Source organism: Schistocerca americana, chromosome 2 (genome assembly GCF_021461395.2).
Source record: "Schistocerca americana isolate TAMUIC-IGC-003095 chromosome 2, iqSchAmer2.1, whole genome shotgun sequence".
In the NCBI taxonomy this organism is placed as follows: Eukaryota; Metazoa; Arthropoda; class Insecta; order Orthoptera; family Acrididae; genus Schistocerca; species Schistocerca americana.
The window spans coordinates 400,986,137-401,130,315 of NC_060120.1; positions in this window are offsets into that span (position 1 = coordinate 400,986,137).

Consider the following 144,179-nt stretch of genomic DNA (forward strand, 5'->3'; position numbering starts at 1 on the left):
CATAAATACGCGTTGCCGACCGCATCGCAGTGCTGTGCCTGTTTCCATATCTCTGCCTACACCAGAGATATGTCTATACCAGTTCCTTTGGCGCTTCGGTGTATAAGCCCGGAATGGCTTGCCCTGAAAGGAAATAAAACGTGGCGTAGGATACAGTTATCGTACCGCTGTGCTGAAAGGGTGCTGCGGATGTCAACCAAAGAGGTTCTGTTATAAAAAGAAATGACTTCCCAGGCCATCACTCCAGGGTTGTCGGGCCGTTAGGTGGGCGTGTTATGCCAGTACTGGAGCATTTGGGGCAGAACCCTCCAACCATGTCGATCCAACCATGTCGAGATTTTGACGATGTAAGGCACCAACTGACCAGAATTTGGCACGATCTATCAGCAGGACATGCAACAAATCTATCAATCAATGTCACGTCGAACAAATGCTTGCGGAGATGGACCAACCTGTTATTGGCTTGCTCAAACTGTGAAGCCCTTTCTCTTGATTAAAGCATCCTTTCTTTCTGAATTGTAATCACTTGTATATCTGCACATGTAGATCTACCGATTTCCGTCCCATTCGGGTAATTCCTTCGCGGTGCGTCGCTACTTTTTTTCTCTCTGTCTTAGGGTGAAACATGGACATTTGCTTGTATAATTCTCTTACTTCACTATCCACTCACATTTTATAAAGTCTTCTAGTTAACCAATTAGTTAAATTTATCTGTACGTTCATGTTATAGACCACGGTACCTGTGTATGTATTCATGTATTTCCTCGAAAGAAGTAATAATTGTCACGCTTTGTGGTCCCTCCGCTCTTGTGTGCCTTTGTTTACTTGTACACATAGCATGTTCGTGGCTCAGCACGTTACAGGTTATCTGTTGACAAACCTTCGTACAACTGTCTCATAGATTACTGTTGGTTATTCTATATGGATGCACACAATGCACAGTAGCATCATTGGCGGATGTTATATGTATGTTATTGTCTTTGATCGGTGAAGGCAGTTGCCTTTAGCTTACGATTGACCTCTGTGAGAGTGCCTTTCGGCAGCAAGAGAAGTTCAAGAAAGAATTTTATGTTTGACAATGCATGTTTGCTGTTGCCTTTTTGCTTCTAACGGTGCCTAATGGAATATAAACTTTTAAGTATACTGCAGGACAATATGAACGTTTCCATGGTTGTCAGCAATTGTAGTATCATGGTGTACTGATTGTATTTCGTTGTTTCAAGCACTTGATAAAGGGATAACGCAGTCCCGACACATAATGTGGTAAATATAACACACACCTGACAATTGGTGCTTAACGTTCTCAGCTCTGACCCATGAGACTTATTCCACACATCCCCTCAGACAACCCAGAAAGAAGGACGTAGATGCATTATAACTCTTTCCAGAAAAATTGGCACACTTCTCTCTGCTCCTCCACATAATACCTTTTTAAATCATTTTTCAAATATTTCTCCAGAAATTTCACCACCTTTTTGTTCTTCAGTTCTCCAACCATCCACAGTTCTCTCATAGTATTTTGCTCCATATGTGCTGCTTCAAAGACCAGAAACACAATATCTTCTCCACATTATACATCATTACAGCTGTTGGTGAAGATAGCTTTCCCCTATAGTACGAATCCATTTGTGATATCATTTGCAAAAACGAACTTGAACTGTAATATAAAACTCATGAAGAAAACTTATTTCAACGTAAATACTATGTTTATCTAATTTAGAGGGATAACCATTACAAAGAAAATAATCATTCATTCAGCTGTTCATTTATTATGCTCCATAGCTCTCACTTTCAATTCAAGACATGCTTTAGTAAAAGAGAAGCAACTGTTGGAAATTTACAAGTTAATGCCCTCTAGAAGTTACTCTAGTACTTTGGAAGTTACTCGCTAATGTCCCATAGCACATACCCTGTCATTCTGTCCCTTCTTTCTGTTAGTGTTTTCATTCATTCCTGTCATCACCGATTCTGTGGAGAACCTCCACATTCCCACATTCATCAGCCCACCCAATTTTCAAAATTCTTACCTAGTGCATTATTTGATTTAATGTCTTCGAGAGATCCTTTATATTCTGCCACTAATACAGGACCACTCTTTCTTCTCTTTTCTCCTTCTTCTCAAAAATTCTGAAGTGACAGATGCTGTGCGCCTCTCTGAACACCATATAAACACAGGGACGAAAAGTTAAGTATAAGGGATTGTAAGCTTACATCATTTTCATGTAGCGTGAACATGGAACAAGGAGTTATATGCCACTCTGAACGTCATACAACCACAAACGTAGGAGAGTTAAATATAAGGGTCGATAAACTAGCACCATTTTCGTCTAGAGGGAACATGGAATAAGAAGCAGTTTTAACATGTAAAAGTTTGACCCAAAGTCAAAAATATTCGTACAGACAGTTTTTGTTATATTAGAAACTAGAAGCATGTGGTTGTGAGTTGTTGCAGCACGCACATTTTTGTAACTGTAATAGTCTACAGAAATCCTCAAGGAAATTATCACCTACTTTTAGAAATCTAGATGCATTATTGGCCTACCTGTTGGACAAGAGGAAAGATCTAATAGTTAGTGGAGATATCACTGTAGATGCCTTAAAAGATACAGACAGGAAAAATAGATGGGACCTATTATTGGGTGTTTCAAACTAATTTCAGAGGTCAGTTTTCCAATTCATGTACAGCAAGCTAGTAGTGGTCATTTTGAAACAATTAATACCTATATGCATAGCTACCTGATTATGATGCACAATTAATGGAGGTAAGCAATACATCTTACATACGTGAGACAGGTTCATAAGAAGCAGTGAGAGCTATTAATGTGAAGAGTACTTGGTGTTTATGAATAACTTAAAAGAGGTGTGGGATGATGTATATCTTACAAAGAGATGTTAATGTAAATTTGAATTTTTAGCTTAGTAAATTTCTATCAATATTAGAAAGTAGTTTCCCTAAAATGTTGTCCAGAAAATTCATTAAGAAAAAAGTATGCAAGGATAAGTAAGGATATCAAAATCTCATGTATGAGGGACAGAGAAATTTATATAATGGCCAGAAAAAGTTAAGATCTGACATATTTGCATAATACACAAAATACTGAAGGAGAGTCATTAAAATGTCCAGAAGAACACATGTCCTGTCAAATTAATGATGCAGATAGCAAGATTAAAAATATATGGGATGTAGACAAATGGGAGACTGGAAAGCCAGTTATTGAACAAGATACCATAACAGATAAACTAAATGACAATGTTGTGACTGTTAATTCGCAAGCTGCAAGAACTTCCAACAAGCACTTTCTGAAAGTAGCAGCAAAAGTAGGATTAAATAATTCTGCTGAAATAGCACCAAGAATACATTAAAAATACCATTCCAGGAAATTTTAAGAACTAGCAGGAACACCAACATCCCTTACTGAAATGAACAGAATTTAAAAAATTCTAAAGAACAAAGGTTCATATGATGTTGATGAAATTTCAAACAGAATTCTGAAAATTTGTTCTTGCTTAATAAGTAATGCCCATAGTAACACTGACACAGGAATTCTTTTCAGGTAGGTTACAATATGCAGTTGTTAAGCCTCTTTGTAAGAACCGGACAAGAATTATTAATTATTGTCTAATTTCCTTGTTGACATCTTTTCCCAAAATATTCGGAAAAGTAATGTCCTCTGGAGCAGGCTCATATTTAAGTAGAGACAATTTACTTACAATATCACAGTTTGAAGAATTTGTGTCCTTGGGTATCCACAGCCTTTAAGTGTTTTCAGTTGTAGGCTATATTTTGCTATATTAAAATTGTGCTATTAGTTAATTTCGGCCGTGAGACGTTGTCAAGTGCCGAAATAAACCAATACAGAACAGCGTGACATGTCTGCATAGATCATCATACATAAATGAAGCATTCCATAAGTCACATTAACGTAACCACATTTACAGTGCAAAGACATTACTTATACTTGCTGTGTTGTGTGCTCCATGTCGTTCTAATCACATTCTTTTATATCACAAACATAAAACCAGAAGTTGTACTCCATCGTAACTAACTTACTCTTAGTGCTGCAGCCTGACAACTATAATAGCTGCTACAATGTTGTCAAAGATGAACTTACCTCCAGACATTGTAAACCTATCGATTGCTATGTACAGCTACGTTACATTTACTGTGGCCATGGCAGACATAGTTCAAGAATTGAGTTCTCGGTAACCAGAGACCTAAGGTGGCTTAAGGGTATATATATTGTTTACTGCACATTAAAAACACATATGGAAGTATAAATATCATAAAATATTGACAGAGAACGAATCTATTTATCACTGGCGTGCCAGACTTAACGAAAATATTGTAATGAAGATCATCAGCGATTTAAGGTTTCATACAGGTATAAGGAGACCGCCTTATTGATATATTGTACAGATAATTGACTCATAAAATACAAATTTCAAAATGTATTAAGTTTTTATGATCTTTTATAGATCAGTGGGCCCAGGCGAAAATTTATGACATGCAAATCTGTGATTTGCCTTTTATTACACCAAGCTGGGTAGAAAGTGATGATAGAAATCAACAAAGACGTACGTCCATGAGTACACTTAAAATTCATTGCAATAATATTGCACACAAAAATGGGAAAACATACTTCTCAAAACCATGTTTATGTATCTCACATTAAGCGAAACTCGTGGCACAAATCATATTCAAAGAAAAACGTGTGGATCAAAGTAACAATGTCTGGAAAATACAAGTAAAAATAACTCCAATATATGCATTTGATAGAAATATGTACTACTACAAACATTATCGTAGGTCATTAGTGTTTGAAGATTACACATAAAGATCAGCTTAATGACATATCGTGTGGAGGAATTTTTTATTATTTTTATTATATTTAGCTTTTACTCGTATTTTTGTATGTTGCATTAATCTGTTACGAAACAGCAGAGTCCTCTTAGAGAAGCCAAATTGTAGTAAATATGTTTTTAAATGTATGCCTTGTATTTTTCAAGATGGATAGATAGCGACAGTAGATACTCAAAGAGAAAGTCCCCAAAAATACTCATTACTGGACATAGACAGCACATATACTGTCGCTATTTATCCATTTCGACGTGACTGCTACGGTCGCAGGTTCGAATCCTACCTCGCACATGGATGTGTGTGATGTCCTTAGGTTAGTTAGATTTAAGTATTTCTAAGTTCTAGGGGACTGATGACCTCAGATGTTAAGTCCCATAGTGCTCAGAGCCATTTGAACCGTTTTTTATCCATTTCGAAAAATACAAGGCACGCAGATAGAAATATATTTGGCCTCTGTACGAGGGTCCTACAGTTTCATTATAGATTAATGTAACTTAAAAAATAAATATAACAAAAAATAATAAAAAATTCCTCTGTATGAAATCTCATTGAGGTGATCTTTGTGTGTATTCACACACTAGCGACCTACAATAATGTTTGTAGTGACTCACGCTTCTATTCGATGCATGTGTTTGAATTATTTTTACCTGTATTGCTACTTGGATCCATACGTTTTTCTTTGGATAATGTGGTTTGTACTATGAGTTTTGCTTAATGTGAGATACATATACGTGGATTTGAGATGGAAGTTTCCCATTCTTTAGTGTGCAATATTGTTGCAATTGATTTTAAGTGTACTCAAAGACTTATATCTTTATTGGTTCCTATTATCACTGTCTACCCATTTTGGCGTAATAAAAGACTGACCTATACAGTCACAGATTTGCGTTTGGTGATTTGTTATCTGGTCTCACTGCTCTATGACAGATAATGTAAACTTAATATATTTTAAAATTTGTATTTTTGTGAATCATTTATCTGTACAATATATAAATAAAGTGGTCTCTGTACACCTGTAGGTATCCTTAAGACACTGATGACTCACATTACAATATTTTCGTTAAGTCTGGCATGCCAGCAATAAATAGATTCGTCCTCTGTCAATATTTCATGATATTTATACTTTCATATAAGATTTTAACGTACTGTGAAGAAAATATATGCCCTTATGTCACCTTTGGGTGGTGATTACCCAGTACACAATACCTATATTGAGTCAATCAGGCCATCAGTAAATGTAATATAATTGCACATAGCTGTCGATATGTTTACAATGTTCGGAAGTAAGTGCATTTTTGACAACATCGTAACAGCTGTTTTAGTTGTCAGGCTGCAGCACTTAGAGTATTTTATGATGGAGTACGACTTCCGGTTTTATGTATGTGACATAAAAGAATGGGATTAGCACGATATGGAACACGTGACACAGCAAGTGAAAGTAATGTTAAGCTCTTCGGCATTGATTTATTTCAGGTGCTTGATAATATCTCAAGACTAAAATAAACTAACAGGACGATTTTGATGAAGCACAATACAGCCTACAACCGGCAATTTATTCTTTTATTACCACAGTTTGGTTTTCAGAAGAATTACTCAACTGAGAATATAATAAAATGTAGCTTATTGTCTTTTTGTGATCTTCCCAAGCCATTTGATCTTGCGATAATGTCACTCTTTAGAAAACTTATTTGTGGAAGTGATAGCTTTACAAACCAAAGGCTTGAATCATGCTTAAAAATTCCATACTGCAGGAGAATCTTCATTGCCCCTGCAGTGTGCGGCCGAGAATTGTCAAGAAGAAGTAAATGCATGACAATTACGTTCTGTGGGCTGCGTGAAATCAGGCGAAACTGCTAAGCAGAACTTCACACTTGGGGGGAGACACTATTTTCTAGGCATGTTTACATGTTAACTATGCACTCAGAACTGAAAAGTGCGATGTTATGTGAGAGCCTGGCGTACTAGAGACATTGAAAAGCACATGTGTGCAAAGCTTTATCTCGTTTTGACTGAGATTTTAATTTGGCGGCCAATCGAAGGTTGATGAAAATATCGCTCTCTTAATTTTGCAACGAACTCTGTAGCAGCTGACATGACATTTCAATAGTTGAATCTAGATAACCAGGTACGTTATAAAGTACTGCCTTATGCTTTTAATTTTATTTTAAGGTGCTAGATATTCATAATTGTTTGCTTAATGTAAAATGGGACCATGTCGAAAACCACTGCATCAAAATGCGTCACTCTGAACCTTGAATAGCACTTCACAGTCAAAAGGACAACTGTATTATTATTATTATTATTATTATTATGCACATTACAGTTCAGCTGAAAATGATTAACGGCAACAGTTAATTCTTAACGTGGTTTTAGTTATTTAAAATCCATAAATAAGCTTTTGCAAGATGTTCGATTACCTATTTCACACATTATTCTTACTTTTCGTTTCTGCTAAATAAATACTTTATTCATTTCAGCTGTACTGCTTCTGCAGATATTTGATAATACAACAGGGAATAAAAATGTACAATATGAGCTTGTACCTGTGACATTAGGTCAGCACATGGAGAGATATTTCAACATGAAATATTTAACGGAGCTTCTTCATTAATTTATATATGCGTGACTCCATTATACCTTGTTATTTAGGTTGATCTCAACGAATTTTACACATGGTGTTGCATTTAACGCACATTCACTGATGTCTAATTCTCGTGCTACCAAGTAACACACAGTCATTAATAGAAGGTGCGTGTAAGGAAGCGTTCATAGATGGGTGAGCCAGTGCGTAACAAGCAAGTGCTTATGTGTGTATCCTTAGATGATCAGTTTTAATGTTTTTTCCTATGTCTCAACACAACTGTTTGCAAGAAAGCAGTCGACGCTTCTCTGATCTAATGCAAAACTAATCCGTCAAGTCTCGTAAAATGGAGTATCATGACAGCGGACAAATCAACAGGGGAGATTTTTTATTGTTCATTCTTAAGTAAAATGACAAGTAGCGAATTGTTGAAACCGAAAGACAAAGCAGTATCTTCCCTCATTCAAGTGTATGGCACTGAATTATTTGGAAAAGTGGAAATCCAGTTGTTTTATACGTTTGTGTGTCAATGATTTTTTAATTTACCCGAATTATTGCCAATCAATCACCCCCCTCCCCCATTCCTCCAACTGGCTAATCTAGTATGTTCAAAGACAGTCTGCAGGAAAAACGACTGACTGTATGCACTCATCTAAAACTAAACCTTTTTGTTTTACCGTCATAGCCGCTACATGATATGTACTTGATGGAAAGTAATACTTTTTGACCGACTTTGACAATCCGCTATAAGGAACTTAAGATTAAACCTACCGCTATCTAGGACCTTCCTGTACAGATCTTGAGCATTTCTCTCACGAATTGGCAGAATCGGTCGAGAACATTTATCCACGCAAGCGACACAGTATTTGGTTTCCGCCCTCCTGCCAATGCCAACACCACTTCTTCACTCTGTCTCTCGTTAATAATTTGCCGATCCTTCGGCTCTTGGTCAAATCTTTAAAAAGAAATCTGATCTACTGAGCATGGAAATAGGTTGTTTTCGCTACTTTAAATGATTCACTCTGGATATAAAATTTGCTCTAGGGACGCCTCTGAATCCCCTATGAGGTTGGCGCCCCAAGGGGCCACTTGCATTGCTTGAGCCTTAAAGCAGTACTGCGCACTGCCTAAAAGTCTGGGTCAGGTAGTTCTTCTCTGAATAGTTTTTCTCTCTGTTTGCCTCCCTCTGTCTTTCTCTGTTGCTCTCGTATCCGTGAACAACTTCAGAGGATTAAAGACGTATTTCACTTATTTGATGAATAGTAAAAACTTTATAACGCAGTCTTGTGTTACACCTACCACTTCTTTCACTAATTATGTTTTTCCATCCAGAGTGATTACCGAATTCTGTTTTCTGACAAGTCTTCAAGTCGACCGCTCATCTAGTATGATATTACGAAAGTAGATACTTTAGTTAAGGGCGTGGCTTTGCCACATGCTGTCGTCTTTACGCTTACTTCTGAGTGAAGATACGGCACAACACCTTACACTCTCTCTCGTAAACGAAGGAAGACTTCTTTCAACATCCCGTCGACAAGTACAGACCGGAATTTTCCTCTTGCTACCGATCGAGACACTGGACTCACATTCGGGGGGAATGGTGTTCAAACATCTTTCCGGCCATACAATTCTAGATTTTTCGTGGTTTTGTAGGGAGGCAGCCTACTCACGCTGTAGTAAATTCACATCAGTTTCCATTGTGTGCCAGCCAGTCTGCTGTAACTAGCTCTGACGTCATAAATGTTGCGCAATACCTTAAAAATCAAGCAAATGACCTAAAACTTTTCTAGCATTGCAGGAATAATACTAAATTAATGTGTGTTAAATATCAGTTCGATAACTTCAGCCATTTTCGAAATTTGGACGTTTTTCTGAAAAAATCATTGGCGCAACAGAAAAGAGCTAGAGACTTCAAAATTTATATTTAGATTCATCTTTCATAATGATTTAATAAAAACAGTACTTTGGATTTCACAAACTGAGATTTTAGTGGAAATTCATGATTTTCTGGTTTTCATCTCAAAACTGAAGGAAGCAAGATAGATTAAGTAGGCTAATAAATAAGGCTAGGATGTTTGGATTTAAATAGGTTGGAGGTCCGCTATGACTATGAAGATGTGAAAAGTTTCTTTTGAATACCTATAAAATTATAGCGATAGCGGATCTCAAAAGGGCCAGTTCAGAGCTCATCTACTGCGTGCAGTGTAATTTAATTAATTCTCTCGCCCAAAATATTTAATTTAGCCACGTCAAAATTTTATTATCAATACTTACCTGCGTGCTGAATGCACGTTTAAATTAAGGGCTTCATCGGCCATCAGCATAAGAAGCTATAAATTATTATGTAACTTGAAGTGGTGCGTTACTAGCCCAGCGGCTAGTCGGGAGAGCGGATTTGATCAGGCGTTCCCTTAGCCGTCCACACCGCGGCTTTATATATAAGAACGCTGCGCGAGGAAGCAAGGCCCCAGTTCTCTCCAGACACTGAATAACACGCCATCTGTGTCGGGAGTCGCGTCGCATCGGTATCACTGCTACAAACAGCCTCGGGTGCCGTATTAAGTTACTAGAGATACGCAGAACCATGAAATCATTTCAAGTGAAGGGTTAATTCTGGGATGATTTTCATTATCTAGCTTCAGTTTGTGTATTGTCGTATTTTCACGTGCCGTCACGGGACAGACATTCTACCAAATATTTAGCGTGGCGTTTGATGAAATATTTTCATCAAATTATGGCGAGCATTCTTTTTAACATTTAATTCGGACATTTATAGTTGCATCAGCGCATTAGACTCTGAACTGCTCTGTTAGTTAGGTTGTAGGGATACTTGTGTTTTTTATCAGTGAATTTCAGAATATACTCAACTATTTTGGAAAATCGTTTTTGATTAGAAATCCCGGACAATCTCCTAATTCCTCAGAGCTACAAGCTGCAACTATAATGGTATTCTCAGATGAAGTGGGCACTAGGAACTCTAATTACAAGCTTCACGTTTTGTTAAATCACTTTCTGGGGGCTAAAAAGTAAATAGAGAGCCAGTGTTGAGAACGGCGAAAGACAGCATTAACAACATTCTAAAAGCCTGAAACTGATTCAATATGCAAGCATTTATACAGCAATTTATTTTTCAATAAATTAATCGCCGTCCCACATATGGTGCATCGGCCGGGAAATCAACTAAGTGAAAGTGATTTTTTTTTTTTTTTTTTACTATTCGGATTCGCGAGTGGAATGCGATACGCAGCTGAGTAATAGAACAGTGAAAGTGTTACGTGTGCATGTGGACGACGCAATTGGATTAACAACGCATCTGGATTGACGGAGCTGGCACTGAGTCTAGCGGTGCTGCCGGCATCGCGAGAAGCCAGTCTCGCCGCACCGCAGTCGTCCGCTGGAGCAGCCGGCGCAGCGCCTGCAGTTACGGGCCACGCAAACACACAACAGCCGTCGGAGTGCCGTCTGCAGTTCAACGTGTCACGTCGCATCAGGAATCCTGGTACGCCGCGCCGGCAACGCCATACGTCGTGCAGAAGGAACTAAGTTAAGTGAAAAGCTGTTAAAAATTTTACTAACCTGCACTAAAAGACTGTCGGCGACGGAACCGCCAAAAGAAACTGAGTTTAAACTTAAATTAGAACCTATGTCTGTTGAGGGAACTGTAAATTCAGACAACGTTTCAAGTATAAACATGCATGAAAGTAGTAATGTTAAAGTGAAAAATGAAGTATTGTCTTCTGACAGTAGTGTGCGAAGGGGCAATGATTCAATAATAGAGACCCCTGTAGTAAAGCAGAAAATAGAAATTGTAAATTTATTGGATGATAGTTTCTCTGATGAATTAAAAATGAAACAGTCATCAGAGATGGTAGAGTTTAAGAAGGAGAAGTTAGATATGACTAATCAATCAGAAGTTTCATTTAGTTTTGATGATTCTTGTGTTGGAGCTAGTTTTTCGTCACCTGAAAAAATGGTTCAAATGGCTCTGAGCACTATGGGACTCAACTGCTGAGGTCATTAGTCCCCTAGAACTTAGAACTAGTTAAGCCTAACTAACCTAAGGACATCACAAACATCCATGCCCGAGGCAGGATTCGAAGCTGCGACCGTAGCGGTCTTGCGGTTCCAGACTGCAGCGCCTTTAACCGCACGGCCACTTCGGCCGGCTTCGTCACCTGAGTGTGATAAAAAGCCAGCTAGTGAGCAACCCAAAGATGCTGGGGCTGTTGATTTAAATGTTATATTACAAGCAATAGCTGCCAGTAATGCAAAAATGACAGCTGAATTAAAGTCTGAAATAAGTGAGCAGGTCAAAAGCAGTAATGCTGAATTAAAGTCTGAAATAACTGAGGTCAAAAGCAGTAATGCTGAATTAAAGTATGAGATTATGGCCCGCCAAACTAATTTTAATAAACGATTGGAGGTAATGGACGATACTTTCAAGGCTGGTTGCAATAAGTTGAAAGAGGATCTAGACAGTTTGAATTACAAAATTGATTGCAATCGTGAGGATATTAAGAAAAAGGTTGCTCAACAGTTTTCTGAAATGTATAAAACAGTTAAATCCGAAGTTGCTGAGGATATTAAGAAAAAGGTTGCTCAACAGTTTTCTGAAATGTATAAAACAGTTAAATCCGAAGTTGCTGAGGTTCGCAGAGACTTCCAAATGGAAGATGCGAAGCTGGAGCACAAGTTAACAGAAAAGATCCACGCGGAATCTGAACTGTGCTCAGATAGATTTAAAGATGTTAATATAAAAGTAAACATATGTCAAGCAGACATAGATGCAATCAAAACTGATACTACTCATATTGTACAAAGAGTAGATAATGTGGAAATGAAAGTAGAAAATATAAGTACTAACATTGTTAACATTGAGAGTAAAATAGCTTCAGTAACTTCTGGTAATGGTAGTATACAGCAAGTTGTAGCTGCAAATGCCGCTTTTATCGGGTGTCGGCAGTTCATGCGGTTCGATCCAGATAAAAATATCCATCCGCTAGATTTCTGGAACGATTTTGAAGATGTGATTCGCGCCAACTTGGTCTGAGCGAGAGAAAATCTCATTTGTTAGAAGCCATTTAGCAGGTGACGCCATGCGTTGGTCAGCTGATGTTATGTTGAAGTGTAAAACATTAGTGGAGTTTAAAACAGCTTTCATTAATGAATATTGGTCTAGTAATAAGCAAAATGAAGTGTTGAGAGAATTTTGGAGTGGAAAACGCTTCAATGCAGGCAAGGAGTCCATTAAAGAGTTTGCTAGGTCATGGATTTCACGTTTGTCACATTTGAACGAAAAGCTGAAACCTGAAATCATAATATTAGGTCTTGAAGCCAAACTGTCACGGTATTGGCAAACTAGAATTATATCGGCCCCTAGAGGCAATCTGGATCGTTTCATTGAGTATTTGGAACGTGTAGAACGTGTTGCTGCCAATGAGGAGCAAGCACGTAATAACAGAAATGCCAATAACAATAATAGTAATTTTAGGAACGAGCAAAATGGCAATGTAAACATCAGAACAGTAGGTGTTCGCCATCCTAAGAGAGGTAGGAATTGGGGAAATAATTATCAGAACCAACAATGGCGTCCAAGGGATAATAATTTTGTTCCAAACAGAAATATTCATGTAAACAACAGTACGGAACGTAATGCTATGCCAGCTAACTATAATGAAAATAAAGGAAACAGTAGTAGGCCGAGGCAGGAAAACTAGTTCCCGTCTATGAGGATACTGGCGCTCACCAGGCGGTTACTTTTCCTAAGCCAGTAGTTACGGGAATTGGTAAGACAAATCAGAATACTCAAACTGAACAGGTGAATGAAGTGTCGGTAGCATCTAAGGATACAACAGAAATATTAGACCACTCACAGTATTTGATAGAAACCGTGTTAGAGACGCTTTCTAAGTGGGAAGAGAAAGAGAAGGCGCAGCAGTGAAACAGTAGGGAAGAGCTACAAAATATTGAATTGACAGGTGAGGAAGCAGAAGAAATTCATGCTTATATTTACGATGAGGATGATGTGCTCTTATCTAAAGTGCCTGTGCAGGATGTTGATAATGTACTAATAGATTTGCGACAGGAGATAAGTGAGAATGTAGAGGGTAGGATGTTGAGGGTCGATGAACCCAATAGCTGTGACCAATTGTCACTTGAGAAGGAAACCGACGATAATGGTAAAAGTGGTTTAGCTGTAACTAGTGTTATGCACGGTCTGGAGACGCAGAATAGTTCAGATTACAGTAATTTGGGTTATATGTGATTTGAGACTTTCTCGGCGTATTCCATTCGTGAAATCTTCTCGGGTGATCAGCCGAGTAAAGGCGTCGTCTTCTCGCAACGTTTCGAAGGGTTTCGTACCCATCATCTTCAAGCGAAGTGTCGAGATGCTGTGTTGCGCGGTCCTATAAAGGCTCCTGGACCAGTGACTGATTCCGGGCGCCGACCAATCAGGTACCTGCGGAATCGGCCGCCGCGCCAGAGGTGGAGGGTTCGCGGCGCGGACCGGGCGTCGAGTCCCTGCCGGTTCCTAATACGTCTGTGGCCGCTACCGTCTTCGTGCCGGAGCGTTCTCTTCTAATTTTAGTTATTGCGGGATTCCAAGCTGTACTAAGTTGGAAACCAGTGTCTCGATTGATCAGGTTGCTGTTCAACCGAATTTCTACAGCCTCTTTGAAAACTGAATCCCAAAATCCTTTAGCGTCACACAGCTTCTTCGTACCCTCAAAGAGGAAGGTGTGTCCTTCGTTAAGGCTATGTTCCGCTACCGCCGATTTTTCTGTCTGACCAAGGCGTACATTTCTAATGTGTTCCGAGCGCCTCTGCGTGATGCAGCGCTGCGTTTGTCCGATGTATTTCGTACCACATTCACATTCAATACTGTATACGCCCGGAGTCTGCAGTCCTAGGTGGTCTTTGACTGAGCCAAGTATGTCCTTAATTTTACTTGGGGCATGAAAAATTGTCTTGATGCCCCAAGTAAAATTAAGGACATACTTGGCTCAGTCAAAGACCACCTAGGACTGCAGACTCCGGGCGTATACAGTATTGAATGTGAATGTGGTACGAAATACATCGGACAAACGCAGCGCTGCATCACGCAGAGGCGCTCGGAACACATTAGAAATGTACGCCTTGGTCAGACAGAAAAATCGGCGGTAGCGGAACATAGCCTTAACGAAGGACACACCTTCCTCTTTGAGGGTACGAAGAAGCTGTGTGACGCTAAAGGATTTTGGGATTCAGTTTTCAAAGAGGCTGTAGAAATTCGGTTGAACAGCAACCTGATCAATCGAGACACTGGTTTCCAACTTAGTACAGCTTGGAATCCCGCAATAACTAAAATTAGAAGAGAACGCTCCGGCACGAAGACGGTAGCGGCCACAGACGTATTAGGAACCGGCAGGGACTCGACGCCCGGTCCGCGCCGCGAACCCTCCACCTCTGGCGCGGCGGCCGATTCCGCAGGTACCTGATTGGTCGGCGCCCGGAATCAGTCACTGGTCCAGGAGCCTTTATAGGACCGCGCAACACAGCATCTCGACACTTCGCTTGAAGATGATGGGTACGAAACCCTTCGAAACGTTGCGAGAAGACGACGCCTTTACTCGGCTGATCACCCGAGAAGATTTCACGAATTTGGGTTATGTTCAGCAAACTAAATGTAATGAAGTCGTGCGGTGTTTCGATTTAAAATTAATAGACCGACTGGAAAAGGCAGCTGAAGATGTAATTCAGGAAACCCCTACACACTGTGACCTAAATGTAATGAAGACAGATGTCGATCACTTTAGTTGGAGACAAATCCAAAAGGAACTACTAGATGAATTTGAGGAACCACCTGTACAACCTAGAATAAGCCACCCTATAATATTAGTGAATATGTTGGGTATCAATGTACGTTGTCTCTTAGACAGTGGAAGTGAGGTGAGTGCAATATCTCAGTCCTTCTTTGATGCATTACCTGGTAAAGACAAGCTTACAGTAATGAGGGTATCAGGACTAAGAATAATTGGTGCTACTGGCAAGGTGTCAAAAACGGTAAAGCAAGAAGCTTTGCTGCCCTTTAGCATAAATGGTAATTTAATTGATCATCCATGTTTAATTGTAAACAATCTCAGTATTGAGGTCTTAATTGGCATAGATTTCTTGTCAAAATATCAGAGTGTTGTTGACTTTGAAAGAAGCCAGTTAAAAATGGTCTTGCCAATAACCGGAGTAATTATAGTACCTTTTAGTGATAAACATGTAGTAACTGATCATGAAACTTGGGAGCTGTCTATACGAGTTCTGAAAAATAGGAGGTATTGGGACGAAGGTGTTAATCTTAGTACAAGTAAGCTGAACACAGAAGAAGAAGAAGCAATTATTTTAGACAAAATAAAAGCTAAATTGCAGGAAATCGATAAGATTTCAGCCAATCAGAAGGAAGAACTGAAACAGGTTCTAAAAAGGCATCATAAGGTATTTTCGGATCGACCTGGCCTAGTCAAAGGTTATGAATGTCAATTAAAGGTGAAACCCTGCCAAGTGTTTTTCAGGAAGCCATATCAAATACATGTAGCTAGGAAGGAGGCAGTTCGAAAGGAAATACAGAGAATGCTAGAATGGGGTGTGATTGAAAAGGCGGTCAGTGAGTACAATAATCCTCTTGTTGTTGTACCAAAAAGAGACGGGAGTACCAGATTGGTCTTGGACGCTCGTTGGTTGAATGAGATAGTAGTTAGGGAAAGTGATAGACCGCAGAACATGGACGAGTTATCGCAAAAATTCCGGGGAGTAAAATTCTTAACTTCTATGGACATCACGTGTGGATATTGGAATTTGCCACTGGCGGAAAGTTCAAGGAAGTACACAGCTTTCTTGTACGAAGGAGTTTGTTACCAATACCGTGTGGTACCTTACGGACTTAATATCTCTGTTTGTGCCTTCGTACGTGTGATGTGCCATGTTTTAGGACCAGCTTTAAGTAATAAAATAACAGTCTGTGTAGATGATCTGTTAATAGCAACTCCTACCTGGGAAGAACACATAGCTTTATTAGAGGAAGTGTTAGAGGCTATTGAGAGAGGTGGCATGAAGCTAAAGATTGAAAAGACAGAGTGCGTTAAAGAGGAAATAGGTTTCTTGGGATATAGGATAAGTGGAAAGGGTATTCTGCCTGACCCAGGGAAGCTAGCAGTCATTGAAAAATTTGAGGCTCCCAGAAACAAGAAGCAGTTGAGATCGATGTTCGGTCTGTTTGGCTTCTATAGGCGTTTTGTTAGTGATCAGGCTTTTAATGCTCCCTGTCTTCACCTCCAGCTGAAAAAGAATACCCCTTGGGTTTGGACAGCGGAATGTCAACTGGCGTTTGAGGTGCTTAAACAATCTTTAATTAATAGTCCAATTTTGCATCATCCTGACTGTGAAAAACCATTCTGTATGTCTGTTGATGCTAGTGGCTATGGTATAGCTGTGGAGATATTCCAAGTAGAAACAGAGAACGAACAAGAAGTGCACAAGACTATAGCTTTCGCAAGTCGATCTTTACAGGCAGCAGAGAGAAATTATGGCATCTCAGAACTAGAAGCGTTGGCAATTGTATTTGGGGTACAGAAGTTTGAGCAGTATCTATTAGGTCACAAGATAATAGTTTACAGTGACCATAAGGCATTGACCTTTTTAAAGACCTGTAAATTGAGGAATGCTCGTTTGGTAAGATGGTCATTGTATCTCCAGCAGTTTGACCTTGAGGTTAAATATATTCAAGGGAAAGACAATCTGGTAGCTGATGGGTTATTTAGAAGTGCAGAGCTCTGTGATGACGCGGGAATTGCAGCAACTGACCTAAATGAAGTTCGAATGTTTGCAAAGCACGAAGTAAAGGAAGAAAGTGCATTAAAGAGAGTGATTAAGAACTTGAGACGTGAGCAGAATGCAGATGACCAACTGAAATTAGTGAAGAGCTATTTAGGAAATGCGAACTATCCTAAGGTTTCACAATATTATTGTCTGCATAAAGGTATTCTGTTTAGAAGGAAGAAGGTAGGTGTTTCTGAGTGGAAGCTGTGCTTTCCCTCACAACATGTAGACTTACTAATCGACTATGTACACCTGAGGTATGGGCACTACGGTGCAAGAACTGCATTGCAAAATTAAAAGGGAAGGTTGTATTTGACAATATGTACCGCCGGGTGGCCAAGCGCCTAGCATCTTGTGTAGTGTGCAAGAAAGTCCGTGCTGCTAACACCAGAATACAAGGAGATATGCATTCAGTAGAGCCAACTGAAACCCTAGAATTACTGGCTTGTGATTTGTTTGGCCCACTTCCTGTTTCGAGAGGTGGTTGCACCCATGTTTTTGTTGTTGTGGATGGATTCAGTAAATATGTTAAGCTATACCTAATTAAAAGAGCAAATGCAAAAACATTGGTTGAAAAGTTGGAAAAAGATTTCTTCGTGAACGTTGGCGTTCCGAAGAATTTGCTGTCAGACAATGGGCCTCAATTTACTTCTGATAGATTTAAGGAATGTCTAGATAAGGCCGGAGTGAAACATCTGAAAATATCTGCGTATTTCCCCCAAGGAAATATGAGTGAACGTATTATGAGGGAATTGAATAGGCTTTGCAGAACTTATTGTGCTCGGAAACACTCAAGTTGGGCAGAGCACATTAAGTATTTTGAGAATGTAATTAACAACTTAAGACATGATGCAACTGGTTTTGCACCTTGCGAATTGATGTTTGGCCAAGAACCGCACAATGTGATTGCAGATATGGTAGAATTCCCTATTCTAACGCAAATATCCACAGACGAGAAGAAACTAAAGGCTAGGGCTAATATGAGAAAAAGAGCGTTGGAAAGGAAGAAGCGTCATGACGCAAAAGCTGTACCTACTAGCTTTGAAATAGGTCAATTAGTCCTTGTTAAAACCAAAGAAAAATCAAAGAAAGTAAATGCAGAAACTAAGAAATTCATGTTCGTATACCAAGGACCTTTCAGGATCATAAGAAAACCACATGCCAATGCGTATAGGCTAGAGTACCCTAAAAGTAAGAAGCTATTAGGTCTCAGGAACGTGATCGACCTAAAGAAATTCGTAGGTAGTGAATGAATGCTGTAGGGAGGAGGTTGTTCTGTAACCTCTACACAGTGTGGCAGCTGTGCAGTCCCAGCTGTGTGAGATCTTCTTTCCCTTTCAGGTCTCACTCATCCTTCCTCTTTCCTATCCACAAAAATTTCGACCTTTCTTTCCAAACACTAGAATTTTCCGTTATGACTATCAAGCCAGCATTAAACCAATGAATGCTGTAGGGAGGAGGTTGTTCTGTAACCTCTACACAGTGTGGCAGCTGTGCAGTCCCAGCTGTGTGAGATCTTCTTTCCATTTCAGGTCTCACTCATTCTTCATCTTTCCTATCCACAAAAAATTCGACCTCTTCTTTCCAGACATGAAAATCTTCTGTCATGGCTATCAAGCCATGAGTTATGTAACCATTCTATCTACCGATTAGTGAAGAAAAATACCTAATGTGACAAACCTAATAGTGACAAACAATAGGGAAGTATGACGTAATTAAGATACAAATGTATTTGAGTAACAATTATGTATAGTACCCTGGTAATATAGTAAGTACAAAGTGTTGTTTTGTTGGAAATGGTCCACCAACAGTAATTTAAAAAGATATAAAAGTTCGTTTACAAGCAGGATCTGAAGTGGTAGTGAAACCTATTGTATGCATTAGAGCTAACTAATAAATAGTAAGAAAGAGATTGCTTAGTGTTAGGAAAAATATGCAGATAAGTTGTAAGATTAAACTCACCTGGTGTAGCAAGGAAAGGCAGTGTAATAGAATTGAGCAGTGTTTGTGGTTGAGACGTGAAGGACACGTCCCTGAAGTATTTATAAGGTTGGAGCTGGCCATTATTTTAGTGTAGTGTGTGACAGGATACACCTACACGTATTGAGGTTATGAGTTGGAGGCGTGAATGCGACCATAGGTACCCTTATGTTAGATGAGACAGAGTAGCTCATGGTGTCCTATAGGTTTAAGGAATTTAGCATTACGCTCGTCCATAATTACTTGATGCACTTTAGTGGTAGGTCTGAGAGAGACTACCTGAGGTTTCAGCGTCCGATCGAGTGGAAATGGATTGCCACGTGAGCAAACTAATCAGCTGCAGTACACTATGAATATGAAATAAATGTGCGATCCTATTCTTTAAATATTAATAGAGTGAGTGTTAAATAAGTACATACACTAGCAAAATAAATAAATAACATACTGACAGACGTGAAACATTATTTTAGCTCAGCATAAATACACTTCAAAGTAAGTAAGTACCTAATTGCAGATGTGGAACTGACAACAGCAGAGGACCAATAAGTGGATTTAGTAGTCAACTAAACGTAGTGTGTTTTGAACACTCACAACTGTACTATTACCAAAAGTTACTCACATGTACAAAGAAGCTGAGAAAACAACCACTAATCATACTCATACTATCTCTAAGAATAAGGTAATCAAAGATGAGTCAGTTAAGTGCTTAAAATACAAATGTATCAGGAATGTACCGAGCATTGGTTCAGTGTTCCGGCCCAGAAATAATAAATTCAGATTAAATATGATTTATGATTGTATGCCTTAGGAGCATAAATTTTCTGTAATACATGACTAAAGGCGTTTTGAGCCATTTGTTTAACGATTTTATGACAATTAAGTAACCGCGAGAGTAATACTGAAAAAGCTCTGTTAACTTTGTTCCAGCAAAATATTGAAGGATGAAATGTATATATCCCCATTTCATTGTGACCCACTCATAGATATTAAGTGAACAGAGTCTGAGGCACTCTTTTTGTTTGTTCTACAGGACAAACCAGATAATGGCAGCCTGGTAGCTGCGTGAAAGCGTGGAGTGACTTGGACACAACTCACAGTGACCCCTCCCCTTTCCCCTATGTAATTTAGAGAGAACGTGAAGGACGCACCCCATAGCAACTTCCCCTACGTGAAGGACGCACACCATAGCAACTTCCCCTCCTCTACCCTTGTGAATGGAAGTGTAGGACGCCAGCCAAAGCGGCTACAACCACGTGTGTAAAAATCATTTGTGAACTTTTCTTTCAGGTTTAGAAAAGACTGTTAAGAGATAATCATCTGTTTCTGTATCATGTTATTTTCTTTGAATTTGTGTATGTAAAAATGTATTTAATGTATTTAATGGATCTAAGATTTTCATAATTTTTCAATTTGTATGTGTTTGTTTGTCTAAGGCAATATGTATGCCAAAATATTTCATTGACTTTGCATAAAATTTTGAGTAATGACATGGTTTAAAAGGCAGTGAACATGCCCACAATTTAAATAATTAATGTAGGTAATCAGTTTTCTTTAATGTTTCTACATGTTTATATTTCAATTTTGATTTTTTATAGGGAGTTAAACTGTATTCTTGCTTCCCTTTTTGTAATTAAATTTTTTTTCATTCATTAACATTCATAAACAAAAAAAAAATTAAGTAGAGGGTGATGTAGGGAAGCAGCCTACTCACGCTGTAGTAAATTCACATCAGTTTCCATTGTGTGCCAGCCAGTCTGCTGTAACTAGCTCTGACGTCATAAATGTTGCGCAATACCTTAAAAATCAAGCAAATGACCTAAAACTTTTCTAGCATTGCAGGAATAATACTAAATTAATGTGTGTTAAATATCAGTTCGATAACTTCAGCCATTTTCGAAATTTGGACGTTTTTCTGAAAAAAATCATTGGCGCAACAGAAAAGAGCTAGAGACTTCAAAATTTATATTTAGATTCATCTTTCATAATGATTTAATAAAAACAGTACTTTGGATTTCACAAATTGAGATTTTAGTGGAAATTCATGATTTTCTGGTTTTCATCTCAAAACTGAAGGAAGCAAGATAGATTAAGTAGGCTAATAAATAAGGCTAGGATGTTTGGATTTAAATAGGTTGGAGGTCCGCTATGACTACGAAGATGTGAAAAGTTTCTTTTGAATACCTATAAAATTATAGCGATAGCGGATCTCAAAAGGGCCAGTTCAGAGCTCATCTACTGCGTGCAGTGTAATTTAATTAATTCTCTCGCCCAAAATATTTAATTTAGCCACGTCAAAATTTTATTATCAATACTTACCTGCGTGCTGAATGCACGTTTAAATTAAGGGCTTCATCGGCCATCAGCAAAAGAAGCTATAAATTATTATGTAACTTGAAGTGGTGCGTTACTAGCCCAGCGGCTAGTCGGGAGAGCGGATTTGATCAGGCGTTCCCTTAGCCGTCCACACCGCGGCTTTATATATAAGAACGCTGCGCGAGGAAGCAAGGCCCCAGTTCTCTCCAGACACTGAATAACACGCCATCTGTGTCGGGAGTCGCGTCGCATCGGTATCACTGCTACAAACAGCCTCGGGTGCCGTATTAAGTTACTAGAGATACGCGGAACCATGAAATCATTTCAAGTGAAGGGTTAATTCTGGGATGATTTTCATTATCTAGCTTCAGTTTGCGTATTGTCGTATTTTCACGTGCCGTCGCGGGACAGACATTCTACCAAATATTTAGCGTGGCGTTTGATGAAATATTTTCATCAAATTATGGCGAGCATTCTTTTTAACATTTAATTCGGACATTTATAGTTGCATCAGCGCATTAGACTCTGAACTGCTCTGTTAGTTAGGTTGTAGGGATACTTGTGTTTTTTATCAGTGAATTTCAGAATATACTCAACTATTTTGGAAAATCGTTTTTGATTAGAAATCCCGGACAATCTCCTAATTCCTCAGAGCTATAAGCTGCAACTATAATGGTATTCTCAGATGAAGTGGGCACTAGGAACTCTAATTACAAGCTTCACGTTTTGTTAAATCACTTTCTGGGGGCTAAAAAGTAAATAGAGAGCCAGTGTTGAGAACGGCGAAAGACAGCATTAACAACATTCTAAAAGCCTGAAACTGATTCAACATGCAAGCATTTATACAGCAATTAGATAATTTACAAATCATTCGCCGCCCCACAGTTTCTCTTAATCCCCTGGAACAAATGGGACGGTAGTTCACTTTGAAGCGGAAACGACCGCTTTCGTTCCTTACTAACAGCTTCCCGTTCCTCATTAATGACCGCGTTGTCGATGTGTTGTTAACCCCCAATCTTTCTGACGCTGCAAATTTTCTTTCATATTAGCCTAATCTAATTATATACATGAAAATACAAAACTATTTTGCTGTTATCCGCCGCAGTGAGACCTATCGAACTGACGTAATAAAACTATCTTGTTTGAGTATCCTGTTCTGTGGCAGGCGCATCAATATTTTGAGAATGAAAACTTGGTTCAAGTAGCTTGTAATCCGTTTATTCTCTATGAAATTCGCCAGTTTCAACTGTGGGTTCATTTCAAGCACATATCCTAAGCTTCAGGCTTCATTTCACAGTTTACTATGTCGCTAGTACATGTGGACGTGTATACACCGCATTTGTACTTGGACTATGTTTTCATTCCCAAAACGCAATGAGGCCGCGGGGGACCCCCACAAAAACGAAATAAGCGGACAGTGCTTTGTGTACCATTCTCATTTCCCTCTTCTCCTGTTCAAGCCTCAAGCCGCGAAAGGTCCATGGCAAGAACGACTGTTGTTAGCTCCCTCGTGAACTCGAATCCCTTTAATTTTGCCTTCTCGGCCTTCTCGCGTGATACTCGCAGGAAAAAGTAATATATACTCCTCTAAGAAAGTAAGCTCTGAGAATTTCAACAATAAATGAAAGCTCTGTAAGCTACCCACTTTGTGGCTGAACGCCTCTTTCTGAGGATACGCACTTCCAATGAACCTGACTCGAGCATCCACCTTACCTGCAATTGGTTTTATGTGCTCTGATATACTTAATTTATGTGATTTCTGTCAAGGATTGTGCTGCAATCTTCTGATTGTTCAATAAGGGGCCTTTCTGCCTATTTATGCACTGTATGTTTCATTTCTTCATGTTGAGGGTCAACTGCCAGTCCCTATACCAAGTGTCGAAGTTCTGCAGGTCTTTCTGCTTTCCGCTACGATATTCTAAATTTGCAACTTCTCTGTATACGAGTGCAACATCATCTCCGGCGGAAAACCTGTTGTAACTTCCGAATTACCGACTGCCTCATTTGCATTGTGGAAAGTAATGGCCCTACAACACTTCACTGGGATGCAGCCGAAATTACTTTTACGGCAGAAGATTTGTGTCCTTTAAGAATAACATGCTGTGTTCTGTTAACTACGAACTCTTCAATCCAATCTCGCGGCGTGTCTGACATTCCGTATGCTCGTATTTTCTTGATCAGGCGGCAATGTGGAACTGTATCGAAACCATTCTGGGAATCGAGGAACACGGCTTCAAACTGGGCGCCGGTATCTACTGTTTTCTGCGTCTCGTGCACGAACAGACAGAGCTGGGTTTTACACGATCCTTGCTTTCGGTTGCCACGTTGATTCTTACACAGGACTTTTTCGATATCCAGAAATAATATACGAACATAAAACTTCACCCAAAGGTCTACAACAGACGTCAGAAATAGGCCTAAGTTTTGTGCTTCTGCCGGCCGCTGTGACCGAGTAGTTCTAGGCGCTTCCGTCCGGAACCGCGCTGCTGCTACGGTCAGAGGTTCGAATCCTGCCTTGGGGATGGCTGTGTGTGATGTCCTTAGGTTAATTAGGTTTAAGTAGTACTAAGTCTAGGGGACTGACAACCTCAGATGTTCTGTCCCATAGTGCTTAGAGTCATTTGAACCATTTTGTGCTTCTGTTCTACGACCTTTCTTGTAAACGGTATTGATCTGTGTTGTTTTTTTTCTAATCATTAGGAACGCTTCGCTCCTCTAGCGACCTACGATATACTTCCGCCAGGGGGAGAAACCAGTTCTATCTCGTACTCTATGTGGAATCGTGTAAACGTCCCATAAGACCAGTGGTCTTTGCTGTGTTGATCGATTTCTGCTGATTCTCTATCCCTTCGTCACCTATTTCGAAGATAGTCATTGTGATGTTGGTAAGACGGCAGAAGGAAGTACAGTGCGGCCTTTCTCAGAGGAAGAGTTTTGGGAAAAAATGTTTAGTATTTCGCCTTCGCTTTGTAATCCTCAGTTTACAAGCCAATATGGTCACAAAGTGTTTCGACAGATGCCTACATTCCGATTACTGCTACAACGTAAGACTGTGAGTTCTTATGACTTTCTGTCAACTCGGTAGATAGCATTTTACTTTTCATTCGTTGGACGCTGCACGCATGGCTCTCCTTCTGTGTGGTTTAAATTTCAAATCGCGAAATTGCTTTTGTAGCAGCTTTCCAAGACGGCTGTCGAACCATGGTGGATTTTTGCAATCATTCGCATGTGTTTTCGACATATGACATAAGTCAATTTGTACATACCGTGGCAGTGTTCGCGTTTTAAAGTATTTCATTCCGGTTAAGCACATGATAACCAGAAGACATCGTTTGCTATTAAAAAGAAATGTAACAGTGATTTTGTGTTTGTGTTGTTCCACATTAACTAAAAGCGGTTGAGACATGGTTTCCTTTTCTTCCTTACTTGTCACCATTTGATACGATGAGACGTAACAACTTCATTTACATTAAACTACAGAGTGTGGTCAGATTTTAACTGTACAGGCTTCTTTCTCTACAAATGATAGGATGACAGTGAAATAATAGATTTATTGTCTTTATTTTTTCATATTGTGTAATTCAACTTCGTACATAATAAATAATGCATTTTGCCCTGATGTGTGCCAGTTTTCCAAAATTGATAGTATTCGTTTTTCTCTTTTGTTAATCAACAGAATTCGGTGAAAATAACGAGAAGCTACCGGAGGAAAGCAGCTTGCAGGGCCCCGTAAGAAAATCATAGCAATGCCACGCTAGTTATAACCAAATCTTTTTTATTTATTTGTGTGAATGTACCGTAAGCTTCACATTTAACACATAGTGTTAAGTATATTTCTGTGTTTTACAACACGGGAAGCGCCTGCTTTTTCGCGTAAAAAAAATTGTACTAAATGTTTGAAGCGATCTCCGTGACAGGTAAACGCTTTACAGACTTCTATTTGATAGTGTAAGATTCAAATAGGATAACTGAACAGTTAATGAGAATTAAATAAAAACAAACAAGTTTCACATCTTCCTTCACTTAACAGACGAATACGTCGCGAAATTCAGAACCGTTTCCTGCCGAACGCTTCAGGCACAGATCGCCATAAATCAGCTGCAATTGGCGCACGCGAGATACGGCGAGGACAACGCTGATTGATTTATTAACATTTTAATGGATTCAATAACTCTGAATGAAATATTGCTCTAATAACCGCGATGAATATTAAAATAAATCTTGTACCACTCGATATTCAATTGAAACTTTATCCTGCGAGTTCTGAAAGTACTAATCTCTTCGTCGTAATCGCGAGGACATAAGCCCTTTACTTTACCACTCGTAAATTACTTTAGGCACAAAATGTAGCCTAAGATTGCCTATTAATGAGAGTTGACAGAAAAGCTCTATTGGTCTTTTCTGAATACTTTCTTGATGACTAACAAATGGTCGCACAGAACTAGATAAATAGATTTCTTAGAGAAGTTCTTTATTTGAGTATTATCCCCTATTCTTAAGACAACCCTTGAATTTATTTGGTACGGCAAGACGAAGCGGCAATTCATTACTGTTTCAATCTTAAACTCTAACAGCAGCCATATTTTTCAGATTAAATTATTCCAAAGGCTACTCATTTTTACCCTTATCTCACGAGATGACTTTTGTGTAACAAGTACTACGAGGTCGGATTTCTGGGATTCTCATGTTCAAACCGAGATTTAAGGCACAAATAATTTGAAATTTTTAATTTATGTCGTATAACATTTATTTTTGGAATTATTTAATTGTTGTCTACATGCTCCTTAATTATCTTATTGCACTAAATAAAGCCTCCAGCGTTTTACTTTCTATCATTCGAAGTCACATGCTTTTGTGCGGGTTTTTAAATAGTACACTTAAATGGACTGTCATACAACTGAATTTCGCATCCTGAAAAATTATAGTATCTCTGTAGCAAGTAAATTTCCACATGAAACTAACTTCCAGGGCTTAAGCTTACACATAAAAATTCCAATCAATACGTACAAAGAGAATGTCTGCAAAATTGACATTCAATGTTGGATCTACATTTTTCTGTATCACCACCCCGAACACATTTTATTTTAACTAACACTTTACGCAGTTTGCTGGAGAAGCAGAAAGATTCCCATCACGGTTGTCTTTGAAGTTCTTCCCCTAAATGATCCTCTTGTTCTATAACAAAACTGAGATATTGTAAAATCATTATCTTTCACGTCTATTTCTTGATCTACACATTCCTCGATCCATCGACTATCAATTTCATCAAATTCAGGAAAGTTAGAAGCAACACGTATCTGCGAACACATTTTCTACTATACTGAAGTATTCAGGAATGTAGTTTACGAGGCGCGGTCTAGGGAAACCTAACACCTGCCAAACAAAGATGGCGATAACGCAACCGACAAAAGAAAATTGTAGGGTTGGAGAGTTAAGGAGGGTAGGCAGAGTATAGAACCATTCCGCCAAAATTGACCTTGGAGAGTGACCACACCTCGTGAGTTGAGGGTTAACGGCGAAACTTGTATTTGTACCATTATCAACGGGCATTAAAGTGTAAGCACATCTTAAGAAATAATTTCCGAAATCGAAAATTAGACTTTATACATTTTATCCTATTGCTATATTTTTATTTTATTTGTTAAAATGCAAAGTTCTGTAGGAACTTTTTGTATCATTACATTGCTTGCCATCAGCAATGAAGTAATTTACTGTGAGTTTGGTTGGCGAATTCATAAATCACTTTTTCTATAAACTTTATTTTGTTCCAGAAAACATTTCGCGACTATGTTTAGCGGATAAGTAAAGTTTGTTGTGGCGTCTGTCTTGATCTGCAATAGCGGCTGCTGTAGAAATAAGCACAGAATCGTTGTAAGCGTTACTGATGAACCAAGCTTGTATATTAAGAACGTTGAAGTACAAAAAACTCAATATTTACATTCCTTCTGTGTATTCATCGCGCGCGCAGCCGTGTCTGTGTGTTTTCATTTTTTTAACATTTATATTGCCTATCACGTACAGTTCCTTTAATAGTGCAGCCTTCCACAATGAAGTGCAGTGCAGTGGAAAGCTTGCGTAAGTCGACTCTGACGTGTAGCCTATGAATGAGGTTTGAATGGCAAGTGTGTTCTAGGCGCATCACTTGTGATGAGTGCATTATGGCTTTTGCTGGTGTTCAGTACATGAAACAATACATTTAGAGGGATGATGGGTTGAACTAGGGAATAATATCCGTCTATGCAGAGAGCCAGTAGTTGACTATAATAGTTCACCTTTCATCCGAATGTTTGGAGATTTCCTGAAGAGCATATCTATCGTTTGTGTCAGCGACAGGACAGTAGAAGATGTCCACGGCTGGTTGCTTGCAAGTGGAAGGACTGGGAAACGGTAGGATTTAACATCATTCGCAACACTGACAGGTTTCTAAAACAACATTAATATCCAAAGACATACTGTGAAACACACATACCACGATTAATGCTCAAGGTCTGAAAGTTGAAGAGAACAATTAAACATTTACCGAAACTGAAACGTGAAGATAATTTAACCAAACTTTTCAAATCAGTTCGTTTGAAAAGGAAACATTTCATTGCTTACTAAAACATGAAACTGGTTTAGCAACATTAATAACATCGAAGCCTGAGATCCAAGATATTCACTTACATTGTAACCCTGAAAGCAATAAAATTAGACCAAAGGTATAAATCAGAATAGCAAAGGTCTCCAGAGCGCAATTTAACCAAGCTCTGATCTATAGAATTTTACTAAATACTGTGCAAATATCAATACAAAGTCCATAGTGACCGCCACCACTTGCCCGAACTCAAGATGGCTTAAAATTCTGGTTCTCACCTTCTAGATCACAAGTAGGAGACACATGTGATTATACGCAGTTACATAGTATAATTAACAGTTGGATAGATTGAAATCAAGTGGGAAGGTAGAAGAGGATGGGTCAGGTGGCACTGTAATCCCCACAGCAATTATATCGGGAGACTGACGTGATAATTGCAAAATTCGCGTGCCAGTTATAGAACCATTGCAAAAAACTACTCGCCAGCTGTACAACCAGTGAACGCCGCTAACAGAATGATAATAAATAAATTGACAGCAAAGCACTCATAGTAATTTCTAATAAGGACCTCTCAAGCCAAAGCAGACTGGAATGAGTTCGAACGCTAACCATAATTAAATTCAAATAATACACCATTGGCGCAGAACGGAAACAAACCCACACGTCGACACGCGGGACAGAACTAAGCTCGTGTGTGTAAACACTACCGAACGTTTCACTCCAGGTTTTGCCAGAAAACTATTATTCACGTGCGGTAGTAAGTAATGGTTCACGAAAATTATAACAGAACGCCGCTAGACTTTCGCTTCAAGACACGACAGTCCCGGCAGGGAATTGGCATAACACTTCAATAGTTATTAATAAAACCTAAGTCAACAGAAAAGAATTAAATTTAACAAGCTTCACCGTAATAATTTGTCAAACTTTAAGGCAAATAAAATACCAGTGCGACCCATCGGTGTCGATGTTTCTTACAGGTACATTTTTAACATGTCCAGCAAACGTTCATGGTTGCTACCGAGGGTGTTGCTGAACTGGGGGTCGTAGAGGGATATTTTGCCATTTTATTCAGTCTTATGTTAAAGTAGAGGAAGAGCTATACTTGGAAAAGGCCGCGAGATACGGGATTTCAGTTAGATTACATCTTGGTCAAGCAGAGACTCCGAAATCAGGTGCTAGATTGTAAGGCGTACCCAGATCACAATCTAGTAGAGATGAAGATTAGGGTGAAGTTTAAAGGAAGGGAGGGGAATGGAGAGATACGCTTGAAGTTCTCTGGGGATACAGAAACTGCGATAAGGAATTGCTCAGTAGGCAAGTTCAGGTGGAGAGGAATAGATGTTTCTAAAAAGGGCAGTCCAAGAAGTTGAAAAGAGAAACATAGGTACAAAGAAGGTACTAAGGAAGAAACCATGGGAACGGAAGAAATACTTCTGTTGCTCGGTGAAGAAAGGAACTGTAAAAATGTTCGAGGAAATTCAAAATGCAGAAACAAAAGTCATTTAAAAATGAAATAAATAGAAAGCGCAGGGGAGCTGAGATGGAATGGCTGCTTGAAAAATCTGAAGAAAACGAAACGACGGTCGGATGGAATGACTCACCATATAGAAAAGTTAAAAAAACCCTAGATGAAATTAAAAGTAAGGGTGGTAGCATTATGAGTGCAATGGGAATTCCAGAGAAATGCAGAGGAGAGAGAGAATACGTGAAAAGACTATTAGAGGCCTCTATGAAGGGAAGATTAGTCTTATCAAATGAAAGAAGAAGAGACAGGAGTTGATATAGATGAGACAGGGGATCCAGTATTAAAACTATAATTTTTTAAAAATCTTTTGAACACTTACGATCAGATAAGGCGGGAGGTATAGCTTTCTAAAATCATTGGAGGATGTTGCAACAAAACGATTATTCTTGTTGGTGTGTAGAATGTATGAGTGTGGCGAAATACCGTCTGACTTCCGAAAAAAAACGTCATCTACACAATTCCGAAGACTTCAAGAGCTGACAAGAGCAAGAATTACCGCACAATAAGCTTAACAGCTCATGAATCCAAGTTGCTGACAAGAATAATATACGGAAGAATGGAAAAGAAAATTGAAGATGTGTTGAATGATGTTCAATTTGGCTTTAGGAAAGATAAAAGCACGACATAGGCATTTCTGACGTTGTGGTTGATAATGGAAGCAAGACTAAAGAAAAATCCAGACATGTTCATAGGATTTGTCGACCTGGAGAAAGACAGTGCAAAATAGTGTAAGGTGATAGAAATTCTGAGAAAAATATTTGATTTTATCAGTTCTGGTGAACACCAGATTCTAACATTAATCGACTTTGTGTGATCTTCTTATGGATAGTGCGCAGACAGTTATGTGATTCAGTAACACCGAGTTCCATTTTTCAGGTATTTTGATGCTGATAGCATTTGACCTCATACACCCATCAGCCAGAACTTTATGACTACGTACCTAACAGCCGGTATGACCACCTTTGGCACGGATAACAGCGACGACGCCTCGTGGCTTGGAAGCAATGAGGCATTGTGGAGTGAGATGGCACCTAATTTGCACATACAAATCACCTAATTCTCGTAAATTCTGGGGAGGGAGGCGATGAGCTCTGACGCCACGTTCAGTCACATCCGGCCGGGCGGAGTGCCTGAGCGGTTCTAGGCGCTACAGTCTGGAACCGCACGACCGCTACGGTTAGGTTTAAGTAGTTCTAAGTTCTAGGGGACTGATGACCTTAGAAGTTAAGTCCCATAGTGCTCAGAGCCATTTGAACCAGTCACATCCCTGATGTGTCCGATCGGGTTCAGATCTGGAAAGGTGGGGACCATCACATCAATTGGAACTCACCACTGTGTTCCTCGAACCACTCTATCACGCTACTGGTCTTGTGACATTGCGTATTATCTTGTTTAGAAACTCCGTTGCCATCGGAAGATCGTCATGAAGGGGTGTACATGCAATGCAACCAGTAAAGGCTAATCCATGGCCGTCATGGTGCCTTTATGAGCTTCACTGGATCTATGGATGCCCACGTGAATGTTCCCGAGAGCATAATGGAGCCGCCGCCAGCTTGTCTCCACTGTAGACTACAGGAATCCCCTGGAAGACGATGGATTCGCTCCGTGCCATGGGCATGATAAAGAAAGTATCGGGATTCGTCAGATAATGGAACTCTCCACCACTGTGCAAACGTCCAGTGCTGATGGTCACGTCTCCGTTGCAGTTGTGATGTTAACGTTGGCATATGCATGTGTCGTTCCCTATGGAAGTCCATCGTTAGGAGTGCGTTCAGACACTTGTACTCTGCCCAGCATTAGCTTGATGTCAGCTCCGCCACAATTCACCAGCTGTCTTGTTTCTGCCCAGCCTACGACGTCCGACATCTGTACTGAGCGGTGGCCCCCAACCCCCCTCCCCCCCCCCCCCCCACCCTCCGGGACATTTCGACGTGGTTTCACCTTGGTTTCGCCACCTGTTAAAGACACTCACCATAGCACTCCTCGAACACCCGAAAAGTCGAAGTTTCCGAAACGCTCGTGCCGAGCGTCTGGGACATCACAATCTGCCCATGGTCAAATTCAGATAGATCGTATGCCTTCCCCATTAACACACACGGAGACTACACACGCACAGTGCATGCGTCTGACTAGCAGTCATTCCTCACCATGTGACGTTGCTTTCGCCTGGATGGGTTCATATGGATAGTAGTTCGGTGGTCATAATGTTCTAGCTGATCAGTATATATTTGACACAAAATGCAAATATATTTCAGGAATAATTCCACTCTCCGTGTCTTCACCAAAAGAAACTGATGCAAGGTGCTTTGGCAGGCATCAGTACTCTTGAAATAGCTCTTTGTAGCTGGCCAGTACTCAGTCAATCTGTTAATGGCCAGAGTTCATCTTGTGAGCACATACTTTAATATCTCACGCCTCTCAAGATCCACAGATTCAAAAAATGATTTCATTTCCTCATACCTTCTATCTGATACAGAGAACTGATTGTAGATCTTAAAAACAATATTCTCTACATCAAGTTCCAGCTCCTCCATGGCATGGTTCATCGCTGACGCTTTTGATGCTTATATATTTTCACTGAAATATCAGACTTCGCCTTGCCGCAGGAAGGACTTACAGCTGTTTCAGAATGTGCCAATACACATAAGGTCAATTTATTGATGCAATCCGGACTTGCGTAACTGAGATTATGTTCGGTTGCGTGATGCAAAAGTCCTAAGTCACAAGCTGTGACAACATTTGCTTCATATTTCTTAGTGTTCACAAAACACTTGGACACTTTCATGGATTGATTACTTGCTTTCTCCTTTCACTGATATCCTTTGTACTGGGTATATTGCTTGAGATCAAACTGTCCAGCATATGAAATGGAAACGAAAACTGAAGCTCTTTTGGATTACGATCTGTTTGGCTTCATGAAAGGAAAAGGCACCAGAGAGGCAATTCTAACGTTGCGGTTGATAATGGAAGCAAGACTGAAGAAAAATCAAGATAAGTTCATAGGATTCGTAGAATTCGAAAACGCATTCGACTGTGTAAAATGGTACAACATGTTCGAATTTCTGAGAAATATAGGGATTGTTGTTGCGGTCTCCATTCCAGGTACTGGTTTGACGCAGCTCTCAATGCTACTCAGATTTCTGCGCCACACACCGTTGGGTGGCTTGCGGAGTGTAAATGTAGATGTAGATCCTCCTCTGCTTCCGTGTACCTACTGCAACCTACATCCTTCTGAATCTGCTTAGTGTATTCATCTCTTGATCTATCCCTACGATTTTTACCCTCCACGCTGCCCTCCAATACTTAATTGGTGATCCCTTGATGCCCCAGAACATGTCCTGCCAACCGATGTCTTCTTCTAATCAAGTTGTGGCACAAATTTCTCTTCTCTGTAATTCTGTCCAGTAAATCCTCATTAATTACGTGATCTATCTATCTAATCTTTAGTATTCTTCTGTAGCACCACATTTCGAAAGCCTCTATTTTCTTCTTGTCTAAAATATTTATTGTCCATGTTTCACTTCTGTACATGGCTACACTCCATACAAATACTTTCAGAAAAGACTTCGTGACACTTAAATCATACTCGATGTTAACAAATTTCTCTTCTTCAGAAATTCTTTCCTTTGCATTGCTAGTCGATACTTTATATCCTCTCTACTTAGACCATCATCAGTTAGTTTGCTCCCAACTCACCTACTACTTTAAGTGTGTCATTTCCTAATCTAACTCCCTCAGCATCACTCAGTTTAATTCGACTACATTCCATAATCCTCGTTTTTTTTTTGTTGATGTTCCTCTTATAGCCTCCTTTCAAAACACTGTCTATTCCATTCAACTGATCTTCCAGACCCTTTGCTGTCTCTGACAGGATTACAATGTCATCGGCAAACCTCAAAGTTTTTATTTCTTCTCCATGGATTTTAATTTCTACTCCGAATTTTTCTTTTGTTTCCTTTACTGCTTGCTCGGTATACAGACTGAATAACATCGAGGATACGCTACAATCCTGTATCACTGCCAAACCTACCACTGATACCCTTTCAAGTTCCTGAACTCTTATAACTACCATCTGTAAATAGCATTTCGCTCCCTGTATTTGACCTCTACCACCTGCAGAATTTGAAAGAGAGTATTATAGTCAACATTGTCAAAAGCTCTCTCTAAGTCGAAAAATGCTAGAACGTAGAAGTAAAGTGGGTAATATACAATATGTTCAAGAACAAAGTGCAAACAATAAGAGTGGGAGACGAATAACGAATTACTTGGATTGAAAAGAGCTTATGACAGGGATGTAGTCTTTCACCATTACTTTTGAATGTACACACCGAAGAAGAAATTACGCTTGTAAAAGAAAGCTTCAAGAGCAGTATTAAAATTCCAGGTGGAAGGATATCAATCATAAGATTCGATAATGATAGTCATATGCGTCAGTGAAATTGAAGAAGATTTACAGGATCTGCTGATGGAATGAACAGTGTAATAAGTGCAGAATATGGATCGACAGTAAATCGAATGAAGACTTAAGTTATGAGAAGTACCAGAAATGAGAACAGACAGAAACTTAACATCAAGTTTGGTGATCACGAAGTTCAAAAATGGTTCAAATGGCTCTGAGCACTACGGGACTCAACTTCTGAGGTCATCAGTCCCCTAGAACTTAGAACTACTTAAACCTAACTAACCTAAGGACATCACACACATCCATGCCCGAGGCAGGATTCGAACCTGCGACCGTAGCGGTCACGCGGTTCCTGACTGTAGCGCCTAGAACCGCTCGGCCACTCCGGATCACGAAGTACATGAAATTAATGGATGCTGCTGCTAAGGCAGCAAGATATCCCATGGCGGTAGAGACAAGGAGTACATAAAAAACAGACTAGCACTGGTAAAAAGGGTTCTCCTGACCAAGAGAAGTCTACTTACATCAAATGTAAGCCTTAATTTGAGAATATACGTTTGGAGCACAGTATTGTACGGCAGTGAAGCATGGACTTTGGCAAAACCAGAAAAGAAGAGAATCGAAGCATTTGAGATGTGGAGTTACAGAAGAATGTTGAAAAATAAATGGACTGACAAGGTAAGGAATGAGGTGGTTCTCCAGAGAATCGGCGAGGAAACGTTTATATGGAAAACACTGACAAGAAGAAGCGACAGGATGGTAGGACATCTGTTAAGACATCAGGGAGTTACTGCCATGGCACTAGAGGAAGCTGTGGAAGGTAAAAATTGTAGAGGAAGACAGAGACTGGAATACACCCAACAAATTATTGAGAATGTAGGTTACAATTGCTACTGTGAGAAAAAATAAAATAAAATAAAAAAAGCTTGTAATAATGAAGACTGATAACAAAATTCCTAATAATAAACAGTGATTAGAGTAAAACACGCGTTAAATTATTAAACTGATTATTCCTGTTCCCCCTGTGCCCATGGGGTCATTGTCGACCACTGAAAAATACTTTCTTTCAGAACTCACAACTACCAATTACTGTTACAGCTATGGTTGAGGTCAGTAATAGACGACATACGTCAAAATTATAAAACTGCTTGTTAAAAAAAGTTCTGGGTATATATGGGTTAAATAAATTTTACTTCAGCGCAAATAAAGAACTGTACGCTCTAATATAAAATGAAAAAAAAAAAACGACGTACTGCGAAGGAACTATCCAGTGGGCTGGAAAACGGCAGATGTAACTTACATTTTAGACGAAAAATGATTACAATTTCAGAAAACCTGAATGATTTATTCAGGACAAGCGCTTCACAAATTGAGCAAGTCAGTCTGGCCCTTATACAAGCAGTTTTTCGGCTTGGACTGATTGACAGCGTTGTTGGGTCTTCCTCAGGGATCCTGTGCCACATTTTGTCCAACTGACGCGTTAGATCGTCAAAATCCCGAGATGGTTAGAGGGCCCCGCCCATAATACTCGAAATGGTCGCAATTGGAGCGATATGCGGTGACCTTGCTGGGCATGTTAGGGCTTGGCAAGAACGAAGACAACAACAGACACTCTTGCTGTATGTGAGTGGTCATTACCTTGCTAAAACGTAAGCTCAGGATGGCTTGCATTGAACGGCAGAGAAACGGGGCGCAGAATGTTTTCGACGTACCGTTGTGTTGCAAGGGTGCCCCGGATGACAACCGAAATGACGCCCCAGACCATTACATCTCGTTGTCGGCCCTTTAGGCGGGTGACAGTCACGTTGGAAACCCACCACTGTCAGGGGCGCATCTTCGTTGGTCGTAGGGGCTCACTTCGAGGTGGGGCACAAGGCAGAAGAAAATTCAAATCCAATCAATGAGATTCCAAGCCCCGATGACCAGCAAAGAAGTGTCTGGATACACTGCAGACGGTAGTGGACCATCATCCACCACAAAGCCCGACGAGCAGGAATACCATTTCATTTCGTAATAGGACCTCTTTGGTGGTCATCCGCGGCACCCTTGCAACAGTGCGATATGTCGCCGATGCAGTACGCCTCGTTTCGTTGTCCTTCATGGCAAGCCATCCGGGGCTTACATTTCAGCTAGATAATGCCCACTCTCAACAGCGAGAGTTTCTGCTGCTTGTGTTCGTACTTTGAAAACCCTACATTGGCGTGGAAGGTCGTCAAATCTCTCCGCAAATGAGAACCTTTGGAGCATTATGGGCAGGGTCCTCCAATCAGCTCGGAATCTTGACTACCTAACTCACCATTTGGACAGAATTTGGCACGATATCCCTCAGGAGGACATCCAACAACTCTAACAATCAATGCCAAGCTGAATAACTGCTTGCATAAGGGTCAGAGGTATTACTCTTCGAAATTAGGTGGATTCGTATGCTGTGTATCAAAGACTGGAGGATTCGTGAGCATATGGTGGTTAAGCAACACTCTGACGAAAGGGGAGCTGGCAGGTGAGCTCTTTAGCGTGAAACATTACGTTACTGATTTGCCTGATATGTGAAGCTCTTTCTTTTGAATAAGTCATCCAAATTGTCTGAAATTGTGATCATTTGTTCGTCTGTACATGTGCGCTACATCTCCCTGTTTCCGTCCCATTCGAATAATTCTTTCGTTGTTCACACACTCTCTGAGTGTAATTCGGTTCACAGCATTTGAAATAATAACCTAATTGGTGCCATGTAATAGTAATAGTAACTAGCCAAGCTAACATATAATATAGAATTGTAACAAAGAGAGAGAAACACACTTAAAAATGAGCATTTACATGCTGTAAAAAGACACGTGAGATTCTAATATGCCAATCATAGTTGATTAAATATCGCAACGCTTGTGATTCAATACTGCTAGAACTATATTCTGCTTTGCCGCTCCCTAAATTATCACAATAATGTAAGAAAAGCAGTCCTTATAAAAGGACCCCAGATGAGGTAGCAAATTAAAAACGTTAAACACGGCACTCAACATTTACCAGCAGACCAGCAGGAATATAAGGCGTATACTGCAAACACCGGTAACCGCCATCACTTACACTAACGTTCGAATGATACCTATTGACAAGTCAGATACTAACCATGGCATACAGTAAAGGTAACGACAGTAACAAGTTTAACATGAAATTCTCGCCGAACAATTTTCATCTGCGATTGTCCAAGAGTAATGGATTCACAGCTTTCGAGGTCGTGTGCCAAACTTAATGCTAAACGTAATCCACTCAGGCTAACTTCCTTCTCGAGCCGCACCAAGTAAACAGCCAAGTCGAGACTTCAGGAAACGTACCAGAAGTAGCCAGGCACCAAGAAGAACTTTCCCATTCGGCAATAACATAGATTAGTGTGGCGGTGTACCCCGTCTAGCTGATCACAAGAGATAGTCACAGCTTACTCCGGCAAACAGCTGATGCGGCGAGCTCGACTGATCAAATTAAGTCGCTGTTGCGGCAGCTACCGTATTGTGGTGCGGAACATAACAACGTTATCGACACTTAAGAAAAGATGCACTGACATATATTACCTATTCCGGTGCATTCACACGGATCAACTCTTTCACTTCATTAATTTCTGTAGTGATGAAGTCAGTCCTGCCTTACCACGCTGTTAATATACTCATATTCTTCTCTTCTTTCACAATGAGAGCTGACTGAGAGTACAACCTCTATACGCTGGCCGGAGTAGCCGAGCGGTTCTAGGCGCTACAGTCTGGAACCGCGCGACCGCTACGGTCGCAGGTTCGAATCCTGCCTCGGGCATGGATGTGTGTGATGTCCTTAGGTTAGTTAGGTTTAATTAGTTCTAAGTTCTAGGGGACTGATGACCTCAGAAGTTAAGTCCCGCAGTGCTCAGAGCCATTTGAACCATTTACAACCTCTATGAAAAACAGAAAGGCAGCTGGTGTTGATGATGCATATGTGGAACAAGTAAGGCATTTCGGACCGAGCGCCAAAAAATGAATGTTAAGCCCATTTAACCACTACCGAGAAATCTTTAAAAATGACTAAACTATGGGGGAGGATGAAGGTGATACGCCCTGCAAAACCTGCAGGACAGGACAGGTAACTGGAATTGTGGAAAGGAGCCAAAATGAGCAGCTGTCAGTTACACTCGAACACATATAACTTTATTTATTTGACCAAACATTACAGTACAAATTCTTGAACTTAGTTATCGGCTGAATACGCCATACTATCATATGCCTTAAGGGCACAACCAGTTCAATTAAAAAAACGGCTAAAAGCCATTAACTCAAAATTCAAATGCCAAAGAGAATATTTAGAAGGCAGAAGGCCTCATGTTAAGTAAGTTCTATAATTTGGCTGAAAGCCCAAAAACACAACACTTGAATAGCAACAACCTTAATTTAAAGACGGCTAAAAGTCCATGATTTAAGACTCAAGGTAAAATTATATTTAAAAAAGAACACAAGGCAGAAGGCTTTATCTTCAATTAGGCTGAAGGCCCCAGTCTGATGCTCGAAAGACAAAGATCCTTAATTTAATAACGGCTGAAAGCCCTATGACTTAAAACTCAAGGTAAAATAAGGCCCAAACAATCTAACATTTGACAAGCAAATGTGCTGTGCTGTCTGCGAGGAATCGGTTTGTTGGTGTGGAGCAGTGAGGAAATCTCTGTGGGGCGTTGTTTGGCTGGGCCCGCTGGCGGTCTCTACACAGTGTCGGAGGGTGTGGGGCTGTTCCCATTGCTACGAGGTCCTTGGCTCACTGACACTGGACACGAAAGTTGAGCCTGGATTTAATTTACCAGCAAGTCAAGACTGTTCACATTGCACCGTTTGGTTCTCGTTATTGGCTGTTGGGTCATTCCCACGAGCAACAACGTGTGTGTTCGGGTTGGCGAAGGTTTAGCCACCGTCCAGTGGAGTCTAACTGTATTTCGTTACTTGCAATTGAAGTGCACCAGCGGAATTTTCTGCCCTGTGGCCGTCAACGTTCCGGTTAACTGCCCTGGCCGTTGACGTAAGTTCAGGCAGTGTCCAGCACGGTGTGTTGTTTGACAGCTTAGTGTATGCTTGGTTGTGGGCGTCCATGTCTTTTTACGTTTTGCATTGAATTCCTGGTTGTGTGCTTGTCGAGGTGGAGCGCAAGCTACCTTCTCGGTGGGTCTGTTGACTGTTGGTTGGGTTGTCGTCAGATCGAGAATGGTTGGGCCGACTGTCTGTCTCACCTAAGTGATCGTTAGTATTTCAAGTGCTGGCCAACCCCCGAAACTTCTAAGCGCCGTTAGCTGCACTGCATTTTCTTATTTTCTGTTATGTGTATTTGTATGGCTCATAACCGATGGTTTCGAATTAAAGTTGAATTGTTTTTAGTGGTATTTTAAGTCATGGGCCTTCAGTCGCTTTAAAATTAAAATTCCTTTTCTGTCAAATGATAGATTGTTCGGGCCTTCAGCCTGATTAATATATTGTTTAAAGATAGAGCCTTGAGACTTATGCCTACTAAACATTATTTTAGTTGTGTTTTAAGTCATGGGCTTTCAGTCGCTTTAAAATTAAAGATAGTACAAGGTGCGGATATTGATACACACCGCTGCTGCCGCTCACGGAGAGAGAGAACAACAGCATAATCGCAATAATGGCGGGAAACCAAACACAGAATAAGAACCAAAGTTTAAACCAACGCATAACATGAGCCCAGCACGGCTCACAAGTTAACCAGGAAAAGAGCCTGATTCATCAAGGATCTATCGCCACGTATCGGTTTTGTGCCACACCTTCAAACCGTATGAAAGGCTGATCGCTAATCGAATCAAGATCATCATTGATTCAAAGCACACTGGCTTCAGGCCAGGTAAATATTGTACTTGCCAGGACTTTGCACTCACAGAGCATATAAAGGAGGGTACGAAAGTAAATCAATAATGGTATTGGTTCTGTTCGATCTAAGCGCCGCTTTCGATAGAGTAAACCACCAAAAACTATTACTCAGAATCTATGATACGACTAGGGACCATCAACTAATAAAAATTATAGAATCCTTGCTGGAAAACCGACAGTACTACGACACTTTAGGAGGGAAAAATGTCTCTGGAGGAAGCAGAAAAACGACCTTGCTGGAGAAACTGTTTTGGCCGCCATCATGTTCAATATACTCGTATATGCGAACGATCAATCAATACTCAATATGAGACATTTTCTACATGTTGACGATTTGCCCATCACAGTGCGATGAAGAATCTATGTCAACATATTAGGATCGCAACTGTCTTAAACCAAATGCTATTAAAACGAAGGTTTATGCTTTCCACCCGCACATACGCCTAGCAAACAAAAAGCTACACGTCGGAGAGTCACTTGTCAAAAATGGTTCAAATGGCTCTGAGCACTATGGGACAACTTCTGAGGTCATCAGTCCCCTAGAACTTAGAACTACTTAAACCTAACTATCCTAAGGACATCACACACATCCATGCCCGAGGCAGGATTCGAACCTGCGAACGTAGCGGTCGCGCGGTTCCAGACTGTAGCGCCTAGAACCACTCGGTCACTCTGGCCGGCAGTCATTTGTCAGGTCCCTCACACACAAACATCAGTGGAAGAAATCCGGAAATAAGGTAGCTAGAAGGAACAATATTCTTGTAAAGCTATCTAGCAATAAGTGGGCCGCCAAACCCACTGTGTTTAGAATAACGGCTTTAGCGCTTTGCTTTTGCACAGTGGAGTACGCGTGCTCCGTCTCATCGAGATCGATGCTTGTAAAGAAGACCGACATAAACCTTAATGATACAGTCACAGGATGCATGAAGCCCACTCCACTGGAGGAACTCCAGCAAGGTTTCAGGTTTGAGCAGCCCCAAGTCTCTTAGAGTAGTTCATGATAATAACGAGCAATTCAAAACGACATCTGATGAGCATCATTCTTTGTACAGTAGCCTTTAGGTTTCTTTCTTTCACTTGTGCCTTTTCCTGCAGGTAGGCAGGGTCGGCATGCTTAATCGGATTTGGCAATGTTAGTTTAAGGGGTGGTCGGATGCCCTTCCTGCCACCACTCCGTACCCCCTGGGACAGAATTAGTGTACCCCAACTGTCTGCGACTAGTGTAATCCATGGAATAGTGCGAAAGTGTTCAAATGTCTGCGAGCCGTGTAGCGGAGGCGGGATGTGAGGACCAGCCCGGTATTCACCTAGGGGGATGTGGAAAACCGCCTAAAAACCACATCCAGGCTGGCCGGCACACTGGCCGTCGACGTTAATCCGCCGAGCGGATTCTATCCGGGGCCGCGCGCCTACCCGAGTCCAGGAAGCAGTGCATTAGCGCTCTCGGCTAACCTGGCGGGTTTGTAGCCTTTATGTATCGGAACGACCAAAATTATGACATTGATTGTTCAGTTACATCGTAAATGAACCCCGTGTCGGCTATCCTATTTCAGAACATCCTCCAACTGGTGCTGAATTAAACTACATGTCATGGAAAATGCTAAACAATATCAGAACTAGTGTAGCGCCTGTAAAAATGAACTTGATAAAATGAGGCCTATTAGAACCTGATGACAATAAAGGCGACTGTGAGGAAATAAAAAACTTGGAACATCTTATAACATGCTGAAGTTGTCCTGCACGTTGGTCCCTAGACGACCTTTGGCTTAGCAAACCTGGAGCATTTGACTTAGCCCGGTATTGGGCCGAAAAATTGACAGCTCCGAACACGAAAAAATAAAGCAGCCTTGTTAATATGTAATTACCTTCCTTGATTATGAGCTTTTACCTTAAATGTTTCTAGTTCTCAATAACAATACAAAATTTTAATTGATACTTTGTTACTATTCGTCTCATTATTAAGCTCAGGCGTAAATTGATTCTCTGATGTATCACATTTTATTCTTAAATAAATGTGAATTTCTTTAGTTTCATGTGCGATCAGTGGTGTCAACGAACTGTCTTTATTAAAAAATTTGATTAATAATTTTTATTACTATTGGCTCTTCTGCACTTGAGTCTTAAAGAGCAAAATCCTCTCTTACTAGGCGACAGCTATTCTGCATCGAAGAGGTCACGTTGAACCAGCTCTGCTACTGTCACAAGGATCTTACGAAGTCTCCACACAGATCAGTAGTGCCAGGTCTAATGTCGACACTGCTGAAAGTTCTCTAGCTACTTTGGATAAGTGAGTAGTTTTGCGACACACCATATTTCATTTCTAGTCCAACCTCCATTCCGTCTTCCAGAGCTTCTGCGGCGGATTAGCCCACTAAAAAAGATGACAACGGCAGATGCCATCTCGCAGGAACCGGAACGCAAGAAGTTGTGCGCTGTGCGCGGATGTCGCTTGTTACAGCGGGCAGACGAAAACACGAGCGCATTAATCACGCCGCCAAGTCTCCGCCGCGGTGCGGCTCAGCGCCTGTCGTCGCCGACTCCGCTAAAGGTCTGTCTCCGGCCTCTGGTGCCGTTGGTCAGCGCAGTTCCGTCAGAACAACTTGCTGTGCGCTGAGGAAGAAGAATGTAAGAAGTCTTAACCTAGCAACACAATAGTGTATCTCATTTCAGTGACTCATCTCTGTGCCATCTACAAACGTAGCTGGCAAACATATTAGAGCCTTCGGAAAGAGATAACAGATCCTAATGCATGGAGAAAATTATACACAATGGCAAAGAAATTGTCAACTGTGAAATGGCTTGTGGTATACATTTCGTTTAGTCTACAATCAGTCTTCACTCTTACGTCAATTTATCAGCTTGTACGGAAAGAAAATAAACGAGACGAGACGGGCATGAACTATATGTCTCACGACATAATAAGTAGTTACAATATGCCGTGGTGCACTATGTAAATCAGCACCATTTTTGTACGGCTGATTTGGATTGTACAGTGAGGCGACAAAAGTCATGGGACTCCTCCTGTCGGACCTTTTGCGAGGAGTAGTGCAGCAACTCGACGTGGCAAGGACTCAACAAATACTCTGCATAAACATTGAATCCTGCTGCCTCTACAGTCACGCATAATCGCGAAAGCGTTGCCGCTACAGGACTTTTTGCACGAATTCTCGAATTTGCCTATAAAAGTTCGATGCGATTCAAGTGGGAAGATCTGGATGGCCGGATCACTCGCTCGAATTGCCCAGAATGTTCTTTAGTGCAGACGTGAACCAAAACTGCAGTACAGTGACACGGCGCAGTATCATCCATAAAAGGTCCATCGTTGTTTGAAAACAAGTAGCCGAACATAACCACTTCCAGTCAATGACCGGTTCAGTTGGACCAGAGAACCCTAGTCCATTCCATGTAAACACAGCCCACATCATTATGGAGCCACCATCAGCTTTCACAGTGCATTGTTGTCAACTTAGGCAATGGCTTTGTGGGAGCTGCGCCACACTCGAAGCCTACCGTAAGCTCTTAGCCACTGTAGTGACTCATCTGACCTGGCCACGGTTTTCCAGTCGTCTCGGATCCAGCCGATATTGTCACCAGCCCAGGAAAGGCATTGCAGGCGATGTCGTGCTGTTAACAAAGGCACTTGCATCGGTCGTCCGCTGCCATAGTCTATTAACGTAGAATTTCAGCCACATTGTCCTAACGGATACGTTCGTCGTACGTCTCACATTGATTTATGCGGTTATTTCACATAATGTAGCTTGTCTGTTAGCACTGGCAACTCTATGCAAACGCCGCTACTCTCGATCCTTAAGTGAAGGCCGTCGGCCACGGCATTGTCCATGGTGAGAGGCAATAACTGAAATCTGGTATTCTAGGCACACTCTTGACACTGAGGATCTCAAAATACTGAACTCCCTAACGATTTGCGAAATGGAGTGTCCCATGCGCCTAGCCCCATCCACCATTCCGCACTCAAAGTCTTTTAATTGCCGTCGTGCGGCCACATTCGCGTCGGACACCTTTTCACATGAATCACCTGAGCACGAATAAGAACTCCGCCAATGCAATGCCCTTTTCTAACTTGTGTACGCCATACTATTGCCATGTGTATATGTGCACATCCACACCTCAGTGTATGGCCCTGTGTGAGAAGCAGCGTGCTGTAATCTAGTTTAATATTCGAAGAGTTCGTCCACACACGGAGCATCTTCTCCTTAAGATTACAATGCCAGACTACATACGAGAGCTGCTAGATCTCCAATACGTCGACGCCTCGGACTATCATATCATCCTCCATACAGTCTCGCCTTGGCGCTATCCAATTTTCGTCTGTCCCCCAAAACTAAACAACAAGGACTTCAATTTGATAGCGTTGAAGCGGTGGAAGGAGAGATGAGGTTGTGGCTCCGTCAACAATATCAGACATACTATAATGACGATATCAACAAAGTAATGTCCTTTTTTTCCTAAGGGACCAAACTGTTTAGGTCATCGGTCCCTAGACTTACACACCACTTAAACTAAAATTAAGCTATGCTAAGAGCAACAGACACACTTAAGCCCGAGGGAGGACTCGAATCTCCGGCGGGAGGGATCACGCTGTCCGTGACATGGCGCCTCAAACTGCGCGGCCACTCCGCGCGGCAAAATAATGTCTTACTGCGAGAAATATGTTCGTCGCCAAGGAGACTATGTTGAGAAATACAAGGGGAGATGAAGAAAATTCCTTCAAAAGGCCGTACAGCCCAAATCGGTATGCCAATGAGGCAAAATTGCCGTGAACATTGACGAAATTGTCCAGTCGATGTACTAGGATGAAGAGACTCGTTAGATAAAACACCTTGTCCTGCTGCCTGAAGGAGCACGTAACTTTGTGTTGCACAACCTCGTCCGACCGGAATCGTCGCCGTTTTAAGGAACCATAGGCAGGACGCTCAAAGACGCCAACTTGTTTGTAATTGACGAAGCTGGCCTCTCAGATCGGCTGACGTCTTGTGTCGAACCGCGACCAACACGGAACTTGGCGCACCATTCCACAACCGTATTTTTTGACAGACAAGCTGCACCATACACATTCTTCATTCTACAATGGATGCCTACCAGTATTGGTCCTTTGGCAGCCAAGAAAAGAATAACAACACGTTGGCCCTGTTAGAACGCATTTAGAAACAACGTCTTCATAGTTTACATTTCCACATTTACCGTACGCTCGTCGGTAAGGCCTGACAGTCATCCTTTACCTATTTGTTGGTGCTTATACACCAGCACTGGAGTCACGCTATGCTGCATGTATGCTACACAAACGTCCTCAAACGGAAACTTTTTGATCGCTGCTTTTACACTGACAAATTAAAGGTGACTATTTTGACTAAAGTTCTGTCTTGATCACGTCATGTATGTTTTAATGATACAGTTAACCGGTTTCGGTTCTTTCTACAAAACCATCATCAGACCCATGGCTCCCTTCGGATGGTAGGCGGAGCTCTCCTCACTGCTACGCAGTCAACTGATCAGTTGACTGCGCAGCAGCGAGGAGAGCTCCGCCTACCATCCTAAGGGAGCCATGGGTCTGATGATGATTTTGTAGAAAGAACCGAAACCGGTTAACTGTATCATTAAAACATACATGACGTGATCAAGACTGAACTTTAGTCAAAATATAACAATTAATTGATCACTGTTTTCCAGAAATGTTTACCAAAATTGTAAAGGTGACTACATGTGCATAAAACAGAACTCGATCATTACAGTACCTTGTGGTCAGTTTACATGATCCACTATCCCATATGTACGGCTGTATTGAATTGTAAATGGTTATGTATAACAATATAATAACATTGGACACAAAAGTAGTCATGTCCAGGAGTCATACTGTGTAACAGCACGTCTGGCCTTCAATAGGGCCTGAAGTCGGCGAGAAAGAGAGTCCATAAGAGTCTTTGGGTATGCCATACATAGATTGTTTAACACCCCATGGAATAACTAAATTGTGAAGATGTTGACAGCTGCTCCTCACCAGGACTTTCAAATAATGTGAGGCGTATTCTAACGAATTAACATCGGCTGATGTTGAGGACTGGCAGAGGTGCAATAAGGTGCCTGCGTGTTCGTCGACGCAGGACTATGAAGACGGCTCTTGGCATCCTGGAAGATGGGAGTGTCTACAGCATACTGATCATGAAGCTGTAGAAGAAACTCCAGGACTTTGCGACCGAAAATGTTGAAATCACCATGGTGTTACATGTTCACGGTGACCTGTACGAGTGGGGAGTCAGCAGTGGACCGTCATACAGCCGCTTGGTACCATTCTACTCAGTGTTCGTCACTCGAATTTCAGTTAGCTTACATCATGGTCAGGCAGACATTACGAAATCAGATATAACATTATAAGGTTTATCCAGGAGAAGATATGACCTCAGATCACAATTTAGTAGTGATAAAGAGTAGCCTGAAATTTAAGAGACTTGTCTGAAAAACACAGGGCTCAAAGAAGTAATATTTCGCCTCTACTGTTCAATCTATACATCAAAGAAGCAACGTTGGAAATAAAACGAAGGCTCAAAAGTGCGATTAAAATTCTAGGTGAAAGCATGTCAATGATACGATTCGCTGGTGACATTAGTATCCTCAGTGAAAGTGAAGAAGGATTACTGGATCAGATGAATGGAATGAACAGTCTAATGAATACATTATTTGGCTGAGGGTAAACCGAAGAAAGACGAAAGCAATCAGAAGCGGCAGAGATAAGAACAGGGAGGAACGTAACATCACAACTGATGATCGCAAGATACATAACGTTAAGCAATTCTTCTGCCTTGGCAGCAAAATAACCATTGACCGACGGAGCAACGATGAGATAAAAGGCAGACTGGCACTGCAGAAAGGACATCTGTAGCCAAAAGAAGTCTCCTAGTATCAAACATAGGCCTTAATTTGAGGAATAAATTTCTGAGAATGTACGTTGGCGGTACAGTATTGGGCGGTAGTGGGAAATGGACTGTGGGAAAACCGGAACAGAAGAAAATCGAAGCCGCTGAGGTGTGGTGCTACAGAAGAATGTTGAAAGTTAATTGACTGATAAGGCAAGATATGGGGATGTTCCCTGCTGAATCGGCGAGGAAAGGAATGTAGAGAAAAGACCGAAAAGAAAAGGATAGCATGACTGGAAATTGAAATAAAAAATAAGAAAAATAAAATCTTCCTACAGGCAATTGAACACATATACGACAGTGAAGCCATCGCCCTTTATACAACTCTTATGCCACGCTCATCCGCGATTGCTAATTTAATTACCTTACGAACCAAACAGTGGAGATTACGTTTCCTTGTATGACTGTAACTACCAACTTCGGTCGAATTAATCCATCTTAAGATCTAAAACTAAAATAGAGAAGAAAATATGTTATCACTGTAGAGCCCTTACGAAGCGCATCAGCTGACGTCGACTATGGCAAACGTCCTCTGTCTTAGATCAGGGGCGTCCAACCTTTTAGCTTTCCCTTGCCACAATGGCAGAAGAGGAATGTATTTGGGCCGCATATAACGCACTTAACACCAATAATAACCGCTGAGAGAAAAAGGATGGGCCAATGAGAGAACAGTGTGGCGGTAGTTTCAAATTTAATATATTCAATTTCTTACAACTTTACTTAAGTGGAATTTTCGCGTTGCAATTAGGATTCAGACTTACCACTGTGAAAGTCCTCCAGTCTTTTGTTTGTTTTAGATAACTTTTTGCGACTATCAGACTCGTGTAAGGGAGCTTTATATACAGAATACACTTCATTATGAAATACACGTGACCATGTGCTTAATGCGAACACATGTCTCTTACTACAATCAAATATTAAAGTCATTCATTTAAAAAATGGAAAAATATCACATGAAATAATAACAATACAAGTCAAATTACTATGTTTTATTGTTTATTTAGCACGCAACACATTTCCTAACAATGTCTAAGTTCATCCGGTCTTGTGTTAATAGTTACGCTCGTTTCACATTCATACTAAAGTAATCATTGCTACACTGCATTTCCACATTAATTAAAAAGCTGTCACTAGTCGCAGAAGTCTATTCATTTATGTTCTACTATTAATATTGCCTTGCAAAAGATCATAGAATGAAGGCTTTCACGACCGGTGCACCAGCAGCTGTGCACAAGATGTTTAGAGTAGCAAACATGACATCGTTCCAGCCACAAATCTCATAACTTATCCTGCGCTCCTTTCCGCGAAATAACTGAATACTCAGACTTGTAACATCGCATTTCCTTAATTATTTTCAAACTGTGAGGTACCAGTGTTTACATATTTATGATTGGAATTTCTGTGACACCGTGTGAGAGTTTTTGTAATTCAATGCGCTGGCAGCTATGGCGCAGACCGCTCACGCTTGAATATTAAGCTCGTGAAGATAGGTAAATTCTGTAACAATTGTCACTTAAGTTAATATTATTGTATTAAGGAAGTTAATTAGAGCCTATTTCATATTATCTATTGGAGGTTTCAATTGTTGCAACATATTTATCGAAAAAAAGACGTAGGTTTTCATATAAATTTAAGACACTTACGTGTCAACTGAAGAATTTTGGTTGCTTTCGTTACATAGGAAAAATGACCATAAAGTATTATTTGGTTCTTTCAATTTGACATCCATTATTGATTTTCCTACTTGTGTGTTTTATAGAGATAGGGCCCCTCCACGCCCGCACCAAAGTGGTGACCAAACCAAAAGTTCCACTATCACCTCCGTCAACATGTTAGTTGTCTAATAAGTGGACTACAGGATGCTGGGCTGTGTTGTTATCCGTGCGTGTGGGTAAGACTACGCATTAACACGGTCCATCAGGTGATAGATTGTGAACGAAACGCGAATGAGGCTAGTGATGTGAAGAGCAGAGAGGAAAAAGTGCCACGGCTCGTGCCGAGGGAAAATAACCTCTGTGACAGTGGGATGGGTAGTAAGAGCAGTTGTGGCTTACTAGATGCGATAGGTCATGCAAGGTTGGGTTTGTTAGTGTGGGTATCATGCATCATTACCGTGGCAGGCAATAGCGATGTATCCCGGTTTGCTGCAGCCGCTGCATTCCTCCAACAATCAGGATCGTTATATATTAGTGGGAGATCGGCCATAGATCATCTCATCATCTCACTGTGTGGGGGGTGTGTTTAGCTTGTCTGCATGTAGTGTACGGTACGGCTTCCCTGCGTGGTGCCAGTTTTTCGGCAAGTGTGTTCCAACTAGATATCCAGTAACGGTGGCTGGTAAACAGGGGCTCACCTATACCGTTGTGTTTGCGTGTACTTGGCCATAGGTGAAAGGTCCTTGCAAGTATGTTTTTTGGTCTATTATGTTACCATCTATGGTTGTGCTCGTAGTTCCCCAGATTCAGAATGAACGGGTTCTGCGAATGTGTGGAGTTTCTGTATAGTCTTGTGGTGAGTTTGTGGATTACCTCCGTGAGAGTCTCAAGTTGGATTCCTGGTGGAGATCCGCGATGCGTGTGTATCGTGGAGCATTGCTTCTGATTTTGAGTACTCTGTTTTGTATGATCTGCAGACGGCGCAGGCGTGTGGGCGCAGCATATCCCCAGACAGGAGCTGCGTACATCATCAGGGGTCGAATAAGTGTCATGTACATTGATCTCGACACCCGTCTGTTCAGTGTGCGATGCCTGTTGAGCATAGGGTAGAGATGTTTGAGCCTCGCTCTTGCTCTGTTGGTCATGAGTTGTATGTGGTCCCCCCAGAGTAATTTCAGGTCCAGCCAGACACCAAGGTTTTTGACTTTCTCACAGAAACGTATTGGGCGTGAGTGTAGTGTTATTGATCTGCAATCTCGGTGTTTGCGCAGTCGCTTCGGTCTTTGAGTGAACAGAACGGCTCCGCACTAGTCGATGTTTGCCGGCCGAAGTGGCCGTGCGGTTAAAGGCGCTGCAGTCTGGAACCGCAAGACCGCTACGGTCGCAGGTTCGAATCCTGCCTCGGGCATGGATGTTTGTGATGTCCTTAGGTTAGTTAGGTTTAACTAGTTCTAAGTTCTAGGGGACTAATGACCTCAGCAGTTGAGTCCCATAGTGCTCAGAGCCATTTGAACCATTTTTTTTGTCGATGTTTACTCTAACACGCCATTTCACTAACCAAGGCTCAGCCACTCTGAGTGCGGTCTGTAATCGTGACGTAATGCTTGATGGTTGCCAGTCTTATGCGAGGATGGCTGTCCTACTTGGGTAGTACAGGAAAGAAGCACACTGATAGATGATGATTTTGTAGATGGAGATAAATTTAATCAAATAAAAACTTTTCTTGTTAAGCATAGTCTTTCCGATAAAGATGCACAGCTAGTCACAGTACATGTCATAGCTTCATAAAGTAACGCAAAACAATCCTCCAAACTAGTGCCTTCAGTTAACGATTTAACATGGTAGATTTTAGGGAAAGCTTGCAACAGTTAGACTGGGATGAGGTATACGAGAACTTGATGTTAATTTAAAATTGAAGATATTTAATGGTGCCTTTGTGAGTATATTTGAGAACATTTTCCCTAAGAAAACATTGGAACATAATAATTGAAAGAAACCATCTAAAAAGCTACTAGAGGAACAAAAATATCTTGTAAACAGAAAAGGGAAATGTATGTTATAGCTAGAAGGAATAATGACCCACAAACAGTCAAACAGGATAAAAATATATGCACTATACGAAGGAAAGTATTAAAAAATCCTGAGAGTATTATGTCTAATACTAAAATTAAAACAATTTGAAATATTATTAAACGGGGAAACAGAACAACCAAGAGCACAGAAAGACTATGTCTATCATACTAAATGAAAAGTTTGTTATGTTAACTGGATCTTCCGTTGATTCTTGCTAGAACAACCACTAGCGCTTTTTATTTGCAATGAGAAATTTGTTAATAAAAAGAAGCAGAAAATAATTTTAATAATCGTTTCAAGTGTTGTAGACAAAATAGGATCCAGCTGTTCGTTAGAAATAGTGGACATCGTCAAGAGTACTGTAGGACGTGTAGCACAGATAATAGGTTCTTTATTTATTTTGGTTCGACTTTAATCAGCTCCACAATGCGCAAGCGGCACTGTGTTTTCGATTCGGAATTTCGGAAGAGATAAGTAATGTATTCATAATCCACTACCGTAACCAATGTCATATAACTCTCTTTTCAGTTAAATGAAATTTAGGCACTCAAACTCATACATTATACAATTTATTTTCTTTTAAAACAGGTATCCCTTCATAATAAAGTGAGTCTGAAATTTTATGACTTCTTAAATTTAAAGGGAAGCACACATTTTCTGAATCAAATTCATTCCTCACCGAAGTATGGCGGCATGAACAGCTGAGTATTAATATCGGTCTGTACTTACCTAGGCAAGTGTTATGTTCTGTTAATTAACTTTTAAGATTTACATGTATTACAATTACACAGTAACCAGGAATATGGCTACGTTTTAGACTCTGTTTGTTGTACTATAATTGGTGACTACTATTCATTTCAATGTAAGCTTTAAATATATATAATAATAATGTATAACAAGTTGCATATCAAGCGCCTAGCATTTATAAAATTGGTCGCAGCTTTGATTCTCAGAAATATTGTCGCCTTTTGAAAGAGAATACTATGAAAAGAACAGCCCTCCAGGTATTTAGCTACCTAGACAAAAAAAAACAGTGGTTCAAATGGCTCTGAGCACTATGGGACTTAACATCTGAGGTCATCAGTCCCCTAGAACTTAGAACTACTTAAACCTAACTAACCTAAGGACATCACACACGTTCATGCCCGAGACAGAATTCGAACCTGCGACCGTTGTGGTCGCGCGGTTCCAGACTGTAGCGCCTAGAACCGCTCGGCCACCGCGGCCGGCCTATGTAGACATTCCAGTAATTTTCAGCAGTACGAGATACGTCAATTGGCTATGCCTTTTGCAAAACACTGAATGTTTGGCTTGGCTTGGCTCTGAGCACTATGGGACTCAACTGCTTTGGTCATTAGTCCCCTAGAACTTAGAACTACTTAAACCTAACCAACCTAAGGACATCACACACACCCATGCCCGAGGCAGGACTCGAACCTGCGACCGTAGCAGCAGCGCGGCTCCGGACTGGAGCGCCTAGAACCGCACTGAATGTTTCCTCATTTCCTTCTTCACTCCAGCCACAGGATTGTGAAACAAATTATCCTGTGACGTATGTCTCATTCTATACCATTCTGCTTTCGAGAACTGGTTTCAACTTCATTATCATCGGCGTAGCTTCCCTCTAGTTATATCCCAGCCGTTTTCTTTTTCAATGATAAAGTCGACTGCAGTTGCAAACATTATTTATTTCTAAATAGGAAATCACAAACAGGTTTCAGATGTCCCATCTTCAGGTGCATCTGCAAAATTTCAAAAGAATAATAATACCTGTCCAGATGGTTTATCTTACTAGAGCTAAACAGAACTATCAGAAATTCTAAGAAAAATCCCGCCATACGTACATTAAAATGTGAGTCCACAAAGGACGCTTAACAAATGTTAAAATAGGTTAAAGTACATTAAAATATTACATCCCTGGTATATGACATGCGAGAGAACATCCTCTTCCGTCCGAGGTCTGCCGCAAAGCCCCTTACAGAGGACCTCCACAAAAAGATAAATGTCCCCAAATGTCCCCAATTATAAGAAAGGAGATTTGGTATGTCGGGGGATTAACTCTTTACACATTGTATTCCATTTAACTGTGGTTTCCTCTCTCCTAATTGAGGACCTTTATCCTTTTATGTAGTTTCTCCTCTGCGAGAGGCAGTACTGGAGAGGGTATTTTCTTCCATGTGACGCACCAGGGATGCACTATTTTAAGATATTTTAACCTATTTTAACATTAGTTATGTATCCTTTGTGAACTCGCACATTGATATACGTATAGGGGTTTTCCAAGAATTTCTGTTGGTGCTCTTTAGCTTTGATAAGATCAACCATGTGAATTGGTATTATTATTCTTTTCAAATTTTGCAGATGCACCAAAAGATGGGACATACGCCCTGAAACCGGGTAGTGCTTCAGTTTTTAGAAATAAACAATCTTTGCAACTGTCTCGGATTTTAACACTGACAATGAACAGCGGCTGTGGATGTACCGTGAAGCCGTGAAGACAAGCTTTTCCTTTTTGTCTACTTTTTTTTTTTTTTTTTTTTTTAGTAATCAGTGTTCTGACTGGTTTGATGTGCCACGCCACGAATTGCTCTCCTGTGCCCAACGTTTTCATCTCAGAGTAGTAGTTGCAACTCATTATTATTTGTTGGATGTATTCAAGTCTCCGTTTTCCTCCATAGTTTTTACCTCAAGCTCCGTGAAGTTGTTGCCTGACGTCGTAACAAATGTTCTGTTATGCTGTCCATTCTTATTGGCAGGGTTTCCCATATATTCCTTTCCTCGCCGGCTCTGCAGAGAAGTTCCTCATTCCTCACCTTATCAGTCTACCTAATTTCCAACATTCGTCTGTAGCACCACATCTCAAACGTTTCTATTCTCTTCTGTTCTGGTTCCTCACAATTCATATTTCACTAACTCACAATGGTGTGCTTCAAACGTTCATTCTCAGAAATTCCTTCTTCAAATTAAGATTTTTGTTTGAACGTAGCAGACGTTTGTCGGCCAGGAAGGCCCTTTTTGTCTATGGTAGTATGGTTTTAATGTCCTCCTTGCTCCGTGCATCTCACTCTACTATTTCTCGCTCTTTGTCATAGCACTCAATTTCTTCTCCACATTCATTCCTCCTCTAGTGTGGCCACACGTTTCTGTTAGATGTCAGTTAAAAAACAAATAAAATGCCTGACTTGGAATGGTGTGTCGCAAGTACCACACAGATGCATTCAGATTTATAGATGCAAAACGTGGAAAGGGGTTTGTTGCAATATTCAGCAGTCACCAAATTAGAAAGTGCAAGAAAGATGTAAAAATCCGAGATGCCCCCATCTCGAAGACCAAAATGATCAACTTACGGTTTTGTCGGTCAGAAGACATGGAGTGTACGCAAACGCCTAAAAGTAATTTGACTCGCACTATGCATTCGGGCGTAGACAAATAGTAAGGTAAAATGGCATCGGTAGATCTTTCCACAGAACAGAAAAATTGAAGTTCATGTGTATATAGTCTTAATATGCTGAAGGATTTGAGAGATGTACTAGATAAGCAACGATACACTGAGAGCGGAATTTGAAGATGCATGTAAATACAGTTAGTCTATAAATTCAAACACCAGTAAGGGCAGCAAAAAATGCTTCAAATGGCTCTGAGCACTATGGGACTCAACTACTGAGGTCATAAGTCCCCTAGAACGTAGAACTACTTAAACCTAACTAACCTAAGGACATTACACAAATCCATGCCCGAGGCAGGATTCGAACCTGCGACCGTAGCGGAAGGACAGCAAATTTCACTTATTGCGTGTATACATTTTAGTAGCAACAATATATGATTAAATTTATACGTAATATTGAGATGCACAGGCTGCGGAATTAAGCTTTCATCTCAAGTGGTAACAATGGTTCTAAATTGGCTTAGTATCCAAGTGGGTAGTCATTTTGCACTGCTTCAACTAATGGTGCTTGCCGAGTGGCGGAATGCCAGTCTGTTGTCAACCAGATGTCCCCAATGGGCGAAAATCTGGGAAACGTGCTGTGCTGGGCGCCAGTCGAACTCCCTCTGTATCGCGGTAGGTGAGCACTGCATGGGCGTCACGCGCTGCTCCGTAATTCTTTTCAGAGCTAAGAAACATCGAAGATATAGTGTAGCCGACGGCTTTTTTACGTCGATAATTACCGCTAGCTTTTCAGTTATAAGTCAGTGCGAAACAGTGATGGTTGATGCTGTACCCACAGTTAGAACTCGTCTGGTAAGTCGACGCTGTGCCACTCCCGTGTCCTGTGTTGTCGCTGGCCGCAAAGCTATCGCCCCGTCGCTCTCTTAAGCCGCGTTAACAACGGTCGCCACGCTGAGACTATGTAGTGCTCCAGCCATCGACGCAGCGTGGATATTTGTCTTGTTATAAATAAGCCCATTTCTTGACTCCAGGTGCGAGACGAAACTGTGTGATCCTACACAGCAGAGCGAACAATGTCTGTCCTCATTGGCGCTAGTCGTGTGGAGCAATCGAGATCCTGCTTGGCATTGAGTAGAGCTCTCTTGACCTTTGATTTAGTATTGACATACGAGTAGCGAGTTGCCAGTCGACACGACCAGCATTATTGAGAAATGTCTTGATAAAGCTGGCCCCATCGCTACTGATTTCCTGCACTGACTGGTAGTTATCATTCTTGCACGAGGAATAACGCGATCATTTCGCAAGAAACCAACATTAAAATGTCATCCTACTCTTAGGTACTGAAACAGGTGGCATTACTATTAAGTACTTTGTGCTGGAGTGCTGAAGTGACCCCGAACACCGATCACGACGTACAGAATTCCCGCTGAATAATCCCCAATACCGTCACATAAATCTCCCACGTTGACGGACTAGTAACAGCGCACGTAGCTTGATGTCAGAGATACCGAGGACTCTAAGTCCACAGTACAGTACTAATGAATTACTTGCACAGTTTTCACAAGTTGCTACATTTACAACAGTGTTTAAAACGGCGTGCCCTGCCGTCAATGCGGGCATATCGTCGCACAAAGTTCAGTCGTACTCGTTCTAATTTCCCCAGTGTCGTCTGCACAGCGCCACAAGCAAGGAGAATCCTTGCTAATTGTTCAGTCTGGACAGTCGTCTCGTACAAAAGAAGAAATCAAGTGGGGTGCGATCAGGTGAACGGGGTGGCCACGAAACAGGATGTCCTCTGCCTGTCATCTTCGCCGGCCGAAGTGGCCGTGCGGTTAAAGGCGCTGCAGTCTGGAACCGCAAGACCGCTACGGTCGCAGGTTCGAATCCTGCCTCGGGCATGGATGTTTGTGATGTCCTTAGGTTAGTTAGGTTTAACTAGTTCTAAGTTCTAGGGGACTAATGACCTCAGAAGTTGAGTCCCATAGTGCTCAGAGCCTGTCATCTTCCCAGGGACTGTCTGATCAGGGAGTTCGTGAACTCACTAACCAAACTGAGGTGGGCCTTCTCCGTGTTGGAACCACATACGTTGAAGAATAGCAAATGGAAATTGTTAGGGGAATATGGGTAATATGTTTCTGATAAACACTGTGTACAAGGGGGCACTTAAGTGCGAAGGTAGAAGAAACGAGCGTAGGACGTAATCATTTACTACGCACTTTGAATGAAAATCTCTTTTGATTGCTCTTCAAAACGATAGTGTATGGATTCCCATCGATGCGGACTACTGCGACTATTTAGCAATTCCTTCTTTGGTGAATCAGGCTTCAACAGTGAAACGTACTTACGTACTGCAAAAGCCGTTGGATGAACACGACACGAGATCCGAAGTCAGCAGGAATCAAAGTTTGCACTTCGTGCAGATGTGATTGTGTAACTACTTTTCCCGTAATACTCACCACACATTAATCTACAGAAAATGCATTCAACTGATTCAACTGATGGAGTGCTGATTGCAGACGCCTCATCAAATCAAGAAAACACCGTATCTTCTAACTCAGAAGTCCGTGTAGTTAGTCGGCCGGAGTGGTCGAGCGGTTCTAGGCGCTACAGTCTAGAACCGCGCTACCGCTACGGTCGCAGGTTCAAATCCTGCCTCGGGCATGGATGTGTGTGATGTCCTTAGGTTAGTTAGGTTTAAGTAGTTCCAAGTTCTAGGGGACTAATGATCTCAGCAGTTAAGTCCCATAGTGCTCAGAGCCATCTGAACCATCCGTGTAGTTTATCGTCCTTAGCCGTTTTACTGTGGAATCAGTTGCCCTGTTTCACTTAATTTTTGGAACAGTCTTGGAAACACGGTGTGTACAACCCTTCGGCTTCTCTGCTGCTTCCATTTGCTTGCCCATACACGAAAATCATGCCTGCAAGTTCCGTCGCTTGATACGACTCAATTTGCTTGGGGCTGATCGACGTTAGTACTTCAAGCTGTTAGCCGGCCGGGGTGGCCGAGCGGTTCTAGGCGCTACAGTCCAGAACCGCACGACCGCTACGGTCGCAGATTCGATTCCTGCCTCGGGCATAGATGTGTGTGATATCCTTAGGTTAGTTAGGTTTAAGTAGTTCTAAGTTCTAGGGGACTGATGACCTCAGCAGTTAAGTCCCATAGTGCTCAGAGCCATTTGAACTTCAAACTGTAAACACATGACGCACTCTACTGCAGTACGAGTATTGTGCACTAGGATTTCATGTCAGTGCACAGTACGCCATCTACACTGGATGATTTACTATCCCAACGTCTACACAAGTGATCTTCGGGATTGCCTACTCCACAGTCTTAGGAACAATAGTATCCATACATGTATTTAACTGTCAGAGGTATCAGAACGATTTTCACTCATAGCTTTCGACTCGGTCGTTTCCGGACCTGAGTCTTTTGCTTTCTACGCTTTTCCGTTACCCCTGGAAGTTTGTAACATCATCGCGGAATCACCCTGTATTGGTGTAATCATGTTTATGGTACTTGGACCTGTATATTACGGTTAAGGGTGACAAAGAAAGATAACACTATTTGCAGCAATCGAAAATAAGCAGCGGAGGAAAGGAATGAGGAACGAGAATATAGTGAGAAAAATTATGGTTGTTACCAAACGGAACTGCCGAATTTTTATAAGATAGAGAAGATCATTAAAGATTAAGCACTGGAGCAAGAGTTAAATAAATATAGTTGTGAAAAGGAAGCAGTGGCACCGTTTATTGGAGGCAGATTTTATGCATGGACTGAAGTAATAATGATGAACTTACAATAAGAAAGTAACTGACGTATCTGGAGTTTAACAGGAGGCAAGATGTTATACACAAACTGGAGTAATGATGACGAACTTATAAAAGGAAAGTAATTGCCAAATCTAGAGTGCTATTACAACGTTTTGATGTTTCACTAGAGCTGATGTCCACCCCCAGTAGCTGAGTGGTCAGCGCAACAGAATGTCAGTCCTAAGGGCCCGGGTTCGATTCCCAGCTGAGTCGGAGATTTTCTTCACTCTGGGGCTGGGTGTTGTGTTGTCATAATCATCATCATTTCATCGCCATCGACGCGTAAGTCGCTGAAGTGGCGTAAAATAGAAAGCCTTGCACCCTGCGAACGGTCTACGCGACGGGAAGCCATAGTCAAACGAAATTTACATTTACTAGAGCTGATTTCGTTTCAAAATGTGCAAAGAACGGCTCAGTTGTGTTGAAAGGAAAGGTAGGTATGATTAACTGGGAAGCAAGGAGTAGTGTGACGATGGCGATCTAACACGGAGGTCGGTAAGCGCGGCAGGCTGTGTTGTCAGCCAAGTTGTGCCGCTGCTCCGTCAGATGGAGCTGTGCTGTTGTAAACAAACATTTGCAGCCGGTTCGTGGTCCTGCTCCGACACACTGGCTGTAAATCGTCCGCACCGCCTGCCGTGCCGTGGCGCGGAGCGCACCGCTGCAAGACAAAGCGGACGCAACAATGGCGGGGCCCGGAAATACGTCACTGGCCGGAAGCAGCAGGCGTCCCGTGGGGCTGCGGCCAGAGATGTGCGCCTGCGGACCGTTGCTGCCCGTGCTGCGTCGCTCCAGGCTGGGCAGCGCGCGGATTGTAACGCGCCGACATCTGATTCACTGTCCTATCTCAAGTGCACCTGTGTTTTCGCTAAAAGTACATTATATCGCACCACAAAGATGCCAACGCCTCTGGATTTGATTTTAACATAGCGAGCAAGGTGACGGAGTGTTTCGACATTGCATTAGTATTTGGGAGATTGGAGCTCAATCTCCGGCCATCCATTTAAATTAAAATTTTCAATGATATCTCTAAACTGTTTCAGGACTGCCACCTTAAACAACTACATCAATAGCAAATAGCCCTACTCTTGTGGCCGTTTACCAATTCTCTTTGGTTTTAGTCTTGTGGAAATGCTGCTGCAGAACACAGACGGTCTGTAGATATATTAAGGATAACGTGAGTTACGGCGCTCCGTCGTGGGCGCTAGTACCAACGCCGCTATCCACACCAAACGACCGTGAAGCAGACTATTGAAGATCATTGCACCCGACTATTGAATGGAGGTAAGGAAGTGCACTTGGGGCAGACTTCCACAGCGGCCCAGCTAATACTCACTGGAATCCGGTGTCACCCTGCCACTCTATCCTCCACCGGACTTCGTCATTGCCACCTCGCCCTATTGCACGTCCACGAACCTCATCTTCAGTGCTCGAGGACAACTGTGGAACGTCTCCTAGCCAAGAAGTAGCTTTTTTTTCCTTCTTGTGGGTCGTCATTCAGTTGGCTAGTTTGATGCGACCCTTCACGAATGCCTCTCCTGTGGAAACCTCTTGATCTTAGACTGGCACCTACAAACAATGTCGCCAGTTATTTGTTGAATATATTCAAATTACTGTCTTTTCCTTCAATTGACACCCTCTGTAGTCCCCTTCAGTACCAATAACGTTATTCCCTGATAACTTTGGCACGTACCCCACCTGTCCTATCATCTTGACACTTCTTCGCGTCCTTATTTTCCGTATACTTTTTACCTCGCTGAGTCTTTGTAGAACCTCTTCATTTCTTACTAGTCCATGAGTTCAACATAGTATAGTCTACCCTGAGAGTCTGAATCCTCATTAGTAATGTAAGCTCCGGAGACCTGATTCTCGTACGGAACACAGAACTGCAAATGATTAATTCATAATGTGATCGACTGATAAGACGAGAAATAAGAAGTTTCTCCGCAGAATCGCCGAAGGAAGGAACATATGGAAAACACGGGTAAGAAGAAGGGGCAGGATGTTAAATTTAAATGGTTTGGGCAGTCTTCTAGAGTACTTTCAACATGTGAACTCCATGCATGAAAAATAAAATTTTCTATGAAGGTGGAGAAAGATGGTTGCTTGCTATTTGTAAACATCCTGGTGCGACGTAAGAGCGATGGCACAACTGGACGTTCAGTGTTTCGAAAGGGCAACCTTCTTATTGTTGTTGTGGTCTTCAGTCCAGAGACTGGTCTGATGCAGCTCTCCATGCTACTCTACCATGTGTAAGCTTCTTCATCTCCGTGTAACTACTGCAGGGCAATCTTACTGATCTTTATTTACAATCTACTAGTTGCCACCATCCTGCACAAACGATGGGTGTCCTAAAGATCTTGATCCACCGAGCCCATACCATCTCAAATGCCGATAGCCTGCAAACAGAACTGGGACAGCTGAAAACTGTGGTCTTGAACGATGGATATTCGTCTGAACAAGTCCAAAGAGTGTCACAAACGTACTAAAGACAGAACAAGGAAGATGATCAGACCTTCGAAACGACTACTTATCTAACATATATTTGGAAATGTTTCAGCTAAAATTCGAGCATGGGTTTGTGTGTTGTCCTCAGAGTGAGTTAGTAAAATTAGATTAAGCAATGTGTAAGCCTAGGGACAGATGACCTCAGCAGTTTGGTCCCATAGGAACTTACCACAGATTTCCAAAAAAAAATCAGCTAAAATATGCAAAATATTACGAATACATACAGTTAAAGTAATCTCTCTACCTCTTTCGAAAATATCAGCGCTTTTGGGATCTGTTACGGACGACTTAGAGTTGCACAAAGAAGGTGTTGACAGGATTCTTGTGATGGGGAATATCCCATATAGGACAAATGACGTGCACTGTGCAAGATCGTACTATAGAACATTAGCGGCTTACTAGCTTTCTCCATGCAAATAAGTCCGCAATCGCTCAGTACTTTATTTCCACTTGTCATTCGATGAAATATAATGAAACAAAAATTGTGGCCCATACGTCAAGCTTTTGGAGCTCAATCATCAATGACGCAGCGGAGATACGTCTGTCTGAATCCCTTATGAATCGACACTGCGGTATCCAGATAAATTCTGCATGGGATACGATTATAGAAAACCTCGTGTTCTGCGTAATCGGCGTCGTCCTGAGATATTAGCGTGCGAAGAAAATCGTTTTGATCTCGAAGAGCCGAGCTTTCACCACAGATTTACCGGGACACCACGTATGTGCCGGTGGGATCTTAAATAAGGGAGCTCAATGTACTGCTCGCCAGTTTTTAACTGAAGACTGCGGACCGCTGTGGCCAAGCGGTTCTAGGCGCTTCAGTCTGGAACCTGGCCACCGCTACGGTCGCAGGTTCGAATCCTGCCTCGGGCATGGATGTGTGTGATATCCTTAGGTTAGTTAGGTTTAAGTAGTTCTAAGCTCTAGGGGACTGATGACCTCAGATGTTAAGTCCCATAGTGCTCAGAGCCATTTTGAACCATTCATCTGAAGCCTCTGGGCCGAAACATCGTACCAGAAAGTTACAGGTATCCGGGAGTTCTCCCAAAATTTAATAGAACAACGGACAGGATGGTAGGACATGTGATAAAGCAATAGGGACTAAATTCCATGATACAACAGGGGACTGTATAAGGTAAAAACTGCAGGGGAAGGCAGAAATTTGAATACGCCAACAAATAATTGAGGCGTAAGGTCCAGGTGCTACACTGAGATGATGTGGTTAGCTCAAGAGAGGCATTCGTGATAGGCTTGCTCAAACCAGTCAGAAGGCTGACGAAGGAGAGCCAGCTTTCCTGGACAGGAGAATACAAATTTCTTGTTTGCTTATAAATCTAACATAAGTAAACTAAATATACACATACATCACAGTAGACACGTTATAGCAGTTCTATTTTACGGCATATTTTATATTCTGTCTGCCCGCCCGCTACTAATGGCGATTTCTTATGTTGTCCTGATAACACAAAGCCGACGCCTTGCCGCAGTGGTAGTTCCCGTCAGATCACAGCGTTAAGCGCTGTCGGGCTTGGTTTGGCTTGTGAGGCTAATTGAGGAGCTACTTCGGTGAGAAGTAGCGGCACCGGTCACGAAAACTGACAACGGCTGGCAGAGCGGCGTGTTGACGACATGCCCCTCCGTACCCGTATCCGGTGACGCCTAAGGCTCAGGACGAATCGGCGGCCGGTCGGTACCTTTGGGCCTTTAAGATCTGTTCTGACGATGTTTGTTTTACGAACAAAAAGCGTTTGTGTTCCTATACACTTACGTCTCCACGTTGTTCTAATCTCACATTTTTGTATTTTTTATTGAGTACGTGCGGCGATCGACTTTTCTGAAAAACTAAAATTGTGTTTTGAATCAGAGCCTCGAACTCGGATGCTTCCCTTGCAGGGACAGTACACTTGTGATGACAATCTGAAACTAAGTCGGTCCGTGAGCGTCGCTCCTATCAGGTGCGCTACGGATGGAGAAAGCAAGAGTCCGAATTTCGAGTGCTGGTCTGACAAATTATTTTCACTTTACTTGGTGTTCATCACACGCCTACCGTCGGGTAAACCGTTCGCCGGGTGCAAGTCTTCGAATTGACGCCACTACGGCGACTTGCTCGTCGATGGGGATGAAATGATAATGATTAGGACAACACAACACACAGCCCCTGAGCGGAGAAAATCTCCGACCCAGCCGGGAATCGAACCTGGGCCCTTAGGATTGACATTCTGTCGCGCTGACCACTCAGCTACCGGGGGTGGACATAATAATAATAAGAATAATAATAATAATAGCACTCCTGAAGCTGTGATGAAGAACTCTCCGTTTCGTCTTTTCCCAGATAGGTACTAGTTCTGCGACCTAGCAGACAAGCCTTTGTATGCTTATACAGTGTCGAGAAAAACAAGCGACGGATACTATTGAGCAGTCGATATGACAAGTGCAAGCAGTGCGATTGGTAGGTTTGTAGACGTGGGATGAAGCCATATGATTTCAAATCACGATTCTTCTCACAATTTTTACAAGCCAAAATTATAATCTACAACATGGCTGACTCTCATTGTGTCTTGATAGCAATCAGTATCGAACTGTTCCCCTTTCGTGTTGTTTAGCGTTCTCAATTCAGTACTTTATGTTGCTAACTCGTCTACATAGCAAGGCAACGCCCATTAGCCATGGACATAATTTGTGAAATCCACTCGCTACCCTTGTTTCACAGAAGATGATAGCATGAAAGTCTTGACATCTTTTATTATTTATATTCGCGGTTCTTGCGTGAGATTTTTTTTTTTTTTTGCAAATAAGTTTGCTTGTATTTATACGAGAGTAATCTGCCAGTTTAGTACAATCTTCAAGTAATATAGCTGTAATTCACATTTACTGCCCATGTAATCCATTCTAATGTAATACATCTTATGTATCCCCTTAGTCCAACATGTTTTGAGTTAGACTGATAGAAAATAGGGGAACACTTATGACGATGGTATTAATGGTTCAGGAATTCCCCAGTCGACTACAACTTACTGAATCTTCATCCAACCGTGTGATCCTTCTTTGAATTGCTATTCAAGTTGTGCATCACATTCGTTTGAATGTCGGTTATGTCTTCAAAGAGCTGACCTTTCAAGTGAATTTCTGCACTTTTTCGTTTTGTGGTAGGTTCATGTTGATAACACCAAGTCTCGTCACCCGTAATTATTTTTTCCAGAAAAGAATGTACGCGACTTTTATTTCAGTCAGGCCGTCCACACGGTCCTATTTTTGTTCTGCAGTCAGGGTATGTAGGACAAACTTTGCCCACATTTTTGTCTTATTCAAAACATTCCGGACAGCGTCTTGGGCACTTAATTTAGAAGCGTTGTGTCATTGCGATTTGTGCTACAATATTGACACACTACGGCCGATTGTCCATTAGCCTGCCTAGTACTGCCTGCTCACAACTAAGCGTTCACAGTTGTTACTTCAAGGTGATACTGTGATTATTGCGCTGACGTAGTATATACGCCAGGAATAAAATCAGTCCAAAAACTTTACGAACGAATGGTGTAAAACATTACTCAATCAAGGTAAAATAATCTCACAGTTATTACTGTGAGAATATCGATATTTAGTGTTAATGGTGCTGAATCCTTCCAGGCAACAATTGTGCCCTCGATTTTACAGCAAGATTTAATTTCGAGGGAAATATTTTCAGTAGATCGCTATTCAAAATATGCTATGCTTTTACATTCCACAGCGCAGCTGGGTGACCCAAAACTCCTCTAGACGCTCATAGCAATAATAAGACGATGACAGAATCATTTGGGTGCACGACTTTGAGGTCTTCAGTGCGCATGCTAAAGTCACTGGAGAAGAATGTGGTTAAAATGGGAAAAGTGCTAAAAATATTGTAGAAAGAGATGATTAAATGTTTCCTAAAACTTCTCTTGGGAAACACACGAAAAACAAACGTGGATAAAAGGAGAGACAGAATGCGACAGTAGGTACTAACAAACTGTAACAGATACAAGTGGCTGGTTGATCACTGAACAAAAGAGGATGCGCCAAACAGCAACATACTGGAACCTCCAACCAATGAGAGGAAATGGCTCGTAAGGGAACAACACATGTTTCTACATTGTCTCTGGCAAGCTTCCTTGACTGCACGTTGGCTTCCTCATTATCCTGGGTTACAATGCGCCCTGGTACCCAGCAGAATACTGCGTCCTTTACCTGATCCTGAACATGAATCAGGAAGTGCTGCATAAATTGGACCGTTTTTTCCGTTGGGTACATTGGTGAAATAGTCTGTATTGTACTGAGGAGTCCCTACAAGCTGAGAAAATTCTTCCTTTTCTCATGCCTAATCAGCTCCAGTGCCTTCAGGATCGTATTCAGCTCCGCACTATAGACTGCAGATTCTTGTGAACACGGCCATGGAAAACGGTCGAGCTCCCAAATGACTCCCACTGCTTCATCCGGCAGTGTAGACTGGAATAAAATTGTAGAACTTTGGTAACATACTGCTAAAAGGAAATTAAAAGCAACAGTAGATACGAAATCTTTTTTTAAAAAATCCTTCACACCTAAAAGAGTTCTGTGTCTGTTAAGAAGCCAAGCGGTTATTTGCTTCAGATTTGACGTAAAATATTAACATTTGCCACAAAACTCTTTAGAAGGCAGCTCGTTTCACAAATTCCAAAGAGTGTCGTTGCCCTAACGTAATTATTAAAGATTTTCTTCACATATGGACCGGAAATGGTATGACGTACAGTCGATTGTGGTAGCCAATACACATAACAGGTTTGCCACCAATGAGTAATTGCCTCCTAATATTAAGTGGTGGTTTCCCCGTCTCCCCACAAGTTCTGGGAACAGAACAGTCGCGTATGTTTCGCGGGAAGAACGACTGCCGGAAAGCCTCCGTGCGCGTTCGATTCTCTCTAATTTTACATTCGTGATCTCATCGGGAGGTGTAAGTAGGGGGAAGCAATATATTCGACACCTCATCCAGAAACGCACCCTCTCGAAACCTGGACAGCGAGCTACACCGCGATGCAGAGCGCCTCTCTTGCAGAGTCTGCCACTTGAGTTTGCTAAACATCTCCGTAACGCTATCACGCTTACCAAATAACCCTTTGACGAAACGCGCCACTCTTCTTTGGATCTTCTCTATCTCCTCCGTCAACCCGACCTGGTACGGATCCCACACTGATGAGCAATACTCAAGTATAGGTCGAACGAGTGTTTTGTAAGCCACCTCCTTTGTTGATGGACTACATTTTCTAAGGACTCTCCCAATGAATCTCAAACTGGTATCCGCCTTACCAACAATTAATTTTATATGATCATTCCACTTCAAATCGTTCCGCACGCATACTCCCAGATATTTTACAGAAGTAACTGCTACCAGTGTTTGTTCCGCTATCATATAATCATACAATAAAGGATCCTTCTTTCTATGTATTCGCAATACATTGCATTTGTCTATGCTAAGGGTCAGTTGTCACTCCCTGCACCAAGTGCCTAGCCACTACAGATCTTCCTGCATTTCCTTGCAACTTTCTAATGCTGCAACTTCTCTGTATACTACAGCATCATCCGCGAAAAGCCGCATGGAACTTCCGACACCATCTACTAGATCATTTATGTGTATTGTGAAACAATGTTTAAGAACATTTGAAACATGGTTTAAGAACATTTGAATTGACTTGAGAAAACTTTCAGAGAATATTTCCCTGCCATGTCTAATGCTAACAATTGGATTCGCATTCCCTTCGAAGAGTCAACAATTTCAGAATCCGCATTAAGCGTAAATGAAAAAGAGTAGCTTCTTGAAATCTCCACTGATTTTCGGTTACGGAGAAGTTATAAATCTTCGTCATTAATTGGTTTTTGGTTAAGTTTAAAGGAGTTCCCAGTATTTTAGAAACAGCCATAACGGCTTTGTTACCCTTTTTGTCCACATAATTGCGAGAAAAGTCGTTTTAAAGTAAGTACAGAAACAGATTTTGTGCCGAGAATGATTTGAGACTCGTAACTTCCTTGGTTCGCAACTTCAAAGTTCTGAGCCATGGAAAGCAGGTGCAACATTCTCAATTAATTCCAAGGAAGAGGAGGTGCGTATTTACAATGAAAACTCGTATTTATTATTGCCAATATGCCTACCGCTTTGGAACTTTTAAGCCGCGACTAGAGCAACTTTAGGTTTTAACCGATAAGGATTAAGTTAATGCAAGGTTATTAAACCTTTTGCGCAGAATTAAATTTTACGCACGTCTATTTTATGTACAGGAGATAGGCAAAATAATGTGAACACTTTTACTTACTAGGGACTGGTTTATTAATAAGGGATTGGACTCCCATTTTCCCGTAATATAGCTACGATTCTTCTTGGAATACTGGCATGTAATGACTGTATAGTCTCCGGTGGAATGTTATACCACTCTTCGATCAGGACCTCTACTAACTCCTGTAGTAATAAGGGAGACAGAAATCTGCTCCGGAGTCTGCGCTCCAATACCGCTCACAAGGGTTCTATGATGTTCAAGTCCAGGGACTTTGCTGGCCAGGGAAGACGCTGCAGTTAAGTTTCATGCTCCTCATACCACGATTGTACTATCCTGGCTGTGTGAATGGGTGCACTATCGTCCTCGAATATGGTGTTTCACTGATCAGCCGTCCAGAATTTATGCTTCTGACATCATTTTTTACGCTTCTTTGCGTTGTTTGTCGTCACTAATTGTTTCGGGATAGTAGCTCGTTCATGAATAATCGCTTTATGGAGTTCTCGGCGGACAGTGTCGATAGATAAGGGGTCTCGAAATGGATATTGAACTCCGCAGTCACTTTACCCGCAGTAGCTTTGTGTTATTTTGACACAATTTGTGTTAGAATACGACAGTATCAGTCATTTAGTTTTGATTTCCACCCACTATTAAGTTTACACGATGATGTCTTTCAGTGTTTTGTGTAGTCTGTCATGACTGTTGAAACAGTTGCTCTTGAAACATCAATAAATTGGCTGTCTTGGTTACATGTGCTCCAGCTAATCGGGCCTCCACAATCTGCCCTCTTTAGAAGTCTGTTAGGTCTTTCGTTGCACATCGACTTCTGCCTCTGAATGCTAATATGAAGTGTGCACTACTCGTAAACAACCTGCACTGATGCGATGTCTGTGGTGAGCATGCACAGTCCAACGCGACACGTGCCTTACCTTCGTTGTTGACCGTCAAACACAACCACCCCATTACTACCAATGTTCACATTATTTTGCCTATCCCCTGTATATTTAAAAGCCACTGGTTCACCCAACTTAAATCGTTGTAGAAGGGGTTCGCAGCTCGTAAAATATTGGAAACTGCTGAGACAGGACATTGCCGATTTTTAAATACTGAGGGGATAGAAATACTGCAGCAAAACTGGAAGACGTCAGCGAGAACTGCATATGTAGCCGTTATTATGTCTTAACGCCGGAGAAGATAGCTAATAGGTAATGTCTGCACAGGCAAGTCTGTTGTATAGACTCCAGCACAGTCAAGCTATCAGTCATCAAGTGACGCCTTCTGAAGCGGCATGGAAATCTAATAAAGAGCTGTCTGCATTATAATGTTCAGACAGGGCTGTGGTTGATCATCTGAACACAAGCCTTACCCATCGAGCTGACGAGGGCAACACTATGGCTACTACTAAAACCCTGGGTTCGATGTGGAGCGATGGTGGGGTGGGTGGATTGCTGTGACCTGTTATGGAGTTATGAACAACTGAAGGCTATGGCGGGACGAAGCCTCTCCGTCGCTTCTAGGTCCCCAGTTCGATACATTACAATACAATACAATACGGCAACTACTTGGACTTATACGATGCTCCCCAGGTTTGCGCAGGAAGATTAAAACTGATTCATTCCACTTTTTCAAAAGTGCTGAAAAGATCCAGGAAGATACCTCTGGCGTTTCCACTGACGTGCAGAGTCATGCTGTGATCAGCGCTGTCGTGTCTTGGTGACACATCACGTGTCCCAGACAGTGTAGATTCTAGCTCCCAAATTGAGGTAGGGCGATTGTAAACTTCATCGTTCTTAGAACTAAAGTCATGGTCATCTTACCAGTGATCGCTCCATGTTTACAAAAAGTTGGGTCCTGTCTAGTGCTAGCCGTTATGTGGGCGAAGTGTTCAAATGGCTCTGAGCACTATGGGACAACATCTGAGGTCATCAGTCCCCTAGAACTTAGAACTACTTAAACCTAACTAACCTAAGGACATCACACACATCCATGACCGAGGCAGGATTCGAACCTGCTACCGTAGGGATCGCGCGGTTCCAGACTGAAGCGCCTAGAACCGCTCGGCCACTACGGCCGGCGGCGAAGTGTTCATAATCCGCACAGTGTCAGCTTTGTCGGTCTGGAGAACAGCCTTTTTCATTACAGCAGTAGTTAGGCACCTTGCACCCTTTCCTGAAATCCTACAGGTGGTCTCTCATACAAGCATAACTGATGGCTTTATGACGTCTAGATCGCTTAAATATTTATTACGCCACTTTGAGCATATCTTCCGATCCGACAAATTCCATTAGAAAGCTTCGTACAGAAATATAATAAACATATTTAGGCACTTCGATCACTATAGAGTCAAATAAAATATTTCAGTTAATGTACGCCATATTTTCACATGACGAAAAAAACTGAGACTGAAAATATTGCTACCTGCTATTATTCAGGGATTTGTGGATGGAGGAGTACAGGAAATGGGGGGAGGGGCGGCAGAAAGGAAAAACATACACGAAATGCGGCGTATTCTGAAAGATTTAAAACTGATATTTTAAAAACACATGCAAGAGCACAGAAATTAAAGTTACAAAACGGTTAAAAAATGTAAAAGGGTTTATCCCTTTTCTTAAAAAAAAGTAAAAGTAATATGAAAAATACGAATCTATGCAGCGACCGTCATAACCTATAACACTAAAAAAAGCGTAAAATATTTATGCACTTAATTTAGTATTTAAAAGAAATTTAATAAAAACGCAGTCTAATAAAACACAATTGCTCGTATTAAAATACTTTATGTATACAAACAAATAATAAACAGAACCATAATGAAGTACATTTTGCAAACAGGTGTTCAGGTGCCATTAATGAAAAATACAGTCAAAAAGCAGGTGTAAACGCTATAACAGTGATAACAGGTATGTAATCAGTTGTTATAAAAACAGTTAAAATGAAGTTGGAATAAAATAACGTTGTATTACAGGTGCCGGCGTCACAGCTGTGTTTACTTCGCTGTTCTCAGTAGTGGGTTGTACGCACGTCCCATGTACTCGCAGCGCTCTGTCACACGCTACTTCTCACCAAGACTGTCCTTGCACATTTTCCTTCGTCGGGAACACCGAAAAACCAACAACGGAAGGCAGCACATTTACAGGATCTTGAATGTATGTGTGAATATATCTAGTGTGCCCCTTACCTGCTCTACGAAAAATTTTAAGATTTATTTCTGGACATTTAACTCAGTGTTTAAATTACAATTATGGCGCAGGATTTCGTTAGACGTGGAGCTAGGAGGGGGGGGGGGGGGGGGGAGATTGTGTAAGCATATACTCTTTACCGGGTACTTTGATCTACTAACAAAAGATTACGTGTCACAGCGCATACGTAAACTAGGCAACGCAAGCACTTGCTCTGAATCTTCACATCATCAGTTTGATAAAAATAGCTACTCGCCCCACCCGAGAGAAAGAATGAACACTTCACAGATGCACTTAATAATATACAATAGAAAACATAACCGAAGATACATGTATACATACCATTCATAAGAAACATACCTTCGGCCCATTGACAACAATTTTACAAAGAGAACACGGAAATAATTCTGTAACAATACAGTAGCTTACCAGATAGCACAATAACACCCAACTACGACTAAGATCTAAACACTACAGCGTTTATTTTGCATGTGCATTCAAGATGTTTGGGTCAAAAAGACCCAAGACGTTGTCCTGTTTCCATTAGATATTCTTTCACGTATTTGTGTTTTGAAGTCATAAATAAAATTTTAATTCAGGTCATTTAATTATCAGTCTTCCAAACTGCGAAGCAGAATAGTACAACGAAACAATAATTGAACATTAAAATAATGTATGTTTCGCTTTTACTAACCTATATCTAACTTTTCGTAACAGGTTTTACTTGTGTATGTAAGATGTTTCTTTCATGTGAAGTTTTTAAACTTAGTACACCTCACTGAACATTTGTTATCAGTTTTATCACAAACACGACATCTGCCTCTCTTCTTAATCCTTTCTTCCGATGCGGAGGGTGAAAATTCAAACTACGCTCTTCTCTCCACAGCTTCTCTTGCAGCATTTTGTCGTGGAAGATGTCCTCGTCTCTATTTTTTCATCAATCAGCTGCTCGCGAACAGTTTCTAGGAACAATATTCTTTGTTCTTGGGTGTTTACATTCCATTAGGGTTAACTTGTGTTGAAGAGTACACAGGAGTTATGTGCAGGTAAGTCGATAACATCTCAGAACACGACAAAAGGCAATCTAACTGTATTCAGTCTTTGCTGCACATTTCACCAACATCTTGTCTAGTGTGTCCATAGCTCCTTTCGCAGCGATGTAATCCAGAATAATTTGAGGTTTTCTTTTGGTGCCATCACTGACTTTTGCATCGTGGTGCAGAGTGCTTTGCAGAATAACGTATTTGTTTTTCTTTTGGACGTATGATACAAGAGTTTTGTCTTTTGTGAAATAAATTGTTGATATTTAATTATGAATATTGTTATTTCATATAATTTCGAATGAACTTATCGAACTTTAGGAATTTCATTCAGTTTGTCTAACTTCGATGCATTGCACAATGCCTTTGGCTTACATTCGTCAGTGCCTGGAGACGTTCTGCTTGTCTGATAGGTCAGATATTACATATTTTACTGTTTCACTGTGTTTAATTACAGGCCTTGGGAAGAGCTTCATTCGAAGTAACTTCTGTTTAATATGAGTAAACTGATAGCGAGCTTTAATCCTGTGTTGACGCTACGTCTTTATCCTGCGTGATCATTCAGTTCTTATCTGCTTTATTTATTAATATGCTCATTCACTTGTGTGCTTTCGTAAACAGTTCACTGACTGTAGCGAAAGACTTTCCGGGGGCAGACGGAAAGGCCTGCCTCCCCAGTTCCCCTGGCGAACAAATTTCAGGCATTATCTGCAGTCGCTTGCCCTGTTTCAGGGGAAACCTCTCGACTTGCAGATCTGGGCAGTCACAGAAAGTGGGATTAATGGTACTTGGGCACTTAATGGGGCCGCTTAGACATATGGCTGTCAAGGAGGGCAAGAAGTTCAGCGTGCACTCTCATTCCGGGGGAAGTATTCCCAGATGTGGAGCTGGTGCTTCCGAGTGCCACGAAGAGTACAGCGTGTAGCCAGCTGCAAGTGATAGGATATGATAGTAAAGATGTGTGTCGCTTAGGATTGGAAGAGATGCTCTCTGGTTTCCCGCGACTAGCTGAAGTGGTAAAGTCTGCCAGTCTTGCTTGCGAGACGAAGGCGGAGCTCTCCATCTGTAGCATCGTCGACAGGATCGACTGTAGACACTTGGTTCTGGAACCATGTAGGCTGCAGCTTCCTCGACATGTGCCATTGGGTGGGGGGTTTCTGATTCCACCTAGTAGGTCAGAGGTTTACTACGCACAAGAGGCAGGTATAAGTGTAGTGGGGACTGTGTGCAGGGGACTGGGTGATATGTTAGCTAAGAAAGTCTCGGGAAAGTGCAGAAACGGTGTCAGTCTAAAAGGGTGTAGGGCAAGAACAGGACGAGAATAGACCTACAAACAGTCATTATTGTAGTTCTAAATTGTTGTACTGTGGTGAGAGGGAACTACACTTCCAAGCGCTAATACAAAAAAACTGAATTTAATCGTTCTATGTACAGGAAACTGGCTAAGGCCGGAGATAAGTTCATCAAATGGTTCAAATGGCTCTGAGCACTATGGGACTTAACTGCTGAGGTCAAAAAAAATGGTTCAAATGGCTCTGAGCACTATGGGACTCAACTGCTGAGGTCATTAGTCCCCTAGAACGTAGAACTAGTTAAACCTAACTAACCTAAGGACATCACAAACATCCATGCCCGAGGCAGGATTCGAACCTGCGACCGTAGCGGTCTTGCGGTTCCAGACTGCAGCGCCTTTAACCGCACGGCCACTTCGGCCGGCCTGCTGAGGTCATCAGTCCCATAGAACTTAGAACTACTTAAACCTAACTAACCTAAGGACATCACACACATCCATGCCTGAGGGAGGATTCGAAACTGCGACCGTAGCGGTCGCGTGTTTCCAGACTGTAGCGCCTAGAACCGCTCGGCTACTCCGGCCGGCGGTAAGTACATCCCAAACTTTTCAAAGGACCTAACGGTGTTCAGGATGGACAGACTAACTTCTATTGGTGGTGGAATGTTTGTTGCTTTAAGAAGTAGTTTACCTTGAAGTTATATTTCCGGTGAGTTAGTGTGTGTAGAGGTTACTGTTGCATCCGCGACCGAACGAAGCGCGGCGGGACCAAACGGGAGCGGCCCGCAAACAAACAAACGAACGGGAAAGGACGGACACGAACAGCGACGGACGACAGAGCAAGACATGACGAACAGAGCATGAAGCTACGGGGTCACTAGCGACAACCTAACGAATCCACACGGAAACAAAGTAAAGTAAACACACTGTCTGTAGGCAAAATGTCGGACCAGGAACGCGCGCAGCCACGGCTTATGGCGCGACGGCTGCAGAGACCTCTATTGGTAATCGAGGTCCATGCCGTTTGGCGCGGATTCGAAACCCGCAGCGCTCGGTACCAGAGTTACTCTTGACAGACGGAATAAATTAATAGTTGGTTCCTTTATCCGACCACCAGACTCACATAATGCAGTTGACGATCAGTTAAAGAAAATTTGCGCCTCATTTCAAATAGGTACCCCACTCAAACAGTTAGAGTGGTTGGTGACTGCAATTTGCCTTAGTTATGTTGGCGGAAATACGTGTTTACAGAAGGTGGTAGGCATAAAATATCGTCAGAAATTGTACTGAATGCTTTGTCCCAAAATTATTTTGAGCAGTTAGCTCATAAGCGCACTCCAGGTGTAAATCTTTGCGAAACCATACTTGACTTTTTACAACAGGTAGTCCCGAATAAATAGGGAGCATCACGATAGCTAAAGGGATTAGTGACGATAAAGCCGTTGTAGCAAGACTGTGACCCGTCGTGACTTTCTCGCAATGTATCGGTATCACTGTTCTTCTGGTCTTTCACGAACATGTTGCCGTTGGAACTCAGCGACTGCTGATGTGACAGCTCCAGGTGTGGTGGACGGTCAGATTTGCAGTATGAGCTGAAGAATGAAGCTGTATCGAGCTCTCTGTGGGGCCTCTTTCCCTTGATGCAAACTGTTGGTGGGTGACCAATGTTGCAGTCATATCACCTTTTTGGTGACCGATGTGGCTTGTGGTGTGATTTATCGAAAGGGCACCAAGCTGTCAGGGTATTGTTCACCGTCATTTAGGTCTGTCTCCCTTCTTTTTGTTGGTTACGGATGCCATTCTCTCCAGGGTATTCAAAGGGCAAAGTGATTGCAAGATTTGGTAGACATTTTAGATTGATTCATTGGCTGATATCTCGTTGTAATTTGTTTTATGTATTAACCTTACGTATCAGTTGTACTTCTGAGCCTTTAGCCAGTGTAAAACGCCGTATTCCAGAAGAAAGCTTATTTTGAAGTTTAGTGTTGCGCATTAGTATCTGCGTCATCTGTTCCAGTCCGCCTTCCCTTGATTCTTCTGATTTTTTAAGTAAATGACTGGTCATGTGATTTAGGTGTAGTGAAATGTTTAGTATTACCAGTCATCACGGATGATTAATTGTTCCTGTCAGAAATTGTCTGTACTGCTGTTTTATTGGCCTATTTATATCTATTGTTGTTCTGGTTTCTTTGAAACTAGTGCTAAGGGTCCATGCTCCCTGAGAAATTATTTAGTGCGTCTGTTTTATTTAAGTGGCTGGGATAAATTTTAGTCTGCTCCAGGACGCATTTGTTCTCTCCGAACCGCTATGGGCTAACGTGCGATCTGGTGAGCCTTGAATGTGATGCGGGTATACTTGAGGCTGTTTCAATGGTTTGTTACAAATGAATCTTTTTTTATTTTACTGCTAATATAATTTTTTTGAGTTATTTGTAACTGGTTTCTTAAATATTTTCGTTAACTTACTAAAACGCAGTTGTCATAGTTTTAATGGTAACTTTATCATTGTTACCGTGCACATTAATTCTGCCCTAAGCGTTATTTATTTGATGCTCGGCTGTGTGTCGGAATTCTGTCTAATTAGAATTATTCGTGCTGCAGGAAACTATCGTTAATAATCTCCTGTACGCCATTGATGGTCCGTGTTACCCAGGATCGGGTCCTGCTTACTCACGCCCCGCCGACTTGCTTAGTCGGCTGTTTACGTCACTTGGACTGCACACAATCGGCGACTCTCACGGCTGCCTTTCGTGCTGCTTCCTCCAACCGCAGCCGCACTACTTAATAGTCCTGTTGAAGTTAAGTTTGTACTTGAATAATTCTGAATTTATATCGGTTAGCTTGTGGCATTCACCTTATCCAAATTTTAGTGTCGTAACTTAATTATTCTTGTGTTACTGCAAAATGTGTTAAATCTTCAAGTGATGTGTGTTTTTTGGGATAAAGTTACCTTGCTTGGATAATGGTGCTAAGCTTGTTTTAATTTATTTAAGTATGGTTTTAGGTTTTCCAATCAGTCAAGCTCAAATCCTGTTTTATTCTCACCATTTGTTAATTAAGGCGGCGGTCATCTGTACTGGTTCTGTTGTTTAGATTTACGTCTGCCTTTATTACGGCTTTACCCTAATTAAGTTGTGTCTTATGCAGGGAGTGTGTTGCCTTAAAGAGTATTGTCATCTTGTATTAAAGTTAACTTTAAATTTTCTGTAAATTATTTAAACTGACACTGAATTTTAAGTGAGTCTCACTGCTTCGCCTTTTAATTATTATAAAAATAAATAAAAGCTTATCTGGCTGCTGTGTGACTGAAACAGTGAAAAAAATTAGTGTTCTTCCAGTGAATGAAGTGTGTAAAATTCCCGCTCGTCCGGCTCTTCCCGGTTTTCCTTCCTGGCTTAATTAAGAGGCCGTAATTATAACCATTCCAGACTGAATACCATAACAACCAAATCCACCAAAAATAAACGCAAAATATATCTGTTTAAGGAAAGCAGGCCGGCCAAAGTGGCCGCGCGGTTCTGGCGCTGCCGTCTGGAACCGCGAGACCGCTACGGTCGCAGGTTCGAATCCTGCCTCGGGCATGGATGTGTGTGATGTCCTTAGGTTAGTTAGGTTTAACTAGTTCTAAGTTCTAGGGGACTAATGACCTCAGCAGTTGAGTCCCATAGTGCTCAGAGCCATTTGAACCATTTGAAGGAAAGCAGGTTAGGATTTGCTTGATGCCTTCTTAAGAGACAGTCTCCACTCCTTCCAAACTGACTGGGAAAGTGTGCATCAGACTTGGCTCAAATTCAAGTGAAAAAAATGGTATTGATCCCCATGGTATATCGATCCACATTGTACACAGAACGGGTGGGTACACTGCTGCGGAAGCAATAGGACCATTGTTGCCCAACGAAAAAAGCATGAGAAATTTAAAGAACGCAAAATCTTCAAGAATGGCACTAAAATTAGAGTGGACCTGAATGTGAGAAGCTTTTAGTTGTTTCCACAACGAAGCTCTATCGAAATCTGGCAGAAAATATAGCGATATTCTGGTCATATTTAAAGAACACCTGCAGCAAAACACAATACATTCGTTGCACGATAACAATGATAATTTACCATTAACAGTGCCACTATAGCGGAGTTACTACACACGGTTTTCGGAAATTCCTTTAGCAAAGAAGGCGATGCAAATATTGCTGAATTAGAATCAAGAAGTGCCAATATGAGTATCTTAGAAGTAGACAACTTCGTTCTAGCAAAGCTTAGAGCACTTAATAAAGGCAATGTCTCCGTTCCAGATTGTATACCAGTTAGGTTCCTTTCAAGGTATGCTGAAACAATAGCTCCACAAGTAGCAGTCATATACGACCGCTCGCTCGATGAAAAATCCGTACCGAAAGTTGCACGGGTCATAGCTATACTCAAGACAGGGAATAGAAATAATCCGCTGAATTACAGACCAACATCACTGATGTCTCTTTGCAGCAGGTTTTGGGTCATGCCGGCCGGTGTGGCCGTGGGCTTCTAGGCGCTTCAGTCTGGAACCGCGTGACCGCTACGGTCGCAGGTTCGAATCCTGCCTCGGGCGTGGATGTGTGTGATGTCCTTAGGTTGGTTAGGTTTAAGTAGTTCTAAGTTCTAGGGGACTGATGACCTCAGAAGTTGAGTCCCATAGTGCTCAGAGCCATTTTTTTTGGGTCATAGATGAATTACCTCGAAGAAAACGGCTTATTGACAAATAGTGAGCACGGACTCAGAAAATATCGTGCTTGTGGAACACAACTAGCTCTTTATTCACAAACGACGTCTAATCAGATTGACTGGCTACGGAGTATCGCCTCAGTTGTGCCACTGCTCTCTTGATTTCCTGTCACAAAGACCACGGTTCGTAGCAGCTGATGGGAAGTCATCGAGTCAAACAGAAATGATGTCTGGCTTTCCCCAAGGAAGTATTGTAGGCCCTCCGCTGTTCCTAATCTATATAAATGTTTCAGCAGATAATTTGAGCAGCCCTCTTAGATTAATTGCAGATGATGCTCTCGTTTATCGTCTCGTGAACTCATCAAACGATCAAAACCAATTCCAAACAGACAGGATATTGTTTTGACTCTAAATAACGAAAATTAGCAGTCATACACAAGAGTACTGAAAGGAATGTGCTAAATTTCGGTTACACGATAAATCACATAACTCTAAGGGCTGTGAATTCTGCTAAGACATAGTGGTTACAATTACGAGTGCCTTAAACTGTCTTGGTTCGACATCTGGGACTAAATTAAAGCTCTGAGAAGTAGAACAACTTTGGCGTGGCTAGATATAAAACGCCGAGCACAGCGGCTCTTTGAGGCGAAGGTGAGGCCGGAGAACGAGTACTTTCTTGCGGAGAGAAGAGGCTGAGACATAGAGCAACTAACCGTACGCCATGGGCTGTGTGTTGTGTTCCCTGTGGACTGGCGGTCCTATTTGCCGGTGTTGGGTTCTGTCAGGCTCTACGAAGACCCCAATGTCTCAGCGCCTGCGCTCGGCGCGTGTTAGCTTGGCTCACTTCCAAGTGTGGACCGCGCTTTCGGCAAATGCAGTTGCTGTTTGTTTCCTATATAGGCACCGCCCCATATATTGCTTGTGCAACTAGTTACTGCCGACAGCGTGTGGAACACAGTAAGCCTTGGATAGGTCCGTCAGTGTGGCTAATATACATGGGAATGGAATTACAGCATTAGCGATGAAGGACGCAGTGAGTGTTTTATTATTGATAAGCACTAACCTGCTCTAAATATAATGCTCTGAAGCAAAATAGTGAAAAGCTCGCCATCGTGGTTACCACATAGATTTAGTGTTCGAATAGTAACACGAAGAAAAGACCTTTACTTAAATTTAAAGAGCGCAGGGCGCCAAGTGATTTAGATGCTGCTTATTGATATTTAAATTTGATGGTTGAATTGGTTAACTGACCCGTCTAGCTCTCACTTTACTCGAAGCCTCGTGGTTTCAAGGTTAAAAATACTTTATTGGCGTTGCCTGGTTGTTGTAAATGTTTAACAGTTGTTGTGTTCTGAAACTGTATTACTGAAGTTGATGTTAGGCCAAACTGGAAACCATAGAGATGGCATGCATAAGTGATAAAAGCCGAGAGGCAAATCTAGAGTACGAGACGCCGTGCAAATGGGGTTCCTTTTGGAAACAAGTCGTCTGATTTCCACTTTCTATTAATGACATTGGTCTACTTCCCGTTTCATTGTTTACCCTTTTAAATGATATAAATTTGCTGATAAATATAGTTTGTCTTCTTATTTTATTGTAAAGGTTTACCTAGAGGATGTCCGCCCCCGGTAGCTGAGTGGTGCCGACCCGGTAGCTCAGCGTGTTCGGTCAGAGGCTTAGCTGCCCTCTCTAATTAAAAAAAAAAAAACTGAGTTAATCGATCAACAACGAACCTAAACGGATGTCGTACGACGTCCGCCCCGAGCAGATTCAACGAACAAAAGCGAACAAAATGAGATAAAAAAAGTGGTCAGCGCGACAGAATGTCAATCCTAAGGGCCTGAGTTCGATTTCCGGCTGGGTCGGAGATTTTCTCCGCTCAGGGACTGGGTGTTGTGTTGTCCTATTCATCATCATTTCATCCCCATCGACGCGCAAGTCGCCGAAGTGGCGTCAAATCGAAAGACTTGCACCCGGCGAACGGTCTACCCGGCGGGAGGCCCTAGTCACACGATATTAAAAAAACCTAGAGGATTTTTTTAAAGATTTATGGAACCTTTTAAAGTTGAATGTTTTAAATGTTGGGTGTTTGTTTATATATTATGAAATTTAGTATAAATTTTGGCTACTGTTTCACTGCAAAATTCACTAAAATTCAAATTTAAACTGTTATGATTTGGTAATGAAAGTAAACGAATGCTTTGCTTGAAGTACAAGAGTTTTCAGCAAACAGTAATTCTGGAATTGCCAGCCTCTGGTATTTACCACAACAAATAAGTTCTTTCAAAATGTGGTTAAACATTCGTTGTCCGAGCGCCTCCCCCAATCAGCAACCTTGAAACTGCCTGTTTGGTCCAAAATAAATAATATTTGTCCGTTTAAAACTCTGTCTGAACTTAGGTTTTACAATTCACGTAACAGCACACTTAGAAGGCGCAAAAGGTCTGCTAAAGAGGCTGCCTACACTACACGTGTTAGTCCTCAATATTTCCTGCGCGGTGTGAGATCTGCATCAGATAGGCTCGACGGAAGACATCAAGAAAGTTCCTAAGTGGGGAAACTCGTTTTTTACTTTCGCAGATAGTCATGGATACGACAGGCGAGTTGTGAAAATATTTTGGTGGCGACCACCTACATAGAAATTTTCACTGTAATAAAATAAGAGAAACCAGGGCGCGAACGGAATGATTTAAGGTTCATTTTCCCTGCTCCCTGTCGGAGGGTGGAGCGCCAGAGAGATACCTTGAAGGTAGTTCAATGAACCCTCTAACGTTGCCAGGGTAGTCATGTAGATGTAGGTACTTCTATAACGTTTTATGGAAGTGGAAATGAGCGTATGGCATTGTTGGCCGGGAGGCCCCATCTGGGGAAGTTTGGCCGCCGAGTGCAAGTCTTATTTCAGTAGACGCCACATTGGGCGACTTGCGTGCCGGTGATGAGGATGGAATGATGATGAGGACAATACAACAACCAGTCCACGAGCGGAGAAAATCTCCAACCCGGGCGGGAATCGAACCCGAACCTGGTGCAGGCACCACCGAATCCTTAAATTTTCAAATGAACCGCGTACAGATTTTGGGTTGTTTACTCGGCCTCCGATAGTTATGTAGCAACAAACTTATTTTAACTGACGACTGATTTAACAATGCTTAGCACTTACTTAAACGCCCAGTATTGCTGCAATTATTTGGTCTCGTCCAGATTAAGCAGTTTTGCAAGTAGAAATATTGGAAAAAACTTTGAAATTCACACACTAAATGTTAAATTACGTATTTTATGATAATTTCATTATGTATGATAGGATAGTCTATAGCGCACCCATAGTTTCTTAAGTCTACATGTTACTTTTAACACGCTTTAAAAATCTGTTTTAATTTTTTTTTTTAAAGTTGTATAACTAATTATTTGTTGCTCTTGCCAATGTTTTTGAAATATCAGTTTTAAATAATTCGTAGCACGCTGTTATCTACTACGTTTGCCTATATTTCTCCCCAATGTCCCTGTAATCCGCTGTCCCATAAATCACTATATAATAGCTAAAAGCGTTATGATAATTTCAGTCTTTTTTACCATGTGACGAAGTGATGTATATTCGCTGAAAGATTTTAGTTGACTTCATGGTGCTCCAAATTCTAACTGTTTCTGGTATATTTCTTTACGATGTGAATGTCTAAGGTCATTTTTCAGTAATGTATTGGTCGCTGTTCCAGCGGCAGTATGTCGGGGATACGTAATAAGTTATTATACAAACATTTACAAAGGTCGCATACTTCCAGTTGACAATTTGTCAGTTTTTAAGAATCCTACTGCGCCTTCCACGATCTCTTATAAGTATTTTTTTATAAAACTTTTTTTATAAAAACGGCGGCGTTTCGCTCTCGAAACCTGGAAGGCTGCGAGGTTTCCAGCAAGTGGTGTGAACTTAGACCTACGCATGGCCGCGGCTGTCCATAACTGCGAAGCGACATTTTGTACTCCGTCTCACAACACCCTATATGTAAGTTTCCTGACGGTTTAGTAAAGGATGAATCCGTGGTGCAGTGCATAATTGCGGTAACGTGAGCCACCCATTCCTGTACTCTCTCTCTACGTTCACATACTGCAATGCAAGATGGGTATAAAGCATCACTTTGCCTTTTTGAGCACATTTCCTGTCGGGTATTTCTGGCTGGAGCATCCAGATCGGCAAATGCTCACCAGACTGTAGATTGTCGATTCTTTCCCACAGCAGTGTGCGCGAGAGTGGGTAGGCACAATGAAAGATCGATGGCCGAACTAAAGTGCGATCTCTGGCCCATATTCAGAAGATGCAATCTTCTGGTAAGTCTGCTTGTAAATTGGCTGATAATGAGGCAGGTTGAGGGAACATGCAGTAACTCTGTGCACTGTATTATCAACTGTTGGAGGATATTGTTGACAGTGTGAGGGGTGGAGCATTATGCATTCTCTACAAAGAAGGCTGCTCGTCATTCAGGTCTCCCGGCACTTGTGTCGTTTTTTCTGTGGAGGCTACAACCGCATAGTTCAGGGATGCAGATACTTAAAACGTGTTTCTTGTAAACATAACCATGGGTGCCTTCCCTAAGCTGTGCGTATGACTTCCTCCACATCAGTTCTTAACACACATACATTCCATTTTACGAGGCGTATTCGGAAAGTAAAGTCCGATTGGGAGCGAAATGGAAACTACTGCGAAAATCCGATGCAACTTTGCACAGAAACGTTGGGCAGTGTCTTTAGTGTGCCTGTCGATCGATTCACGTCACTTTTTCCAGTTCAGAGCGCAATGTGATCACGTAGAAATGCCTAAAACAACAGTGTCTCCCCCGCCAAGTATGTGGATGTAGTGAGAGATTTCACTTGAAGCTATGCAGCCCAATGTAAATATCATGCGGTTCTTTCTTCAAGACAATTTTCAGCCGCATTCTGTACGGACATCGAAGACGCTCCTGCACCGTTTTCGATGGGAACTGTTTGATCACACACAATACAGCCCTTAATTGGCTCCATACCCTGTTCGTTTCTGCACACATGAACCGATGGCTACGAAGACAACATTTTGGCACAAATATGGATAGACAGACCAGCGTAGAGAATTGGCAGAAACCACAGGCGGCTGCTTATGTGACGAGGGTACTGGGAAGTTTCTATAACGCCACGAGATACGTTTAAGTCGGAGCGGTGACCGTTTAGAGAGGTAGCTGGAAGGTGTGGATAAGTCTTGCGTATAAAAAGTTTTTGCCTATCATTGCTCAATTTCGATCCATCTACCTATAGGGACGGATTAGTGTCTTGAGTTTGTCTGTGGCTTTTGCCAGCTGCGTGGGTGAAATAACTTAATTTGTTTGTGGGCGTTTCTTTTGGCAGGGTCTCCTTCGAAGAGTTGTTCTGAAATATAGTTTTGGCCAGTGCCTTTTGTAGTAGTTCAGCTTCAAGTGATGTGGCAGTTTCCACCTTGTGTGCCGTTCCTTCAGCGCTTAATGGATTTTAGTGCGCCTCCTTCAAATTATAATCCTTTACATCATAACCAAAAACAAATTCTGCTGCATAATAAGTATCCTATTACTCCTGGACATTCGTCTTTTAGCTGAACCATTCTACGGAACAAATTCTGCAGCACAATAAGTATCCTATTACTCCTGGACATTCGTTTTTTAGCTGAACCATTCTGCGGAACATCTGTAGCCTTTTATATGAGTAGGTGTTACTGCTACCAGACGGTAAACACATCCCGTTAAGACTATTTTACTGTAATAGATTTACCCTGATGTTCGCAGTAGCAGCTATGAAACAACAGTCCACCCGGACAGAGTTCCCTTGCCTTATACGAGGGTTGGAACTTTAATAGTGTCAACTATTTATTTACAGCTCTTAAAGAAAAGATACGTATTTCAAAGTTTTACTGACATTCAAAGTAGTCACCGGCATTATGTATAACCAGTTGCCAGCGATGTGGAAGTCGTAGGATACTCTTAGCAGTGCCAGTTGTGTTGACAGTTCGAGCGGCGCGGTCTATTGCCCGACGAATTTGTAGCAGTTCTGAAGCGAATGCCGTGAAGTGTTTCCTTCAGTTTAGAAATCCAGTTGAACTCACGAGGGTTTAAGCCAGGGAGTGCAGTACGTGGTATAGCACTTACCAGCCCCATCACTCAAACAAATCAGTTACAGCTTGCACTGTACGTGCTTGAGTATTGTCCTAAAAATTATGGTCAGGACCTGCAGAAAGTTTCATCACCTTCTGTCTCTATGCTGTTCATTTTTGCAACAAAACCTACGGCCAGCTTAGAGACTTTCTGCAGGAGCTGACCATCATTTTGCAGGACAAATGGTTCAAATGGCTCTGAGCACTATGGGACTCAACTGCTGTGGTCATAAGTCCCCTAGAACTTAGAACTACTTAAACCTAACTAACCTAAGGACATCACACACATCCATGCCCGAGGCAGGATTCGAACCTGCGACCGTAGCGGTCGTGCGGTTCCAGAGTGTAGCGCCTTTAACCGCTCGACCACTCCGGCCGGCCTTTTGCAGGACAGAGCTCAGGCACGTATAGTGCAAGCTGTTACTGATTTATTTGACTGATGGGGCTGCTAAGTGCTGTACCACCTAGTGCACGCCGGCAGCTGTGGCCGAGCGGTTTTAGGCGTTTCAGTCCGTAACCGCGCTGCTGCTACGGTATCAGGTTCGAATACTGCCTCGGGCATGGGTGTGTGTGACGTCCTTGGGTTAGTTAGGTTTAAATAGTTTTAAGTCAGATGACCTCAGATGTTAAGCGCATAGGGCTTAGAATCATTTGAACCACTTTGAACCTACTTCATTTCCCCGATTTGAGCCCTCGTGAGTTCAACTACATTTCTAAACTGGAGGAAACACTTCATGGCATTCGCTTCTGATCAGTAAAACTTCGAAATACGTATCTCTTTTGTACGAGCCGTAAATAAATAGTTGCCACTATTGAAGTTCCAACCCTCGTATGTACAACTGAAGTGAGGCAGGTTGTTCAGAGTTTGCCTGCTAACGATTGTTTAACCAGGTGGTTGTCAAACTGCGATACGCAATTCGCGTAAGGCCCTAATCAACTGTTCGTGCAGCCAGCCGTTCTCAGGCGTATTTTATAATAATATGCATCTGGCAACTAACACCCGAATCCAAAACCATCAAGAGTTTGTTAAAGAGTGTAGCTCTCCTGCTCACTAAGAAATAAAAGTACAGTAATATTTAGATGTGCATAATTTTACCTGATGTTCGTGAATTCGGCCGTGAACTAAGTACAGTTCAGTGCTTAGCTCAAGGACAGAGGGATTAGTTGTGCGCCCATTGAAAAGATAGAGAAAGCGAGAGGGGGAACAGTCTATTGTTTCTCTTACAATAGGTCAACTGCCAGCTTGACTCTTACCTATCGGGTGCTATGGTATAAATCTCAAACGGAAATAACATGTATACCTGAATGAGAACTGTACAGACGGTCGTTTTCAAATACGGACCATATTTATAGCAAGTAGCACAAAATTAAATGAAGACTGTTGTTATATAACACAATAGGCCTATGTAGCAGAAAAATGACATTCAAATTATTTGGTAAACAGTTGTAATTATGTCTCATATTGCATAGTGTACTTCGCTCTAAGTAAAATTAGTGTTATTAATCAGTCAATCATCCACTCACACAGACAACGCAACAACACTTCTTTAGGCAGTTGTGTCACAGGTGCGGTGGGAAACAGTGTTCCGAATGGTGCCACTTTTTAACGATCCGCATTTGGGGAATGGTAGAAAACTTACCGTGCCTAGGGGCTCATATCATACTAATTTACGTAAGTTAGCAATGAGTAATAAGATCGCCGCGCGGGCTATCCGTGTGGTCTGCGCCTTGCCGCGGATCGTTGCGCCTCCCCCCCCCCCCCCCCCCGCCGCGTCGGAGGTTCGAGTCCTCCCTTAGGCATGGGTGCTTGTGTTCACCCCGCAGTAGCTTACCACCGCCGGCAGGGGGCCGAGCGGTTCCAGGCGCTACAGACTCGAACCGCGCGACCACTCCGGTCGCAGGTTCGAATCCTGCCTCGGGCATGGATGTGTGTGATGTCTTTACGTTAGTTACGTTTAAGTAGTTCTAAGGGAATGATGACCTCAGAAGTTAAGTGCCATAGTGCTCAGAGCCATTTGACCCATTTTAACTTACCACCACCAATTAATAATAATATCGCCTATTGTGCTGCCCGAAGTGCCGCCCCACAATGTCAGAATTGGCTCTTGAGCAAAAATGTCTGGCCACCACGCCCGACCCCGTCTGCCTGTGGCACACTCACGGTGGTCGCTGAACCACGCCCAAACGGTTACGGGAGACTGACGGCGCTCACCAGTCACGAGCTCAGGATCCCCGGCTCATTAAATCCGCTCCCAACCAATGAAGTCTGAGCTCTAGAGGCACTCGCCATTTAAAACGACCAGGGAAAGACGTGGTTTAGATCACGAACAAAGTATGCATTACTTCCTTGTAACATCAGGTCACCAGAGTCAAATACCTGTTTCACGGAGACACTCCAGATCACTTGAATTTCATGAAAAAGGTGCACTTTCACGATCTCTGAATTCAGAATATACTCCAGCTAAAAATGTAAATACAAAGTAGTTACTGGATTACTTTGATACCCAGCAAAGTAAAAATTAGTTGTATTTTAAATAATAAAGCATTTTTGCCCGTGTGGAGTTGATAGTCTCCCATCGGGCGCCTCCCCAGGTGGCGGGTAGGGGAATGCTCTCCAGATATGGAGGGTACCGGGGAAATAAAATACCCGGGGTGGACCAAAACTATCAACCGAAATCCACTAACGTCTGCCTGGTATTCAGCGTCTGTTCGCCTAGGTGGTGCGGCTGCAGCAACCTTCTTGATCTCAACAATGAAGTCGTATTCCTCGTGATCTTTCCTGGGAAGGACCACCACCAAGTTAATTTTCAACTTGAAAACCAAACATGATGGTAACACAAGGAATGAATCCACTACCCCGGGCACCAGCCGCAAGGCTGGCTTTACCTGGTCATCGGATTCCGGGGGACCAGGAGCATCATGTTACGCCTAAGGTTGAGAAACAGACGACGTCCAAATTATTAGACACAAAACAAAGACACTTCATTGGTACACTTAATACTAATACTCTTTTCAAACTGGGCAAAAGCAAACAACTTACAGACGTGCTGCAAAAATTCCAGATCAAAATCCTTGCAATCCAGGAAACACGATTTACGGACGAAAACCATTTTGATACAGACAACTACAGGATCTACAAAGGAAAACCAGCAGTTAAAACTAATGAGAAAGGACTCAAACAGTTTGGCACAGCATTTGCAGTCCACAAATCTATCAGTGACTCTGTCATTGACTTCTAGTCTGCCTCAGAACGTATATCAACGCTCTGCGTCAAATCGGTCAACAAAGCATATACCTTGATCAACGCACACGCACCCACAAATACCTATAACAAGAAGAACCGCCAGAAAGTGGATGACTTCTGGAATGACATTGAAGAGACGACAAACAAAATTGCCGAAGACCATGTAATAATCTTGTTAGGCGACTTTAACGCACAATTAGGTAAAGAGAAAAAATACAGGAAAATCACCGGAATCCATACAGCTCACAAGAGAACTAAAAAGAATGGGGAAAGATTGATAAGCTTTTGCGAAAATTTCGGCCTCGTAATTATGTCAACACAATTCAAAAAACCCAACAAGAAACAGTATACTTGGAAGTCGCCCAACACAATGTTGGGTGAATTCCAGATAGACCATGTGGCCATCTCCAAGAGTAACACAGCAGAAATTCTGAATGTGAAAACGAGAAGAGGATTTTTTGATTCAGACCACCAGCTTCTACACATAAAGACCAGATTACAACCCAATAGAAAAAAGCCAAAACTAAACAAAGTGCTGAGACCAGACCCCGAATACATAAAGCTCAACAAGGAAAACATCGTACAGAAAATTAGTCAGACAAACACCACAAACTGGACAGAGCTTGTGGACGTCCTCAAATCCACGATGAAATTGAGTCAACCCCCGAGAAGGAGAAAACACAGGTGGTGTGACCAAGCAATAGAAGAAAGGACCAATGCCTGGAAAAACTTCAGTAGTCACAAAACATCAGAAAAATGTCAACAATTTCTAGTAATCGGAAAACAAACATCGAAGACTATTCGGAGGGAAAAAAGAAATTATGACAAACGGCGACTAGATGAGATAGAACAAGATTTTAAGAAGAAAAACACCAGGAATTAGACGTTTAAAGAACACATTGCAGGATACCAGCCACCCAATCTTTGTTTCAAGAAACCGGATGGTTCACTAGAAACTAACACGAAGAATAACTGCCACATCCTCGCAGACTATTTCAACAAACTTCTCAACTGCGAAAGACCTACAGAGGATATACACTACGAGACGTCTACACCAAATCCTGACGCTAAACCGCCAACCATCAACGAAATAGTAGAAATTATCAATACACTGAAAAACAATAGAGCCCCAGGAGAAGATGGAATTATTGCAGAACCATGGAAACTAAATGATGAAAGATTAACAGGAAAAATTCACAAAGTCTTATTAAACATTTGGGAAACAGAACAGATCCCTTCTGAATGGAAATGCGCACTCATCCATCCACTCCACAAAAAAGGGGACAAAACTGAACCAAATAATTACAGGGGTATCTCACTCGTACCGGTCACATATAAAATCCTATCAAAAGTTCTCATGAATGGATTAAAAGAACAAGCTGACCCACAAATAGGAGAATACCAGGCTGGTTTTCGCAAGGGACGATCAGGCATAGAGCAGATCTGGAATCTGAAAATGATTCTGCAGATGAGAAACACCCGAAACACAGTGGTTACTTTTGTAGATTTTAAAAAGGGCTACGACTCAATAGACAGAGTAGCGCTCTGCAAGACGCTGGAAGAATTCAGCATTGACAGAAAGAAAAGAGCAATCATTCGGGAAACATTAACTGACACAGTCTCCAAGGTTAAATTTTGGGGGATATCTCGGAACCATTTGAAATCCAAACTGGAGTGCGAGAGGGGGACGGACTTTCACCATTACTCTTAAATATCATTCTTGAAAAAATTATCAGGACATGGGAAAAAGAAGTCAAAGGAATCCAAATTGGCATTAGAAAAGATGATAGATTCAATGTGAAGTGTTTAGCTTTTGCGGATGACCTTGAAATCCTCACAAATAATAGAAAAGAAGCCACTAACGCCATAGAGAAGTTACACGAAATTGTACAAAGATCTGGCCTGCAAATCTCATATGAGAAAACCCAGTACATAGAAAGAGTGCCACAAGACAAATTGCCTATTGTGATAACCCACGGGAAAATTGTACAAGTACCACATTTTAAGTACCTGGGAGAAATCATCCAGCCATCAGGGATCAACCTAAAGGCCAACGAGGAAAGAATAAAAAAACTACAGAAAGCATATAAAGTCACGTGGAACTATTATAACAAAAAGTCCATATCCATTAACGCAAAATTGAGGCACTACAACACTGTCGTACTTCCGGAGGCACTGTATGCATCTGAAACAACACAAATAGGTGGGCAAACTAAAATCAAAGAAATAGAGAAACAAGAAAGGAAAATTCTCAGGAAAATTTTTGACCCGATACAAGAGCAAGGAATCTGGAAGAAGAGACCAACATCAGAATTGTATAAATACACAGACAAGATTACGGATACAATAAGGAAAAGAAGAATGCAGTTCTACGGACACATCCACAGGATGAATGAAAACAGAATTTCAAAGCGAATTCTTAAAGTCATCAACTCAGGCAGGGGAAAAACAAAATGGATAAAAGAAGTTGAAGAGGACCTCAGACAAGCACACATAACAGTAAATGATGCAGAAAATAGAACTGAATTCAGGAACATCATGAAAAAACATAAATTTGACACCACAACACAGAAGAGACCAGGATGCAAATGGACAGCGGAGCGAAAGAAACAACACAGTGAACACATGAAGAAAATTTGGGCTCAGAAAAAACATAAACAATAATCATAAAGAAATTCAAGTTCAAAAGCTCTCTTTAATGGGAATAATCGAAAATAATAATAATAATAATAATAAAGCATTTTTGGACATGCAACTGCTGTAGCTCAGGTCTCGAAATTGAGTGAGCTCTTGCATCCTCGACACTATACTGATCACAGCGAGGGCGCTGCTATGCTGAGAGCGGAGGCGTCGTCTTCAGGAGAGCCTTCTGCACATCGTCGCAGATTGCGGCGAGCCCTCGCTGATGTCTGAGGTACCGATTCGCGTTGATGACTTCGCAGTGGCGCCGCGATATCTGGACGATACTACAGATACCTCTCGTCGATAGTCGTTACAGGTTGAAAGAGGGAGGCGGAAGTCATCTGCTGTTGTCACCCCACAGCAGGTAACTTTGATAAGGAGGCAACACAGTCTCAATAGCCACAGCGCTACTCCGAACGCATAGCAACACTAACGACTTCTTAGTTGGCACATCCTCTTTGGCCAGAACGAAAAGCCGCGGGGGAGTATGTAGCTAAGAAAACTCACACTTGCGCATTAGTACCCCATGCTAACTGCTTTTCTCACAATTTGCAGTGAGAAAACAATAATCCACATAGTTTGATATTTAACTCCAAAAAAAAATTTTAAGACTATCGTCCCCTCAGTACTTGAGCTTAATCCTAATGTTATCTAGCTACTACAAGTGCGGATGGAAATCGTGTTACCTCCAACAGATTTACAAAAATGTTAAAACTAGTCCTGGAATAACAATGTTTATTGATGATCGTTACCTTCAAAATATGGTTTAACCTGTGAACATGCGTTTGGGGAGTCTCCTCTGGAACGAGATGACCGAGATCAAAGTGTAAAATTTGAGCAGGGCCCTGACACTTTGTCAGGAACTTTCCCATGAACTTTTCAGCGCCGCACCAGAATTTTTTACCTAAACCCGACCTCCTGTGTCAGTGAGACCAGCCATTTTCCAATATGATAAACTGATCAGCAGAACAATATGACCATCTAATAGCTGGTATGTCAAACTTTGGCAGAGATAACAACACCATTACATCGTGACATGGAAGCAATGAGGCCTTAATAGGTCGCGGGAGACAGTTGGCAACACATCTGCACACACAAGTCACTTAATTCCCATAATTTCCGAGGAGGGGGGTGATGAGCTCTGATACCACTTCCAATCACATTCCAGATGCGTCCGATCGGGTTGGGGGCCAGTACTATGAGAGCTCCCCACTGTGTCCTCGAACCACTCCATCACTCTCATTGTCTTGTGACATGGTGCATTATCTTGTTGAAAAATGCCACTGACGTCGGGAAACATGATCGTCATGAGGGGTGTAAACGATCTGCAACCCATATGCGATACTCCTTGGCCGTGACGGTGCCTTCCACGAGCTCCACCAGACCCATGGATGCCCATGTGAAAGTTCCCCTTATCATAAGCCTCCGCCATCTTGCCTCCGTCCCGCAGAACGGGTGACAAGGAGCTGTTCTCCAGGAAGGCGCTGGATTCGCATCCTCCCATCAGATTCATCATATCATGCAACGCTCTGCTATTGCACCAACGTCCAGTGCCGATGGTCACATGCTGAATTCAGTCGTAGTTGCCGATGTCGTGATGTTAACACTGGCACATGCAGGGGTTGTCTGTTGTGGAGGCCCATCCTTAGGAATGTTCGGTTCAGACACACATGTACTCTGTTCAGAATTAAAGTCTGATGTTAGTTCCTCCACAGTTGGCTGCCAGTTCTGTTTTACCAGTCTGCCCAGGCTACGAAGTCAGACATCTGTAATGAGGGGTGGCCGCCCAACCCTATCACGTCTGGACGTTGTTTCACCTTGGTTTCGCCACGTTTTGAAGACACTCACCACAAAAATTCTCGAACACCCAAAGTAATGCAGTTTCCGAAATTCTCAATCTGCCATTGATGAAACTCAGATACATCGAGCGCTCCCCCCCTTCTATACACGAACAGCACCCTCACTGATAATATATGCACCGTGCATGTGTATGACCAGCAGGTGACGCCGCTATCCCCTGGACTGCTATCCCCTGGACGGGTTTACATGACCTGGTCGGGTTTATATCGTCAGTAAGTTGGCGGTCGTAATGTTCTGGCTGATCAATATAGTCCCGCTCCATCATTTCACGAGCCACCTTTAGATCATTTCCAGCACGCTTCGAATTAGCACAGATTTATGCGGCGCCCGACTTGCCCGGGAGCTGGTTATTAAGGGATCATAAATTTTGCAAGCGGAGAGTGAGGGTTGAAGACAAACACAAGACTAGCAGGTACTGCCCTTTAAACTTAGTATAGCGCGATATTAAAAGCAAAGAACTATTCCGCCGGGTGTGATCACTATGACAGAACACAATCAAGACTGCCCACAAACTGCGCTTCATAATTTCCACGAAGAAAGGTTTCGGGTAATATGGTGTAGTAGTGCTGTGGACCACTCATATTTCAAATCTGAAGCTGCAAAAGGCAGTAGATTTGAAGGCCGTGTCATTAACGGAATATATAAATGGCAAGGCTCAAAAATTTTTAATATTCGTTGCAAACATCTAATTGACCCTTGAATTGTAACATTGCCAGTAGGGAGCAACCAGCGAAAGCGTGAAAACTCATCGACGCACTCAAAGGCGGACCGGTTATCCTCTAGAGCGTGCGAACGGACCCACGTAATCCATATACAATTTCTGCATGGGCTCATCAATCGTATCAGAAGACAAAACGCTTGGTTCCATATTTAACGCAGGTTTGCTAATATAGCAGGCTTTACACCCCTACACCAATGACCTAATCTGTTTATTCATTCCTTTCCAGATGAAATCGTCTCTAACTTTCATCCGTGTTTTTGAATCACCCAGATGACCATCCACCAGCAACTCAAGATCATACATGACCACTAAAGAAAATAAATCAACGGGCAATACGACCTTATTACCTGAGTTCTCACAGCCTGCACAACACAATAAGTTTTCCTTCTAACAATGGAACTTAACTGCTTCACCCTTCCTCATCCTTTCCTTAATAGAGCGTGACATATACCCTGCTGCATCGCAGTGTCCTTAAAAAGCAGAGGAAACCCACTAAGAATAGTACTAATTTGATTTCTTAAGGATGCTGGTGAGCTTACACTTTTCAAGGGCGAACAAAAGTGCTGACGTCTCCTGCTCACACATGGCTTCCAGTAGAGACAGGCTACGTGAGGAATACGCAATAGGCTGCTTTCCGACAGACCCTTCCTGTAAAATGATGGCCGCGATCCCCGACATAGAGGCGTCATTGTCAATACAAGTGCACACCCTAGTCTTTTATTTGACATTTCAAGGGACGTTTGTTTTTGAGTGTTCTGAAGGACACTACTCGAAGTTTTTTCTTTTCTTCCGAAGATAATTTAAAAATGTTACTGGTTGTGGAAGATTCGGAATAAATTTACGAAAGAAAAACGGAAGTAAAACGAGCACAGCTTTTACATTTTTCACTATGGGGCAAGAATAAATAGCCTTTTTCCGACTTTCATCAATTTTAATTCCCTTGTGAGACATAATATGACCTAAGAATAGATTTATAAAAACTAAACTAAACTCCTCCCGAACAGGTCATCAAGGCCCAACGGTACCGACCGGCCGCCGTCTCATTCTCAGCCCACAGGTGTCACTGGATGTAAATATGGAGGCGCATGTGGTCAGCACACCGCTCTCCCGGCCGAAACCGGAGTCGCTATTTCTTAATCAAGTAGTTCCTCAGTTTGCCCCACAAGGGCTGAGTGCATCCCACTTGCCAAGAGCGCTCGGCAGACCGGATGGTCACCCACACAAGTGCTGGCCCAGCTCGGCAGCGCTTTCTTCGATGATCTGACTGGAACCGATGTTACCATTGCAGGAAGGCCGTTGGCAAGAATGAGATATCATGCTGAGCAAATTAAGCTTTTTAAGGTTCACCTGTAAACCCGACGCTGCATAACTGCTGAAGCACCTTCCTAACATAGCCTACATATATCTGAAAGTCACCAAATCATCAGGATAATGATACACACTCGAATATAAGGCCAGAAAAACTCTATCAAATATATTGGACAGCTGCCCCTATAAACAACCATAATGGGACCCTTTTGTACTAGCACAGTGACCACTCTATTGCAAACGCCTTGACTGGCTTAAACTCCTTAGCTAGCGTAATTTGGTAATAGGCCTCGTTTAGGTCAATGATGGTGAAGACCTTTGCCCCTTGGAACCATGAGAAACACGACTGAAAATCAGGAAGGGGTATAGATGAAGAACTACTTTCTTGATGTGAATCTTCAGGTTTTCGCGGCGCAAAGACTTCTCCATTAAATTTCGGGAATGCAGCCGCATAAATTCTGCTTCTTCTTCTAATATTTCGGCTGTATATCTTTCAGCCATCTTCAGAGAAAGCCGTACGACTGACGCTCCATCCTTTTAAACTCGCGGACCGCGCCACTGCGCATGCGGCCACAGATGAACAAGGCGCCAGTGATGTTGATCGGCGGCAAAGACGTAACATATGCATGAGTTACGTCTGTGGCTGCGCATTCGATCCATGCTGGGAGATCGATGTATTACTGGGAGCTGAACTGTAGCGACATCTTTGTAAGTTCAATATTGAAAGTGCCGGATTCCATGATCTATCTAACGTGAAACCGCTGTCTCTATTAATTAAATTCTTCGCCAAGCGGATTTCAATGGCCTCTTTTACTACGGAGTCCCAGAAAGATGAAACAGAAGTCAGAATTTCGACATTTTCATATACCATAGAGTGACCTGAATCAATACAATGCTCTGCCACGGCCGATTTACTGGGTTGTAAGAGCCGAGTGTACCTGCGATGTTCCGTACACCTCTCTTGGACTGTACGATTCGTTTGTCCGATATATGAAAGGCCACATTCACATGGTATTTTGTAAACTCCAGGTTTGCGGAGTAGTAAGTCATCTTTACCGGAACCCAGGAGTGCAGCCGTCTTCGCCGGTGGACGAAAAATCACTTTTACTTTATGTTTAGTGAGGATCCGTCCTATTTTGGATGAAAGGCTTCCCACATACGGCAGGACAGCCATGGATTTAAATGTTTCCTCGTCATCTTCTGCATTCCTTACGGACACCTTAGGTTTTATTTGTAGTGCCTTACGTATCTGTTGTGTAGAATACCCGTTGTCCTCAAAAACTCTCTTCAAATGTAAAAGTTCATCAGATATGACGTGTGCTCGGTGTACCAAAGTTCTTAGAACACTACTCGTCTGCGAAGGATGGTGACAGCTATTTGCATGTAAATATAAGTCCGTATGGGTCGGTTTCCGATATACTGCATGACCCAGAGTGCCATCTTCTTTACGCCGAACCAAGACATCCAAAAATGGAAGACATCCCTCGTTTTCCACTTCCATTGTAAACTGAATTTGTCCATGGATGGAATTCAGATGGTTTAAGAAGTCCTGCAATTTGTCCTCGCCATGGGGCCACACTACAAAGGTGTCGTCAACGTACCTCCAAAAAACTGTAGGCTTCAAACTAGCAGACTCCAGGGCCTTCTCCTCGAAATCCTCCATAAATAAGATATACAGCCGAAATATTAGAAGAAGAAGCAGAATTTATGCGGCTGCATTCCCGAAATTTAATGGAGCAGTCTTTGCGCCGCGAAAACCTGAAGATTCACATCAAGTACCTGTTCGGGGAGGAGATGATTTTATGTTTTCGACGACTGGACAAGCTACGACATTTGAGAGCGAGATTATTGAGCTCTTTAAGTTTTTTACTGAGGTGCCGTGACCATGGCATAATTCCGAGGTTTGCCAGGTTAGTACATTTTATAAAATCGACTTCCATGAATAAGATTTTATTTAAAGCTGGTTCTGCTATCGTTAAGGAGAGGATCCGATTTACACGAAGGAAGCTGGATCTTGTTTCTCAAGAACTTTATCGTCTGCACCTGAAGATGTCTGTGGAGTTACCCAGCGACTCTTGGAACTGGATAGAGGGTACAACATGGACCAAATCAGACTGGGTTCGTGAGGTAGCGACATCAAGACAGACTGCAAAGTTCAGCCGACTTGAGCCATCTCCACAGCAAGAAAGTATCATTCGACGCTCCGTCATTAATATGACGGATAGAGATTTGGACGACGCTACGATGATGGTCTTAAGCAAAGGACTGAATTTTGCACCCACGCCAAAGGTTTTGCCTATACCTGCATTCATCAGTGCCGTTGAAGAAGCTGTTCGACCACTCTCTACGGATTCTGCAGATGAAATAAGACGCGAAACTTGTCGAGCTGTTATGAAGGCTCGCCCCCAAAGAAGCAATATATCAGTGGCAGAGAGGACTGCACTACGTATGCTCCGCCAAGATACCGAAACGGTGGTTCTCCCTGCTGATGAAGGTAATGCCACTGTTTTAATGTCCCGTGACGACTACCATGATAAGATATACAGCTTACTGAATGATAGTATGTACCGGAAGATCAGTAAGGACCCCACCAACAAGGTGGTAAGGAAGACGGCGTCGCTTTTGAATGCCTCCCCATTTCCACCGGAAGTCATACGAAGACTGAAACCAAGTGGTGCAGTGCCTCCAAGGCTTTATGGTCTCCCAAAGATCCATAAGAAAGACGTTCCTCTACGTCCTATCGTGAGCAATATTGGTTCTCCCAACTATGATTGTGCCAAGCACCTGGCGTCACTATTGAGGCCGCTTGTGGGAAAATGTGATCATCATATAAGGAACTCTGCAGATTTCATTGGCAAATTAAAATCTTTGAAACTGAACACCTCTGATCTATTAGTCAGCTTTGATGTAGGGTCGCTATTTACTAAGGTACCTCTCTCTGAATTTTTAGATCCTATTGGAAAAAGTTTTGATAAGGAGATTTTAGCTTTGTTTCACCATGTGATGACCTCCACATACTTTTGATTTAATAACGACTTTTTTGAACAGACTGACGGTGTTGCCATGGGTAGTCCTTTGTCACCCTTGGTGGCCAATTTATTTATGGAGGATTTCGAGGAGAAGGCCCTGGAGTCTGCTAGTTTGAAGCCTACAGTTTTTTGGAGGTACGTTGACGACACCTTTGTAGTGTGGCCCCATGGCGAGGACAAATTGCAGGACTTCTTAAACCATCTGAATTCCATCCATGGACAAATTCAGTTTACAATGGAAGTGGAAAACGAGGGATGTCTTCCATTTTTGGATGTCTTGGCTCGGCGTAAAGAAGATGGCACTCTGGGTCATGCAGTATATCGGAAACCGACCCATACGGACTTATATTTACATGCAAATAGCTGTCACCATCCTTCGCAGACGAGTAGTGTTCTAAGAACTTTGGTACACCGAGCACACGTCATATCTGATGAAAGTAGTTTAAAAGACGAACTTTTACATTTGAAGAGAGTTTTTGAGGACAACGGATATTCTCCACAACAGATACGTAAGGCACTACAAATAAAACCTAAGGTGTCCGTAAGGAATTCAGAAGATGACGAGGAAACATTTAAATCCATGGCTGTCCTGCCGTATGTGGGAAGCCTTTCATCCAAAATAGGACGGATCCTCACTAAACATAAAGTAAAAGAGATTTTTCGTCCACCGGCGAAGACGGCTGCACTCCTGGGTTCCGGTAAAGATGACTTACTACTCCGCAAACCTGGAGTTTACAAAATACCATGTGAATGTGGCCTTTCATATATCGGACAAACGAATCGTACAGTCCAAGAGAGGTGTACGGAACATCGCAGGTACACTCGGCTCTTACAACCCAGTAAATCGGCCGTGGCAGAGCATTGTATTGATTCAGGTCACTCTATGGTATATGAAAATGTCGAAATTCTGACTTCTGTTTCATCTTTCTGGGACTCCGTAGTAAAAGAGGCCATTGAAATCCGCTTGGCGAAGAATTTAATTAATAGAGACAGCGGTTTCACGTTAGATAGATCATATTGAACTTACAAAGATGTCGCTACAGTTCAGCTCCCAGTAATACATCGATCTCCCAGCATGGATCGAATGCGCAGCCACAGACGTAACACATGCATATGTTACGTCTTTGCCGCCGGTCATCATCACTGGCGCCTTGTTCATCTGTGGCCGCATGCGCAGTGGCGCGGTCCGCGAGTTTAAAAGGATGGAGCGAGCGCTGGAGCGTCAGTCGTACGGCTCTCTCTGAAGATGGCTGAAAGATATACAGCCGAAATATTAGAAGAAGAAGCAGAATTTATGCGGCTGCATTCCCGAAATTTAATGGAGCAACTACTTTCTTGTTCAGGGCCCAATAGTCAACAACTGGTCACACATTGCCATGTGGCTCAGGCGAGGAGTATCGGGATTTGGATGGCCTGATAATTGCTTCAGCCTTAGTCATCTTTAGCTCTTTTGCCCTAGGTGGTGACAATCTGTATGGGGGATGCGCTATCAGAATATTCTCTGTAAATTCAGTTTTACATTCCAATCCTTTAATCTCACATAATCAGTCAGTAAACACATCCCTAAATTTTCACATAAATACAATCTGTTTCCTTTGTTCAGCTGATAAATGTCCAAGGTCATGAACTGTAACATTGGTATCAACTAAATTAATAACTAGGTTTTGACATCGTGTTCTTCCATTCACCAGATGCTTACAAAACTCAGACGTTTAAGAACATATACTCAAAGTAAATCTTTCTACGACTGAGGAACTAACTCATCCTCATGGATGAAGTCAGAAACTATAATGACCAACACACAAAAATTACGTGCCACCTTCACTGGTGATATCCTAGCAAAATAATTAATTTTGATGTTAATTTGAATAGGCCCCAAAATCCGCATCTCTGCGGAATCGGAAAGCTTTTGAAACTCTTGACCACCCGGCAATCCCCGAAGTTTACACTGGCCACAATGAGTGGAAAATCAATCTCTAGTGATCAAGAAACCCTAACTCCCAGTCATTTACAGTCCGACATACAAATGGGACTCGACCACCGGAAGTAGCAGTAATCTTTCTGCAAAGGTGCCTTCTTGATTATCCCCTCTTTACACATGGTGAGCTATCGTTTAATTCCCTTTATTATACAGTTCCATGCTACATGTACACACCCATAGTACTTGATATATTTTATTGATAACGAACCTGGCTGCCAGCTTGGACTACTATCTTCATCTGTCTGCCACGTAGCACCATGATCCTTCCCCCGTTTTCGTTCAACATGCTCTACGGCTTGCATACGAATCATCAACTCTTTTGACTGATGCTTTGTGGTCGATCATAAAAATGGAGCCTAGGACACATTCCATCAACGATATTTTGGCCTTTTTTCCCCTCATTACAATCAAAACACAGACTTAGAGCTATCTATGGTTCTCTTACTATACCTTTGTAACCGTTCTTCATATCGTTGCACCCCAAAATGACCCATGGCCCCTTCAGATTAGCTCATGTCGAGCATGAATGCTCAGGTCATCATCATCTTGAACAGTTTCCAGCCCCAGACTAAGAGTGTTTGGAACATAAGCCTACTCCACATCCTTCAGCCATCTATCCCTTGGCTTTCCTATTGGTCGTTTCCTTCGCATCTCTATTCCTCTTGGGAGTCCATTCTTGGGAATCCATTCTTCTTGAAGATCCCCTTGTTCATCATTCCCTTTAAGTGCCCATACCATCATTGCCTTGATGTTTGTAAACTGCACTGAAAGATTTCCTCTGTCACTGTTTCCCTTACCCTTAGATTCCTTATCCTTTTTCTCTAGGTACTCCTATCTTACTTCTGATTATCTTCATTTCAAATACCTGTAGTCCGCTGATACCTCTTCTTCATTACCCACGTTCAAGACGTATAGGTCATAATTGGGATGTAGTAACTTCTGTGTATTACTTCTTTGCCTTTTTGTGGACGTCTTTGTTCCAAACCAGGCTTCTAACATTTCGTGGGAATGCTTCTGCCTCTCTGCCACGTTCACTGACCTCTTTCTCATTTCTTCCATTGTTCTCTATCACACTTCCCAAGTAATTAACACTTTCCATCTTCTTCAAATGTTCACCCATAATCCTTATTCCGCTAGTCGGTCTGTCTTGTCTAGTTGTAACCAGGATCTCACATTTTTTTACATAAAATTTCATTCCATACTGTCTCACAACTTCTTCCCAAGCAGCCAGCTGTTCCTGAATCTCCTCTTCCCTGTTCCCCCCAGGTCATTAAGTCATCGGCAAATACCACTGCTTTCATCTCACATGATTTCGACAAACTATCCCCCCAGAATTCAATAGAATTCCTTCGCTTGGCTTCATTCAGTGCCTCCTCCAAACGCCCAACCACCATGGGGCTCAATAACTGATTCCACATTGATTGGTTCCCAAATCCTGTATCCTTTACACGATTCACAATCACTTTGAAAAACGTTGTCATTGTTGACCACACGATGTATACCAAGTGTAGGCATATGATGTACATGGATCCCTTTCACAATGTAAGAAGAAATGTGAATGAAAAGTAATCATTGTACTACATTCCTCCGAAAACTAATTATTCATAGTCAGTCTGCATCACGGTGACCACAGCAGGAGCAGAAAAAAGAAAGATATGGTTTAATAAGTTCAATTTTGATTAAATTCTCCTACTTTTGGCCAAAATAAACCTCTTCCGTTAACTGATTTTCTAGTGTTCAGTTTCAGAGCCGTTACTGAAAAGCAGACAAGCTTGGTGAGGTGGAGCGCGACAGTATGAAGAATACCACGACAAAATGTTTGGCATTATAGAAAAAAAACATTGATCGGACTTCGTCACAAGTGGCTTAGACTGCATGATTTGACTTGCATAGAATGAAAATCTGTATGTAATTCTGCGAGGATAGACACGTCACCAAACCAATCGTTTCCAAACGTGATTAGAAACTGAAACAGAGAAAAATTTTGGACACATCACTAGTAACAGGATTTCTATTGGATTTCTATAAAATGAAATTCATTTCAATATGGTCATTATTGTCGGTTAAATTATAAGTAACAAGAAATGCGTCCTTACATGAAGGCGGACAGAAGAAGAAAGACGATATTCAGGAGGCTATTCCCGCCTCAGTTATTTACTTAATTAAGTAACGAAAAGCGTATTAACGATGGCTATAGAGCTACACAGATACAACGTACAATTTTATCTTTGAAGTATTAAACCATATTAATTGATTACAATTCCTTCACTTGGGAACCCGGCAGTAGCTTTACATTTCATTTTGTTATGGTGACCCCATCGTAATAAAAGCCTACTTAGGGTTACGATTGGTTCTCCACGTAACTGGAGAAGTATCGTATCAGTCCCAACATAGTACTGGGTGGATAAGGAACACTGGGGTTGGGGGGATTGATGGGTGGATAGATTCTTATTCCTGTGACCAGCAAAGTTCTCTGAGGCCACTGCTTCCTCTTTTGCTGAAATAAGAGTAACCTGTGTAACATTACTCTTCTCTATAAGAATAGTAACACAAAGCTAGTGCATATATACCTCGATTAAAGATTTTGCTACAGGAAAAAGTGAACACTCAACCTAGTCACTGATAAAAAAAACCCAAAAACCTAGACTCGTCAGTTGATAAGATTGGTCTTGTTAATTTGGACTCTTCTGTGGGATCAATTTCATTTATCGGCTGTTAACAACGATACCTCCTGGAGAGTAGCTTGCAGATTTCTTCGGCCGACGTCTTTCTGCTTTATTACATCTCTTGTTTACCCAACTTTGCGAAAAAAATGGCTCTGAGCACTATGGGATTAACATCTCAGGTCATCAGTCCCTAGAACTTAGAACTACTTAAACCTAACTAACCTAAGGACATCACACACATCCATGCCCGAGGCAGGATTCGAACCTGCGACCGTAGGGTTCCTCGACGCCCTTACTGAAGTCAGGTGATACGAATGTGATTAAAATGCGTGTTACAAAAGTGGTGAACTATATCCTGAGCAATTTGAGCAGATGCTTCTTATACGTTATTCTTAAATGCTAAATGGAACCACGATGTTCTCGATCTTCCTTCCATGACGGCTATTAATTCATTTAGTTGAGCTGAATCCGGTACAGTATCTGCCACAGCATGAAGAATGAGGAGGAGTGTATGTGGTGATTGGAGCCCAACTACGTTGTACTGGTTTACTTATGAAGCCGGTAACATCGCTTGTATCGTAAGTGACACGCCGCCTAGAAATAATATTACTGCACCTGAAACGTTTTCCGTAGAACAAAATAGATGACAACTTTCATCCGCTACACAGTATGCTGAAATAGAACTTTGATAGCTTCCTGATTTCTAAAGTTAATAATTGACCACCACTTATCGTCCTCTCCCCTAACAAGCACGAGATAAGCCACAGGCGAACATTCTAGAAGAGAAGAAGCAGAAAAGAAAAGGGAAGAAAATTGGAAGGGAAGGGAGACTGAAAGGAACTCGGGGAGTGGCGAAGGTCGACGAGGGAAACGGTGGCAGGCTTTCAGTGCAATGAGAGCAACGAGGACACGGCCGGTGGCGGGAGTTGTGTCGGCAGAAGTGAGCAACAGCAGCGCCGAGGAATTTCAATTTAGAAAGAAGCAGCGCGGAATTAATTGAATGAAGTCGGCAATAGAGTTGGGCGAAGGAAGGCGTCCGACTAACGGCAGGGCCGCACGCTACCCGCCGCACCTGTTAGGCGGGAAGCGGACCTGCGCTAGCGCAGAATCGGCACACACGGCAGCAGCCGCTGGAGTGGAAACAGCTGCACGATGAGATACCGGCGTAGGGCACTGCCGTCATGAAGAGACAAATCTCTCTCTTGTAATTCAGGGTGGGGCGTAACCCGAATCTCTTCCTATCATTTATTTTCTCTTAGAATCTTTTAGCGTTTTCTTCAATTTTTACGTTAAGTACTAACAGGCTGCAAAGACTACAAATAGAAAATGAATTACTCATAGAATCATCGCACTTTTCAAACGCACTGTATATTCGAACGGTGAATGAATGTCGTAACCATATATCATGTTATAACTGCACTAAGCTTGTTAATTGTGTCGTACGTCTGTCATAGTATCTAGATGGCAGAGCATAATGTTTTTGGAGCAGATCATATATATTATTTCTCAGGTCAATATCCTCTTATCTCAATACTATCGTTAAGAAAGACTTGTAACCAGCTTCTGACATTTCATACCGATTTTGAGGTAAAAACTACTACTTGTGGATAATTTTAACGTAAGAGATTTTTAACTATCATAGACAAAAGCTCATCAATGGTGCCTAGCTCCATACCCACATTTACGAACCCAACTTATTAATCACGAATAAGAATCCCTTTTTATAGTATCTTATTACAGAAATCATTGTATTTCTTTTAAATTACTTTTTAACTGGATAATTTTCATTCTCATACATAATAGCCATGACCAGTGCAATAGTACATTGTTCCCGACCGCCGACAAGTTGACGTTTCTACACGAATATACTTTCCGTAATGGCAAACATGAATTGTGATTTACCTACAGCTACTTCGGCCTACCGTACTTACAATAGTACAATGTGCAATGAAACCTCAAAATAAAGTTAAAGATTACTATGGCCTTGGTGATGTACTAAGGAAAAAACGAACACAATGTTCTAACCTGTACATTTCTAATTTGTTTACTTACCTACATTTTGGAGCAAATCATATATATTGCTTCTCAGGTCAACATCTGTTTATCTCATCACTATCGTCAGAAAGACTTTTAACCAGCTTCTGACATTTCATACCGATTTTGGGGTAAAAATTACTACTTGTGGATAATTTTAATATAAGAGACGTTTTAGCTATCATAGACAAAAGTGCATCAATGATGCCCAGACGTATGTCTGAACTGCAAACTGCTGACTGTAAGTGGAAAAGTTAAACTGTCGGCAGCCAACTAGAGAAGAGAAGATCAGCAAACCTTTGACCTCTCTTAAAAAATGTGCTGAATTTAGGGAATGGAAGTATGACCAACAGTTAAGGAAAATACAAGAGTTTGAAGTAGGAGAGATGGTACTTCTAAAGAACCACCCGAAGGACTCTCTTCCAAATAAAATGAACAAGAAATGGCAGTTATTGTGAAGTGGACTGTAAGTGATTGAAAAGATACAGTATGGATGTAGTTATTTTCAAACTAATCCTGAGAATAAGAAACCAGTGGGGTTATACCCATATAAGGATTTAAAGAAATTTTATAAATAATATGTATGTATGTATGCAATAGATGTAATTTTAGGCTTGGTAACATTTCTTTCCATTAGTGAATTTTCAATTTATTTGTAGTCAAGATGAAAGTTTTATCATAGTATGTAATAAAAGTTTCATGCAATTAATGTCATGACAGAATTTGTTAGAAATATGTAATGACAAATACAACGGTATATGTAGAATAAAAAAAATTAAGAATTTATTAAATGATCATGAGTACTCGTAACGGTACAAGCCATGAATCAACTGAATGAAGAAGTTAAAGATCAATAGGTACAAACTAGATAGTTTTATCTACCGAATTTATAAAGATAGAATGTCATTAAGATACGTTCACGTTTTGAGTTAACCGAGCTGCCAAATACATTGATTTTAAAAGTATCACGGAAGCAGAGACAAATTCAGGAGTCCTCTATTCAGTGAATATATATTTATATGTATCTTAATACGTGACCAACTGAGTTATTGTATAAAACAGACCAGTGTCAAAAAGTCCAAAAAGTGGTCTAATTGGCGAAGCATATGTAACAGGAAGGTACTAATGCTACCAATACCTAATGTGAATTGTAATGAGTTATAATGTGAATACGAATACATTGTGTATTTCTTCATGTAAGTAAAATGAAGTTTTCATGAACGATAATGTGCCACAAGAGACTGTGAGAAACAGTGACTGTGTGTGTGCATAGACCAGGATGAATGTTGTGTCAATTTTCTGAATTCAGTGTGACCAAAAGTAACGTCATTTACGGGAACTATCGTGTAATAAATAGTGTTCATGAAACATTATAAACGGTACAACGCCAGAGACGTTGGTTTTATCATAGTATATTAAGGTTAAATGCAGTAGATAGATTACAGACCGTGGCAAACTGATAAGTGAGTTTCGGACAAGGACGTTACTTAACACAGTCCAACACAGCTGATCTCAACGGAAATCAGAAAATCAATACCTCGCAAACGATTGGAGTGGAGTAAGTCAACAATGGGAATCCGTCCGCGCAAGCGAACAGAACAGCTGATCTGTGCAAGCGCGTCCGGAGATACCTAGTCGTGACATTATAGACAGTGTGGTGTGTAACAGAAGTAATGAGACTGTGTAAACAGCCTACTTTGGGGCACAGCAACTGTCTGAAGCTACATTACTGGCCATTAAAATTGCTACACCAAGAAGATTACGTGCTACAGACGCAACATTTAACCGACAGGAAGAAGATGCTGTGATATGCAAATGATTAGCTTTTCAGAGCATTCACACAAGGTTCGCGCCGGTGGCGACACCTACAACGTGCTGACATGAGGAAAGTTTCCAACCGATTTCTCATACACAAACAGCAGTTGACCGGCGTTGCCTGGTGAAATGTTGTTTTGATGCCCCGTGTAAGGATGAAAAAAGCGTACCATCAAGTTTCCAACTTTCATAAAGGTCGGATTGTAGCCTATCGCGATTGCGGTTTATCGTATAGCGACATTGCTGCTCGCGTTAGTCGAGATCCAATGACTGCAGAATATGGAATCGGTGGGTTCAGGAGGGTAATACGGAACGCCGTGCTGGATCCCAACGGCCTCGTATCACTAGCAGTCGAGATGACAGGCATCTTATCCGCACGACTGTACCGGATCGTGCAGCCACGTCTCGATCCCTGAGTCAACTGATGGGGACGTTTGCAAGGCAACAACCATCTCCACGAACAGTTCGACGGCGTTTACAGCAGCATGGACTATCAGCTCGGAGACCATTGTTGCGGTTACCCCTGACGCTGCATCAGAGACAGGAGCGCCTGCGATGGTGTACTCAACGACGAACCTGGGTGCACGAATGGCAGAACGTCATTTTTTCGTATGAATCCAGGTTCTGTTTACAGCATCATGATGGTCGCATCCGTGTTTGGCGACATCGCGGTGAACGCACATTGGGAGCGTGTATTCGTCATCGCCATACCGGTGTATCACCTGGCGTGATGGTATGGGGTGCCATTGGTTACACGTCTCGGTCGAATCTCGTTCGCCCTGACGGCTCTTTGAACAGTGGACGTCACATTTCAGATGTGTTACGACCAGTGGCTCTACCTTTCATTCGATCCCTTCGGACCGGCTGGTGTGGCCCTGCGGTACTAGGCGCTTCAGTCTGGCGCCGCGGGACCGCTACGGTCGCAGGTTCGAGTCCTGCCTCGGGCATGGATGTGTGTGATGTCCCTAGGTTAGTTAGGTTTAAGTAGTTCTAAGTTCTAGGGGAGTGATGACTACAGATGTTAAGTCCCGTAGTGCTCAGAGCCATTTGAACCATTTGATCCCTGCGAAAGCCTACATTTCAGCAGTATAATGCACGACCGCTTGTTGCAGGTACTGTACGGGCTTTTGTGGATACAAAAAATATTCGACTGCTACCCTGGCCAGCACATTCTCCAGATCTCTCACGAATTGAAAACGTCTGGTCAATGGTGGCCGAGCAACTGGTTCGTCACAATACGCCAGTCACTACTCTTGATGAACTGTGGTATCGTGTTGAAGCTGCATGGGCAGCTGTACCTGTACACGCCATCCAAGGTCTGTTTGACTCAATGCCCAGGTGTATCAAGGCCGTTTTTATGGCCAGAGGTGGTTGTTCTGGGTACTGATTTCTCAGGTTGGTTCAAATGGCTCTGAGCACTATGGGACTTAACATCTCAGGTCCCCTAGAACCTAGAACTACTTAAACCTAACTAACCTAAGGACTGCACACACATCCATGCCCGAGGCAGGATTCGAACCTGCGACCGTAACGGTCGCGCGGTTCCAGACTGAAGCGCCTAGAACCGCCCGCCCCCCCCCCCCCCCCCCACCAATCGGCGATGCACCCAAATTGCGTGAAAATGTAATCACATGTCTGTTCTAGTATAATGTATTTGTCCAATGAATACCCGTTTATCATCTGCATTTCTTCTTGGTGTAGCAATTTTAATGGCCAGTAGTGTATAAAAAAGTAAACTTTAACGAGGGACGAACTGTGAATATGAACAGTGTCATGTAGAAATAAGAAATCGAAGTATAATCTTCAACAAGAGTGTGACGAACTGTACTTAAATAGTGTCATACTGTGGGCTTCGTATGTATTAAAGAGTGGACGATTAATGCATACGCAAAACGACATAAAGTGGTGCTGGATGAGGCAGTAAAACAGGATTAATAATCATGTGTTTTTCCCATCCGCAGGAATAAAGATCTATTTATCTATAATGAACTGATGCTGCTGTTGTTCTTGCGTTTCATGAAATTTTGCTGTGGAGTAGTGGCGGAGAACAGCTACAAGGAGGGTAGGAGACGACGCATGTCCGGTATGCGGTTGTGTGCGGCTCGTCGCTGTCGCACGTCAGCTGATCGCTCGCCTCGGTGACGTCACAATCTGCAGTACGCGCTGAGGGGAGGGGGGGGGGGGGAATTCGGCGCCCACTCCCTCATCACTTCACCAACATACCATGAAAGGAAAATAACGATGAACATTCTTTTTTATTTAAAAACCTTAACGACAAACCAAATTGAAGGTAACTATGTCTGTATTTATGTATTTAAATGTTTAATAAGAGTACAGTCTATACAGCTCTGCCTTGGTTTTCCCTCGGTTTCCCAGTGGCTTTTACCCAAATTGGGGAGCATAAAAGAAATCATTCCGAGGAGAAATAGTAAAAAAGGCTGCACTGAGATTTAGAGTAAAAGCATCCATATGCAAGAATTGAAAGAGAGCACATGTATTGGCATAACTATTAAAATCACTTGTGTCTGCAGTCACCTGTTTGGACGCAGACGAGTTTAGTCAATAATAATAGTAATAAAATAAATCACATCAATCTGTAGTCACCTGTTTGAACGCAGATAAACATAAAAATTAAATAATAAAGATTAATTCAAAAATTTCTATCGTCACCTGTTTGGACGTAGACAAATGATAAAAGGAAGTCTGCTATCGTTGAATTCCATTTACAAGGCTGTATGTAACTATGCAAATGGCATTCCAGGTGACTTTTATAGCATTTCCTCCGGTAAAAAATAGTAGAAATAAATTGCAGAGACCTAACAATGGAGAAGAGTTATCTGTGCTGTCAGAATTACAAATATTATTATCTGTGTTTTTTTGTACAAGAAGGATGAGTGTTTTTTGTTTCATTGTCTTGTCGATTCTGCGTTCCTCACTGACGGACGTTAAATTTTCACGGTCGGTAACTGATACAATTATTTGAAGTAGGAATATAATTTTCTTGAATACATATGAGATTAATAATTGTAGTGCGTATTTTTGTGAGTAGCTAGTACCTTTCCTATATATGATTCAGTACGTAATAATTAAATGTTGCCCTGGCCATTTCTGTGTAGGCTCATTGTAATAACGACGCCATTAAAAACAAAAGTTCTCCCAGCTGGCAGATAATACTAAAAGTATAAAAAGAATAATTTTAATAATCTGAAAACGGCGTCCTGCAATATTTTTCATTTTGTATTTGGGCAGAGGTACAGTTTTTATTAATAACAATATCAATGAATGCTTACGCTGCCATTGCACATAGGCAGTTATCCTGGATCATCCAGCTCCTCAGAAATATAATTAAGAATTGTTTAAATACATTATCGTGCAATACTTAAAACGTATTTTAATCTGTCGTGAGTAGGACGGATGTCTTCACGTTGGGATATGTATGTTGTTGTTGGTGAAAGCACCCTGAGAAAAATCAGCTGCGGTTTTTAACAAACGTAAAAGAGAAAAGATTCATTATTTCTAACGTTACGGTTATCGTCGCATGAATTGTTCAATCAATCATTTATTCCCATTTAAAATTATGCAGTAACGACACAAGACATTTCACTAACTCATCCTGTGGGAACGTCAGTTTTTCATCTGCCACTTCTTTCTCACTCTGCGGAATTCCTTGGGTTCCCATCTGACGAAATGTCAACTTCGACAATTGTTGCTGTAGATATAATGCAATGTTTGCTTTGTTTATCGTTTCCATTGCTCTTTTTTTTATCAACACCGTTAGCACTGTAGCACTGTCGTGAGTTAAACGTCGACTAAGCGGTTCAACTGCGCTCTGTAACCTCATGCTGTGCTGAAAATTAGGCACAGGGTGACAATCATTGATATATATATATATATATGGAGGAAGAGTAAATTACTTACAAACTACGGCGTGCACACACTTTAATCAACATGTAAACGTCAGTACAGATATTCGGATTTAGGTTATGACATGTTCGATACGCCTGCCATCAATGGCGATGATGTGGCGCAGACGAACAGTGAAATTTTTCGTAACACGCTGAAGTGTCGGAACATCGATTCTGTCAATGACCTCCTAAATTGCTGTTTTCAGCTCAACATTGGTTTTGGGGTTATTGCTCTACACCTTTTCTATAATATAACCCCACAAAAAGGAATCGCATTTGTTCAGATCAGAAGAATATGTCGGCCAAACGAGACCCATGCTAGTGGCCTCTGGCTACCCCCGAGCCAGGATGCTGTCCCCTGCTTCGATGGGGTCGTGCACCGTCTTGCATGAACCACGCCTTGTCGAAATCAGGATCACTTTGGATAAAGCGGATGAAATCATCTTTCAAACCCTTCAAGTACCGTTCGGTAGTCACCTTGCCAGCAAGGAATATCGCACCGATTACTCCGTGACTGAGCACTGTACACCACACTGTCACCGGTTGACGGTGAAGAGACTTCTCGATCGCGAAATGTGCCAATTTTACTTACTGACGAACCCATCCAAATGAAAGTGGACTTCGTCGCTAAACTAAGTCATGTACGCACATACTTATTCCCGTCATGCTCCGCGACCAACCATGCAGTTTGAACTTCCTAACGCAAATCGTTCAGAAGTTATGACGATTTTATTTCATATAATTCAACAATTGTCACACTGTATCTCCAGTCCCGCCTCCTGTTGCCATTAGCAGTCAGTAATATGGTTGCATGGTAGACAATATGTGGGTCTGTCGATTACTGTAAACATCATTGGCGTTTTGCGACTTCCCATTCAAGGGCTTGTTTGTTTCTTATCTCCCACACATCAGCGGCTAATCTGAATATCCATTGGTGACTCGTAAACAACACATCAGGTTGTCGAGAAAACAACAGACCTGCGTACAAAGGTTGAACGCAAACTTCACACGCTGTTTATCCTTTCACGGTGTACATCCACATGAGGATTACCATAACCATCCGGTTTTTCCTGGTGATTTGGCCCCCAAGGAACTGAATTTTCGTCATCCCCTTCGTCCTTCGAATATGCGTATACACACTAAAACATCTAAGAAATATGAAGAAATAAGCAGTCTTGGTTGCGGTGTTAAATTTTTTTATTACTTCCCAATGACGCGTTTCATCTTTATTTAGGGATTTTCGTATTGCCTAAATAGAGACGCCTAAGTAAAGGCGAAGTGCGTCATTGGAAAATAATAAAAAAATGTAACTCTGGAACCAATACTGCTTGTTTCTTCATGTCAGACATATTGGTTTATGTCTCAATCCTGAATGAAGTGGAAAAGTTTAACTAAGAACTAATATGTGACTATTTCAGAATTCTAACGACCCATAGTACAATCTGAATACATGTGACAGATATGATAAATGAATAATGACGAGGGCCCAGTAATCCATTCATTAGAATACTTTATTTAAGCCCGTGTATCGTCATGCATTATATAAACTATACTTCTTTTATTTTAATAAAGAAATAAATGAGAAAATGTAATTGATACATTTCACGTGACTCTGTGAAGTGTAGTCTATCACTCGGTTCTTACCAAAGGGAACGAACCCGTACTTCTTGAGTTACATAATACTAAAACCGTATTCTCCATCATCTGACACCATAAAAACTGACAGAGGTGATTGGGTTCACCAGTAAGACAAAAATTCCACCGAGAATGCAGCATTTTTGACTTTCGTGACTCAAGCGTGTGGAGGTGACAGGTGTTGCTACCTGTATGAGGCATGCAGTCCGACGGTTTCAGGAAGGGCCACTTAGTTTTTGGAACTGTGTCGTGAATGTATGCAAGGAGCTTCTCACCGCTATCGAGGGTAGCTTCGGATTTGCGCAGTATCGCGATGGGACCCTTCAAACTATTGTACAACCTCACAACGAATGTAAAATGGAGGAAGTAACTGGGAAGCACACCATGAATCAATTACGCTGAGAAAACCCAAGAACAGCACTTCTTATCTCAATTACAGGCTTTGACGATGGCTTTAGTCGAAGTTTATGAATAATGGAAAACGTAAAACAGTACATTACACGATCTAGACAGTGTTATTCGCAAAGTTTCACCTACTAGTTGTGAAAGATCATTTATTAATCCCACAGGGAAAGTCAACACAGGGGATTTGTTCATTAATTTTCGAGTGAATTTCAGTGGCTCTTCCTAATCTCTCTTAAGTCCATCGGAAAGTATAAAATTGTCACTTATTGCAATATAAGTGCCACGCAGTTACGCCAAGCACTAGAAGCAGCAGCAGCAGCAGCAGCAGCAGTAGTAGTGATAGTAGTAATCTTAACTGTCTATGGATAACTTTCACAGGGATTTGGAAATATCGTGATATTACAGTTTAAGAATTTAAGAAATCATGCCTTATATTAGCCGATATGCAAGGAACAAGCCGTCATTTGCCTAGGTTTCACTTACTGAGGAGCCGAAACAATGAGCTCTTTTAAATGTTGCCCTCTATAAAGAGGTGTACGTAAGAGGGGCATTCAACTATAATGCAATACTGAAAGACAGAGAAACTGACGGTTTCGTCAACTTCCACATCATCAATATTTGAGAAGCAGATTACATAGCGTGATAAGTAGATTTGATTTCAAAACAGTGTATTCCTCTATTTAGATTAAAGATTATCGGATAGTGTTTGCCAATACAAAGAGCAGTTGTAGGCATTTTATTTCTTGAAAATTACGTTGCGGTGGGCAGGCAATTTCACAAACAGCAGCAGATCAAAGCAGGCGAGAAGATACCATTAACTTCGTGCATGTTGTGAAAGGTGACGTCGACACCAGGTGGGGCAGTGTTCGCTGAAGTCTGCTGTATGTACTGGACAGAGTGATGTAGCACCTTAGCCGACACAATGCAGACACTATGGCAGTCCGGACGGCTGCAAAGGAGTGTCTGGAATTCTGCCTGATGTGACTCCCGCCCCCACGTTCCTAAAGATTTTTTTTTTCTGTAGTGATGGGTTGTAAGGTGCAGTGAAGGTACCGGAAGGCAGGCAGTAATGAGCCTTACGCGGAGGATGCAGGGAAGTCGGCGCAAGTATGCCGATAGGAAAGCAATATACCGTTGGACAATATGCAGGCTCTGTGAAAGCTACAGGTATTTATAGGTCTATGCTTTCGGCAGAACACGGCAGACAAGGAGCGAGGGTGCATCGTCCGACACAGTGGCCGCTGTCAGCAGCACTGGCGGACAACACAACGACTCTGTTAAAATAAAATGCTAAGATCAGGAATTAGCTTCGTCGTGTATAGGTCGAAATGTGCTCAGTGAACATTAAAGTGTTAATGAGCGGGAGGAGGAAACTCTTCCGATTGACAAAATTTGAATTCATAAAATTATGCAATCATTGTCATCCCACCGCAGAAACGGATCATTGTTCTAACGACGTATTAAATCAGTGAATATGATATTACTAAACAAAGTTACTGTTATACTTCAGTGCAGCTACTGCACACGTTTTGTGTGAGGATTTATAATAATAGATAATATGGTAACTTTGACTTTCATTACGTATGTATCTCACCTGGTCACAAAATTAAATTACAGTGCCACTATTCCACCACATTTCTAAACTGTGTAGGGCCATTATTTAGCTTTAATAAAAGATCCATGCTTAAAAAAAATGATAGTTCACAGTTTCGCTCGGCATCCAGTACTGATACAGGTTAATTACTTAAAGGCGTAGGTGATGATGTAGCACAACATATTTTTTCAACGAATTTAGATTTAAAACCTGCAGAATTTGTTGTGAGACATCGTGGAATATTCCAGCTTCAGTCCCAATAGTTTCTAGAAATTCCAAGAGATGGCACCGTTATAAACAGACATAAAATGTCGTCTGTAAAGGAGGTTCACTTCAAGCAGAGACTCGATATTGAGTTTCTCATGGCGGAAAACCAGAGCATCACAGATATTCATAGGCCCTTGCAGAATGTATACATGAACAAAAGCATCGTGAGTAGTTGAGTGAGGTGTCCATCACAAGATCGCCCAAACCTGTGCGACCTTCCGCGTGCCAGCTGACTGCACACAGCTGTGACTCCTGCGATGTTCGAGCGTGTGGACACTCTCATTTGATGTGATCGACTGATTATAATCACACACCTCGCTGTTCGACTGGACGCCTCTATTGGTAGTGTTGACACACACTTCCACCAGATCAGGTACTCAGAGATGTATGTTGACTCGGTTCCTCACCGCCTAATGGAAGACCATAAAGAGTAATGAAGGACCATCGGTACAGAAGGAAAACGGCAATCCATGGAGTAGAGTGACACCACATCTCCACTGAAGAAAAATTTCAAAGCTGCACCCACAGCCGATAAAGTCATGGAGACAGACTTCTGCGACTCTGAACGGGTTATTCCGTTTTATGTTCTCCCTCGTGCTCCAACGATCACTGCTGAAGTGTGTGGTGCTAACCTCAGGAAACTGAGGAGGCGACTTCATCGCGTTCGTACCACAAAAATACAAACGAGGTTCCCTTTCTCCATGATAACATAATGCTGCACACAAGTCTGCGCATCCGAGAAGAGCTTAAAAATCTTCATCGGACTGTTCTTCCTCATCTACTCTATATCCCAGAGTCGCGCGGTCTGAAGCGTCTTGCTGTTGTTCGCGCGGCTCCCTCCGTCGGAGGCTCGAGTCCTCTCTCGGGCATTGGTGTGTGTGTTGTCCTTAGCGTAAGTTAGTTTATGTTGTACTAAGTAGTGCCGGGCGGTGTGGCCGTGCGGTTCTAGGCGCATCAGTCTGGAACCGCGTGACCGCTACGGTCACAGGTTCGAATCCTGCCTCGGGCATGGATGTGTGTGATGTCCTTAGGTTAGTTAGGTTTAAGTAGTTCTAAGTTCTAGGGGATGACCACAGATGTTAAGTCCCATAGCGCTCAGAGCCACTTGAACCATTTTATACTAAGTAGTGTGTAAACATATTGACCGATGACCTCAGCAGTGTGGTCCCATAGGACCTAACCACAAATTTCCAGATTTTCTAAATCCCAGATCTTGCAACTTCAGACTTCGATTTGTTTGACCCAATGAAGAATACAGTCCACTAGAAACAGTACTTGGATGATGGGGAGATCGTTGATGCCTCTGAAGTCGATCAGTAGACTGGAGCTCCCACTAAGATGGCGTAAGACGGTCGCATTGAAAGGACAATATAGGGAAAATAACGTTCTGTAGCCGAAAAAGTGGGGATTAATATAGTGTATTGGAATCCTTAATAAAACCAACTAGCTTTCAGAAAAAATACTTTGCATTATTTACTAGACGCTCTTCGTAGTACCTACATGAGCAACGTCGTGTCACAGTCACCACTCCGCTGCCAGGTACCTCGCAGACGTCACGTTCGCACTCGCACTCGCTTTTGGCCACTCTTTTATCCGGCAGCCTCTCACTGTCTGTGCCTCCAGAGGCGGACCGCTGAATACGCAAACTAGGAGTTTGGGACGCGCCGTTGATCAATACGGCAATGTTCCTGTCGGACTTATACGGCCCCAGTCGCTATTCGTGGCCGCTGGATTAAATTGCGTTGTAAAACGGTATTACTTCTGACGCGGGAGGTCCGCGCTGCGCTGCCGGAGACTCGTAAACACGGCCCCTACCCCTACCGCCTATCCTCTGCCGCGGCGTGGGGCCCCAGCTTTATAGTTCCTCAAGCCTGGGGGAAGACGGAATGCCACCGGAAAAACCACCGATGCCACCAGCAAGGTTTGGCTGGTGATTAGAGAAACCGGCCGGCATCTGAATCCGCGCAGGAAAAGAATTAATGCGTGTAAGAAACTGATGTGAATATAAGTGAAGGATGTTTCATTATACAGAACATCTTTGACAGTAGCAAACTCACCACTGAATAGTGACATCTTAAGGGCATCCTTGCTTTTAATAGTAAAGCTGCCCATCCATGCCCTCACTTCCATCCTAATCGTCGTGAAAGCTCTGCTGTCATCTCTGCGAAACGTTTTGTTGCCATCGATGATTGGTAGGATATGGGACTGTAGTGCCGTCCATTGCTCTGGTTCTGCACACCCACTAATATGGTCCTATCCACGAGATGGAAGATAAATACTTTTTTTAAGGGCAGCGGTCTCTTGACAGAGGTCGAGTGCCACGGCTAGTAATGAGGCCAAGGCCTCCGAGGCAGTATGGACGGGTATTAGAAATATTGTTCCCTACAGCGACATTTCATGCATGGGTGCAACCGTGTATTAGTCACAGGACAGTTAATATTGTCAATGGGCGCAGACGTCAGCGGATTCGTTCCTGCAAGATGCCAAAGTCACCATCAAAGAGGTCAACGTAACTACACTCCTGGAAATTGAAATAAGAATACCGTGAATTCATTGTCCCAGGAAGGGGAAACTTTATTGACACATTCCTGGGGTCAGATACATCACATGATCACACTGACAGAACCACAGGCACATAGACACAGGCAACAGAGCATGCACAATGTCGGCACTAGTACAGTGTATATCCACCTTTCGCAGCAATGCAGGCTGCTATTCTCCCATGGAGACGATCGTAGAGATGCTGGATGTAGTCCTGTGGAACGGCTTGCCATGCCATTTCCACCTGGCGCCTCAGTTGGACCAGCGTTCGTGCTGGACGTGCAGACTGCGTGAGACGACGCTTCATCCAGTCCCAAACATGCTCAATGGGGGACAGATCCGGAGATCTTGCTGGCCAGGGTAGTTGACTTACACCTTCTAGAGCACGTTGGGTGGCACGGGATACATGCGGACGTGCATTGTCCTGTTGGAACAGCAAGTTCCCTTGTCGGTCTAGGAATGGTAGAACGATGGGTTCGATGACGGTTTGGATGTACCGTGCACTATTCAGTGTCCCCTCGACGATCACCAGTGGTGTACGGCGAGTGTAGGAGATCGCTCCCCACACCATGATGCCGGGTGTTGGCCCTGTGTGCCTCGGTCGTATGCAGTCCTGATTGTGGCGCTCACCTGCACGGCGCCAAACACGCATACGACCATCATTGGCACCAAAGCAGAAGCGACTCTCATCGTTGAAGACGACACGTCTCCATTCGTCCCTCCATTCACGCCTGTCGCGACACCACTGGAGGCGGGCTGCACGATGTTGGGGCGTGAGCGGAAGACGGCCTAACGGTGTGCGGGACCGTAGCCCAGCTTCATGGAGACGGTTGCGAATGGTCCTCGCCGATACCCCAGGAGCAACAGTGTCCCTAATTTGCTGGGAAGTGGCGGTGCGGTCCCCTACGGCACTGCGTAGGATCCTACGGTCTTGGCGTGCATCCGTGCGTCGCTGCGGTCCGGTCCCAGGTCGACGGGCACGTGCACCTTCCGCCGATCACTGGCGACAACATCGATGTACTGTGGAGACCTCACGCCCCACGTGTTGAGCAATTCGGCGGTACGTCCACCCGGCCTCCCGCATGCCCACTATACGCCCTCGCTCAAAGTCCGTCAACTGCACATACGGTACACGTCCACGCTGTCGCGGCATGCTACCAGTGTTAAAGACTGCGATGGAGCTCCGTATTCCACGGCAAACTGGCTGACACTGACGGCGGCGGTGCACAAATGCTGCGCAGCTAGCGCCATTCGACGGCCAACACCGCGGTTCCTGGTGTGTCCGCTGTGCCGTGCGTGTGATCATTGCTTGTACAGCCCTCTCGCAGTGTCCGGAGCAAGTATGGTGGGTCTGACACACCGTATCAATGTGTTCTTTTTTCCATTTCCAGGAGTGTATAAAAGCAGCCTCTCAGTACAGCTGGTGTATTGGGTTTATCTGTGTTTCATGAATTATCAGCTCCCTCCTTGAAGCCAGGTGCTAGACTGAATGAGCATAACTCGCACAGCCAGACATGTATACTTATGCACGGGGGTTCGTCGACGAATTGTTATCTGGGTTGTTAGGTTTGAACTCGTCATAGGGAATGCCCCCTACGAAACAGTGTTACCGGCCGTTACTTTTTAATCTTTGGCTGTGATCGGAATTGCAACGGCTGACGAACCTGATTAAATACTCTTCAACCTGATTAAATACTCGAAAGAAGGCCGGCCGGAGTGGCCTTGCGGTTCTAGGCGCTACAGTCTGGAGCCGAGCGACCGCTACGGAAGCAGGTTCGAATCCTGCCTTGGGCACGGGTGTGTGTGATGTCCTTAGGTTAGTTAGGTTTAATTAGTTCTAAGTTCTAGGCGACTGATGACCTGAGAATTTAAGTCGCATAGTGCTCAGAGCCATTTTTGAACTCGAAAGAAGATCCGTCTTCTCTAGAGAATATTTCTAATTAAACGAAAAGTGGAGGAATATGTGAAATGCTTCCCAACCGGTTAGCAAAAATCTTCTTTAAGGTACAAGTGCCTATATGTATAGTTTCTGCATGAAAACACAGGAAAGAACTCACATAAACTTTTTCCTGATAAATCAGTAATTGATTATTTAATGCATAAATATCGACAAAAGGATTCACAACCAGGTGATGTGGTGCATCAGACAAACCTCAGCATCGATGTTTCCCTCCTGAAACACTTGTGCAGGCTAGTCGTGCTACCCTTGCCTTATTATGTAGTATATTATTGACATACAGCATTCGAATTTGGGCGCTGAGTAGCCAAAAGACCTCAGAAGTTTATAAGTATTGTAATATACTGAAATTGTTTGAATGAGGGAAATGAATAGGCAAACCACTCCATGCCGGATGCTAAACAACTTCTGACCTGAAACTCTCTAAGATCGTTCAATGTTCGGCGCCAGAGCGTAATAAAACTGAAATGATTTGCATATGAAATCGTACTGAACACGAATCGACCAAAAATGTTGTAATGTTGCCGAACACTTCAAAGAAATCTTGAGTCTCGTTTCAAATGCCGCACTCATATAATTATACCTGGTGGTGACTTCAATCTACCCTCGATATGTTGGCGAAATTACATGTTTAAAATCAGTAGCAGGTATAAGACATCCTCCGAAATCGCACTAAATGCTTTCTCTGAAAATTATTTGAACAGTTGGTTGCGAAAGCATACTCGACATCTGAGCACCATATAATTCCTAGCCGGCCGCGGTGGACATGCGGTTCTAGGCGCGCGGTCCGGAGCCGCGCGACTGCTACGGTCGCACGTTCGAATCCTGCCTCGGGCATGGATGTGTGTGATGTCCATAGGTTAGTTAGGTTTAAGTAGTTCTAAGTTCTAGGGGACTAATGACCTCAGATGTTAAGTCCCATAGTGCTCAGAGCCATTTTATAATTCCTAGAAGATAGGGAACATTATGACGTATACATGGATTACTAGCCACTAGGTCGTTGTAGTGAGGCTGAACAGCTTAACATCCAAACCCATAAAAATGAAAGCAAAAATGTCTATTTAAAAAGTGTTTAAAAATTCGCTTAACGCCTTCCTAAGAGACAGCCTTCTTTATTTAAAAGTTACGAAACTGTATACCAGATCTGGCTTAAATTTAAAGAAATAGCATCGTTAGCAATGGAGAGACTTATATCAAATAAATTAACAAGAGACAGAACTGATCAGCATCGTACACAAAACAGGTTAGAACACTGATGCAGAATCAGCGAAAAAAGCATGCCAGATTGAAACAACGCAAAATTCCCAAGATTGATGAAATTTTAAAGAAGCTCGAAATTTAGTGCGGACTAGAACGCGAGACGCTTTTAACAGTTTCCAAAACGAAACTCAAAGCCGGTAGAAAGTCCAAAGACATTCTCGTGGTATATGAAATAAACCAACTGCAAAACACAGTCAATATCTTCACTGTACGATAGCGATGGTAATGTTACCAGAGTCGGTGCCATTAAACAGGACTTCCTAAAAACAATTTTTCGAAATTCTTTCATCAAAGAAGATGAAGTAAATATTCCACAATTCGAATCAATGGACACATGTCACTGTCCGCGCCTGTTAGGTGGCGCAATCCTTATTGTTTTCGTGACAGCCACTGGGTCCATCAGTCTGTTGTTGTTCCCAGCTAGCACAAGTGGAAAAAGGCTAGAACGTTTTATTTCACTTTTGACTTGAGCACAGCTGCTCTAAATTTTGACCATTGATTTTAGCAATGTAATTTTACGTAAGTAACCTTTGTACGTCATAAAAATTGTCATCTTGATTAATATGTTTCTTGTCGTACCTAATTTTCTATGCGTTGTTTTATAGGGTTTATCAAAATGTCATTGTGGCGAAGAATGAACCTAGGCAACGTACCTACCAGTTACGTGCAACCGGTTGGCTATATAATCCTATGTTGAAACTAGTATGCGGTTGCTGAGTGACAGCCATGTTTAAAACTGTAAGATTTCTACCGGCCCAGGTGTCTAACACTGTGACAAAATCAAAGACTTAAGAAGAAAATTGTTAAGTACAGGTATGGCTATTAATGTTATTTTAACATCAGACAGTTCATGGAGGTTCCAAAAACTTTGCAGTGCATAATTAAAAAAAATTATTTCCGACAAAATCAGTGCTTTATACAAGAAAAAGGAAGGTTAAATGAAGAGGCCTATATTTTTTATCTTGAGCTCAGTAAACGTTTTCGCTTACATTTTAATTTACATTTACATTTCGCTTTTATTTTAATTTTCAAATTGGTGCATTTTGGATTTTATTAATGGTGGTTGGGCTAATCATAAGAGCTTTTTACCTGTAGAAATCTTGTAAAAAAGCCTGTTGTTAGTAGTTTCCAAAGGTCTGGGCATACATTTTTCAACAGAATTCTAAATGAGACACCAAAAGAAACGGCATTTTTCGAAAAAGGACTTAAATACAATGTAATGCCTAACCTGTCAGATAAAAATAATGTAGAAAATGATTGTAGATCTTAAAATAGGCTTTGACAGCCTCAAAGTAGACGCTTCTCGACAAACGAAGGTAGCTCAGGATTTACGTAGTATTTTTGAGAAATACGAAGTTAAAAACTCCTGTCAATATGATTGTGATAAGAAACTGATTAAAAATATTAATGTTAAGATAAAAGAAAACGAAGTCTGACAAAGGGAATGCTGTAATCATTGCCACTCAGAACGAATGTGTGTCTGAAACTTCACAATTTTTTGTGGAGAATTATGTTTCGGAGCTAGATGAAAATCCTATCCCCATGGTACAAAAAGAAATTAGGGTTGCCTTTAACGGCACTACCCATTTTCCCAAACCATTTCATAAAAAACAGCTTATTAATACGAATTCACAGGCCCCAAAACTACGTTCCCAGTTTGAAGTACATAAAAGTCGCCATCTGACACGTCCGAATGTGAACATTATGAACAGTGCATATCATCAGTTAGCAAGGTTCCTTCACGAAAAAATATAAAAAGTCCTTCGTTTTTCGATGATGATGATTGGTTTGTGGAGCGCTCAACTGCGCGGTCATCAGCGTCCATACAAAGTCCCTATTTCTTACACAGTTCAAATTTTTTCTCGGTCCGGTACAGAGTTTTAATCTGCCAGGAAGTTTCAATGTAAGTGTTGACCAGATATGGCTTGAATTCAAAGAGATAGTACCGACAGCAATTCAGAGATTTATATCAAATGCATAGGAGGTGGCTCCCTTTGGTACACAAAACAGGTCAGAACACTATTGCAGAAATAACGAAAAAAGCAAGCCAAATTTAAATGAACGCAAAATCTCTTTTACAGAAGCCCGAAATTTAGCGCGGGTATCAATGCGAGATGTTTATAATAGTTCCCACAACGAAACTTTATCTCGAAGCCTGACACAAAATCCAAAGAGATTCTGGTCTTACATAAAGTATGCTAGCGCCAAGACACAGCCAATGCCTTCTTTGCTCGATAGCAATGGAAATACTATTGATGGCAGAACTGTGAAAGCAGAGTTACTAAACACAGCCTTTCGACATACCTTCACCAAAGAAGACGAATTAAACATTTCAGAATTCGAATCAAGAACAGCTGCAAACATGAGTAACTTGGAAGTAAATAATCCCGGAGTAGTGAGGCAACTTAAATCACTTAATGAAAGCAAGTTTGCTTTCAGAGTATCCTGATGCAATTGCTCCATGCTTAACAATCATATACATCCGCTCGCTCGTCGAATGATCCCTACCCAAAGACCGGAAAGTTGCAGAGGTCACACCAATATTCAAGAAAGGTAGTAGGAGTAATCCACTAAATTACAGGCCCATATCATTGACGTCGATATGCAACAGGTTTCGGAACATGTATTGTGTTCGAACATATGAATTTCCTCGAAGAGAACGGTGTGTGACACACAGTCAACATGGATTTAGAAAACATGGTTCTTGTGAAACACGAGTAGCTCTTTACACACACAAAGTGTCGAGCGCTATTGACCAGGGAGTTCAAATTGACTCCGTATTTCTAGATTTCCAGAAGGCTTTTTACACTGTACCACACAAGCGGCTTGTAGTGAAATTGCGGGTTTATGGAATATCGTTTCAGTTATGTGACTGGACTCGTGATATCCTGTCAGAGAGCTCGCAGTCCGTAGTAACTGACGGAAAATCATTGAAAAAACAGAAGTGATTTCTGTCGTTCCCCAAGGTAGTGTTATATGCTCTCTACTGTTTCTTATCTATATAAGCGCTTTAGAAGACAATTTGAGCAGCCATCTTAAGTTGTTTGCAGGTTATGCTGTCTTTTATCGTCTAGTTTGGTCATCAGAAGATCAAAATAAAGTTGCAAAATGATTTAGAAAAGATATCTGAATGGTGCGAAAATTGAAAATTGACCCTCAATAATGAAAGGTGTGAGTTCATCCACATGAGTGCTAAAAGGAATCCGGAACATCGGTTACATGATAAAATCAGTCTAATCTCAAGGCCCTACATTCAACTAAATACCTCGGAACTGCAACTACGAACAATTTAAATTGGAAAGAACACACAGAAAATGTTGTGGGGAAGGCAAAACAGAGATTGCGTTTTATTGGCAGAATACTTAGAAGATGCAACAGGTCTACTAAAGAGACTGTCTACACTACGCTTGTCCGTCTTTTTTGGAGTACTGCTTCGCAGTTTTGGATCGCTTGTCCGTCTTTTCTGGAGTACTGCTGCGCGGTTCGGGATCTTTATCAGATAGGATTAACGGAGTACGTCAATAAAGTTCAAGGAAGAGCAACACGCTTTGCACTATGACGAAATAGGGGAGAGATTGTCTCGGACATGATAATGGATTTGGGATCGACACCATTAAAACAAAGGCGTTTATGGTTGCGGCGGGGTCTCCTCACGAAATTTCAATCACTAAGTTTCTCCGAAGGAATGCGGATACATTTTGTTGACGCCGATCTACATAGGAAGAAACGATCGTCATCATAAAATAAAGGATATCAGAGCTCGCATGGAAAGATATAGCTGTTCGTTTTTTCCGCGCGCTATTCGAGAGTGGAACAATAGAGAATTATTGCGGAGGTGGTTCCATGAATCCTCTGCCATTCAATTAATTGTGATTTGCAGAATGTTCATGTAAATGTAGAATAAATTGTTTGTACCATGTTCGGGAAACTATGTTTGATCCTTTTTAGGTCGATCGGTCGGTCGAAGAATGGGTGGACAGGAAAAGGTTAATTTAATTAGATATGACAATGGTATTAATGTGACAAAAGAATTAATTGTTGACGACATCAACTGTATGTCACAGTCGGCTACACTTGCAACGGCTGGAGACATGCATACATTAGTAAAATAGAGGCTCCTATGAACGCAACTTTTCTAAACTGTTTTGAAACATTGTCAGATGGTTAAGCTTCCCACTATGACAATAAATGGATGCAGGGTCATGAGAGATATAGGAACACGATCTCAGATAATTATATGGCAGACCTGCAATCCATTAACTGTAGTAAATGTGGCAATGAGGGTCACATTCCTTGTAGTATAGGTATTAACCATGGACTGCATAATATGTATTGATTTCTTGCGTGACAAAAAGGCTATAGTGAACCAATCCATGGGAAAATGAATATTTTATCTCAGTAAGTGGAAAGTGGAGACTAACTTCGTTAACACTGACACTAACCACTGAAAATGTTGCCACGGAATCAAAGTAGAGTACATGGATAAAGAGAATACGAAACGATTATAGTAGTAGCATTCCGAAGTAGACAGTGAATTGAATACAGAACAGCATATTCAGTTAAAGTTGTCAAAACCTCAATGTTCGACTAGGATTCAAGGATCAAATTTAATTAATGTTTTATTGAAATATGCTAAAGTATCTGAAGAAAGACACAGTGTCATTAAAGGTTATTTCTGTCATCTAAACGTTCTACCTCACGAACCATTCTGTCCGCCTTCGAACGCACCCCTTGATCAAAACGAGCAGCTATTGTAAAGAAGATGTGAAAGATGATGATACTTACCTACTCTCCTATCTGAGTACATTAAGGATAAAGGGACTAAGGGACTAATGCCCATAAGAACTTGAAAATATATTATGATTAAATAAGGTTCAGAGGAAGTGTGAAATGTATGATGATATGTAAGTATCGATGTGTGAATGTAAATGGAGCATTAAGTGTAGAGTTAAGTTATTTCATGAACCAATTTATATTTTATTAACTCAATACTCATGTATACATATAGATATCTGTTAAGCTTCTTATCAGACTCCAGAGAAATAGTAGAATTAACTAATCCCAAAGAATGTGAATGATTTAAATCAAAACTATAAGACCATTCATGTTTATTAAAATGTAGATTTCAAATTAGGTGCTGAGAAGCTGTTTAGAGACTGTATATTCATACTTTTATGCAAAGAACTTAATAGAATAATTTTCATTTTTTGTTCTTTCTATTCATAATTATTATAATGAAAGTAGAAGGAATAATAATTCTGCATGGAAATGTGCAAACAAGGACATAAATGTTAAGCAGTTTCACTTGGGTTTGTAGTCAGAATAAAACAATGATCATGCACAGTGGTTCTCAGACTTATTTTCTCGTGGCCCCCTTTCACTAGAAAAAATAGTACAGACCCCCAGTCTATTTTTATTACTACAAATAGTCAGCTTTAATATATTTTCCTTATTATGTTTACCAAACTCAACGTAACAGGAGTTTACGCAGCAGAAGCCAAAAATAATATGAATTACTAGAACGAAAATATGGAACAATTTTTTTTATCTTTATCACGTTTTCATTATTCAGAAACTATGAAATGAACATTATTTAAAGTTCAGGAAACAAGAATTACAAGAGCAATAAAAATTCAAATTAAAAAGTTCAGTGTGATGGATCAGCTTGCTTTAGAGAACAAAGTTTCTCGCGACGTGGTGGAATAACAGAAAGAGCCACTCGAAGTTCTTTGTTTGAATTTAGCTTTGAACGATAGTTCGACTTCATAGCTGACAAAGCTGAAAATCAGGTCTTGCACAAGTATGTTGTTGCAAAAGGAATCAGGATCTTCATTGCATTTTGGCTTCGCGTTGGGAAGTCCTTGCTAACATGTAGCCAAAACTCATTAAATTTACTCTTCAGTGAAGTATCACAAGTGAGTTCAACAAGTTGTTCTTGCTCTTCTATATTTAGAAATGATGGTTCAGGAACATTTATGAATGGATGTTTAATCCAATTAAATTTATTAAAACCATTGCTCATATATTGCTCGAAGTGATTTTAATGTTGCTAGATGATGAAGAAAGCAAGCTTTTATCGCCATTGGAAGTATCAAATTATCTGTATCCTCTAACAGTGACACTATAGTAGGGAACATTTCTAGTTTTCCACTCTCCATTGGGTTTTTCCACAGCTCTAATTTCTTTATGAAAGCCTTCACCTTTTCGTTCCAAGATAGTATACTTGCCTGATTGCCTTGAAGTGAAGTGTTAAGAATATTTAGTTTCTCAAAAATATCAGTAAGGTAAGACATTTTAAATAAAAGATCTCCGTTGTTGAAACAGTTTGCCAAAGATTGACTTCTCTCCTTTAAAAAACAAAATACCTCATTCCTCAGTTCAAACATTCTTTCCAATACTTTACCCCTCGAAATCCATCGAGCATTACTAAAAAAGAGCAATTTAGTGTGTTCAGCACGCATCTCCTCACATACCATTTTAAAAAGCCTTGAATTTATACATTTTGCCTTAATAATATTAACTCATTGCATAACTGTTTGCAGAACTTAATGAAAGTGCGTGCTAAGTTCTTTAGCGGCCAGAGCCTCCCGATGTATGATACAGCGAGTCAGTACAACTACAGCTTTAACTTTCCCTTGCAATCCACCATCAATTCCAGACATTGAGCGATCTCCGCCTGCGCATGCTCCAATGCACCTATTCCATGATATACCGTTTTGATCCAAAAAAAAAAGTATTGAGCATGTCAAACAGGCTTTCAGCTGTAGCTGGTTTCAGTATCGGCTGACAGAAAATAAATTCTTCTCGAATGCTAAATTCAACAACGAAACGAACATAAGCAATCAAATGAGCATCTTTATGAATGTCAGTTCCTTCGTCCACTTGAAGTGCAAAATAGTTGCTACGCAATTGGTCGATTAACTGCTCGAGTAAACCGTCAGAAATGTCTAAAATTCTTCTATGCACTGTCATTAGAGACTGGAATACTTTTCCACTGTTGATCAAATGGGTCGTCAAAATTGTTGACACTATATAAATCTCTGCTGGTAAAACCAGAGTTTCTGCAACCGCGTGTGGTTTCTTGAAGCTAAAAGGGCCTTGGACGATCATTCGTCGTTCTAAAGTTCTTATGGGTAGACAATGAAACATTTAGTTTCCTGACAAAAAAAAAAAAAATCTTTTGGTTTTCTCGTTAATTCAGGATGTTTGGTTTCAAGATGTCTCTTTAACATGTTAGGTTTCATGCTAACAGAAGCTAAAATCGTTAAACAAGCTACACACTGCGGACGTTTTTCACCATTGATTATAGTTTTTGTGAAGCCCAGCAATAAACAGTTCTCATCATACCTCCTCGTTTTCTCCTTTGGGGTATCTCCCTCCCCTCCGCCAGTTGACGGACCACTGCTGTCTTGATGTTTGTCACTCATCAGAAACTGCTTCACACTGCAGTCAAGTCTTTCTCGCAAAGTCTGTAATTATAAGACAATAATTATAGTCATCACTGTGAGGATACGTTGAGATACACGAGCCAAACCTTGCACTGTGCGGGATGGTTAAGGGAACAGTAATGGCGGTGGGGACAAAGGGTATTCCGCTGACTATCGTAAGAAAGCAACACCACCTAGGAACAAGCCCTACACAGTTCGCATGACGTGGAATAGGTGGCGTTGAAGTCACGCTGCTCAACCAATCATTTGAAACAATGCCGAAAATGTGAGAGCGGTATCACTGTCGTCGACCACGTATGGCGAAATTCAGACCAGATCAGCGGCATATCGTTTGTTCGACAAAAGACAAACCTAATTGTTTGCTACTAAGAATATATAGATTTTTTCCTAACATAACGCACCCCTCTTGCACGCCGTTCACGCCCCCCCACCCCCCCCCTCCTCGGGGTCGCGCCCAACAGTTTTAGAACCACTAATCAAACAGTTTAAGTGCTACTGACACGTGAGCTATCGAGTATAATCTAGTATCGAACCGTGAGTCATTCTATGATAACCGAAAGATGATGAACACGTTGCATTCTAGAGCGCTTTAGTGTTTGCTTCTCAGGTTTGAGTGACTTGTTCACCATGTACTATCCACATCTTCAACTAAAAAGATAAGAAACTTCAGACAAGGGTACATTGCTCGAGTACAAAGGAGCTGAATGCTGAAGGCATTTCTTATGTTTCTAAGCATTACAGGTTTTCTTGTACAATCTAGTTAAGAGAGTTGATTATCGCTAGGTAAATTTACACTATTGGCCATTAAAATTGCTACACCAAGAAGTGATGCAGATGATTAACGGGTATTCATTGGACAAATATATTTTACTAGAACTTACATGTGATTACATTTTCACGCAATTTGGGTGCATAGATCCTGAGAAATCAGTTCCGAGAACAACCACCTCTGGCCGTAATAACGGCCTTGATACGCCTGGGCATTGAGTCAAACAGAGCTTGGATGGCGTGTACAGGTACAGCTGCCCATGCAGTTTCAAGAGGATACCACAGTTCAGCACGAGTAGTGATGTATTGTGACGAGCCAGTTGCTCGGCCACCATTGACCAGACGTTTTCACTTGGTGAAAGATCTGGAGAATGTGCTGGCCAGGACAGCAGTCAAACTTTTCTGTATCCAGAAAGGCCCGTGCAGGACCTGCAACATGCGGTCGTACATTATCCTGCTGAAATGTAGGGTTTCGCAGAAATCGAATGAAAGGTAGAGCCACGGCTCCTAACACATCTGAAATGTAACGTCAACTGTTCAAAGTGCCGTCAATGCGAACAAGAGGTGACCGAGACGTGTAACCAATGGCACCCCATACTATCACGCCGGGTGATACACCAGTATGGCGATGACGAATACACGCTTCCAAAGTGCGTTCACCGCGATGTCGCCAAACACGCATGCGACCATCATGATGCTGTAAACAGAACGTGGATTCATCCTAAAAAATGACGTTTTGCCATTCGTGCACCCAGGTTCGTCGCTGAGTACACCATCGCAGGCACTCCTGTCTGTGATGCAGCGTCAAGGTTAACCGCAGTCATGGTCTCCGAGATGATAGTCCATGCTGCTGCAAACGTCGTGGAACTGTTCGTGCAGGTGGTTGTTGTCTTGAAAACGTTCCCATCTGTTGACTCAGGGATCGAGGGGTGGCTGCACGATCCGTTACAGCCATGCGGATAAGACGCCTGTCATCTCGACTGCTAGTGATACGAGGCCGTTGGGATCCAGCACGGCGTTCCGTATTACCCTCCTGAACCCACCGATTCCATATTCTGCTAACAGTCACTGGATCTCGACCAACGCGACCAGAAATGTCGCGATATGATAAACCGCAATCGCGATAGGCTACAATCGGACCTTTATCAAAGTCGCAAACGTGATGGTACGCATTTCTCCTCCTTGCACGAGGCATCACAACAACGTTTCACCAGACAACGCCGGTCGACTGCTGTTTGTGTATGAGAAATCGGTTGGAAACTTTTCTCATGTTAGCACGTTGTAGGCGTCACCACCGGCGCCAACATTGTGTGAATGCTCTGAAAATATAATCATTTGCATATCACAGCATCTACTTCCTGTCGGTTAAATTTCGCGTCTGTAGCATGTCATCTTCGTGGTGCAGCAATTAATGGCCAGTAGTGTAATTTCGGTTCAGTTTTAGGATGGTGACCTTTTGAAATACTTGCAGCTATTGACGGTAAGAACTTAACACTCATATGACTAGGGAAAGTTTAACTGTATAGTAACAAAAGCATGAAGTGCATGAAGACACAGAGTAAAGTTGTACAGAGCCTGCATGTTGATCGGTGACAAATGAACTCTAGCCGATAACTGCGCTGTAGTGTGTGAGAATCTAGTCAATTCTTGAGTGATGTGCATGTGAAGGCAAAACTCCGGATGTGAACACCAACCACAGTGTCTGTCAGGAAGAGACTGTGTGTTCTCTATAACCTGCGTAATCAGAAAGAACTGGAACTGACTTGTGCTAGAACGATCACCACAGCCAATAAACGACTTGATCATGAAAACACGGGAAATCACCTGTTTCTAGACTGGGCTACGTACAACGAACAAGTCTAATGCAAAACTACAAGGACACTTAAAAAGTTCTTGCAGTGACTGCAAACTGCTGGAACATGTAAATAAAAAAACTATGTCTGTACTGTATGTGAAACTTGGTAACAGTAGTACGGTTTACTCAAAATTCATTACCAACCACCTCGTTTGATACAAGCGATACCAGAATTTCGTTAATTTCATGAATGAGTGTATCAAAGCTACACTGTCCCTTTGATTGTTTAAATCTGTGTTCTTCCACAGGAAATTTTTGTATTTCCATAATTAATAATTATACTGTTTCAAACGTTTTATATACTTCGCCACCGGATGTCGTGTGGCGCGCCAGAAGTTTCTACTTTGAACAATCTACACACGTGGATTCACAATACAAGAAACCCTTGCCTGAAATCCAGCCACCTACTCCATCCGACTGCATCCTATCGCATCCCACTGCATCAAACTGATCCTGTTTATGATGTACGACTACTTCGAAATATTGTTGTTAACCATAAATTTGTTTGTAACCCATGTGTGTCCAAATATGCAAAGATCGAAGAGAATGGAAGCTGGAGACTAATGAAAATCTTGCAAGTTCCAGTTATAACTTCTTAAGGGGAGGTTTACTACCTTTTGGTACAAAAAAATCGATTAAAAAAAATGTATTTTTGGACCCATAAAAGTCTTTACAATCCACCCCTGAAACGGTTTTTCCTAATACGGAACAGAAATATTTATTATTCGCGGTTGAACAAAAAAAATGCACCTGCCTGCAATCGGCCTTTTTCACTCACCAGTTTCTTTCTTTCGGAGAACGAGTTATTGTACCGCTGCTTGGGAGGAAACACACAAAATTCAAATGAAAGTTTGAAAGCGTGTGTTTGGAGGTTAGCCCCCAAGCATTTGCATTCTGGTGAGAAGACTGTGGAGACTGCGACTTTCCTGGTAGTGAGCAGCTTCAACGAAGGGTATCCAGCAATTCTGAAGACCATGACAACTATGGACGTCACCCTGGGATTCTATTCGACGCGGTTCGCCAAACATTCGGACGACCACCGGATTCAAGCGGCCGAAAACCGCTTATCACCGGCCGTACGAGTGGCTCTGGAGCAGCGCAGGATGGCCCAGATCGAACAGAGAGCACTCTGTGAGGAAGAGGAAGGAGTAGTGTATGGACTCGGAATAGCAGATTGAACGTAAGTTGCATAATATTGCTTTTATATGTAGTCAATATTGCAAACGTGTTTTTTTCGAAATGACTTTTTCTTTATCGTGCGGTATGGTAACTTCAAATCTACTAAACCGATTGGCATGGTTCTTTGTTTCCGACGAAGCTAACTAAATTGTCTAGGGGTTGTACCACTTTTATCCACATCCATCAACTATAAATATTTTTACTTGGCCGTCGAAGTCGAAAAATCGATGAAAAAAACCCCAATTTGTTTTCAATGGTCGCCATTTTGTTTCCTATGGTCCAAATAACTTACGCGACGTACAACTCCTGAAGAATCTGATATACTTCGCTAATGTCAACTCAATTTTGATTTCAGAGGAGCCGGCTGACCTGTGACATACCTCGCATGGAGGTGTACATCGAAACTTTGTTTCGTCCCGACGACACTTCCGCCTTTGCTCTTCGACATTCCCGATCGAAAAAATTCCAGTTTGTAGAGGCAGTACCAATAAATATTTTGACCAAATTTGACATTGATATCTATAACACATCCCGAGAAAAAAGTTCTCAAAGAACATGCTTTTTTCGGACCAAAGATAGTAAACCTCCCCTTAAAATAAAAATGCAAACCGTTGATCAAAATTTAACACAACTTTAAACTGAAGCTTCAAAAACACAAACCCTGCTCTGCGTGCATTTATATGTATGGTATTCTCAGATTCGTGCTCGTATTTGGTGTGAATGATTAATAACGAAATTCAGTTATGTGGTTATTTTACACTACATATATTAGAATCTGCATTCCTTTACGAAGTCCAATAACCAAGTTTGCTAACAATCTTACGAGATTTAATATTATTAGCATCAAGTAGGACTGTCGAGGCGGAGCAACACTATGATGGCAAGAGGTGTGAAGAGCAGATTCTGGGTCGGCACGACGCGTCGAGCATCCTTCGTCGTTTGTGTGCTAGGGGGATCACAGAGGGCAGCTTTCATCTTCCGTGTGTGGCTATGAGGCAAGACCATGGGCGGGTTAACTCTGCTCTTCTCCCGCGATGGCAGACTGCCAACCTTAATCCTTTCAGGCAGAGTGCGGCTCCTGGTGGCCGACGTGGTATTATTGTGCTTGCGCTCTTGCAATTACTGCTTGTGGTTATTGTTTCGCTGAGGTGGAGCGAGCGTTACATTTGGAGGATGAGGTCGGACGTTGAAGTGCAGTCAGATGTTTAAAGATTCGAGCATCTGACCGCAAGGAATGTCCATTTGACATGGAGCAGAAGAAGAGTATGTCACGAAGAGAAGATAGACATCGAAATGATCGCAATTCTTCCAGTGCTCTGACTCAAAGCCTGAAGACCGGTCTACAATAGGCTGACGTGCCTCCAGAATGCAGACTCTCGCTGTCTGTCTCATTCTGTGCATTTCTTCCCTCCTTGTATTGCTAACTCACTGACTGATCACTAAATGACGTCATTGCTCTTTGATTTTCTTCTGACCAATGACTCACAGCTCGAATGATTGGCTCGTTGATCATTATCTGATTATAAGACTGTTTGATCTGCTGGCTGCAATAGCAGCTTGGCAACTTTGTTAATAGTCTCCCCCACTCTGTCCTCCAGAGCGCCGAAATTTTCCTTTTATAGTCTTGTCTTTGATGTGTTCGGTTTGCAGTCCCACCCAATGGACAATGGATGTTGTGTCCTGCGTCGTTCTCACGCAGAGCCCTTGTTGAGGCATCTATGAGCATTGGTAAACATTGCTTCAAGTGTTTATCTGCATTCCTGCGTTGCCAAAAAAAGAGAGAGAGAGAAAGAAAGAAAGAACTCCCACACAATAACAAATCTGCTAGTTTCTGACCGGAATGTCTGGGCTTTACTCAAGTGCCCCACAGTTTGTGACTCAGTAGTGCCCCTCTCGCTGTCCGTCGTAAGTTAGACGGGACAACCCTATAAGCGAAGATAATTATCTGCCTATTGGAAATGTCTCACGTGTTGGTTGCTGCTCGAGTGCCCCTATATTTTGAGTTCCTGGCGACGAAGTATTACAATACATATTACACACATCGTGTACAATGTACCTGATACCAAACTCAGAGAACAGATTTTGAAACAGTCCGATACATCATTTCAGAAGGTAGTGCAAATTGTAGACCAGTACAATTCAGGTGCCTTGTCACCTGATACATTTGAGCAGCCAGCAATCTGTCAGGTTGAGCCTCTTGTTTGCGATCGGTGCATTCAACGGCAGCTTGCGCTAGCCACGCCAACAATGCTCCATAAACAATGCTCCACGCCATGTAAGCAGTTTTCTAGACAGGCGGCTACACAGGAGCACAGAATTAAGTATTGCCCTCGTTGTTATTCACAACATAAACGCCAAGAATGCCCCTCCCGACATTCTCAGTGTTATGCTTGTGGTAGGAAAGGACATGTATAAGCCGTATGTTTGCAACAGAACAAACATAAAAATTCGGCCAACTCACAAATGTCACAGTGTCAGACAATGGCCCTCAGCTCACGTCAACTGAATTTGAAATTCTCTGTGCATACAATGGGATACAGCATCTAACTAGTGCACTGTTCCATCCACGTTAAACAGCGAAGCGGAACGTTTTGCAAGAACCTGCAAGCAACAGACGGCCACACTTCGCTATACACACACCAGGCATCAAGAATTGCAACTGTTTCTCGCCTCCTATAGTTCACACCCATGATATGGACCATCACCGGTGGAATTGCTTCATGGCTGCCGCCATCATACACTGCTATACCTGCTCCACTCTCCTCAGCATCCGGGGCCAAAGGAAGGCGCAAGTATCGCTTCGCGCCGCAAGATATTGTCTTTCAATGGGTTTTTAGCGTCAGCAGATGGTGGGCGCGAGGCGAGATGGTCCGTCGACTTGGCGCTTGTATGTATCTTATTTCAGGTCCAGATGGTTTGCAGCTGACATTAAAATCAACTTCGCCTTTTTCATGTGCAGGGTGATGTTTCAGACTCTCTTCCCCTTAGGGAAATAGCGGAAAGGTCGGGGAAGAAGAAGGCCAGTGTTCACTCTGTCTGCTTGCCGGGGGGTCTCATCCGAGATGTGGAGGAGGCCCTGCCGGCGGCGATAGAGAGCACTGGGTGCACCCGACTGCAAGTTGTTGCTCATGTTGGCACCAATGACTCCTGCCGTCTGGGTTCAGAGGTCATCCTCAGTTCGTACAGGCGGTTGGAGGAATTGGTGAAAGCGGAAAGCCTCGCTCGCGGGGTGAAATCTGAGTTAACTATTTGTAGTATCGTTCCCAGAACCGATCGCGGTCCTCTGGTTTGGAGCCGAGTAGAAGGCTTAAACCAGAGGCTCAGACGATTCTGCGGAGATCTGCGGTGCAAATTTCTCGACCTCCGCTATCGGGTGGAGAAATCTAGGGTCCCCCTGAATAGGTCAGGCGTGCACTACACGCCGGAAGCGGCTACAAGGGCAGCGGAGTACGTGTGGAGTACACATGTGGGTTTTTTAGATTAGAGAATTCCCTCCCTAGGCCCGACAAGACGCCTCCTGAGACGCGGCAAGGTAGGAGTAGGCAAAATGCAACAGGGAATAACAATATTAATGTGCTAATAGTAAACTGCAGGCCGGCCAGAGTGGCCGTGCGGTTCTGGGCGCTACAGTCTGGAAACGAGCGACCACTACGGTCGCAGGTTCGAATCCTGCCTCGGGCATGGATGTGTGTGATGTCCTTAGGTTAGTTAGGTTTAATTAGTTCTAAATTCTAGGCGACTGATGACCTCAGAAGTTAAGTCGCATTGTGCTCAGAGCCATTTGAACCATTTGAAGTAAACTGCAGGAGCGTCTATAGAAAGGTCCCAGAACTGCTCTCATTAATAAACGGTCGCAAAGCCCATATAGTACTAGGGACAGAAAGTTGGCTGAAACCAGACGTAAACAGTAATGAAATCCTAAACTCAGATTGGAATGTATACCGCAGAGACAGGCTGGACAGTGAAGGGGGAGGCGTGTTTATAGCGATAAGAAGTGCAATAGTATCGAAGGAAATTGACGGAGATCCGAAATGTGAAATAATTTGAGTGAAGGTCACGGTTAAAGCAGGCTCATACATGGTAATTGGATGCCTCTATAGGCCCCCCGGCTCAGCAGCTGTTGCGGCTGAGCACCTGAAGGATAATTTGGAAAATATTTCGAGTAGATTTCCCCACCATGTTATAGTTCTGGGTGGAGATTTTAATTTGCCGGATATAGACTGGGAGACTCAAACGTTAATAACGGGTGGCAAGGACAAAGAATCCAGTGAAATTTTTTAAAGTGCTTTATCTGAAAACTACCTTGAGCAGTTAAACAGAGAACCGACTCGTGGCGATAACATATTAGACCTCCTGGTGACAAACAGACCCGAACTATTTGAAACAGTTAACGCAGAACAGGGAAGCAGCGATCATAAAGCGGTTACTGCATCGATGATTTCAACCGTAAATAAAGATATTAAGAAAGGTAGGAAGATTTTCCTGTTTAGCAAAAGTGACAAAAAGCAGATTACAGTTTACCTGATGGCTCAACACAAAAGTTTTGTCTCAAGTACAGGTAGTGTTGAGGATCAGTGGCCAAAGTTCAAAACCATCGTACAATAAAAAAAAACGATAGAGGTACTGAAGGTACCCTCCGCCACACCGTCAGGTGGCTTGCGGAGTATGGATGTAGATGTAGATGTACACGGATCCCGAGGACAGCATGGGCACATAAGCCGCCAGAGGGCGTCGACAACACCTCGGGACGACCCCATGGAGACGGAGCCTTCGCCTCTTCCGCCTCCCCTTGTCCTACCGATGAAGCTGGACCTGCCCACACCGCAGCACTTGCGGCCTTCTTCATCTGGTTCACAGCGTCAGGAGGTGGACATGTAAACTTCTGGTTATTTTCCAGGGGACGTTTCAGCCAGAGCGAAGGCGGGTTGGCGGGGTACGACCGGAAGCCTGACATCCCCTGCAGCCACAGCTTCCGGTCCAGCACTGCGACCACAGTCCTGCCTCCTCCACCGTTGTCGTGCTCCCTACACGACGAAGGTCTGCCGCTTTGGGTGATAGGACTGAGAACTATAGAGCAGAGAGGATTGTGAGACGACATCAGCCAGTAGCTCACTGACTAGGACGTCACCACGACAGGAGTGACATCTACACGAAGAGAATAAAAGCGACGCGCCGCATAGCCTCGGGCACACTTGTAGATCCAGAGTAGAATATGCGCACTAGTAGATCCGGACTAGAAGAGCCACAGCGATATTAACAATAGCAATATCTTACAAACTTATGTGCTAAGCTTGCATGTAAATTGTATATATTGAAGCACATTGATTATTTGCAAGGGGCCAGTTGTTTGCGACCCATCATGCAGAAACGAAAGTTAAGTATCGTCAATTCAATTACTGTAATAAACTCCACTAGTATGATTTGCTTGTATGTTGTCTAGCTATCAGAGGAAACAGCTTCCTAGGTACCCTATGAGAGACGAGTGAGCAGGATCCCACAGTTAACATATGAAATATCCTATTCTGATCAGTTATTTCTACTTTCTAAAAGTCCCCATAAACACCTCTGTCCATTTATATATCGCTAAAACTACCTTTGAGAATCCAAATCAATCTGCAGTATGGTATTGCCACGCCATGTGCCTCGACTTTTCTCTATATAAAAAATTCCACTAGGTAACAAATGAATTATGAAGTTGTTTGTTCGATCCTTAGTGATGGCACAGAGTCGATTTAGATGCTTTCCTGTAACAAAACAATGATGAATGGAAATTTTTTTGGCGATAGTCAGACGATTCGTTCGTGCGTCAGATGTTCCTAACAAAAAAAATGGTTCAAATGGCTCTGAGCACTATGGAACTTAACATCTGAGGTCATCAGTCCCCTAGAACTTACAACTACTTAAACCTAATTAACCTAAGGACATCACACACATCCATTCCCGAGCAGGATTCGAACCTGCGACCGCAACGGTCGCGTGGTTCCAGACTGAAGCGCCTAGAATCGCTGTGCCACATTGGCAGGCCGTTCCTAAAAATGAGTCTACAAATGTAACTCCTGACTGAATCCCAGAACTTGAGAGACCTAACAGAAGTGTCATTTCCGTTGACATCCCCACTATCGACACGTTGCGTTTGAATTTTCATGACGTCATATGTAGTCATGTAGTCTGTTGTTACATGAATGTCATAGGTGGATATTTGTTGACACTTCTGAGTACGAAGTGTGAATGGAAGAATGTCGCTTCATGTATTCTTGCCTATACATCTGCAAGAATTAATACCAATACAGTAATTCCATATCTGAAACTGAGAATCGAAATTATGGGGTTTTCGGAACTTTCAAATCTATGTTATGTTCCACGCTACTGGCAGCATTAAAATCTATTTTCTGTGTTTATTAAGAATCAAATGCTTGACTGTGATTACGAATGGACGAGATGAGTTTATTGGGAAGATTACCAAATCTGAACAAAAACGATAAGAGAGTGATACAGGACAGAGGTTACTTCCTTAGACCTTCGAAAAGTGAAATAGTAGGTGCTACATGAAATAATTAGAAAGACCAAACATAATAATCGATTTGTTTGCTCATTTACTTTCGGTGTGAACAAAATTTGGAAAGCATATGGATGCTTAGAGTGAGGGTTGGGTTAAACGTTCAATAGATACTGAGGTCGAGGACAATATCATGCTACAGAAATATGATGTGCTTTTGAATCACTGTTTAAGTATATTCACAGAAACTTTAATTTTCGTTGATTGTTTGCAAATCGCTATGATTGATAGTATCCGTACCTACATAAAATGTCAAAAGTTTTCCGAGAATTATTTCTATTGAATTTCAGTGCTGGCACGTTTATCTGCTATACGAAGCTTACAAAACAAATCGAAACACATATCACATTCATAACACAATTTAAAATTTATGTATTCATTTCGCACTGCTTAAAAATGTGTATGGCCACCTGATTGATAAATTTTCGAGCAAGTGAGCAATTCTCCGCGTTCTGGCCCAGAAGGACTAATCGGAACCGACCGAGCGGCGTGTCATCCTCTGCCAATGGCGTTGACTGCATGAATTGAAGACTGGCACCGTTTTCCTATCTTTGTCAGTTTTGTTCAACTCTGAGCCGTTACTACACAATCTAGTAGCTTCCGAATCGGCCTCAAGAGGTTTACTGTGCTCCATCCAAGTCTTCCCACGAGGCAACTGTTGCTGGCCATACCGGAAATCGAAACCGGGTCCCCCGCATAGCAGCCAGATAGGAACAACGGAGACGGACAGTTTTTAACGGCTAAGAGCAATTTACTTTACAATATGTGGCCATTAATTCAATGATGAATTTTTACTTGTGCTGGAGAGAATTAATGAAAGCTTCGATGGAAATTGGAAACTTTTGTTTCCGTTGTAATTTATTTATGCAGGAAGCGTCAAAAATTAAAATAAATTATGCCTAACGTCAAGTGAATCAAAATAATGAACAATTGTTCACGTACACTTCTGATGAAAAAAATAATCTCTCATTTTACAAGCTATATTGATTCCGTCAGTGTAAAATGTTGAATCCGAGAAAGTATGTAATAATGAGTGAAACGACAAAACATTTAGCCGTTTTGTCAGCTACCGTATCAGTAGCATTTTCGGATACAATCATCCTGATTTGACACATTGTGAAGCTTCATACAAGATTCCAAATGTGTTATACCGAGAAAGATGGCACAGTGATGAAGTCTCAGAACAAAAGGAAGTATTTTCCAGGCAACGCCCTTATTCCACGTTGAGATTTTTATAAATCCCTTAACAAGAGTAACGGACTTGTTCGTGCGATGTTGCATATCCTCATTTTTTTTCATCTGCGTTAGAATTTATTTAGTCAGTGGGATGGTCAACGCTTTCTTCCTGTTCTTAAAAACATTATAATTTATGAGCATATCTAAAGTTACCGCTTCTGATTTCATCTTATGCAGTATACGACCACTTCGTCGTCATATTACGTAGCGGCGGTTACCAACGTCCGATTTTCCTGCACAGTCTGCTTGAACGTATCCGGGTCTAATTCCAATTTTGCATTAAATTTTCACTGCAGACTTGAACAGTTGAGAAGAAGGGCGGTGCTGAACATTTCCTGCTCGACTCACTGTGCGCCAGTGCTCTAGATTAAATATGAAACAGCTCTCCGCGTTTCAGTAAATGAGGGCATGTAATCATGTGAATGGTGCTCCCTCATTGCTTAGGAGCGGTAATCTCATCGGGTCCTTCAGCATTTTGTTGGTGTAAGTTATATTGAGACATTGTAATTTACTCTGTTCCTTCGTTATCAACAACTCTGACACAACAATACATGAGCACCCTTAGCAAAGATAAACTCTGCTCAAGATGGAAAACTCACGTAGCAAGAACAAAAGGTAATGTGAGCTCGTCAGAATTTTTTTTCAAATATACCATTTATGGAAGCTTTTGGTCATACATGGAGACCTAAGAAAGTACGTTACACACTATTATGGCAGGAAAAGTAAGTTTTATTGGATACTGACCCACACTCCAAAGTGAAAAGTGTTCAAATGTGTGTGAAATCTTATGGGACTTAAATGCTAAGGTCATCAGTCCCTAAGCTTACACACTACTTAACCTAAATTATCCTAAGAACAAACACACACACCCATGCCCGAGGGAGGACTCGAACCTCCATAGTGAAACATACATGATACTGTACATAGTCATTTCTTTACGACCGGCGGAACATCTTGCCAATCATTCAGTTGCTTCATTCAGTTGCTCGACGATAGAAAACCGCTCCTTTTCCACGGATCCGAACTGCGGTGTGTACGTCCCCATCGCTGGAAAATCTCTTTTTTCTCCCAGACATTCTCTCAGCTTGCCGAAAAACAAACATTGCATAGTGTAAGAACTGGATTTCCCGCACAGTATTACGCACGCCTGTGCGGCCTTGGTCAAATTGTTGGCACCGTTTCACTACGGCTGGATGCAACATTGCATTTCGTCCATATGCCGCTAGAATTTCGTTGTGAATCTATGTGCAATGTAGATATTTGCCCTCAAGAATTGTACTTTACCACTTCCTTCAACTTCTAAGTGCGTTTAGAGATGCCACGACATTTCATTCGCACAGTGTGATACACAGCAGCTGTTATCCGGATCGTAGGAAACCGGTGTCTGCACGACACTCTAAACATGTACTCACTTCGGACAGTGCGCCACTCTTGCTGGGAAATGGTTTTAACGTGATACGGGATGAGTATCTTACTTTCTAAAGTCAATACGTATCTTCAGTAGACAAGTTAAACCCTTTGGCCGGCCTTGGTTCGTTGCACTTATTTGAGAATTTCTGTAAACTATTCGAGAACCATAGTGCCGACATTCTTTATCATAAAATGTAGAATAATGTCCTGATGTAGTCGGCCATCGGATGCAGAATTTCACATGAGTATGATGCGCTACATTTGCGCGGGACGCCACTTTGCGCCCCTCAGCTTTGCTCAGCCCGTACCGGAAGTACTCGCTACTACGTGACATTCCATATAGCACTGTGGAAAGCATTTATAGGTCGGCAGACTTTCTTCGGTGCTTCAAGCGTGGTGACGCCACTTGTTACTCTTCGCTAATTGTTCGTTGCATAAAGCAAGGTCAGACGACCAGTGGCTCTTTGCAAAAAGAGGCAATCTACAGTTATATCATCAAAAACCTTTAAAAATAAATATTAATGGCGGGAGAATTCTTAATATCCATTATGCACTCTCATAACCGATAGGTAAAGTAAATTTGCTTTTGACCGGCATAACAGCACCATGTAGATACGCATTAAAGATTTAGTTGACGATAAAAGAGCAAACAATTTGCAACGTGATTCATTGTTCTGTACATCAAGAAGCACTTTGTGCTAAATTTGCAGATACAGGGCACGTGATGAAATAGGTAGAACGAGTAGTAAATTTTCTGAATTCGTATCATTATTCCACTGTCAGTTGCAACAAGTTTCGCTGAAACTGAACGAAGACTACGAGACTTTATTAACTAATGCAAAGTATTTGGTTAATTTGAGGGGCACGCCTGAAATGATTTTTCGATTTAAGACTCGTTACTCTTGAATTTATGAAACAAAAAGGAAATCAGTTACGAGAAATAGGGCATCAGGAGTAAACTGAAGACACCCTAATTTATGTGGACTTTTCTGCACACTGATATAGCGGGGGGTGGGGGTGGGGGAGCATTTAGCAACAAAGGGGACAAATTCTGATTAAAAAATACAGTACATTTCCCTAACCTCAGTGGTGTTATAGAAAACGTGAGGTTTGAAGAATTCATTGTTGCCTTGAAAGAATTACAAGTACATTTTTTCTAAACGTTCTGAGGATTTTGCCATCTTATATCCGTTTGCTGTTTCACCTGAAAGCGTTCCTCTGCATGTGCCAATGGAACTCATCGATCTGCTACGTAACTGCGGTTTAAAACAAAAACTGTTAAAACAAACGTTAAAGTGAACCCTGCCCGAGGACAAGGCCGTTGTAATACGATATAAACGTTAATTTCTCAGTTTAAAATCAAAGTATTTTATACAATGACGCACTACAACATCCAGAAGAATATTAATCCTCAGCTTCTGTGAAGTTTGGAAAGTAGGAGACGAGGAACTGGCAGAATTGAAGCTGTGACGACGGGGTCGTGAGTCGAGATTGGGTGGCTCAATTGGTAGAGCACTTGCCCGCTAAAGGCAAAGGTCCCGAGTTCGAGTCTCGGTCTGGCACACAGTTTTAATCTGCCAGGAAGTTTCATATCAGCGCACACTCGGCTGCAGAGAAAAAAACCTCATTCTGGATGCTTTAAGTGAGTCTGAACATAGTGTTACAGTCGGCGCACGAGCGGTGGGCACAGAAAAAAAAGGTTCCAAGTGGCTCTAAGCACTACGGGGACTTAACATCTGAGGTCATCAGTCTCCTAGACTCAGAGCTACTGAAACCTAACTAATTTAAGGACAGCACACACATCCATGCCCTAGGCAGCATTCGAACCTGCGACTACAGCAGCCGCGTGGTTCCGCACTGAAGTGCCTAGAACCGCTCGACCACAGCTGCCGGCGCAGCACAACATCTCCGAGGTAGCGATGAAGTGGGGATTTTCTCCTATGACCAGTTCACGAGTGTACCGTGAATAAAAGATCAAATCTCCTACATCGCTGCGGCTGTAAAAAGATCCTGCAAGAACGGGACCAACGACGACTGAAGAAAATTGTGCAACGACGCAGTGCAACCCTTCCGCAAACTGCTGCAGATTTCAGTCCTGGACCATCAACAAGTGTCAGTGTGCGAACCATTCAACAAACCAATCGATATGCGCTTTCGGAACCGAAGGCCCACTCGTGTACCCTTCATGGCTGCATGACACAAAGCTTTACGCCTCGCCTGGGCTCGTCAACATCGACATTGGACTGTTGATGACTGGAAACATGTTGCCTGGTTGGACGAGTCTCATTTCAAATTATATCGAGTGGATGGACGTGTACAGGTATGGAGACAACCTCATGAAACCCTGTATTCTGCAAGGCATTTCAGTAGCGGACTGTTCAAGTTGGTGGAGGCTCTATAATGGTGTAGGACGTGTGCAGTTGGAGTGATATGGGACCCGCGACACATCCAGAATTTCTACAGGAACATTCTTCTGAGTTTAAGCAGCCCTGCTGTCCACCAAACTCCCCTAGACATGAACATTATTGAGCATATCTGGGATGCCTTGGAATGTGCTGTTCAGAAGAGATCTCCACTTCCTCGTGCTCTTATGGATTTGTGCATAGTCCTGCAGGATTAATGGTGTCAGTTCCCTCCAGCACTACTTCAGACATTAGTCGAGTCCTCGCCACGTCGTCTTGCGGCATTTCTGCGTGCTCACGAAGGCCCTACACGATATTAGGCAGGTGTACCAGTTTCTTTGGCTCATCAGTGTAACTGCTTTACACAGACACTCTACAACTGTGATGTCGTCTCTCCAACCATTGACCGTCAACTGGTAGCTACACAGTAAATAAGTTCATAAGGACGGCTGTAGGTGTTTAATTTTCTTACAGTGGTGTACGGCTGTGGTGCCCCAGACCTCCATTCAAAATGATGGGCATGCAAAGACTCTTAGTAAATGTTCTGTTCCCTCTGTGACAAACCATGGACGTGGTGCTGAGTTTCCTTAATTTGAACTTTATTTGTAACTACCAATGTAATTGCACCGTTTTAATTTAAGTACACGTTAATCAAATTTGTAATCCCATTGTAAGGTGTCAGGCAAATCCAACACCTTCCATGAAAACCCTGACATGATAGCAAATCTGGCAGTATGTCCAATAGCTCCGAATAAATCCTGACATTAAATTAACCAAAGTAATACGATCAACGAGTGAGCAAATGGAATACCACAGACTAACACAAGAACGCCTAAATGTATGTCATACCTTCACACCGTGAGACAGACGTAGTTCCGAGGGGAGAAACGAGAACCGAAACCGAGAGCAGAGTGGTGTAGGCTAGGGGGCCCTACGATAAGGGACGGACACCCACGTTTCCAGCCAACCGCCAAGACCACCCCCCCAGCCATGTTAAAAGATAGAGCCCTCCAGAAGAACAGTATAGATCTTACGATAACACTAAAAGGGTCACACCAGCTGCCAGTTTTAGCGTGAGACTATACGCGTGTCTGTTACGTTGCAAACATTAAAAACATTGCCTCACCACGAAAAGTATAACGTTTCCTATTGGACAAACAGAATGTTTGTAGGTGGAGCTTAAAGTTGACATTGAGACGCTGATTGGTCAGTTGAAAACACAGCCAGATAGCTTTTTCTTAAACCAGCTTCGGTAAATTGTAGTAAGGAGAGGTTAGAAAGGGTTGCTTCCGACATGGCGAGGTGTGTGGAGCTGCGCCGCCCACCGCCCCCTGACTCTGCCTAACCGACAAGGTAATGAACGCATGCGATGCCGCATGAGGGCGCATAAAGCTTCACTTAGAACTGCAGAAGTCTCATCTGTTACACCCCCTTTTACGTAATACTAGTATCGATCGTCAATTAAACTTTGTGGTATTCACATTTCCTATTAGAAGTTAAAAATCTGAAACACAATGGTTTTTCTGTTATATAATTATTGAGAAGCCACATCAGCCACTGTAATTTACGATAAGTTAAATAAGTAATTAAAGATAATTGAGGGTCACTGTAGACCATTTTTGATAGTTTTCTCTTTTGTGAAACCTAATTTAAACCTAGTTTATAAATGTGATATGGCATAGGTCATCCTTCGATCCATTGTATAACTTAGAAACCCATTCAGGGAATATTCGTTCACATTTTTGTTGAACGCATCTGGTTTTTATCATCCTGTATTAAAATATTTCATTTTATCAATAGTGCAATCTATAAACAATGTTTTGTGAGTAGAATAAAATTTCCAATGGTAAACTTAACTGCTGTTTCGACGTTATTTTACCAGCTAACTAAAAATAGGAAAGCCTTGAATCCCATCCACTAAATTTCATAGTATTAAGATTCTTTACAGGGAGTGCAGTGGAGCTGACGCTGAAATCATTAAGTATTTGATTATATCATCGCTAGTCTCACTGCACTCTTCTGAAGTCTACATGTCATGTGTGGTCTGACGTCTCCTTACCAGCAACAGGTCCCAGGTTCAAACTAGTCAATTACCTAAAAAACACGCTCAGAGCGTCGTTGCGTGAAAGTGGCAGGGAGACACGACTTATAACAAACAGACAGCACGCAGGATGTTAGACCATTTCACTAAGCAAAAGATCAGTTTTAAAGTAGCTAAGCTATAACCTGACTTATGTTTTGCTAGTTGAAAATGTACGGTTTGTTTTCACAGTCTGTGAGATGAATAAAAAGCATAATCGTCAGTGTTTCTTCAGAAAAATACTAAGAATTTGACGGAAATGAAGAATCACCCGGCACAGTAATCAGGCTAGCACTTATGCTGTAATTAAAGTACGTGGAAATGTAAGCAGTTACTTAGATGGTAAGCATGTACAATTTTTTATTTAGAAGGCAAAAGACGTGGAGTTATTTTTTAGTCAACAATATGTTGTTCGAAGGCTCTTCGTTACTTCTGGAGATACGACTTGTAGATTCAGAAACATTATTTTCAAACTTGACGTCGGTGACTTAATGGATTAACAAACAAATCAAGTTCATCAGTTTAATCTTGCAACAAAAAAATTAGAGATGTTAACAATTTATGTTTAGAAACCGAAATAAAAGTCACAATTAATGCAATATTTTTAGCTTTTTCTATTGAATAAAACTGTTTAGAATCAGATATTTCTTATTCTCCTAGATGCAAAAATAGTCAGTAATCGCTCCCATTACCCGATTCTACGGGACAGGTACAAACAAGCTTTTTGTGATATAAATACATAGGCTAGGTCTCAAATATAATTACAAATAATCCCATTTAATATTGATTTTCATATATCTTTTTAAAATTATGTTTCTTTAACTTGTTGAAAGCTGCCTCCCCCCCCCCCCCCCCCCCTATTTTACGGAAGTAAGAATGGATTCATACAGCAACGGGAGTATGCGGAGGGCTTTAAGATATGTTGAGGTTATGCAAATCGATCGGAACAAAGAGATCTCAGCTCGCGTAAAATGAACATCTGCAAAGCTGAAAGTCTTGTAATGTAGAATTGTGCCAGATCAACGCTAGCAAGAAACACTCTCACAGTCTGTCGTGATTAAGGGAGCTTATTAACGCCTATCTCTTTTATGCGCAAGACGGTGTGTCTGAATTTGACACGCAGAATAAAATAGTCTGCTGCAGTCGCCGACCACGTGAAAGAAAATCGGTGTCGGCAAGCACGAGCGTCCAGTGTCGAAAACTGCGAACCAGGGCGAAATACACTCTTGCTCATAAATTAAGGATAATTGCAGAATGTGGTGCCACACAACGTGGCACTACACAAAACTGGCGCTAATAGCATAGGCACATAGGGAACACACACATCTGTAAGTCCACGGTATTGGTGATAAGTTGAGAAAACCGTCCCGAAACACATGTGCTACAAAACGCCACTCTTCCCTGCGCACGTACCAAGACATCTGTATG